The sequence below is a fragment of the Pongo abelii genome, chromosome 4 (assembly GCF_028885655.2).
Source record: "Pongo abelii isolate AG06213 chromosome 4, NHGRI_mPonAbe1-v2.0_pri, whole genome shotgun sequence".
In the NCBI taxonomy this organism is placed as follows: Eukaryota; Metazoa; Chordata; class Mammalia; order Primates; family Hominidae; genus Pongo; species Pongo abelii.
The window spans coordinates 38,106,359-38,214,543 of record NC_071989.2 but is presented as its reverse complement, the minus strand read 5'-3'; the positions used below and the strand labels follow the sequence as shown (position 1 = coordinate 38,214,543).

Below are 108,185 nucleotides of genomic sequence, written 5' to 3'. Positions count from 1 at the left end.
TATTTTACAAACTTTTAAGTTTTTTTAACTTCTTTTGTGTTAACATGTAGCTTAAAACACAAACATTGTGCCAGGCACGGTGGCTCATGCCTGTAATCCCAGCATTCTGGGAGGTCAAGGTGGGCAGATCACCTGAGTGCGGGAGTTTGAGACCAGCCTGACCAACATGGAGAAATCCCGTCTCCACTAAAAATACAAAATTAGCTAAGCATGGTGGCGCATGCCTGTAATCCCAGCTACTCGGGAGGCTGAGGCAGGAGAATCACTTGAACCTGGGAGGCAGAGGTTGCAGTGAGCTGAGATCATGCCATTGCACTCCAGCCTGGGTGATAAGAGTGAAATTGCATCTCAAAACAATAAAAAAGACCACAAACATTGTATAGCTATACCAAAATATTTTCTTTCTTTATATTCTTATTTTATACGTTTTATTTATTTTAAAATTTTTGTATTGCTTTTACTTTTTAAGTTTTTTGTTAAAAACTAAGACACAAGCACACATTAGCCTAGGCCTACACAGGGTCAGGATTATCAATACAAGAGTCTTCAATCTCCACATCTTGTCCCACTGGAAAGTCTTCAAAGACAATTAACATGCATGGAACTGTCATCTCCTATGATAACAATGCCTTCTTCTGGAACACCTTCTGAAGGACCAGGTGTTTTACAGTTAACTTTTTTTTTATAAGTAGAAGGAGTACACTCTAAAACAATGATAATGAGTATAATACAATAAACCAGTAACATAGTTTATTATCAAGTATTATGTATTCTACATAATTTCATGTGCTAGACTTTTATGCAACTGGTAGTGAAGTAAGTTTGTTTATACCAGCATCAATACAAACCTGTGAGTAATGCATTGCACTATGACATTATGAATGATGTCACCAGGCCATCAGAATTTTTCAGCTCCATTATATTCTATGAGACCACCGTCGTATATGTGGTTCATCATTGACTGAAATGTCATTACGCGGCTCACGACTGTATTTTCTATATTATGTGTTTGTTTTAGGTAGAAGGATAAATCTAGTCTCTTTTTATACCATCTTGACAGGAGTTAAGCTAAACTTTTTTAATGTGAGAAGCTTTTTTTCCAAATAACTCCACTATTTATCACAGATAAAAAGCAAAGCTTCTGTGATTGAGAGTAAGGGAAGGGACTACTAGCTTGAGGAGACCTGCCTATGTAGCTGTTTCTTGGATGCACTCAGTAGTTCCTAAGGGTTCTCCCCTTATCCTTAGAGATTCACAGGGCCCAATTTGAAAACCACTATACCTAGTCAAATCCCTCCTTTTTGATATTTGATGAAACTGAGAACCAGAGTGGTTATGTAACTTGCCCAAGGTCACAGAGCTAAAACCTAGATTGTAAGATGAAAGGGAGTAATGACTGCATACAAGTAAAGACCTCAAGAATGGCAGCAATTATTACTAGGTCTGTCCTTGTATTTCAAATTTCCAAAAGTCTGTGTTGGTAACAGGAAAAGAGGGAAAGACTGTGTTTTATAGAAAGGATCTGGCAATAAAGGCCTCAGTTACACCTTCCCTTATAAGCCAAGGTCATTTCCTGAGGCCCCATCTCCCGAGGAAGGTCCTCATGTTCCCAGCTCAGCTCCCGGGCCAAACTTATATAAGTGCCTCAGGGCTGAAGACTAGAACCCAGGTCCCTGAATCACAGGCAAGTGTCTAATCCACCGCACCCCATCACCTCCCTTCACTGGCAAAATTCAAAAATCCAGTGAAACATTATTCTTTGCTAACCATCAAATATTTTTAAAAGATTCACCCGGAACCGTGTGTTTGCAATTTTGGCAAAATTTCCTGGAAGCACAGAAAGAGGTCTCAATCTCTCACTAAAACAGCACAGATTCCACATTGCCTGGAACTTCATGTAGTGGAGTGTGGTGTGGTAGTGTTTAGGAAGCAAGCTAGAAGGAAGAGATTGATCATATAGGAGTCTAGGCTCCCACTGAAAACCACAAAACAGGAAGGACATGGGTGCCAAGAGCGTCTAACTCAGATGCTGACATACTGGATGAGTCTGGATTTGCCACTCAAAGAATCTCAAACTCCTTGATTTAAGCAGTATTCATAGAACTTGTTCCTGCTTGCTTTCTAGAGAATCTGAGAGCTATAACCATATTTAAAAACAATTTGTAAATTACTAAGAGCTCCTTGGAGATAGGATGATATATAAATATATGGTATTACTGTTATGTTAACCACACTTAAGTATGGTTAACCATACTTAAATATTTACAATATTACTTTAAAAGAGATTATCTGCAAAATTCTTAGTGTCTTCTCCAATCAATTTTCCAAACTATAGAGAAGTTAATTACTCTGTGGTCTTGGTATATTTCAATCTGCTACAGTCCAAAACTTGGAATACATTTAGAACTCTTTTCATATCAGTGAGAACTGAAAGAATTTCAACATAACATCGCTATTCTTACACCATCACATCACAGCATGTCCTCAGAGGCAACACCAATAAGCAGAATTAAGTATCTTTCCTGAGGATTCAGTCTTGTCATTTTGCCTAATTCTGGAAGAAAAAATTACCAATTAGTTTGATTCATGTTTTTGATCCAATTGTTTTATATCTATACACACACACACACACACACACACACACACACACGCACCTATTTGCAAGTTCAGCCCTCAAAAGATGGTTCATTTTGTCTAAAGCTACCCTTTCAGATTAGGACAGCAAGATGTCATCACATGGGTGGTAGCTTCGTGATTTGAACTGCAAGGCTGCTGTGCATGGCTGTAGAGGTAGAAATGAGTCCTTGAAAATTGTGCTGTGTACCCCCTGCTCTACAATACATGGTTGCCTTTATTCTACTACAATACTAGAAGAAAAAATGAATCAGGAAAGGGAATATAGAAATTGAGCACATATGGGAATACAAAGAAGCCAGACAACAGAATGGCTTCAAAATATATGTCTATACAGAAACATATCTGTTATGTATTCTAAATTTGTGTATCTACATACCAAATAGATTACATTTACCCATATTAATAATACATATTTAACACATATACATTATATGGGTAAATTTATAGAAACCCTAGTACTAATCATATAACAGATAATCCATAAATATTTCAAATACTGAATGAAAATATACATACTCTCATAGCTGCACGTTGTGGCAATTAAACTAAGATGAACTGCTGCTAATTTTCATCAGGATGAACATGGACTTTTGTTAATTTTCATCCAGTCAGAAATGCCCAGCAGGTTCAGAAGACTCCAGAAGAACCCATAACCTAGTAGTCATAAGTATAGGTGTGAACAAAGTGCTTTCTAACCAGGACAAATCAACTGAATTCCCTATAACATGTACCTGAAACTATTTAATTCTGAAAAGTCTGTTCCTGAAACTCAAAGACAATTGTTTTGCTTTGTCCTTATTGTTACAGGTAAGGTCACATTCTAAGAATCGTCATTATGGAACGGAGGAATGAATTATTGGTCTAAGAATCAGAAGGAAGAACTGCTTTTCCCACCCAGCTTTGGAACTAACAAGCTGATGACATTTAGTCCTGTCCCTTCTCTGCAGACCTTAACTGCTTAATCTGTAAACTACATAGTTGGATTTAACAATCCACAAGGTCCCTTCAAGCTATGCAGAAATCTATTTATTGTATAATAAATAAAATATTATTATTTATTTAGATTTGACCCTGTCAAATCAGTAAGGTTAATAAAATTAAAAATTATGACCAAAAGAAAATATGTTAAAAATAAGTGCTAACACACTTGCCAATTAAATTTTATATTTAGTTCTGAGCAATCAGGGAAAAGTGAGAAATGTAAGTTTCACTACTTTCATTTTTGGAAAGGGAGAAGCTTTCCTTTTTCTTGACGAACGACCTACTGTGGTACTAATCCCTGCCCTAATTGAGAAGATAAACTGTGACCTCAGCTTCACAGGATCATTCCCAGGCAAGAAACCTCTTCTCATACTTCTAGGTAAAGACTAAACATTCAGATGGCGCCATTTTTCGTAGGTAGGGAAATGTCATCATAAGGTCACTGGGTACTACACAATTAAGGAAATCAGAACCCAGAGACATTAAGTAATATTTCAGAGGCCACCCAGGTAGCCATGAACGGCGGAGAGATTAAATACTCAAGAGTTCCTGACCTGGAGGTCAGCGCCTGGTTTTAGGTAACACGCCCCCGGGACAGAAGCGGCCCTCTGTGCATGTGCGCAGAGCTGAGTGTCCTTGGAATGTGACACGAACTGCAGGAAGCGCAAAAGAAGCTGAAAGGCAGCGATGCCCCGGGGTCTTCTGGGGCATGTGGGTGTTCCTTTCACTCTGCACTGTTCCTTTCACCACAGCTCGGTTTGAATTTGATGAATTAAGTGTGAAGTTTCCTTCCTCTTCAGCTTGGAGCGCTCTTCCCTGTGGGGCGCCCGCGGTCCGGAAGCATCAGCGCATCTACAAGATGGCGCTGGGTGTTGTGGGAGAGTCGCTCTGGAGACGGTGAGCTAAGAAACCACAGCAGGTTAAGGGCTGGGAAAACATCTGGCTCCAATGGAGACAGCGATGGCCTCCCACGAGCCCAGACACAACACAGGGCTGTCAGCTCCCCTCTGAAGGCATCCTATCGCCCCCAGGAGGAGCCTCCAGGGACTGAGGTCACCAAAACCGTGACTCCAGAGAACACATATTAAGAATACGTTTTGACAGCAATTTGTAGGAACAGGTCCCTCATTTCCTGGTCTGAGCAGAGTCTTGAGGCTCTTTGCTGCAGGAATGAATTCGGGGGCCCTTCCTCTGATGTCCTGAGGGGGAGTGTGAGGGAGTCTGAGAAAGGTGATGGAACACAGCTTCCAGAGAAAATCTGGGAATAGTGCACCACCCCGAAGAGCGATTTTTGTTTTAAAAACACAAAATAACTTGCCAATCAGTGCTCCCTACCCCCACCCAAGTCTTTTCCCTATTTACCAGCATGAACAAGACTTCCAATAAGCATCCAAAAATCATCACTTTACTTCTGCAATATCTGCACAGGGTTTTAGAAATGAAAGAATCCTGAGCTGGGCATGGTGGCTCACGTCTATAGTCCCAACTACTCCAAGGCAGAGGCAGGAGTATCACCTGAACCCAACAGTGCAAGACTAGCCTGGGCAACATAGCAAGACCCTCCCCCGTCTCAGAAAAAAAAAAAAAAAGAAATCTTAAGAACCATTTATGCACTTTGGGAGCCCAAGGCTGGCAGATCACTTGAGGTCAGGAGTTCAAGACCAGCCTGGCCAATATGGTGAAACACCGTCTCTACTAAAAATATAAAAATTAGCCAGGCGTGGCGGTGTGCACCTGTAATCCCAGCTACTTGGGAGGCTGAGGCAGGAGAATTGCTTGAACCTGGGAGGTGGAGGTTGCAGTGAGCAGAGACTGTGCCACTGCATTCCAGCCTGGGTGACAGAGTAAGACTCCATTTCAAAATAACAAAGAACCATTTATGGCCAGTAGAGTAGAAAAATGATTATGCCACAGCTAGTTAGTGGAAACTCTGGGAATAGGCCTTAGCTAACCCAGCTCCTAATTGGGGCTCTTTCCTTTTATTCATCTTTTTTCAACAAACATTTATTGCGTGCCTACAAAGGCAAGAGAAAACATGGCCAACCATGCACTGGCTCTGAAAACTTTTGGCTCAGAAGTGACACATATCCTTTCTGCTCACATTTTATTAGACAACCAAGCAAGTCATTGTCCATACCCAATTTCAACAGGCAGGGATAGATTATCTTCCCATGGAAAAAGCGAAGTATTTGTGAACAGTAAGACAGTCCTCCACAAAAGCCCAGGGTCCAGGACAAGGGTTGGTTTTATCTAGATTAGCTAAGAAGTTAGGAGCTCAGCAGATGAATCAGCCAATAAAAGGAGGCAACCACAGTTCCTCATTCCTCAACCAAAACTAGAGACATCCAAGAGACAGGGACACTGATGAGGAGCATAGGCTAAAAGCACTATTTGGAAGTTCTTTGGGGGAGAGAAGTGTTTTTTCCATCCATCCCTGGGAAGTCAAGGACATGTATTCATGAGCTCCTTTTAACAAATGACCTAAAATTTTCCATATACACACAAATATTTGACCAGATGGGTCTCAGGTCCTGAAGATGAAACACATCACCAAGATGGCGTCTGCTCTTGGCTCCTTCCAGTATTCCAGACCCTGAAACCCGATGATCTTTTTTAAATAAAAATCTGGTTGTGTTTTCCACCCTTCTTCCACCTTCTCATGTACAACTTTCCATTGCTTAAAACGTATCAATGGCTTTCTGTTGTTTTTACTCTGAAGCTTAAAATCCTAACTAATGGCTCCAGCTTCTCTCTGTTCCATGTGCACAGTCCTTCTTTTAGCTCTTTAGGATCTCCATGCTTCTTCCTACCCACAGAGCCATTCAGCATGCTATTCCTCCTGTGTAGAATGCTTTTCCCTATCCCCTTCATCCAGGTAATTCCTTATCTCTTTAGATCTTGGCTTATTGCTATTGCCTTAAGAAAGTTTTCCCTGACCTCACCAAGTCAATCCCTCTTGATTATTCATACAACAAGTATTTATTGAATACCTACTAAGTTCCAGGCATTGACCTACTTGCTAGGGATGTAAAGGCAATGAGACAATTGACATGCCAGGGAGGGACAAAAAATTAACAATAAAAATACCTCTGTCAGGTATGACAGGTGCTATGAACAAGAAATGAACAGAGTAAAGGGTGAAAGGGCCAAGCACTATTTTAGATAAAGTGGTCAAAGTTAAGTGGTCTCTGAAGCTCCTCTGAAGAGAGGACCACTTAACTACACCCTAAATGCAGAGAAAAACCAAGCTCTGCTACCTGGAAGAAAAATGTTCCCAGTAGAGGGAATGACAATTGCCAATGCCCTGAAGACAGGGTGTTGGAAGAATAGCCAATGTAGTATGACTTATTTCAGTACTTTGTAGCTTATCATAGCACTATCACTATATGATTTAAAAATTCATTTGTGTTACTTGATTAATGTTCATTGCTCCTCTAGACTGTTACTTCAAAAGGCATAAAGGCAGGAGCTGTATCCATTTTTTGCTCATCATTGGACATTGAATCTCCTATGTTGTGCCTGGCATCTAGCACACAGTAGGTCCTTGATAAACATTTGTAGAATGGTGAAGAAATGATGGCTAAATGAATGAATGATAAAGCATATGCCCAAATGACTAGAATCTTAGGTGTTTTCTCTGCCTCACTCATATACATTCAGAACTCTCCTGTAAACGCCAAGAGCCGTTTTCCTGAAAATCTTGGCCTGAATACTTTTTTTCTGATAAAGATAACGTGCCTGGCCAATGAATTCTAGAAGGTCAATGCCCCCAAGAAACAGCCTGCTACCAGTGACAGACAGGGAGTCAGAGGATAAATATACCCCAACTTCCTTGTCCCTTAAACGGGATAACTCTAAGGTAGTGGTTTCTCAATCCTTCACAAATGATTCCCCCAGGGGACATTTGACAATGTTTAGAGAACTTTTAGATTGTCACAACAGGTGGGAGGAGGGGTAGGGAGGAGTTGCGACTTGCATCTAATGGGTACAGTTCAGGATGCTACTGACCATCTGACAGCACAAAGGACAATCCCCTAAACCAAGAATTATCCAGCCCCAGATATCAACAGTACAGAGTTTGTGAAACCCTGCTCTAAGGTATCTGTTCTACATGGTCTCCCCGAGTACCCTAGCAGAACCAAGGTCCAGTTGCCCATGGTGGTGACTGGTTTGATAACACATCATTTATTGGCTTCCTCCCTCCTCTTCCCTGTCTCACTTCCAAGGTGGTGTTTCCTGGGATCACCTACCAAAAAAATGACTTGCCCTCAATTCCTCATTTCAGATTCTGCTTCGAGGGAAATCCAAACCACAAAATATCCCTCAAATCTTATATTTCTCAGCAACTAGTCTCTCCAACTCTTGGCCTGGCTAAGTAATAAAGCCATGGGACTGGCCTAGGAGACCCCAAGGAGTAAGCAGCTAACACTGACATCTGAAACTGGCACCACGTGAGCTGCAGCTCTTAAGGAAAGGCTGTGCCGTCTGACAAAGTGTCTGGTTTGGGGAAAAGAAGCTTACTTCCCACTGGCACACTCGGAGAGTCATTCAGTTTGGAATAGAGACAAGAGAAAGAATGGTGAGGTTGGAAATTGAAAACCTGTTCAAATCCCACCTCTGTTGCTAACTGGATGCTTTTTCCTCGCCAAGTCTCTAATTTGTTGTATACTTCATTTTCCCATATTTCAAATGAGTTTGTTCAGTTGGAAGATTGCTGAGGACTCTTGGAGCCCTACCATTCTAGAATTATAAGAAGAAAACACTCACCTTCCATGTCCCCTCCACCGTAACCCAAGCATTGTCTTCTTTGTTCGGAAGCCTCTTCTTCTGGGGCCACCTGGGACCCCTCCACCCCAAGCTGACGCACCTCCCACCATAGCACTTCATGGCAGATCTTCCTTCTCCGTCTGCCTCTGTTAGCACTTACACGATCCACATGCTTGCAGCTCAGTTCAACTCTTAAAAATCATCGCATCTCTGGGCTTTCATTTCCTAGAGACAAAGGCACGAAGAAGTTGGCTCTCTTTCTCAAGATTGCAAAGTTGCAAAACCCAGCTCCAAGTCCATGACCTTCCTAACACCAAACCCCACACTTGAACAAGTGGACAAATACACCTCAGCAGGCACTGGCTATATACTGGGTATGGATTTCAAGTGCAAAGGAAAAAGAAAAAATTTAACTCTTTATCCTATTTAACAAAAATAATTAAGAAATGGAATGTTCTGATTGAAAACTACCAAGCATATGATGTATGGATGATCAATTTTTGAAGAATTGGAAATAATTAGAAATTAGAAAACAGAAGCCCACATCCTTTGAAACCCATACTGCAGGTAAGTGAATACTTTCTTCATGGTGCCTAAGGCATTTTGGAATGGCAAAGATAACAGGAATGCCTGGCATTGCTTTATCTCCATGTCATTTGCAGTTTCAGTTTATTTCCAAAGGTTTGTGTAGCAATCAAAAGAACTAGGCAATAATTTAAGTGAGGCTGAAAGCATCAGTCAAGGGTGTGGAATTTGGGAAAATAAATTACTGCTGTGCCTCTTCCTGATAAGAAAATAAGGATGATTGTTTGCCTTTTATTTACTTTTGACAAAACAGAGTTATTTAATAAGTGAAAATACATCAAAGGTAAAAATAGTTTTATAAAGAAGTTCTGAATATTTTATTATTAAAGTAACATAAACTCATTTAGAAATTAAACAGTAAGTAAAACAAATAGCATGAAAATAAAATTATAATTGCCTTTAATTTCACACTTAGAGACCACCATTATTTGTTTCATGTATTTCTATCTAATATTTTCAAACTTTTTTTTTTTTTTTTGAGACAGAGTCTGGCTCTGTTTCCAGGCTGGAGTTCAGTGGCATGATCTCGGCTCACTACAACCTCCACCTCCCAGGTTCAAGCAATTCTCCTGCCTCAGCCTCCTAAGTAGTTGGGACTATAGGCACATGCCGTCACGCCCAGCTAATTTCTGTGTTTTCAGTAGAGATGGGGTTTCACCATGTTGGCCAGGATGGTCTCCATCTCTTGACTTTGTGATCCGCCCATCTCGACCTCCCAAAGTGCTGGGATTACAAGCATGAGCCACCATGCCCGGCCCAGACATTTTTAACAAAAATAAAATTCATATTGTCTAATATGTGTACAATTATTATATCTTTCCATTTCACTTCTCACTGTGTCATGAACATTTAAGCATGGGTTCTGATTTTTTAACAATTGTATAATATTCCATTTATCTATCACTCAATGAAAAACAGATTTAACCAAGCCCTCATTGCTGGGTACTTAGGTTGAATCCAATTTCTATCTCCCACAGAAATCTCTGAATCTCCACCAGACTTCAAGAAACAAAATCACTGGGTCGAAGGATATAAATATTATTTAAGGTTTAGAGAAGGTTTTAAAGCAATAAAGGCAAGGAAATATTTAGTACTTTTTTCATTTATTCCTAACTTGCCTAACAAAGATTAATGACCCCGGCCTTATCCACAGATTTGACTATAATTTTTCATTTTCACCTTGAGACCTTATTTTGGAATTGTTATCTCTTTGGACCCTGGCTCTTTGGGCGGAGTCTAGCATCAAAATTTTTAGAGAAGGATGTTTTCTGGGGTACTGGAAATATTCTACTTCTTTATCTGGATGGGGGTTACATAGATATATTCAGTTTGTGAAGATTCATTGAACTGTACATTTATGATTATGCACTTTTCTGTATGTTTGTTTCACTTAATAAAAATTATGCTTACAAAAATAGTGCTTCATTAAATCATGAAATGTAAATTTCCTCAAGTGAGCCCTAAACAGCCATGAAATCTTTGTGGTCTTGGAGATCAAACAATATGAGTATTTGAAACCACTAGATGTTTTTTAGATACAAATAATTATTATCATCATCACCTGAATGAAGTCATTCTTGCTAAACATATGAATAAGGTAACACTCTCAGAAGGCATTTTTATTTTACAATCCAATTAATTCTGAAATTGGTGAGTTGACAGGTGTGGAGAGGGAGACTTTGGATAGGCAATTTTTTCCCATGCATACTCCCTCTGATTCCCTCACCTAGGGAGTAAGGTACATGTAGCATGGGTAGTCAGGCCACTCAGACTCTACTTTTAGAATCTAGAATTCCCAATTACAGATTACCCAGGACACACAGTTCAGCAAGTTCATCAATATCCAGGCTCAGTTTCTCATCTAAAAAATGTTGCTTGGTTCTCTCTGGGCAAGGCCAGCACATACAGCTGGGAGGGCTGTTCGCTGGACAAGGACACCTGGCTAAGATATCTTAGGGGGATGATGTCCAGGGCTCGCCAAGTCATATGTCCTGGCTGGGGATTAATCCACTCAGAAGAAGGGGGGCCTTTTAAAAATAGAGACAAAGATGCCAAATGAGCTCCCATGCTCCATCTCTCCCACTTTTAGGCCAAGCCCTGTGGATTAACTAGGCTGATCCACCATGACAGTGGGCAATTATTCAGGCAAGAAGTCATCATCAGGCAGGGTATGCTCCCACAGCTGCACAACATGGGTTTGACTTTAGTTCTGAAACAGGTCCTGTCAGCCCTGTGCTCTGGATGAAATCCCCAGAAACTCCTGGGCTCCTGACACCTGTGATGGCTCATTCATGTGTGAACTTGGCTGAGCTATGTTGCCCAATTATTTGGTTAACCGCTAATCTAAATGTTGCTGTGAAGGTATTTGGTAGACGTAATTAACATTTACAATCAATAGACTTTAAGTAAAATAGATTACCCTCCATTATTATTGGACCTCATCTAATAAGTTGAAGGACTTAAGAGCAAAGACTCAAGTTTCTCAAAGAAGAAATTCTGACTCAAAACTGCAACATGGAAACCCTGCCTGAGATTCCAGCCTGCTGGCCTGTCCTACAGGTTTCAAACTTGCCGGCCACCGCGATATCATGAGCCAATTCCTTAATAAATATCTTCTGTCTCTCTCTCTGTCTTTTTTTTTTTTTTTTTGAGACGGAGGAGTCTCGCTCTTGTTGCCCAGGCTGGAGTGCAGTGGCGTGATCTCGGTTCACTGCAACCTCTACCTCCCAGATTCAAGTGATTCTCCTGCCTCAGCCTCCTGAGTAGCTGGAATTACAGGCACCTGCCACCATGCCCAGCTAATTTTTGTACTTTTAGTAGAGACAGGTTTTCGCCATGTTGGCCAGCCTGGTCTCGAACTCTTGACCTCAGGTGATCCGCTTGCCTCGGCCTCCCAAAGTGATGGGATTATAGGCATAAGCCACCATGTCCAGCCTCTCTCCTCTCTCTGTGTGTGCGTGTAGGTGTACATGGAGAGATACATGCATATCCCATTATGTATACATATTATACCCTATAGATGTATATATACATAGATATCTTCTGGATTCTATTCTCTGGAGAACTCTGACAAATGCAGCATCTAAGAACTGCAGCCCCTACAGTGGAACAGAACTTGATGAGAAGCTTCTTGATTCTCATGAGGTGTTGCACTGGAAGAAGCTTCCAGGAACACAGTGGTTCAAGCCAATGCCAAAAAGCAGAAACCTACAAATGCAGAAATCCCATTTAGCCCTCATTTTAGAAGTCTTTGTAAAGCTTCTACTTACAAATACATGCTCATAGCAGACAATTTTAAGAAAATAACTAAACAGGATAAGATTTCAGGTGTCAGGATCTGAAAGTGACTTCAAGACAACTTTTCATCATTTAGGATGGGCTTTTCCATGCATGATTTCACTTGATCTGGCAGTATCTCTCATGGAATCCAATTCTCATTAAATTCTGGACACGTGAAATAAATGGAATAAAACATGGGGAGAAACAGGTTGTGTTCTGCCACTGAAGCCCATATGACTGCAGAGGAGTTTCTCTAGGTCCCTTGGGCATTGTGCTTTTTAAATAAACTATGTTATTCAGCTGATATTAAAAGCAAAGTGAATGTCTACAAGTAGTTCAAACAAGGACATCTCCCCTGGATTTTCATGAGCAGGCCCCAAGTCTGAAATGGCATATAATGTCTACTAAAAAAAAAAAATCTACTTAGAAATTGCAATCAATCATTTTCTTTCCTCCCCTCCCTATTTTCCTTTATCTCTCTTGTAGATTAATCTGAAGAACTTGGCCCAATAGCCTCTTTTCCTGTGTGCACACACCCATTAGACACCTACAAGCAGATCACCATCACCCTGGGAATGATCATGGACTGAGTGCCATTTTCCCCTTCACCAGCTTTGCACTTTCTCATTTGGAAGCCTCTGGCTGTCAGTCTGTCTACATCTTGCTCATATTTTTTTTGTTTGTTTGTTTTGTTTTGTTTTTTGGCACTATTTCCTTTCAGGTCTACCTTTCTTCTATCAGAATTCCTCTGACAAGGACATAGTTACCTTCTAGCTTTTTCCACCTTCAGCAGGTAGTGTTCACTGGAAGGGAAAATTCTTTTTTTTTATTATTATACTTTAAGTTCTAGGGTACATGTGCACAATGTGCAGGTTAGTTACATATGTATACATGTGCCATGTTGGTGTGCTGCACCCAGTAACTCGTCATTTAACATTAGGTATATCTCCTAATGCTATTCCTCCCCACTCCCCCCACACCACAACAGGCCCCGGTGTGTGAGGTTCCCCTTCCTGTGTCCATGTGTTCTCATTGTTCAATTCCCACCTATGAGCGAGAACATGCGGTGTTTGGTTTTTTGTCCTTGTGATAGTTTGCTGAGAATGATGGTTTCCAGCTTCATCCATGTCCCTACAAAGGACATGAACTCATCATTTTTTATGGCTGCATAGTATTCCATGGTGTATATGTGCCACATTTTCTTAATCCAGTCTATCATTGTTGGACATTTGGGTTGGTTCCAAGTCTTTGCTATTGTGAATAGTGCTGCAATAAACATACGTGTGCATGTGTCTTTATAGCAGCATGATTTATAATCTTTTGGGTACATACCCAGTAATGGGATGGCTGGGTCAAATGGTATTTCTAGTTCTAGATCCCTGAGGAATCGCCACACTGACTTCCACAATGGTTGAGCTAGTTTACAGTCCCACCAACAGTGTAAAAGTATTCCTATTTCTCCACATCCTCTCCAGCATCTGTTGTTTCCTGACTTTTTAATGATTGCCATTCTAACTGGTGTGAGATGGTATCTCATTGTGGTTTTGATTTGCATTTCTCTGATGGCCAGTGATGATGAGCATTTTTTCATGTGTCTTTTGGCTGCATAAATGTCTTCTTTTGAGAAGTGTCTGTTCATAACTGGAAGGGAAAATTCTTAAGAAGTCTTGGTAGAGTAGCCCCCAGTCATCCACTATATGTGCCAAGGATGATGAAAATAAGGGGGGGGCGGGGAAGAGAAAGAAGAGGTGGAGAAAGTTGAGATGAAGCAAAGATACTTGCAAATTTCTTGCAGATAGGATTTGAGTCTTGCTCATCTTCAAATCCTTACCTCTTAACACCTATGTGCCTAGCACGTAGCAAGTGCTTACTCAATGCCTGGAGAATTAAATAATAGAAAAAAGAATGAACAGACATGGAAAAGATCAAAGTCTGTAGGGAGGAAGGCAGAGAGGGAAAGAAAAGAAAGGAAAGGAAGGAAGGGAGGGAGGGAGGGAAAGAAGGAAGAAGATAGGTGACGATTTCTGGCAATATAAGAAAACTAAATAAGGCTGGGCACGGTGGCTCACGCCTGTAATCCCAACACTTTGGGAGGCCAACGTGGGTGGATCACTTGAGCCCAGGGGTTCAAGACCAGCCTGGGCATTATGGTGAAACCCTGTCTCTACAAATATTAGGTGGGTGTGGTGGCACACGTGTGTAGTCCCAGCTACTCAGGAGGCTGAGGTGGGAAGATAGCTTGAGCCGGGAAGGCAAAGGTTGCAGTGAGCCAAGATTGTGCCACTGTACTCCAGCCTGGGCAACAGAGCCAGAACCTGTCTCAAAAATAATAATAAAATAAAAATAAAATAAAGAAAACTAAATAAAGCACTGTTTCTTGAATGATTGGTGGTTTGAATCTCAATTTTGGAACTCACTGGCTGGGTCACCTTGGGCAAGTTTGTTAAGCTTTCTAAGCCCCAGTTTCCTGATTAGCATAATGAGGATTATTATAGCACCTACCTCATTGGGTTGTCATGAGGATTAAATGTGGTAATACATGTAAATAATACCCCATAAATGTGAATTATTTTACTTTCTTTATCATCATCATATCATCATGGCAGAGTGAGGACACCATCTCGTAATGTTACTACCACCTATTGATCTTTAAACTGGGTCTCTTGTTTTAGAAATATCTCGATTTAGTAACCAGTGAAATATTAAGAAGACTATTTTGAGGATGTTTGTTGGCCGTTACTCAGGAGGTGATTTAACATGTTAATTTTGTGTCCTGACAGTGCTTAAGGACATGGTGGAGTACATTCAGAACTGTTAAATTTTTATATTTTCATCAATGAATTTAACATTTCTTCTGAACATTCAAAGCATCAGCTAAGAATGTGAAGGAAGTGCATCTTTCATCACTGTATTAATCACACTATAGTGAATTTTCACTCCCTGGGTTAACAGTGGAATGTTCCCTTACATCCCGCAATATTTCCAACAGCCCAAACCCACACAAGTTTGGCAGGAACCCAGGGCCCACGGGTGCTCACTCACCTGACAAGCAATCACACTTCATTTGCAACAAGGAGGAATTCCCTTTCTGATGACAGATGCACTTTAGGGACACACCTGCTGGGCTGGGTACTGTCTCATGACCACTCAGGGGAACTGACCCAACAAGCTTTCCAAACAGGCAGGTAAACATCAATCCCAGCCTATCCATCCACAGCCTCAAGAAAATGAATGCAGAGAACTCAGGGAGTTTTCCAGGGATGACAAGTGATAGGAAAGATTAGAAGGTGTAAGGGTCTATATCTTAATCCCATGTTCATTCACTGTTTTCCCTCCCACTCACCCAACAGTAAATTAAATACTTGCTTAAAAAAAATACGGGCTGAATCACCATCTAGTCATACATTTGTTTTACAAAATTACTACCCTCAGGCTATAATTTTTCATGGGTCTCTGCCTCTCCTCTTGCTTCTCCTATCCCATGGAGCTAATCTAAACATATAACCTTTCACCCAGACCAGATTCGTCCATATGATTATTATTTTCTTTAAAGTAAAAGAAATGACCACCTGTGTCATGGTACACAAGGTTTACAGATTACAGAAAACACACTGCTATTAGTGTCTGATTTTAAAAAAACCTTCTTCCTAAATCTGTGGTTCTCATTATCCAAGAGTCTCTTTCTTTAAAACTCCAGGAATGAAGCTGTGAACGACAGCAGCTCATCTCAGTTGCACTTAATAATTAAAATGACAGCATTTATATTTGACAAGTTAAATTCCTAAGCAAGGAATTCTAGTTTCATTTACAAGAGGCTTCTTTTTTTTTAAGCTACCCAATAAAGAGCACCATAGCAAGAGAGAATTGCCCCTGGACGTAGACGGACAAGAAAAGAGCTTAAAGAGAAAGTCAGGTCCTCCAGAGGATATGCTGCTCACCTGAGGCCAAAACTTGGTCATTTAACCAGGAACTCGCCAGCTGGGAGTTCCCCTGAAATGCCCCTTTCACCCAAGCTGGACAAGCTTGGATTCAGAGTCATGGCACTACAGGCCGAGTCCCCAGACCTGTGAGTGCTGGGTGAACCTGAGCAGCTCATTCAAACTTGCTGTGGCCTTGTTCTCTCTATGAAACAGACAGGCTGCCCACCTCATGGCACTGTTATGGGAACCAAATGATTTCATGTGTGAGAATATCTAGTAAACTGACAAATAAGATAATTTTCAAGTAGAGCAATCAGAGAAGGCATCAGGGCCAGGAGAGGCTTCAAACCAAAGGGGCAGGGTCTCACTAGGTAAAGAGCAAGAGAACAATATGGCAGGTAGAGACCATCACAAGAGCAAAGCCAATCAGGTGCAAGGAGTGAATGAGACTGATGGGGGAAAACTGAAGGGCAGTGTGCTACAGTCGTGAGAAATCAGCCTTTGGTCCTTCAGTTTGGATATCCACAAGAATCTTGGGATTAATATTTTACAAAGCAGTATTTTCCATAATAGTTTGATAAAATCTTAAACTATACAAAATGCCAGTTTTCCATAAGACATGCACATTCTTGCCCACTTTTACTGACAAACAATTCTCCTAATAACTATGCACCCTCTAGATGGTCCCTCATATCACTAAGCCAGAGGTCCTTAACGTGTGGTCCCTAGACCTGTAGCATCAGTATCACCTGGTGTGACAGGCACAGTAATGACCCTTGCCAAAAGATATCCTCATCCTAATCCCTGGAATTTGTGAATATATGGTTACATGACAAGGAAGAATTAAGTTTGCAGATGAAATTCAGGCTATTAGTCATTTTGCTTTAAAATAAAGATATTTTTCTGTATTACCCAGGTGAGCCCAGTGTAAAGACAAGGATTCTTAAATGAGGAAGAGGGAGGCAGACAATCTGAACCAGAGAGACGGCATCTGAAAAAGACTCTGTCAGCCTTTGCTGGCTTTGAAGATGAAAAGGAGCCATGAGCCAAGGAATTCAGGCAGCCTCTAGAAGCCAGCAAATGCGAGGAAGTGGATTCTCCCCTACAGCCTCCCGAAAGGAATTCTGTTCAGCCAACACCTTGATTTTAGCCCAGTGAGACCCATTTTGGACTTCTGCCCTCCTCCGGAACTGTAAAATTATAAATTTGTGTTGTTTTAAACCACAGAGTTTGTGGTAATTTGTTTCAGCAGTAATTGAAAACTAATACACCTGGAAATCTGCTAAAAAGGTAAATTCTCTGGCTGCACCCCAGACCCACTGAATCAGAAAATCTGAGGGTGGAGCCCAGCACTCTGTCTTGAAACAAGCCCGCGAGGTGATTCTTATTCCTGCAAAAGTTTGAGAACCACTCACTAGACTAAGCAATCACAGTTATTCCCCTGAAGCAAACACATTCAGACACAGATGGCCAAGAAAACTCAACACTGACAGTTAATGATTTGATTAACCATGATAAAATCTACCAGGCCCATGTCCTGCCTTGACAAGCACACAGTAGGAAACCAACCAAGTCACTGGTGATTCAGACTTCTCTGGGCTTAGGGTCCTCACTGAGAACATCAGTGGTGAGTATGCCCTAGTCCCAAAACCTATTCTGGGAGCTCCTTTTTGAACTCCTATCTGATTCCAGTTAGACTTTTGGCAATGGGAGTCATTTGCCTCTTTCTCACTAAACTTGAGTAGCAGGAGAAATGAGAGTAGGTGAGGGTCCAAGTAAATCAGAGATTTCTGATGGCCCATTCCAGAAAGAAGAGGCAGAGTTGACTTTATAGACTCAGACATGGAGGGGTAAGAGTTCTCATAGACCGTAAACTGGTTCCCCTATCTTGCATGTGGGTCCTGCTCGCCCCCACCACTGCTTCATTGCCACCAAGTGGTGAGTCAGCCTCAGCTTGAGTCTCTCCAAGAATGAGGACCTCACTACCTCCAGTGGTAAACTGTTCCATTTTGAGAGGGTCCAATTATTAGACCTGAGGTCCCTTCGTTGGGCAGCTGGTTTTCTTTGGTGCTCGTGCTTGATTTTCTTCTGGCCTCTGCTGACTTCTCTGAAGTCTCAGGTGCACACTCACATGCAAGACTGAAAGACGACGAGGTTGCAGTCTCTACTACCACTACATGCACTCACTTGTTTTCTCAGCACTATTAGCCTCCACTGACCTCAAAGGGAAGCATGTGTATAAGCTGGGCAGGAGGTAGGCATGGGCCCTGTTAAAGGCAAAGTGCTTTAAAAGCCTTTGATGAAAGGCATTAAGGCTTGAAAGGGTTTTTTCTGAAATACTACACCTCCCTTTTAAGAACTCTTAAGATCTGGAGGGTGATCCTCTCTCACCCCAGAAGAATTCAAGCATGAATGTTCTTAGAGTGTCCAATTAGGAATCCAATTCCATCTCCCCAGATGCTCATTTCCACCAAAATTACCTAGTTGAATCTGCATTTTTGTTTTTTTCAAGGAACAGACCAAGCTATGCTAAACAATTTCTCAGAGTTAAATAACCATTGGTGGTATTGACAAGTAAGATATAAAGCCCAATAGCTCCACTTAATACACATAGCTATAAGTAGAAAGAAAGCTCCAAGGCACTCTTTTAGTACTTAATAATTTAGTAATCCAATTGTTTTGTGCATCTACTATGTGCCAGGCACTAGGCTAAATACCAGAGAGCATGATGAAGAACTAGAAAGACATAGTAGCTACCCTCCTGGGGCCTACAGATTTCTTTTAAACATCAACTTGCCTGTATTTGTAGGGTCTTGTGGCTTCAAACATTTATAAAATAATTTAGGGAAATTTGTTTGTTGGATTGGAATGCACCTGGATCCCTGATTCAGATGGCTAAGTGATGTTATGTGTTTTTAGAGAATGAAGCTGGAAATCCAAGAAAAAATATTCCCTGGATTTTCAGACATTGCATGTTAAACATATAAAATAATCTTATTCTTATTCATTGATATATTGGTTTTTTTAATGGAAAAAACTGAACTGGTGTGCAAGAAGGGATTCTTTAATAGAATGCATGGGGAGGGGGGGTTATTCTTTCTTACTCTATGTCTTGATGTTTATTTCATCCAGAGTTCAAACTTGGTGGCCAGTGTCACTTGGCTAGCAGCAGTGATTTGTGAGCCCACAGTATTCCCTGTAACCTCCACCAACCATGAGAAACTGGCTCCCTCATTCCACTTATTAGCAAAAAAGCATGAACCACCCACTGCTGTCATAACATGAGCCCTCATCAACACCTGAATAGTTTAGATTTTACCAAAAATTCAAGACCTTTGTATATCTTCAACAAGAAAATGAAGAAAAGTTATGACTTGCATCATGTTATACCCTAAAGTGGAAGCTAGGCTAAGAGAAATAATGGCTGAATCCCTCAATAAAACTGTCATGTAATGAAGACACTCAATAGCCCTGTGGGGAAGCCCACATGGAGAGAGGCCCACTTGGAGAGGAATGAACTTACCAGCCCTTGCCAGCCCCACCTTGCCAGCCATGTGAGTAAGCCACTTTGGCAGCGGATCCTACAGCTTCAGTCAAGCCTTCAGATGAGACCTCAGATATTCTGGAGCAAAGACAAGCAACCCAAATGTCCCTTCTCTGAATTCCTGACCCACAGACACTATAAGATAATAAGTGATCATTGTTGTTTTAAGCAACTAAGGTTTAAAGTAATTTGTTAACATCATAATTACCACATACATATTACCACATACATCTATGTGAAAATAACTCTTTTTTAAGAAAAGAATGATGAGATTCCAGATAGTGGTTACCTCCATCGAGGAGGCAAAAGGATAAGATGACACAAGTAATTATTAAGTAATTGGTAAAGATCTATTCTTGGTATGTTCACTAAGATAGATAGACAGACAGACAGACTGACCAACCTTGCATGTTCCACTGATGATAGTGTGTCTAGAGGCAAGGGTTGTATTTAATGTAATTGGGTTGTGTTAATCCAATTCTAAGCACATGACATCAAATAAATAGGGAGTTAGTTATTACCTGGTAAAATTTGAACATGTCCCCACTCTTTACCCAGCATGTCTACTCCTGAGTGTAAACCTTAGAGAAGTTCTTGCACCAGAAGACAGGTACACTATTAACAGAAGTATTTTGTCGGAGTAAAAAACTGGAAATATATCAAATATCCAGCAATTATAAAATGAATAAATGCATTATGGTTATTCAAACAGTAGAACATTATACAGCAATGCATGCTAATGATTAACATTATGGATAAATCTCCACTGAACGTCACAGGTAAATATCTAGAGGTATGCAGCCCAACAGAACTTTCTACAATGATAGAAATGTTCTAGAGTATGAAGTTGACTAAAAGAAGCAAGATAAGAAATAATTCCATTTCTGTGAAGTTAAATACAGACAAAACTGAACAACAGATTGATTAGAGATGCAGACATGGTGTTAAAACTATTGTGAAAAGCAAATACATATATGAAAAATTCATACTAGTGGCTAGAGGAGGCAAGAGGATTTAATAGGACCAGGGCACACACAGGGATGTTCAATATTATTAGAAATATTGTCATTCTTCAGCAGGGTGGGGGTAGATACATGGATGTTCATACTTTTATTCTTAAACTGTACACCGATGTTGTCCACACTCTTTAATATGCACAAAAAAGTATAAAACATTATGAGTACAAACCAACAAAAATAAAACATCACCATTAAATGAAAGAATTTCTTGTCCTCTCAATGTCCCCAGAATCAGGTCTACAGGAAAACTCCCTATCCTAGGTTTCATCTTTCCCTCCTCTGCATACAAAAACACATATTGACTAAATATTCTGTAGCTTTACAATAGCAACACCATCCTAAACCTTCACACCAGCAGTTCTCCAACTCAGACTAGTGGACTGTTTGTCAATTCACTAATACCACATGGTGCTGTGAACACGGTGTTGAATTGAGCAGCAGCATCCATGATTCTGGGGGCTGCTGAATCACTCCCTAGGCAAATCATTTCATCCTCTTTTCTCAGCTACTTCAGAAGAACCACTGGGGTTAACCACAGCTGCTCCATTTTTTAATGACTTTATGTTGGACTTTTTCATTTGGTTTCTTTTGAAGCAAAGCTTCCACTGCTTTAAAAAGAAAAAAAAAAACACTTCAAAAACCTCTGGGCCAGATGGTGACTAAGAATTTTCTTTCTGTAACATTTTAGAATTCTGTGTTTTGTGAAAGCTATGTTGCTGGGCCTGGAATATTATTAGATGGGTCCATTAAAAAGGACTTAAAACTAGATCACAAACTTGGCATCTTATAGGAAAAGTCTAAAAGTTGATTACCAAGAATAACAGATTATTCTAGAAGTCCTCTAGCAAAATGACTCAGACTTTCCTTCTTTGCTCCTACTTCAGAACCTACCTGGTCCATGACCTTCATACTACCCTTACTCTTAGGAATCTGATAATAAATCTCGCTAACACATTTACTCACTATTAAAGAGAAATTGTGGGAGAGGGGCTGTGGTCAGGGGCATTTTCTGCAAGGGGCAGAATCAGAAGGTAACTTTCACAAGAGCTCCTGGCGGCCCACAGCTCCCTCCTCTGACCCTGCTAGTCCTCCTGTGTGTCTAACACTCAGGGGAGGGTTGCCCAGGCCTCTTGGCCATGCTGTCCCCAGGATCTTTCTCCTCTGTCCTCCACTCTTCCTGCTTGGCTTTCTCTTGCACTCTGCTTGATCAATTATATGTCAAGTGTTCTAGATCAAACATCATCATGAAATCCCTCTCTCCTGAGCATGAAGAATTCTAGGCACCAGGTAGAGTTGCCTGCATGGCACAACATTCTGTCTTTCTGTATATAAAGTCACCCTTGCTTTGGCCACTGAGCCCGTTACGCTCAGGACTGCCTGACAGGACAGATTGAGAGATCCATCCTCTGGCCAAGACCTCAATGTTACTGTCTTAAAGAATTAGTCATTCAATCTTCATCACACTTTAGGGCAAAAGAAGCCCCACTTTGGGCTTTGCTCCCTGCCTCAACTCATTCTAATTTTCAAATAAAACATGTCAATTGCTGCTCTGAAGAATAATAGAAGAAAATAGTAATTTTAAAAATATATGTAGGCTTGATCAAACTGATCATACTAATGAGAAACTTAAGATTCAAAATCACGAAGAGTTCTGCAAGGTGCCATTCTGATGTGCACTCATGATGAGTGCACTACTGAAATTAAAGCTGTCATTCTTTTGTATCTTTTCCTTCCCGTACTTCATCTAGGGGATCTGAACTCCCAAGAGAATCACACAGCCACATGTCAATTTCTAGCTATTCATACTGAGTTTGAAATGAGAATATTTTTAAAGTATTGCCAGTAAATGTAAGTAATATTCTCCTTGGGGGATAAAATCACCAAAGGAGGATGCAAACTGTTTTTGCATCAGCCAGCCCAGAAATAAGCAGTTTCTTCAAATCACACAAATAATTTCACTCCATTTGTTCCTATTGCAAAAAGCTTCATTTTTTTTTTTTATGGGATGGCTACTAAACATACTGGCTTGTCCCACCCACTGTCTGGAAAATAATTCTTCTGAATTTTTAAAAACAAATTGAGTGGAAGAGGCTCAAAGCAATCCTCTCTCTCTAACGGAAGTTATACTCAGGCCCTAAACTCCAGGATGCATGAACTCAGTGGCCAAAGAATTCAAGCTAATCCATCCCATTCTTGGCAGCTGGGTCTGGTGATCCAGATGCACATGCTCAGATTTGAAGGAAATGGGTACCATCCCATTAGAGAGCTGGGTCTATACAGAGTGGAAGCCTTCCGTTTATCATGTTATCTTTTTAAAAAAGAAAAAAAAAGCAACAAGCAGCATTCAAAGGTTCTAATTATATGGAGAACTTCAGCCCGTTCTCCTTCACTCAGCATTTCATGCTCTTAAAGCAGACCTTAGCCATCCAGCCTGATCTCCCGCTGCTCTCAAGGCATTTTGCCAGGACTAAGCTGTTTTTAACCTCTAACTCCAAGTGCACCTTGTGCATAACGCTGACCCTGAGAACCCTCAGAAATCCTCAAATTTAAGATTACCCAACATGACTTTATCCATATAAACCCAAAGGGCAGAGAAGAAGCAGAACCATCCCTCCCATCTCCCAATATCTTCAGAACCCAAGGCTAGACCAGTCTTGATTTGCAGATGTTCAATGAGTAGCCCAGTCTCATACATCTCCTTGATCGCTTTCAAATTTGCTGCTTCATATGCCAAACAATGAATAATCTATATCCACTTAATGAGTAGACAATGATTGTTGCCTAATTTTTTTCTTTGCTATTTTAATCAGAAGCAGGGATTATTAAAAATGATTTTGGACTTGGGTGAGATCCTCAAGATTCAAGTTCTCCAATACCCAGCAAGGATGTATGCCAAAGACATATCCAAATATATAAAATATAGATGGATATCAATATATTTATCAATAGATATCAATAGAAAGTTGCTATCTCTGTTCTTAGAAAATTACTAATTTTTATATTAAAATAATTTTTCTCTTAATAAAGCATTAGTCCTAGGGGATAGTAACCGTTGACTTATTTGACAAAATAAGAAGTTTGGAAGTCCTATATCTGTCTTCAAAATTATTTGAAAATGTACTTACCTATGAAATTCAAAGTCTAGGAACCACTGACTGGAGATGGGAGACCTCACCAACTTCAGCACCGCATGACGTCCTCTCTTACCCTTTCTATTCATTCATTCATACCTTTCTTTTTATAAACCATCATTTATGCAAGCACTGATTCAGTGCCTGGCACTATGCCAGGGATTGGAATTACAGGCATGGAATACAGTCTTGGTCCTTAGGGAGTATACAGTCTGGGAAGAGGCAGACAGGCCAATAGTTATTCTACAAAAAGTCATTGTTTTTATGTTCTAATCATGATAGATTCTAGAAAAGGAACATCTGCTCTTCCAGAACTCAACCTCTCATCCTTTTAAAGGGCTCTTTCTATATACAAGGCATTTCTCACATTTTTTATATTCTAGAAGCCTAAAAAAAGTAGATTTGGCCTTGGCCTCTCTCCACCTCTGAGAGGTTCTCTTTGGAGGCTCAATAAACAAGTGTTCCAGGCTCATTCTGACCTTTCAGTTATTTCCTTCAGACTCAGTTAACATTCAAGAAACCAAAACATGTCTTCCTTGGTGTCCCACGATTCACCCTGGCATATGTTAATTTTAATTGTGGTACGTGGCTCCTAAAATATTTCTCTTATTATAAAACACATCATCTTTCCCAAAGGAGATTCCAATCAAGATACAGAGGAAAACAATTACAGGGTTATTTAAACAAGAAATACATGGCAGGTCGTAATCACAAATTAAGGTCATAAAAAGAATTATAAAATTTAATGAAGATAAAAGGGAAAAATGATAAAAGCTCTTCTTGTCCACAGACGAAGTACAAAGTTCTTCCACTTCAATTTCCAACTCACAGCCCACACCCTGTGGCTGGTGAAATTTGTTTGTGACACTTCACTTTGACACTTTATAGCCCATGAGGATTAGTGCAGTGACATATTGGTAAGCTCACTTTCTGAATTAAAAAGAAAGCTCTGATTTATGGTGTTTACTGATTTCCAAGGAGACAAACATTCTCACAATGAACAATTTCAAATGACCAACAGTTTAACAACCAACTCACAAAATTTCTGAATATTTAACTACCAGTTCTCATGAGCCCATGGGAGGTAGCTCCTGCACACCAGTGGATGACTGGAATTTGAGAGGCGACCACTCCCATCCTAGATCTCCATTAGGAAGTAAGTAAGGAGCAAGGCTTTTTAATGGGGCTAGGTAACTCCTTGAATTAGATGAAGGAAGCTAGCACATTAGTGGTGGTGTATCTATTCATTATTGTGATGAATCTAGTCAAAGGCTTTGGGGCTAGGGTCAAGGAAAGATTGATGGTTCAAGGAGGAAATCGGGGAGGAGAGGATTGTCCAGACATTTGTGGGTATAGAGGGGCTAATTACAGCAAGCTAAGGGTGCAAAAGGGCATGTGGGGGGGGCCTTAGGGAAGAGAGAAGGGGAGGGCCTGAGGGGAGAGCTGAGAGAAAGATGGCACCCAGAGAGGAGGCAAGTACAAAATTGGCCCATTTCCCAACCGTACGTTCAACTGCTACATGTTTGCAGAACTGAGTCCCCTGAAAAGTTCCACTTGATTTCCAAGGAAAATTGCCATAAATATTTTGTTTTCTGTCCTGTGGTTTGTCCCCCCAGGAACGTGATCACGGGAATGTGAACTCAAGTTGATAGCTCCTTGATACACATATGGAACAGCTTTGGGATGGGAAAAGACTTTTTAAAACTGAAAAACAAATCCCTGAAGAGCAACTTGGCTTTTGGTTAATGGATCTGATGATTTAAGGGGAATGAGAAGTGTGGCAAAAGGAGGTTTTTGAAAAACTAAGTGGCTCTTTCTTTAGAGCAGGGCTTTATCACTCTGTAGCCAGAGCACACACCCCGCATCCCCCTTCTTTCCCTAGGCTCCAGGAGCTGGGCTCTGCTTCCCCAAAGGCCCTCTTCAGAAAAAGCTAGACTCCTGATTTCTTCCCAAGTGACTGTGTCCAAAATATGCATACATATCTCTTGTTTTTTTAAAGAGATTTGCTGAATAAGAACAGAAGCATTGTTAAAAACAGGCACTGAGAAGGTTACAGTTACAGAAAATATTTTTAATTACTGAAATATGATATGAATTTGTTATATATTTATAATTATAGGAATATGATATATATTATATATTAATTTCCGTAATTAAAAATATATAAACAGAAAGAGAGATTTATTTTTTAAAAATTAGCCCTAGGAACCCTCGTGTTTGCTCTTATGACCTTGAACTGATTAGATGAGGTCCACCCACATTATCAAGAGTAATCTCCTTTATTTAAAGTGAAGTGATTGTATACATTAAGCACATCTACAAAAATACCTTCACAGCAACATCTGGACTGGTGTTTGACCTAACAACTGGAACTGGGCACCATAGCCAGGATGAGACATAAAATTAGCCATTCCAGGTAGAATCCTAGCTCACCCTCTCTGACCCAAGGCTGAAATTTCTTCTCCAACACTTCTCTAGTCTTCCCTTGGGTCCTACCCCAGAGTCTGCAGTTAGTCATGTGATCATTACCACTTTGGCCCACATCAAGTCTGTTCCCTGTGGCTTCTGGGAGCCCACTACTACCCTTGGGTTACCTTCTTTCTGGTGAGTTCTACTGTGAACAATGGCTTTAGCCTCTTTTGAGGCTCAGTCTCTTCCATCTTTTGTCCTGAATTAACATTTGGGTCCACAGGGCCAAATACCATTACCAAAGTGCCCATCTATATCAAGTCAGCTCCCTGTAAGAACCCACAAGTATATGCTGCCTCCTTCAAAGGAAAGGTGTCTGTTACAGGTCAGTTGTGGACCCTGGTCTGTGTCGTCCTTGCTCTGGGACCCAAAGATGTCTGCCACCTCTGGGACCTTACCAATCACAGTGGCAGAGGGAACACGGGAAGCCCTATACCAGCTCTTAAAGTGTCCACCCAATGGTGATGCACTTCCACTCACATTTTACTGGCCAGAACATGCCACAGGGCCATACAGACCACAAGGGAGCTGGGAGCCACCACCTGACTGTGTGCCTGGAAGTAGATCTGGAATATTTGGTGACCAGTACTGACTGTCACCACACATTCTCTCAGCTCACCTGCACAGCTGAGGGGCATGCCTCAAGCCCAGTGAGCTGTCAGTCCCTCTCGAATCAGACCCCCAGCCCCCTTTTCCCACCTCCCAGGTCCTTGTGTGTCTCCGTCAGGCACACTCACCACCTTCCTTCTCTGTTTCTTTCTGTTTCTTTGCCTTTCTCACCCTGACCACACTCAGAAATGACCTTCCAAAATTGATGCTGGAATTTTATCATGGAAACATGCATTGCACAGTGTTAATTTTTTTTCTAGATTTTATTTTCTCTAAGCAATAACATTAATCTTTTAATTTAAAATTCGCTTTTTTAAATAGACTAAATTTGCTTCAGTCCACCAAAGAGAAAAAGGATGATTTCCACACAGGTTTCCTGATCCATTACCCTGACTCCATGCTGCAAACCCATGCAAGACCAGGGCCTACCTGCCCTCATACTTACCATGCTCCTGTGTTTCCAAAAATATATAATAACAAGAGACAATTCTTATGAGATAACATGTAAACAAAACAATTTCTGTAATACAGAATAATCCCAATTTTTTGAAAAATACATATTCATATGTGCAACTTTTAATGGGTCTAAAAAGTACTTCAAAATATTAGAAGATTGTTTCTGGAACGTGGAACGAGAATTGACTGATATTTTCTTATGTTTTCAAAATAGAACTGTATGAATACCTTCTAATTAGGAAAACTTTTTTTTTTTTTTTGAGACTTTTTGAGACAGTCTCACTCTGTCGCCCAGGCCGGAGTGCAGTGGTGCAATCTCAACTCATTGCAACCTCTGCCTTCCGTGTTCAAGCAGTTCTTCTGCCTCAACCTCCTGAGTAGCTGGGATCACAGGCACACGCCACCATGCCCAGCTAAGGAAAGCTATTTTTTTAAAGGTTCTAAAGTCCCCATGGATGGAGACTTTTCACCCTCTCATTACCTTTTAATCACTTTTATAGACAAGAATCTTTCCTTACACTCTTTTTTTGTGGTCACATAAATCTGTTTCACCCTTTTAGGGTAACTGAGGGGAGAAAAATGTCGGGGGTTAGGGATGGGCTAAGAGATGCAGAGTGTTCACTTAGATTACGAGAACAAGCCTGGAAAATTAGCCAGGCTCATTGCCTCCATTCCCATTTCCTCCTTTGGTTGCACAGAATCCACCCAGAGGAAGTTTTCTGCCCTTCTCCTCCCTGGGGGACCATCATCGTGCCTCTCCAAGCTTCGGTGGCACTGGCAGGTGGGGGCAGGCTGGAATGGAATAGACACAGCACAAACAATAAGCCCACCTGAGAGAAGACACCTCCTCAGCGCCCGGGCGCTGTCACAGGTTAGCCACCCAAGGTCCCACCAGGGCTCCTGCATGTTCACAGCTCTTGATTTATCCTGTCGGATGCAAGGCCTCAGGCTCAGTGGGGAGTGTGGCTAGTGAGACTGTACAGGGAGAGAACCCATCAGAGGTTTACCAAGGTCAGAAGGTACACTGGACATTAGTACAGCTACTATATGCTCCAGGATATTATTTTTCTAAACTTAGCTAAGAACATAAGCCCTCGGTTTCCTCTCACTTTCTATAGCCCCAGATAAGGAGCACAAGGAAAAACAACCAATACAAAAAAGTGGAGGACACACCAGCTTATAATGAATAATAAAAGCTAACATTTATTGAGTACTTAGTGTGTGTCAAACCCGTTCTACACATTATCCCAATACAACCCTCAGCAACCGTATGCAGCAAGGGTTATTATGACAAGCATTTCTCAGATGAGGAAATGAACATGCTGCAAGCTCAAGTGCAATAGGAAAGTGTAGTGGTTGTGGTTAAGCCATGGACGCAGAAGCCAGACTGTAGGAAGGAATCTGAATACTGGTTCTGCCATTTATTAGGGTCTGGCTTTTGCATGTTATGTAATCTCCTCTGCCTCAGTTTCTTTTTCAGTAAATGGAGGCAATACTCTACCTTCCTTAGAGTTGATTTTGAGGACTAGACAAGTTGTTCTATGTAAAGGGGTTTGCAAAGCTGTCAAGTGTTAGTTCTTATTAAGTCATTTACCCGAGGTCACAGTCAGGAAGTGGCGGTGCTAAGATTAGAAGGTCCATGGTCTAGCTCCAGAGTCCCCACACACTTCAAATCTACTTTCCTCCGGACAGTGTGGCTGGTCTTGCTCCTAAAGAGCAGTCTCCCTTGGCTGGCCCTTGTTACATGACTCAAAGGCACCCTACTTGGAATGGAAGGGTGCCATTGGGCAGTCATTGAAGCAACAATATATTTTCAGCAATTCTGCTTTCAAAGTGCAATCTAAAATAGATAGGTAGCAAAGTTTTAAGTCTCTGGTGTATCACCCATGCACAGGAAGATGAGGGAACTGTCCATGCGGGGAAGGAAAGAAACACAGAATCAAACTGTGCTCACCCCCTCTCAAGCCAACCACACTCCTTGCCAGGAGCTGACTCCCCACTCCTGGCACCACTCTCCGCTGGGTTTGGCTTGAGTGTCCAGCTACAGGCACACGTCAATGGGTACAGCCTGGCCACCCCCATAACCTTGACATTGGCCTGTCAAGCAGCCTCAAGCAGCTACAAACATGTTAAATTCACAGACACCCAAGGTTTCAGGCCTCGCCTTGGATTTTGATGCATGTCCAAATTGGAAGTTTAGCTTAAGAAAAAAAAGTCAACCCTTCCTGCTGACACCCAGCTGAATAAAAGAAGTGTAGGGCCTGTGAGCACTAGCCCAGACATGAACTTCCTTTCCTTTGCTCAGCCTGGTCCTAAACTCAGAGACCTAATTACTGCCATTCACATTTCAAGGGCCTTAACTTCAATGCTGCCTCAAGCAGCAGATGGAGCCAAACTATCTTCTCTGTGTAGTTTAATAAACCCCAAGGTGCAGTGGCGGAATTGGAGATTAAATCCCTAATCCCTCAGCTGCCAGCTGGCTGACTTGGGCAAGGAGGTTCAGTTTCTTCGTCTGTAAAATGGGGATAACACCCACCTCATAGTATTGCTGGGAAGAGTAAACCAGGACTTGGTATAGGTGAAAAGCCTCTTAGAATTTTCTAGTCCAGTCTCTATAGAAATAAGTTTTTGTATTAATCATGTTTCTTATTATCTATATTTTGTGATGCTTTGGTATCTTGGGGACCTTGCTGGTGGGGGAGAGACTGCCCCTCCCAGGATTAGCTAATTCCTACAGATACCAAACAACTTGCCTTTGAGCACATGTTTCTTGTGCAAACCAAGAAATCCAAAGCCCATATTCCCATTCATCTACTTTATCCAACTCTCACACACCAAGCCAATCTTTCACTGCCCTAAATCACCCCAGGGCCAGGTACCAGATAACTAGAGACCACCAAAATTATAGCTCAGAACCAGCCAATCCTAAATACTCTGCCTTGCCTGCCTTTCCTGCAGAAACCATGATAAAGGCTGTGCTCATGCTTTCTGCCTCCTGACTGACCCTGGTGCTTCCCCAGGTGGCTCTGCATGGCAGAGTGTGTCCCCTCCTCCTGGAAACTGAAAATAATAAACTCTTCTTTCAATGGCATTGACCCCTCCATGTTGTCACTGAGTCACCTCTATAAATTAAATCCCTGTACAATTGAAACACTCTTGCTATCTGAACTCTACCAAAACACAGGAAACAACTTTAGAAAATTTGCTGTTCAAACCAGGATCTAAATGATCTAAAAACAAGCAAAGGATTGTTGTATTCATATTCTGATTCCGTAATACCCTCAGGATCAAAGATGCTGTTGGTCATCAACAGCTGTTTCACCAAAGAAGTGGCACAAACTGGGTCAGACAACAGAGCTAGAAATGTGTGAAGCTCCACACTAGATGCCTGCCCAAGGTATATAAGCCCCACTCTGTCTTCAAAAAACATATAAACTGCTTGTGCAAATGACACTCGAATTCCCCAAATATGTATATGTATTATATTAAATATAATAATATATGAAAAATACCGAAGGAGGAGCCAAGATGGCCGAATAGGAACAGCTCCGGTCTACAGCTCCCAGCGCGAGCGACGCAGGAGACGGGTGATTTCTGCATTTCCATCTGAGGTACCGTGTTCATCTCACTAGGGAGTGCCAGACAGTGGGCACAGGTCAGTGGGTGAGTGCACCGTGCGCCAGCCGAAGCAGGGGCGAGGCATTGCCTCACTCGGGAAGCGCAAGGGGTCACGGAGTTCCCTTTCCAGGGGTGACAGACGGCACCTGGAAAATCGGGCCACTCCCACCCGAATACTGTGCTTTTCCGACGGGCTTAGGAAACGGTGCCTCAGGAGAGTATAGCCCGCACCTGGCTCAGAGGGTCCTACGCCCACGGAGTCTCGCTGATTGCTAGCACAGCAGTCTGAGATCAAACAGCAAGTCGGCAGCGAGGCTGGGGGAGGGGCGCCCGCCATTGCCCAGGCTCCCTTAGGTAAACAAAGCAGCCGGGAAGCTTGAACTGGGTGGAGCCCACCACAGCCCAAGGAGGCCTGCCTGCCTCTGTAGGCTCCACCTCTGGGGGCAGGGCACAGACAAACAAAAAGACAGCAGTAACCTCTGCAGACTTAAATGTCCCTGTCTGACAGCTTTGAGGAGAGCAGTGGTTCTCCCAGCACGCAACTGGAGATCTGAGAACGGGCTGACTACCTCCTCAAGTGGGTCCCTGACCCCTGACCCCCGTGCAGCCTAACTGGGAGGCACCCCCCAGCAGGGGCAGACTGATACCTCACACGGCCGGCCAGGTACTCCAACAGACCTGCAGCTGAGGGTCCTGTCTGTTAGAAGGAAAACTAACAGAAAGGACATCCACACCAAAAACCCATCTGTACATCACCATCATCAAAGACCAAAAGTAGATAAAACCACAAAGATGGGGAAAAAACAGAGCAGAAAAACTGGAAACTCTAAAAAGCAGAGTACCTCTCCTCCTCCAAAGGAACGCAGTTCCTCACCAGCAACGGAACAAAGCTGGACGGAGAATGACTTTGACGAGCTGAGAGAAGAAGGCTTCAGACGATCAAATTACTCCGAGCTACGGGAGGATATTCAAACCAAAGGCAAAGAAGTTGAAAACTTTGAAAAAAATTTAGAAGAATGTATAACTAGAATAACCAATACAGAGAAGTGCTTAAAGGAGCTGATGGAGCTGAAAACCAAGGCTCGAGAACTACGTGAAGAATGCAGAAGCCTCAGGAGCCGATGCGATCAAATGGAAGAAAGGGTATCAGCCCTGGAAGATGAAATGAATGAAATGAAGCGAGAAGGGAAGTTTAGAGAAAAAAGAATAAAAAGAAACGAGCAAAGCCTCCAAGAAATGTGGGACTATGTGAAAAGACCAAATCTACGTCTGATTGGTGTACCTGAAAGTGACGGGGAGAATGGAAACAAGTTGGAAAACACTCTGCAGGATATTATCCAGGAGAACTTCCCCAATCTAGCAAGGCAGGCCAACATTCAGATTCAGGAAATACAGAGAACGCCACAAAGATACTCCTCGAGAAGAGCAACTCCAAGACACATAATTGTCAGATTCACCAAAGTTGAAATGAAGGAAAAAATGTTAAGGGCAGCAAGAGAGAAAGGTCGGGTTACCATCAAAGGGAAGCCCATCAGACTAACAGCGGATCTCTCGGCAGAAACCCTACAAGCCAGAAGAGAGTGGGGGCCAATATTCAACATTCTTAAAGAAAAGAATTTTCAACCCAGAATTTCATATCCTGCCAAACTAAGCTTCATAAGTGAAGGAGAAATAAAATACTTTACAGACAAGCAAATGCTGAGAGATTTTGTCACCACCAGGCCTGCCCTAAAAGAGCTCCTGAAGGAAGCGCTAAACATGGAAAGGCACAACCGGTACCAGCCACTGCAAAATCATACCGAAATGTAAAGACCATCGAGACTAGGAAGAGACTGCATCAACTAACGAGCAAAATAACCAGCTAACATCATAATGACAGGATCAGATTCACACATAACAATATTAACTTTAAATGTAAATGGACTAAATGCTCCAATTAAAAGACACAGACTGGCAAATTGGATAAAGACTCAAGACCCATCAGTGTGCTGTATTCAGGAAACCCATCTCACGTGCAGAGACACACATAGGCTCAAAATAAAAGGATGGAGGAAGATCTACCAAGCAAATGGAAAACAAAAAAAGGCAGGGGTTGCAATCCTAGTCTCTGATAAAACAGACTTTAAACCAACAAAGATCAAAAGAGACAAAGAAGCCCATTACATAATGGTAAAGGGTTTAATTCAACAAGAAGAGCTAACTATCCTAAATATATATGCACCCAATACAGGAGCACCCAGATTCATAAAGCAAGTCCTGAGTGACCTACAAAGAGACTTAGACTCCCACACATTAATAATGGGAGACTTTAACACCCCACTGTCAACATTAGACAGATCAACGAAACAGAAAATCAACAAGGATACCCAGGAATTGAACTCAGCTCTGCACCAAGCAGACCTAATAGACATCTACAGAACTCTCCACCCCAAATCAACAGAATATACATTTTTTTCAGCACCACACCACACCTATTCCAAAATTGACCATATACTTGGAAGTAAAGCTCTCCTTAATAAATGTAAAAGAACAGAAATTATAACAAACTATCTCTCAGATCACAGTGCAATCAAGCTAGAACTCAGGATTAAGAATCTCACTCAAAACCGCTCAACTACATGGAAACTGAACAACCTGCTCCTGAATGACTACTGGGTACATAATGAAATGAAGGCAGAAATAAAGATGTTCTTTGAAACCAACGAGAACCAAGACACAACATACCAGAATCTCTGGGATGCATTCAAAGCAGTGTGTAGAGGGAAATTTATAGCACTAAATGCCCACAAGAGAAAGCAGGAAAGATCCAAAATTGACACCCTAACATCACAATTAAAAGAACTAGAAAAGCAAGAGCAAACACATTCAAAAGCTAGCAGAAGGCAAGAAATAACTAAAATCAGAGCAGAACTGAAGGAAATAGAGACACGAAAAACCCTTCAAAAAATAAATGAATCCAGGAGCTGGTTTTTTGAAAGGATCAACAAAATTGATAGACTGCTAGCAAGATTAATAAAGAAAAAAAGAGAGAAGAATCAAATAGATGCAATAAAAAATGATAAAGGGGATATCACCACCGATCCCACAGAAATACAAACTACCATCAGAGAATATTACAAACACCTCTACGCAAATAAACTAGAAAATCTAGAAGAAATGGATAAATTCCTCAACACATACACCCTCCCAAGACTAAACCAGGAAGAAGTTGAATCTCTGAATAGACCAATAACAGGAGCTGAAATTGTGGCAATAATCAATAGCTTACCAACCAAAAAAACTCCAGGACCAGATGGGTTCACAGCCGAATTCTACCAGAGGTACAAGGAGGAGCTGGTACCATTCCTTCTGAAACTATTCCAATCAATAGAAAAAGAGGGAATCCTCCCTAACTCATTTTATGAGGCCAGCATCATCCTGATACCAAAGTCTGGCAGAGACACAACAAAAAAAGAGAATTTTAGACCAATATCCTTGATGAACATTGATACAAAAATCCTCAATAAAATACTGGCAAACAGAATCCAGCAGCACATCAAAAAGCTTATCCACCATGATCAAGTGGGCTTCATCCCTGGGATGCAAGGCTGGTTCAATATACGCAAATCAATAAATGTAATCCAGCATATAAACAGAACCAAAGTCAAAAACCACATGATTATCTCAATAGATGCAGAAAAGGCCTTTGACAAAATTCAACAACCCTTCATGCTAAAAACTCTCAATAAATTAGGTATTGATGGGACGTATCTCAAAATAATAAGAGCTATTTATGACAAACCCACAGCCAATATCATACTGAATGGGCAAAAACTGGAAGCATTCCCTTTGAAAACTGGCACAAGACAGGGATGCCCTCTCTCACCACTCCTATTCAACATAGTGTTGGAAGTTCTGGCCAGGGCAATTAGGCAAGAGAAGGAAATCAAGGGTATTCAATCAGGAAAAGAGGAAGTCAAATTGTCCCTGTTTGCAGATGACATGATAGTATATCTAGAAAACCCCATTGTCTCAGCCCAAAATCTCCTTAAGCTGATAAGCAACTTCAGCAAAGTCTCAGGATACAAAATCAATGTACAAAAATCACAAGCATTCTTATACATCAATAACAGACAAACAGAGAGCCAAATCATGAGTGAACTCCCATTCACAATTGCTTCAAAGAGAATAAAATACCTAGGAATCCAACTTACAAGGGATGTGAAGGACCTCTTCAAGGAGAACTACAAACCACTGCTCAAGGAAATAAAAGAGGATACAAACAAATGGAAGAACATTCCATGCTCATGGGTAGGAAGAATCAATATCATGAAAATGGCCATCCTTCCCAAGGTAATTTACAGATTCAATGCCATCCCCATCAAGTTACCAATGACTTTCTTCACAGAATTGGAAAAAACTACTTTAAAGTTCATATGGAACCAAAAAAGAGCCCGCATCGCCAAGTCAATCTTAAGCCAAAAGAACAAAGCTGGAGGCATCACGCTACCTGACTTCAAACTATACTACAAGGCTACAGTAACCAAAACAGCATGGTACTGGTACCAAAACAGAGATATAGATCAATGGAACAGAACAGAGCCGTCAGAAATAATGCCACATATCTACAACTATCTGATCTTTGACAAACCTGACAAAAACAAGAAATGGGGAAAGGATTCCCTATTTAATAAATGGTGCTGGGAAAACTGGCTAGCCATATGTAGAAAGCTGAAACTGGATCCCTTCCTTACACCTTATACAAAAATCAATTCAAGATGGATTAAAGACTTAAATGTTAGACCTAAAACCATAAAAACCCTAGAAGAAAACCTAGGCAATACCATTCAGAACATAGGCATGGGCAAGGACTTCATGTCTAAAACACCAAAAGCAATGGCAACAAAAGCCAAAATTGACAAATGGGATCTAATTAAACTAAAGAGCTTCTGCACAGCAAAGGAAACTACCATCAGAGTGAACAGGCAGCCTACAAAATGGGAGAAAATTTTCGCAACCTACTCATCTGACAAAGGGCTAATATCCAGAATCTACAATGAACTCCAACAAATTTACAAGAAAAAAACAAACAACCCCATCAAAAAGTGGGCGAAGGACATGAACAGACACTTCTCAAAAGAAGACATTTATGCAGCCAAAAAACACATGAAAAAATGCTCACCATCACTGGCCATCAGAGAAATGCAAATCAAAACCACAATGAGATACCATCTCACACCAGTTAGAATGGCAATCATTAAAAAGTCAGGAAACAACAGGTGCTGGAGAGGATGTGGAGAAATAGGAACACTTTTACACTGTTGGTGGGACTGTAAACTAGTTCAACCCTTGTGGAAGTCAGTGTGGCGATTCCTCAGGGATCTAGAACTAGAAATTCCATTTGACCCAGCCATCCCATTACGGGGTATATACCCAAAGGACTATAAATCATGCTGCTATAAAGACACATGCACATGTATGTTTATTGCCGCATTATTCACAATAGCAAAGACTTGGAACCAACCCAAATGTCCAACAATGATAGACTGGATTAAGAAAATGTGGCACATATACACCATGGAATACTATGCAGCCATAAAAAATGATGAGTTCACGTCCTTTGTAGGGACATGGATGAAATTGGAAATCATCATTCTCAGTAAACTATCGCAAGAACAAAAAACCAAACACCACATATTCTCACTCATAGGTGGGAATTGAACAATGAGAACACATGGACACAGGAAGGGGAACATCACACTTCGGGGACTGTTGTGGGGTGGGGGGAGGGGGGAGGGATAGCACTGGGAGATATACCTAATGCTAGATGACGAGTTGGTGGGTGCAGCGCACCAGCATGACACATGTATACATATGTAACTTACCTGCACGTTGCGCACATGTACCATAGAGCCTAAAGTATAATAATAATAATAATAATAATAATAATAATAATAAAAAGAAAAAATAAATAAAAATAAAAAAAATAAATAAATAAAAAAAGAAAAATACCAAATGCATGTTATACACTATTAAAGTTCAGAGTAGAAAGAATGTACAAATAATGCAAATAAAAGTCAATGGAGGGGCAAGAATAACAGTTAAAAGGAAATGAGAATTTTCTAGGGCCAAGCCCAACTCTGATGGTCACATCAACCAGGAAGCAATCCCTTGAGACACTCTCTCAAAATTTACTCCCTCCACACATGGGAAAACCCTCCATGGGGCAGTTAGTGGCATTCAGCCCCTTTGTCTCTCAGGCTGCTATTCCCTCCTTCTTGGAAGCACTCTCTGGCCTGAGTACCAGCCCCTTAATGGAGGTTTTTCCTTCAATGGGTCACGGTGCTCAAAGCTACAGTTCCATGAGGCTTGGAGTATGTCTTCATTCCACTGTCAGTCTACTTCAATCCATCATCTAACAGCTGCCTGAGGACCTAGCTGACACACTCTTGAGGAAATACGTTCTGAGAATGCCATACCAGGGCTAGAGGCTGGACTGTGTGACCATACCTTGTCATTGATCATTAGTACATGTTCAGAAATGCCGCCAAGGAAATGGCTCCAGAAGTCAGCCACACCAACCAGAACAAGGCCAAACAGGCAATGCTCTGAAACTGGCTTCTGTACTGGGCTGCAGATGGGATTCTCATTGAACACACAGGATGTGATTGGCTTTTCCTTAAGAACTGAAAAGTTATCCAAAGGATTCTCCATTTCCCATTAGATCCTAAAAATGTTTCCAATTGGTTTTATTCACTTACTTGACACTTGGATTTGTTTGATGCTTGTTTAGTTGTCCAGTACAAGGTTCAGGACAGGAATGTCTGCATGGATGGGAACCTCCTCACAGACAGCACATACTTCATCTGTTACTCCCAGGGCAGCATCTAGTGGAATGAGTGTGAGCTGAAGAATCAGAACTACTTGGTTGGTGGCTGATTCTGTTTCTCACCAGCGGTGTGACATTGAGAAAGTCACCTCAACACCTCTGAGCTTCTTTCTCTGTCAGTAAAATGGGAATCATGCCTATTTGTTGTTGAGGATTAAATAACATGAATAAAATCCTTAGTACAGTGCCAGGCACATCACAGGTATTCGAAAATATTTTTCTAGCATTGTACTAACAAACCTTTTAAGTGACCTCAAAGAAATGGTAAACTGCTATTATTAATCGATAGGGTAATGACTATGTGGAAGTATGTTTGTCAGGATAGATTGCGTTATACCGCAGTAATAAACAATCTCAACATCTCAAAAGCTTAAAACAATAAAGATTTGTTTCTTGCTCATATTATATGTGCATCATTCACAGGTTGGTGATTCTGCTCAACTTCATCCATATTTGGAGACACAGGCTAACAGAGACTCCATTACATAGAATGTAGCCGATTATCTTGGAAGATGGCAGAAGAGATGGAGAATTGCACTCCCACTTATAAGTATGCTTCAGCACAACAACTCCACTCATATTTTGCTGGCCAGATAGAGCCACATGGCTATACATAATTTCAAAGAGGCAAAAAAGTATAATCTTCTTGCATACTGAAAAGTAGAGTGAAACCAGAGATTGATGAAAGTACTTATGATAAAAGTACTTAAGGAGGTACAAAATGTGTAATAAGATCATAAAGAAAGGAAAGCCTAAGGTTGCCTCGAGTGTCCAGAAGAACCTCTTTCAGGAAAGTAACTCTTGTGATAAAATTTTAAAAATGAATAGTAACTTGTCAGGCAAAAGAACAGGAAGGTATCCCAGGCAGAGGGGCTCTCACATGTGCAAAGGCTTGCAGTCCTGAGAAATTATAGTGCTGTCTGTGAACAAGTTATTCAGTGCTAATCAGTATTAATAAGAAAAGAAAATAGATCAGGTGAGCTGGGAAGAGGTAGAAAATGAGGGTTGACCAGTGCTAGATCATGTCATGATAAAGAGTTCAGCTTTTATCATGCATGTGATGAGGGAGGGGGAGTAAAAGCATTGAAAGTTCCCAAGTAAGAAAGTGACAGGGTCAGATTTATTTGGTCATCTATTTAGTCAACAAATATTTATTGAGGGCCTACTGATATGGTTTGGCTGTGTCACCACCCAAATCTCATCTTGAATTGTAATAATCCTCATGTGTCAAGGGTGGGGCCAGGTAGAGATAATTGAATCATGGGGGCAGTTTCCCCCCATACTTTTCTCGTAGTAGTGAATAAATCTCACAAGATTTGATGGCTTTATAAATGGGAGTTCCCCTGCACAAGCTCTCTTGCCTGCCTCCATGTAAGTCATGACTTTGCTCCTCATTCACCTTCCACCATGACTGTGAGGCCTCCCCAGCCATGTGGAATTGTGAGTCAATTAAACCTCTTTCCTTTATATATTACCCAGTCTTGGGTTATGTCTTTATTAGCACTGTGAGAACAGATTAATATACCTACTAAGAGCAAAGCACTGTTTTAGGACTTGGAGATATATTGGTGAACAAAGACAAAGTTCCTGCCCTCATGGAGTTCAAATACTAGTGTCAGGAAAGGCACTGTGGCAAAGTATGGAGAACGGGTTAGAAGAGATTGGTTGAGAGGAGAAGCAAAGAAATTAGGAAAGAAATTAGTGCAATTGTATAGATGAGTAATAATACAGAACTAAACTACACAGTGAGAATGAAGAGGAAGGGACAGATAAAAGAGGCATTTGAAAGAATCAACAGAACTTGGAGAGAACTCAATAGGAGAGTAAAGAAGTAAGAGAAGTTAAGAATGACTCCTTGTTTTTCTGCCACTCACTGAGACTGAGAACTCAGAAGGAAGAAGGGGGTAAGTAGAAATGATGCATTTTGTCATTGATGTACTGAGTTGGAGGTGGTGTTTTTCCCACAGGAATTTTGATGTATCCGGAATTCAAGAGCTGGTTATACAAGGAAAAAAAAAAATTGGGAATAAACAGAGGGAGAAGAAACCATGGGAGAGAGTCTAGGTTGATGGCAAGTATATGTCTCCTCTCCCTCCCAAGACCACACCAGCATACTATTAGGGTATTTAATAAGATGTGAACACACAACAACAAAAAGCAGATAGCAGTGAACAACACATTCAGAAGAAAGTGGCTGAGGGAAAACTGATTTTTAAATGAAAAGGCTCAATATAAAGTGCTTGCAGAGGAGCTGACTTGGCCCCCCAAAGAAACACTCAAGAAAGTAAAATGCTTTACTTGATAACTAATCAGGCACTGAGCTGCAAGCTTCCTGGCCAAAGGCCCAAAGCAGTAAGCAGAAGGTGCTTCCTGGCCCTGACTCAACTGGTGCAGAAGGACACCCTATTGATGGTGATGCAGGAGCATCTCTGAGCCTTCTCTGAGTGCTCCAGAAAGCATTATCCTGCCCAAAGGGGAGGAAAGTCTCTTTGAAAGCATTTCCGCCCAGAGATGAAGACAAAAACCATAACAGGAAGGACCAATATCCCAAACATCACTGATATTACCTGGGTGTTCTGCTTGCAAAAACATTTTGCTTATAAAAAGAAAACATGATCCCATCACTAACTGTCCCTAAAGCAAGTCATCTGCCTTTTCATGGTCTCAAGGGGCTCATCTGTAAAATGAAGAGTTGAACTAAATGATGGTTGAGGTTCCATCCTGTCTGGTAATAAAAACTGTCAAAAGTGGTCACATACTGTCAATTTCATATGGCTTGATGCACACACATGCACACTCACTGTGCATACACCCTCATAAACATTTATTCATTCGATAAGTATTGCCTACTATATGCCAAGCATTCTTCTAGGCATTGAAGATATAGCAGCAAACAAAGCAAAGCCCTGCTCACTTGGAGCTTACGTTCTAGGAGTGGTAAAAGCAAAAATATAAGCAAATTAACTAGTATGTCCAAGGGGGTGGAAGGAGAAAGGGAGAGAGTAAGAGAGAGAGACAACAAGTGGGGAGAGTAGAAGGAGGTAGAAAGATCACCAGGGCCTGGCAAAGCCTTGCTTCTACTCTGAGTGAGATGGGAAGGCATTGGAGGGTTCTGAGCAACGTAATAGGACACACATGCTTAGAAGATGATTCTCACTGCTTTCTGTGGCAGACAGACTTGTAGGGACAAGAATAGAAACAGGGAGACCAGTCGGGAGGCCGTTGCAATCATCCAGATGAGGGATGACAGTGGCTTGGACCTGGTGGCAATGGTGGAGCTGAAAGTCCTGGTTGTTCTGTATTCTGAAGGCAAAGTCAATAGGATTTGCTACTGGACAGCATGTGGAGTGTGAGTGAAAGATGACGCCAAGATTTTTCACTGGAATAAGTGGAATAATGAAGTTCCCATTTACTGATCTGGTAAAGACTATGGAAGGAACATATTTGGAGCTGGGGGGAGATAGGAATCTCGATGTTTAAGTATGAAACGTTTGAACTGGCTTTTAGATACCTTATGAAAGTGTGGTGTTAATACCACAGGCATCCAGAATCTTCTTTGGAGAAAAATTTTAAATATAATCCCCGGTGAAAACACTCGTATCTTTTATTTGGGAACTCCCCAGAGAGTACCTGTGACATGTGGTATGGTGGTAAACATTTAATAACATGTTCTCCGAGGAGGAAAAAAAAATCCTGAATTAGTAGCATTTGCTGATTTCCGTGCTGTCAATACTCCCACCACAGCCAACTTCAGGCTACTAGTGTGAAGTCACTGAGGGAAGAGGTGCTGTCCCAAACCAGCCTGAGCAGCAGTTCCAGCACACCCCACAGCAACCTCTCCCCAAGCCCCCCACCTTCCCCTCCAAAGACAGAGAAAGAGGGGGAATCAGGAACAACCCTAGAAGAGTGGGGGGTGGGTGTGACAACCTTAGCTGTTATCCTTTAAACACCTTTGCAGGATTTTGAAAAAACAGGTTGTATGAGAAAGCCTGAGCCGTTTCTATTATAAACAGCTGCCTTATTGTAACAACTAGATCCAGGATCTGACATTAATTATTGCTAATATAAAACAAATTTACTCTCAAATTTCAGTGAGGGTAGAGCAGGACACGAGAGGATGGGATCTCTAGCCCTCCTGATGGTCCTCCAAGTCACTTTTGAAAAAAAGGAAAACCTCCCTATTTCTGTCGGGTTTCTGAGCCCCATATTCCTTTCTAAATTAGTCGGGGAATATTTGAATCACTTGCAAATTTGGAGTAAGAAAAACAATGTTTGCTTTAGACTTTAACATGCCCCTGGAGAGAACTATATTCTCAGGTCAAGGAAAGACATTAGGTTTGCATTAGCAAACTCTGTTGTCCAGTCAGCAAATTAAGAATTCTTAGGAAAGGCTCTATTTCCTCCTCCACACTGGAACAAGGGTTCTTAATCCTTTCTGCATTTTAAAATTAGATCACAAAGTTCTTTACACAAAGTTCATACTGGGGCCCCACACCCAGAGACTCAGGTTCTGGAGTGAGACCTGGGCGTGGGTATGTTTGAAACGCTTGCCTGCTGATTCTAATGCGTAGCCAGGGTTGAGAACCACTGCACCAGAAATTCAAATAATGTGGTTAGAATCAACCCAATCACTTTGTGGTTGTTAAAGGAACACTCAAATACACAGAAAGTGGCTCAGTGAAGAAGAAATAGCACAGGGCTAAAAATGAACAAGTCCAGGGTTCTAGTCCTACTTCTGCCATGTGGCATACATCGTCAGAAAAGCTATTGAACAATCTGGATGTCAGAGGGTTAGAACAGATGGCATCTGGGCTCATTCATCCCCTGACATTCTGTATTAAAATAGGGGAGCTGTGTCATAGGATTTTCACTTTTGCACCCAGTAAGGAAGCTACCTGTAGGGCCTGAGGGTGTGTTTTCATAAGAATGGCAGCATGGCTGTTGTTGCTTGCAACTAACAAAACAGCTGGTAAATATCTTGACAAGGAATGCCTAAGCAAAACAAGGCTGGGCCAAATGATTTGCCCAAAATAAAGCCTCTGTCTGGGATGGTCAGGTTGATATGCAATGCTAGCCTTTCCCAGCTCTCACACCTGACTTCAGCTTCCTGATTTTCTCACCTCACAATAATGCAGCAGAACTAATGTTCTTTAAACCCTGAAATTTCTCATGGTTCCTGACCAAACAATAAAGCAATCAAAGGTCAATTCATAAATGTATTCTAAAATCAGCTGGGCGTGGTGGCTCACGTCTGTAATCCCAGCACTTTGGGAGGCCGAGGCAGGTGGATCACTTGAGGTCAGGGTTCCAGGCCAGGTTGGCCAACATGATGAAACCCCATCTCTACTAAAAATCAAAAATTAGCTGAGCATGATGGTGCATGCCTGTAATCCCATCTACTCAGGAGGCTGAGGCACAAGAATCACTTGAACCTGGGAGGCAGAGGTTGCAGTGAGCTGAGATTACGCCACTGTACTCCAGCTTGGGCAACAGAGTAAGACTCTGTCTCAAAAAAAAAAAAAAAAAGTATTTTAAAATCAAATAATGCTTAACTGCCTGATCTTTTGAGTTATTAACAGTAAGGGTACCTACCAAGAAGACTGACAATTAGTGGTCAGTGGCATCAAAACTCTCATTATAAGTCTATATTTTCTTCCTGTCCTGGCCCTCAATCCCGAACAACCCCCTCCTCTCCCTCTGCCCCCCACCCCACTCCCTACTCACACATTAACACCAGATCAGGGATCCAAAGGAACAGAGAGAACACAATGGAAAAGAATGCATCGTGGATGGAGAATGGATGGCGTGGGCTGGTGGTCCAAGGAAAAAAAAAAAAAAAAAGCCCAGAAAATGTCTGTCCTTCCAAAGAGAACACGTTTACAGAAAAATCTTCCCAAAGAGCAAAGCCCAGACAAGGGTTCATCCTGATGCACCTCAAGGGGCAAGGCCACTAAAGGAGTCAGAACTGGCTCCGGAGGCAATCGCAGTCTCCGTGGATTGCACAAGAGACACTTCCAGCCCATCTCCCATCTCCAAGTGTGCCTCTGGGGGAAGCTGGAGAGGAAGAAATGTGGAACTGCCAGTGACAGCAGAGGCTTTTGATTAAGGAAAACAAAAGAAGTGGAAGCGTTGTCTTTCAAATTCCCCAAAACAGTTTTCCAAAAGAATAATGTACATTAAAAAAAAAAAAAAGGAGTAGAAATATTCAGTGCTTCAGCCTGGAAGGCCAGATAGGGAAGGCAAATAAATCAATGCTTTCAACAAGAAGGGCAGTGCTGCCAAGCTAGACAGGGAACAGGATTCTCTGTTGTCCTTATCTCTTCTCATCCAATGACACAAGTTACGAACTACATGGAAATAGATGGTAGAATGAATCAATTACATCCACTTGTTAACCCTTTTCCAAATACGTACCATAGATGCTTTAGCAAATCTGGTCTCTTGCCTATGCTGGTCCCATCTGATAAGCACCTTCTTATTCCTCAGGGTCCAGCTCAAACACCCCCTCCTCTTGAGGCCTCCTTGGACTCCCCCAGGTAGTGCCTACAGCCCCTTCCCCTTTGTTCCCATGGCCTTCACGCATACTCTCCAAAGACTTAGTGTCATATCGTCATCTAGTTATGCATCTGTCTCAAGTAAACTGGGACTCCTGGAAGGTAAAAGCCAGATCTTGCTCATTTTCTCATCTATAGTACCTAAAAAAATGCCTACAAGGAAACAGGTGGATGGACAGATGCACAGATGCCGGGGGAGCCAGAGGGGCCACTGTTCTGAAAAGGAATCTTTGTCAACAGGAGAGCTGCCCACCCATGAGACAGACTCCTATAGGCAGAGTCATCCTTTCTGGAAGTTTGGAAGGGCTGTCAGCAAGATCTCTGCCAGTCTCCTCTGTGTCTCTATTTATACCTTGGGGCCAGGAGACAGGAGGAGGCTATCTGAACTCAAGGATAATTGTCAGCAAATAATACCCCCTCCATTCATTCTTGGCAAAGATCCCCAGAGGTTAGGTTTCCTCTAGAAAGTAGCCACTGACAGAGGGAAATTCCACTTTTTAAATTCTGTTATTTTCAAAGGAATTGACAGAAGCTTTAAATATCTTCTTGGTAGTCTTTAAGTCACCAAAACTCACCCGTAAGCAAAAAGACTACAGGCACTGCAAAAGCTGCTGACTCAAAAAATTTCCGGAGGTTAATAGAAAGGAAACACCAAAACAAAAAGAAAAACTAAAGGGGTACAAGAGCATGGATTTTTTTTTTTTAAATCAGGAGAGAGGATGTAAAATCATTAGCCTATTCAAGTATTTTATTTTTTGCAGGGATTTTGCTCACTCCTTTTTGTGTTTTTTAAATTTTTAATTTTTGTGGGTATATAATAGGTGTATATTTATGGTTTATGTGAGATCGTTTGATACAGAACTGCAATGTCTAATAATCACATCATGAAAGATGAGGTATCCATTCCCTTAAGTCTTTCTCCTTTGTGTTACAAACAATCCAATTATACTCTTTTATTTTTAAATGTACAATTAAATTTTTAACCAGTCACCCTGTGGTGCTATCTAATACTAGGCCTTATTCATTCAAATTTTTTGTACCCATTAACCATCCTCCCCACCCTCACAACTATCCTGCCCAGCCTCTGGTAACCATCCTTCTACTCTCTATCTCCATGGGTTCAGTTTTGATTTTTAGATGCCACAAATAAGTGAGAACATGCAACATTTGTCTTTCTGTGCCTGGCTTGTTCACTGAATATAATGATCTCCACTTCCATCCATGTTGTTGCAAATGACTGAACATCCTTCTTTTATTATAGCTGAATGTATTCCATTGTGCATAAGTATATTTTCTTTATCTATTCACCTGTGGATGGACACTAGGTTGCTTCCAAATCTTGGCTATTATTAACAGTGTTGCAACAAACATGGGAGTGCAAATCTCTCTTCAATATATTGATTTCTTTTGGGTATATAGACAGCAGTAGGTTTGCTGGATCATATGGTAGCTGTGTTTTTAGTTTTTTGAGGAATCTCCAAACTGTTCTCCATAGAGGTTGTACTAATTTACATTCCCGCCAACAGTGTATGAGAGTTCCCTTCTCTCCACATCCTCACCAGCATTTGTTATTTCCTGCCTTTTGGTAAAAGCCATTTTAAATGGGGTGAGATGATATTTCATTGTAGTTTTTATTGGCATATCTCTGATGATCAGTGATGTTCAGCACCTTTTCATATGCCTGTTTGCTATTTGCGTGTCTTTTGAGAAATGTCTATTCAAATCTTTTGCCAATTTTTTAATCAGATTATTAAGATTTTTTCCTATAGAGTTGTTTGAGCTCCTTATATATCCTGGTTACTAATCCTTGTCCGATGGGTAGTTTGCAAACATTTTCTCCCATTCTGTGGGTTGTCTCTTCACTTTGTTGATTGTTTTCTTTGCAGTGCAGGGTTTTTTTTTTAACATGACATGATCCCTTTTATCCATTTTTGCTTTGGTTCCCTATGCTTTTGGGATATTGCTCAAGAAATCTTTGCCCAGACCAATGTCCTGGTGAGTTTCCCCAATATTTTCTTGTAGTAGTTTCATAGTTTGAGGTCTTAGATTTAATTATTTAATCCATTTTGATTTTTTGTATATGGTGAGAGACAGGGGTCTAGTTTCATTCTTCTGCATATGGATATTCCATTTTCCCAGCACTATTTATTGAAGAAACTGTCTTTTCCCCAGTGTATGTTCTTGGCACCTTTGTGAAAAATGAGTTCACTGCAGCCATGTGGGTTTGTTTCAATGTTCTCTATTCTGTTTCTTTGGTCTATGTGTCTCTTTTTATGCCTGTACCATGCTGTTTTGGTTACTATAGCTCTGTTCAAGTATTTTAATTCTGTAATGGGGCAAGTAAAAAAACATTTAGCAAAATACTTGGACTTATATTTAATGGATCTAAATACACACAAACAAACACACACACACACACACACACACACACACACACACACAGTATAAAGCAGCTATTAACCTAAATTGCTAAAACCTCAATACGCTCCCTTTTGGGAAAAGAAGCAAAAGCTTCAATAATTAAGAGCACATGTCAGACAGACCTAAATTGATTTGCACTCCACAGCCTACTAACTGTGAGACCTTGAGCAAGTTACTTAGCCTCTCTGAGCTTCAGTTTCTTTAGCGATAAAAGGGGTTGTTGTGAGGCTTACTGAGGTGCTGCATGTAAAAGATCTCAGCACAGTGCCAGGCACAGAGAAAACATTTAGTGGTGTCAGTGGTAGAAGTCTTCAAATTCATTATCATCATCATCACCATAACAAGAAAGCAAATGGATATCAGGAATTTAGGAAGAAAGGAAAAAGTCCCAGTTGAATGAAGAATCTTCTTTCTTCTATAGCTTCATCTTCTGTTTATCAAATGTATTGGTCTTTCTTTCTATAGGATCATCAATAATAAAGATCCAAGTATGGTCATGGAATTTACCAGAAAGGGTAACACATTTGATCAAGCTTTTCAACCAAACGGTTGAGACAGGAAAGGTTTCTCTTCAAGTATCAATTACCAGTAAAAACCCCACACTCTAGTAGGAGCTCAGTTCTGCAAGGTTAAATTGTTCATTGGCTTCAGGAGGCCTGAGGGACTGCCTAATCACAAGTTTCTCTCTGGAAGTCACATCGGAAAGTTCCCACTTGTTATGTCTCCTACAGTCTGGAGGGATAGAATACACACCCCAAAAGGAGACCTTTTATGGCATTAAAAATGAAGTGCCAGCCTCAATCATGAGCCCCAGTTCATGGACTTAACAGAATCCCTTACAGTACTCTGCCACCAGAGGAAACATCCTCTTCAATTTTGTTATAGGTTTTCAAGGGCTAAAAATCACACATTTAAACGGTGTATTGTATGTGTGTGTGTGTGTGTGTGTGTGTGTATGCAGACACACACAACAAAAGTGGGTATGAGGATTATAAGCCATGACCTACACCTGGCTCTGCCTGTCAGGTCAAGGATACTCCCAACTTGCCCAAGTCAGTTCATCTATGCCAGGGAAAAAACTAACAACAAGAATGAAACCCAGCCAACTTACAAGTATCAGTACCAATCATCAAGAAGATGCAAATAAACCAAATGGCACATTTCTACAACTTTTGTTTTTATCTGACTTTAAAATGAATAATATAGGTTGACATGGGGTCAGATTTTTTTTGTGCTTTCCTCTCACGTTTAATCAATTTTTAGCATTTTCAGGGGCAGGGGGGTAAATTACAATTACAATATAATTGCATTTCATAAGCACAGATCAACTGATGATAGCTGAATTATACTTGGTAAGGAAAAGAAGCCATTCTCAGGTGAAAAACATGTTGGATAAAAAGAGTGGATAATGATAGATAATTGGGAGTTGGCTTCTGTCTCCATGTTGCATTTGTGAATGTATATATACATATAAACATGTTTATGTAGTAAAGGAACTCCAATATTATGTGTGTGTGTCTAGGTATAACATTCATGTGTTAATATGAGAGTGGTCTATAATGTCTATGTACAAGGAGGTTATGTTAGTCTGTTTGTGTTGCTACGTAAATATCTGAAGCTGGGTAATTCGTAAAGGAAAGTAGTTTATTTGGCTCACAGTTCTGCAGGCTGTACAAGCATGGCACTCCTATCTGCTTGGCTTCTGGCAAGGCCTCAGGAAGCTCACAATCAGAGAAGCAGCAGAAGGGGAAGCCAGCATATCACATGGCGGGAGAGGGAGGAAGAGAGAGAGGGAGGAGGTGCCAGGCTCTTCTAAACAACCAGATCTCATGTGAGCTCAGAGAGCTCACTCATTACCTTGAGGACAGCACTAAGCCATTCATGGGGGATCCTCCTACAACACTTAGACACCTCCCACCAGGCCCCATCTCCAATACTGGAAGTCACATTTCAACATAAGATTTGAAAGGAACAAAACATCTAAACTATATCAGATGTATCCTTGTGGACCTGTGCATGTATGTGGGCATGGAACAGTTCATGTGTGTGAATAGTACACACATGTACTCCTGGGAAGCTTCATCCTCACAAATGAATTTGTCTTATGAGCCCTGTGTGCTGACATACAGCTTTGTTTTAAGAAACATGTTTTCCATTTATATGGTTTATTATCCCCTTGTTTCCTTTCTCAAGTAAAGAAATGCTAAACTTTCAGCTCCTTCCCCACTCCCCGCCAGATCACCTGCCATTGCTGGGAAAGGCCAGTCCTTCTAACTCTTGCAGGACCATGACTCAAACCATCCTACTCTGGAGACATCCAAAGGCACCCCTGTCCCAGGCCTGCGTGACTGTCTCTATGGATCCAAGTCCTTTCTCCTGAGGGCCTTTCTCTGCCCTAGTAGAGGGGAGATTTTGGTGGGAAGTCTCATGCAGGCAGCCTCCATTGGACGTGTGACATCTGGATCCAATAATGCCTTGTAATGAAGTATCTCCTGCAGCCAGGGATCAAGTCACAGCCCCTGTTTTCATGGTGGAGGTCATCTGTCTCCCTACATTACAGAGTCTCTTAAGAGGGTATGGATTTAAGGTCTGACTTTTCTATAAACATGGCCCTGCTGCCCTTGAGAAAATGTGGGGAATTCTGCATCTGGTGAGGGATTTGTGTCCTCTATATGCCCACTCTCCTGAAGCCAGGTGTGCAGTCGGCGTTGCCCTGATTCTTCATCTCTCCTTAGCCTGCTGAAGCTCTCCTGAGCATGAGGCAGAATGTTCTCTCCACCCTCCGCTTCCTTGGTTTATTGAGAGACAAAGGGAAGAATGACTTTCCCATTGACAGCACCACCACCTCTTTCCCAGCCACGCTCTGAGTAAATGTCAGCAGGGTACACTCCAGTCGTGCCCTAGGTGGTTGTTCTTAAATGTCTCCACTGTTCCAGCTACACTCCTGAATTTCTTCTAGGGCACTCCCTCACACGCTCAATCTCCCAACTTCAGCCCAGAGACACTCCCCATGCTCAGTGGAGCCCCATCATCCCGAATTCTCCTGAAACCTTCTCTACTCTCACCACACACATGCCAGTCTTTTGAGTCCTGTGTCCCTAGAGGTGATGGGCAATGATGTGTGCTCAGTTAATGTAATTATCACCTGATGTATTTGCTAGCTAAAAGGTTATCCTTTATCAAGAATAAAACCCATACAAGGTAAAATTAGAGGTAAGGTTCTAAGAATTCAGTGTAGGCCAAAAAGGAGTCATTATAGGGTACAGTAATATTTCGGTCCTCTTATGCTATCCTGTGCAAATGGTCACCAACTCCCTCCCCAGCAAAGCAGGGGGAATAGATGACCACAGGGACATGCTTCTCCGAAAAGGTTAAGTGTTCCTGATCCTTACCCCAACCTCTGACCCTGCTCAAAACCACACGCGGAGCCTCTCTAACTCTCACATGGAGGGTGGCCTTCCTCACCCTGTGGTCAGGGAGTCCAGCAGACAAACAGCACTCCAGGGGCCAGCAAGCCTCATGTGCTTCCCCCAGGACACCACCAAGGAGCCGGAGGACAGGAACTTGGAGGCCAAGCAATCAAAAACACTTTTGGCAGCAATACAAGGGCCATCAGGAAGCTAATTCAGATCCCGCCTGGCTGAGTTGGGTCTGGAAGGAACAGAGAACAAGAAAATTTCGTAGTGAATTGTCAGAAGGCAGCAAAGACCTGAAGCCTTGGTCTTAATCATGTTCCATGTAAAGAAGTTCTGGCATGGTGCATGCATGAGACCTGCCAAATCTTGAATAATGGGAACAACAAGGGAGGAAAGAGAGGGAGGGCTGAAATCAACTGATGGGGAGAGGGAAGTCAGACAGTGTCTAGGTGGTGCCAAACATCTGGGTAAACTGCAAAATATTTAAGCCAATAGCCAGCCATTTTGTCTGTAGAATAGAAAATGTCTAGGTCACATCACTGTGATTTTATTTTGTTCTTCAGTGTTTGTGCAGATGTTTGAACTTTCCTTGAGGGCATAACCAGGTTTGTTTATTTTCAGGTGTCTCCATCTTCCAGCACTTAGTACATCTCGGGTCCCTAGTAGGTACTCTACATATGTTTAAGGAAGGAAGAGAGGGAGGGGGAAAGCCACATACAGATTATGGCAAACTTTTATATGATGACCAAATAATTTATTATCTAAACTGAGACAACCTTGAGAGTCAAAGTTTCCTGGGCTAATATTGGCCCAGGAAAACCAGGCTAAATGGTCACCCTTCTTAATGGCCAGTTAGGTATGAAGGAAGGAGGCATTAGAAAGGAAGTTCCCTTGTTATTTTCTAAACACTATAAGTTAGATAAGCTTAGAGTGCACATGGAACAGCAGGAAGGTCAATGCAGCTGGAGCAGAGAGAAGAAGTTAGAGAGTGGGAAAATGAAGTAGGAAGAGTCAACAGGAACTTGGACTTCATTCTAGGTGTGATGTGGAGCCATTGGGGTGTGGAGGGTTACCTGGGTGAGTGACAAATCTGATTTATATTTTAAAAGATCTGTCTGGGCCGCGCGTGGTGGCTCACACCTGTAATCCCAGCACTTTGGAAAGCCGAGGCGCATGGATCACCTGAGGTCAGGAGTTCGAGATCAGCCTGACCAACATGAAACCCTGTCTCTACTAAAAATACAGAAAAAATTAGCTGGGCATGGTGGTGCACACCTGTAATCCCAGCTACTTGGGAGGCTGAGGCAGGAGAATCGCTTGAACCCGGGAGGCAGAGGTTGCAGTGAGCTGAGATCATCCCATTGCACTCCAGCCTGGGCAACAAGAGTGAAACGCTGTCTCAAAAAAAAAAGAAAAATGTCTGGCTGCAGTGTGGAGAATGAGTTGTAGGGACAAGCGTAGCATCAAACCATGTGGTTGTCCAAGTGAGAGAGGATGGTGACTTGGGCTGGTGGGTAGCAGGGAGAGTGTTGCAGAGGAGGTGGAAAGAAGAGAATGGTTTCACAATAATTGGTCTAGGTTGAGTTGCAGGTCTTTGCTGATGCAATGGACATAGGTGGTAAGATAAAGAGAGGCATTGAGGATGAGTCCTAGGTTTAGAGCCTGAGCCACCAGTTGGGTAGAAGGTGGTATCTCTTACCTACCTGGGAAAACCACGGGAGGTTGATCATCTGGGGAGGCCTTTACTGACCTTCCTCTAAAAAAGAATTGTAGAGTTGTAACACTACCTACAAGAGCTCTGCAGAACCACACCTTGTGCCACAGGTTAATCCATGTCCAAAGGAAAGTCCCTGAAAGCCAGGGCAGAGACCAGAGTCACAGCTTGACTCTCATAGCCCAGATATACTGCTTGCTGATGGCTCCGCTCTGTTGTTTCTCCAAACCTTGGATCCCAAACCCTGTCTCATGTCTAAAGACTAGGAATCCTCTTTTGCTCCACCTTCCTATGTTCTGGACTTTTGGCTGCCAGTCTCTGGCCATACTCTGCCTCTGTCCCTTGCCTGACATAGGCCTTCATCAACTGCAGGCCTATGGAATCAAAGAAACCCAACTTTCACAAGTCTACCAGCTCCTTCCTGTTTACATTTTTCTCCACCTTCCCAATGTGCAGCTTGTAACCTTCCTTAGATCCTCTCTTAACCTTTCTTAGGCTAGTTTGAGTCTAGAATTTTTTCTCATGGAACTCCTGTCCCAAGGTTCTGTTGGAAGTTTGGTGAGCAGCCACACTGGTGACTATTTTCTCTGCCAAACACATTCTCTTGGTTCCTCTGCTCCTCCTAAAGCTATTATACAGAGACCTAGCCAGGCCCTTTAAATTGTCTTTGGTCAGTTGGGAAAAGAATTAACACACCTGGTAGCAACTTCTAATAAAACTGCTGAATGCACAGACATCCCTTCTGGGTCTGGTCTGAACCATTATCATCTCTTACCTGTACCTGTAACAAGGTCTGGTTATATCTGTCTATAAGAAGAGATAACTGTCCTTACCACCCTACAGTTATTCTCCATGGCTAATCCTGTGCAAATAGAAGTCTGATCACATCACACCTCTGCTCAAAATCCTGCAATTTCCCTTCTGTTTATCTCAAGGTAAAAGCCAAAGTCCTTACAATGGACTAGAAGTTCCTTTACAATTAGAGGTTGTTACTTGGTCTGTTCATGCTGATATAACAAAATTTATGAACAACAGAAATGTATTTCTCACAGCTCTGGAGGCTGGGAAGTCCAAGATCAAGACACCAGCAAGTTTGATGTCTGGTGTGGGTCTGGTCTCTCCTTCAGAATGGTGCCTTGAGTGCCGCATCCTCTGGAGGGGACAGATGTTGCATTCACACATGGCAGAAGGGACAGAAAAGTACAGAAAGAGGGCAATCCCACTTCCTCAAGCCATTTTATCAGGCATGAATCCCATTCATGAGAACAGAGCCTTCATAGCCTAATTACCTCCTAAAGGCCTCACCTCTTAATACTGTTACACTGGGGATTAAGTTTCAATATGAATTTTAGAGGAGACACAAGCATTCAAATCATATCAAAGATGTACCCAATTGTTTCTTTTTTATTTATTTATTTTTTTGAGACAGGGTCTCACTCTGTTGCTCAGGCTTCAGTGCAGTGGCATGAGCATGGCTCACTGCAGCCTCCAACTCCCAGGCTCAAGTAGCTCCTCAGCCTCCCGAGTAGCTGAGACTACAGCTAATTTTTTATTTTTTGTAGATACAGGAGTCTATGTTACCCTGGCTGGTCTCAAACTCCTGGACTCAAGCAATCTTCCCACCTTGGCCTCCCACAGTGCTGGGATTACAGGTGTGAGCCACGGTGCCCAGCCCGTTTCTCAAACATGCCAGCCAGGCTCCCGCCTCAGGGCCTTTCCACTGGCTGTTCTTCTGCCTGAAATAGTCTTCAGGTAACATATGGCTCACTTGCTTTACTCCTTCAAATCTGCCCATAAGGCCTATGCAGGCCACTCCATTTACAATTTCAACCTCCATCTAGCCACCCAATCCCCTGCACCTTGCCCTTTCATTTTCTAAATGACATTCTAACTACTATATCATTTACTCATCTAGTATGCTATTTCTTTATTTCTGCCTCCTGCAATAGAATTTAAGTTTCAAGAAAGCAAGAATTTTTGTCTTGTTTTTTGATGATTCCTCAATGCCCGGAACAGTGTCTGACACATACTATTATTGAATGGATCAATTAATAAGAAATTCATTAGTAGTTAAGAGTCTAGTCTGTGGTCTTAGTGCTACGTTTGAATTTCAGCTTCACCTTTTACTAGCTATGTGACTTACAGCAAGTTTATTAACTTTTTATACCTCATTTTATACCTCATTTCTATCTATAAAAACAGAAAAAAAAATTGCAACTACTTCACAGGATTGTAGATGAGAAAATGCATGGAATGTGCTTAGCACAGTAGTTGGAATACAGAAAGTATTGTGTGGATGGTATATATTACCTTCAACCTTGGTGGATGAATTAGACTTTGGAATAATCAAAAAGCCACCTGGACCAAAAACTGGTAAAAAAAAGTGGTTGCAATATGAATGGTTCTCTTTTGTGGTTCATAGACCAGCTTTACAAAAACAATTCTAGAAAGAAAAAAAAATAGCTACATTTATGTTTTAATCAATTCCAACATGGCCACCTGGAAGGGCAACACCTACTTGGCTGCCTAAATTGACACATTTGTTAGGCCAATGGAGTCCCAATAGTAGAGATAAAAAGCCCTTGGAAGTCCTCTGCTGGACCTCCTGTTTTACCAACTCACTTTATGTTGCTTTTCTGCCAAGAAGAACCAAGTATTCTCTGAGTATCTGGGTCAAGAGCCTCTGGAGAGAGTGCTGAAGAGGCTTTATGGAGAGGATGTCTCAGAAAGTGATACCCTGAACCAGACCATGCAGTAACCTGAGTGTCATGAAGGTCTGGAAACCCATCCTGGGGAGTAGCAATCAGACACGGGACAGCTCATTTGCAGAACAGACTTTCTGGGGCCCAGAGGAGGAGGAAGGGCAGATTCACCCTGGATGGGCTGACCACCAGCCACTGCATTAGACCTCTGCGGCCTTAATTCCTCTCCCCTCTCCTTTGGCACCTCAGGGAAGAGAGCGTGAGGATAAAGCAAGGCCCAGAGTGGCACATTCTACCCTACCACCCTGAAAAGATACAAAGCGCAGGATTCTTCCATTCTAGTTGTGCCCACTGTCCTTCTCCAGGGCCAAGCATATTCATCAAACTGTATTAGAGGATCAAAGAGGGACTTGGAGACTGTCCTTCCTCATTTTAGAGAGGAGGGAGCTGAAGCCCAGAAAGAAGGGCGTAGGGTGGCCCACCCATATCCCCTCAACTCATCCAGAGGCCTCCTGCAGACAATTATACCCACCAACGACCTCCTGCACCTCTCTGCCTGAGGGTGTCCTCTGGCCCCGCAAGCATGTTCAGCCTGCAGGCAGAACAGGCCAGATGTGTCTGGGAGTTAATACCCCAGAAGTGACCCTCAATCTACCAGGGAGATAATTTAAGATCCATTCCACAGTTTCTTAGAGGGTCCCCAGCAGGACTGAGTCCCAGTTGTCTGCACAAGCAAATCTGCACAGTTACATCCCCTTCATCAGCCTTCCTCCCTTCCCTTTCCCTCCTCCCCACTCCTTTGCCAGTCTATCATTTGGTTATTGCCACAACATGCTATATAACCAGGGGTATGCTGGAGCCAGCAGAGACTACACCCAAGAGTCAATTGTTTAAAAAGCCAATTTTGTGAGTCTGTTAAGCACAGCTCCTATTAAAAATTAAATTCTATAACTTACAAATTATAGTTAAAACAGAGATACTCAAACTTATCACATCCTAATTCTATTTTTCTGTTGTTTATGCTTTTGATGTTATTTACATGTCTTGTGTTATGTAGGTCGAGCATCCCTAATCTGAAAATCCGAAATCCAAAATGTGCCAAGGTTCAAAACTTTTTGGAACTGGGAAGAGATGCTCCTCAGTATACAGTGCTTCCATCATATACAACTCCACATTCTGTGACATCACATCGGTAGCCAGAAGTCAGCTATAGTGGGAGAATTATCACCATTTACACCATAGAAATCAGCGTCAGGACTTGAGTTACTGCCGTGTTAGACTTAAAGTGATGGACACAGTATTAGTAACATAGATTAAACTTCGTGTCATGTTTATAGCCCTTACATTATAAATACCACAACGCAATAGGGAAATATTTTTTTCAGTTTGTAAAAACTGTTATCTGATTCTGCAAAGAAGTCACTCATATGATTGACAAATGAGCGAAGTTTACAACATACATCTTAGTTGTTTCATTTTCATCATACTTGTTAACAAAAATAGCAATGAACATTTATGTCAGCCAGGAGGTTCTGCTGATTTGGGCCAGGCTTGGCTGATCTCTGCTGGACTGGTCATGCATCTGTGCTCAGCTGGTGGGTCTGTGCCAGCAGGGTCAGCTGGGAGTAAGAGCGTCTAGAACGGGCTCGCCCAAGTTGACTGATTCCCCTCTAGGTGGCCTCTCACATCCACTTGTCTCCCATCTCCCTCCATCAGGCCAGCCTGGGCATATTGTCAGGGAACTCTCTAAGTACCAAGAGAGGAATCAAAAACATACAAGTGCCAGCAGCTACTCCCTCCATTTGATGCAACAAGGAAGTTGTAAAAACAATAAGATAATATCTGCCACTTGTTGAGGACTTACTACATACCAAGCACAGTGCTAAGCAGTTTAAACATTTAACAGGAGATTAATTCGGAAATTTTCTGACCTAGTTCAGGCACCAAATTTTAAAATAATAGGGAGAAATACCTTTATATTCCAAAGAGAACCGCTAAACTGGAGGCTGTAATCATTTTTGTTTCCTTGAACCCTTTTGGCAATTTAGTGAAGACTGAGGACCTCTTCTCAGGATAATTATTTTTAATGCACACAACAAAACATATAGGATTATAAAGGACACTAAATATGCTGAAGATAATTATTAAAATAATTTAGAGTAATGTTGCAATATCATAATATGCAGACTTATTGGCACAATAAATAATAAATAAATGAGATCTAAGGAAGAATCTCACAACTACCATAATGTTAAAGTTATGATTAGCATAAATAGTTTCTGCAACAAGTATAAGTGATATGAAAACATGTGTGACTTCTGTTGTTGACAAAGTCACAGGCACTGCTAATACCATGGTTTGTTCCCTGCATTCATAATTAAAGGAAATGGTAAGATTCAGTTAGAAGTTAGAAAAAGTAAACATGTAATTTATTTCCCATCCAAGCTCGCAGATCCCCTGAATTTTATTCAAGGGGGTCTGTAAACACCAGACAGATTAAGGACCCTTATGCTAGAATATCGAGGTGAGGCTTGCTAACATGTGACTCAAAACTGGTTCAAGAGATCCTTAGTATTTTCCTTCTCTTCCTAAACAATTCAGTCCTAACATCATTAGCTGGGGTAGAGCAAGTTTAGATCCGCAGTGGGGATGGAGGAATCCACAGGGGCTCAGGGTGCGGCATCGGAGTTCATGCAGAGTGAGGAAGGCGGCCCTGTAGAAGAGGTGGTGGCACCAGATATGTACAAGGGCATTGATGACATCAGTATATTAGGAATAATGGAAGCCAGGTTTCTCACTGTTGGAAAGGAGAATTACAAATACAGAAAGGGGTGATATATCATAATTTGTGACCCTAATGTCTTTTTTTTTTTTTTTTTTTGAGACGGAGTTTCACTCTTGTTGCCCAGGCTGGAGTGCAATGGCACGATCTCAACTCACCACAACCTCTGCCTCTCGGGTTCAAGCAATTCTCCTGCCTCAACCTCCTGAGTAGCTGGGATTACAGGCATGAGCCACCATGCCTGACTAATTTTGTATTTTTAGTAGAGGTAGGGTTTCTCCACGTTGGTCAGGCTGGTCTCAAAATTCTGACCTCAGGTAATCCACCTGCCTCGGCCTCCCAGAGTGCTGGGATTACAGACGTAAGCCATACTGCACCTGGTCCCTAATGTCTTAAAATGGAGTCACTCCTGTCAAGTAACATTGAGCTAACAGTAAAGCTGCGCCTCTCAAAGTGATAAACATATATGTAATAGACTGAAGTGACAACACCGGCTGCTGCACAATACCACCCAAGACCTGCAGCAAACAAATAGGAAGTGAAAAGTGGCTGAGATATGAAAACAGACCCATCTGGAAGGATCATAAAAGCAGCCACGACCCAGCTTTCTTCAAGACACCGTTGGAGGCTCTTCCTGTGAGAACACTGAGGCCTTCTCCCAACTGGAAGCTGCCAACAGAGGCTCTGCAATAGGCGTGATAGGGTAGAGAGAGAGAAAAGTAACAAAACCACACCCATGTCCCTCTCCAACCTCCACCCATCCCACCTTGCTCTCCCCCTACACCATGACTAGCATCCAAAAGGACCTCCAGACCCATTTGACTTGTCAGTGTGCTGGTCTCCCAAGCCATCGCTTTTCTTCGCTACCCCCCTTTTACTACCGCCTGTGTGAATATTAACTACATGATTGATGGGCCTCAAAATGTACCATAAATTTGAGCTGTATAATTGGTTACTGTGTCACTGTGAAACTTCACTGGCTTCTATGAGAGTTAACACACCTAAGCAGCATCAACCTAATTAACGTAACAGGGAAAAGGCTCAATGAGCCCTGGTGTTGGATTAGAACTGGAGACTTGTGTGAACTCAAGGTTTTCGACAGAGAAGTTAACACATGTGTATGTACACATGCACACATGTGCATACACACACACACACGTGCATACACACACACACACACACACACACATCCCCTACCTCTGACCACTGAATGAGCCCAAGAGCAGCAACAGCTCACTAGCAACAAGCACACCTAGCACTCAGATATTGGCTCCTAAATACTATTTTCTACTAAAACAGACCAGGGCTCCTTGAAGAAATGGCTGATTCAAGGGCTGGAGTACAGAAAGTACAGATGAGCTTAGAGCCTCTTATTGTGCCAGAAAGCCAGGAAATGCTCTTAAAATGATGGGGTTCATATTCACACAAAAGCAATACAGAAGCCAGCTTGAACGGGATCCTACTGGCCAAACCAGTGACAAATTTGAGCATCAAAATAATAACAATTTAAATTCATTCAGTATAATAGGAAAACATGAGTCTGAACAGATAAATAGATAAGTTGAATGCTTGATAAGGAATGAGATGTTTATAGAGTTTCAAAATACCTCCCCATGAAATACGTATCAATTACACAGGGAAAGAGTAGCTTTACAGTGAGAAAACCTAGAAGATACCAGCTTAATCAAGTAATCAAAGCTAACATCACCAGCAGTGGCATAAAGAGACATTTGTACCACTTGATAGGATGCAATGAAAAGAACATTACCTAACCTCTGTGATAATCACTGCCAAAAGTGCATAATCTGAACATAACCATGAGGAAACATCAGACAAATCTAAACTGAGGGATGTGCTACAAAATAATCGGCCTGTAAGCTTCAAAGAGTCAAGGTGATAAAAATCAAAGAATGTTTCATACTGAAGGATACCTAACAGACATGACATCTACATACAGTAGGTGATTCTGGAATATATCCTTTGTGCTCCAAGGATGTTATTAGGACAATTTTGCAAAACTTGAATGGGGTAGTAAGGATAAGATGATAGCAAGGTGTCAATGTTAGTTTCCTGATTTTGATGGTTATATTGTGGTTACATAGGAAATATCCTATACTCCCTACAGTGTTCTAGGGTGATAGAATACAGGTTAGAAATTTACTCTCAGAAGGTACAGGGGGAAACAGTTCTTTTTACTGTTCTTCAATTTTTTTTTAAGTTTGGGATTGTTTCAAAGGCTGGTTCTGTGACCTATGGTCTATCACTTAACTTTTAGACAATAAATAAGGGGGAAAAAATTGAGGGAAGATTGGGGAATAAAGATTTCTCCAAAGAGAATTGTGAGCTGGTATTTAGAGAATCCCGCTCATTTCAGTTGAGAGTAGGGACCTACGTCCCCACCTGCACACAAGCCTAGAGAATGGATGTATCTGCCTGAAAGACAGAGTGACATTTTGCCCCCAAGCTCGATGCCTGTGAAGGAGCAGAAACTCATAGAACCACTTAGCACTGCACCAGAGCAGGGCATGTAAAGCTTTGAGCACAGTCTGCCTTCCAGAGTGGGATGAACAGAGATACAAAATACCTCCGAGAACAGTGGGCACCATGAAAGGCAGCTATACTTGAGTCACCTTGAAAGGATTCAATCCCAAAGAATTTTCTGGTGGGCAAAGTAACCCCAGCAGCAAGAAGTTTGGGGTGCAGGGTGGGGGGATCAGAAGCAGGGAGAAGAGAATTATAAGTGGTCAGCAGGAGACTATACCCCGCCCGCCCAAGTCAGGGAACAGGGCAGTGGGCAGTGCCTGATATTCCTTCCAGGAAAGGTGATCTTCTAAGAACCTATGAAAGCGCCCCAAGAGAAAGAAAGCCAGCGTTTGGCTGATACCCAGGGGGTACCAGCACCAGAGAACAAATGCTCTAACATCAGACTAAAACCACGGAGAACCAGCGGCAGCAGCACAGTCATGGGCAGAAGAGGAATAAAGGAACAAGGAAGAGAAAGCTTAGAACAACAAAGCACGCTCTACCCTCACCCATAGCAAGTCCCAAGCCTGGATCAGACCTGGAAGTTTTGAGTTGGAAGAAAACTCCAAATTTTAATTCATATCAGAGTTTTTTAAAACCTTAAAGCATAACTAAAATGGCTGAAAGTCACCAGACACCTGTGGACTATGCCAGGGACAGGAAAAGAGCCTGTTTAAAAAGTCACGCTGAAGAAGAAGAATGTGACTTTCTGCTTCTCCCTACCCGCTCCAGCTCATTCGATGCCCTGGTTGCACATGCATTATCCTGTTTATTCCTCACAACACCCTAGAAATTTGGCCCCCACCATGAGTCTGAATGAAAGAGATCTCAGTGCAAGGCTATCAGTCCCCAGTCACAGCACCCAGGGTGCTGGCCTTCCAGAACAAGGCATTGCTCCTCCCCCAGCTTCACTTGGGTGGTAAGCAAGTGGAGGCCCACAGGAAAGCCACTAGGTGGGCAGCAGAAACCAATAGAGGGTAATGCAAAGCACAGTTGTAGGGAATTTGTTTTGCTTGTCGTGGCTTCACGGGAAAACCACAGCTACAGGGAGGATTAGCAATCAGGGGTGGGTGGTTCTTTCGTGCAGAGGCATTGACAGAGAACACATTGGGAAATCGAAACGCCCAACAAAGAAAATGCTCACACCAGGATGGTCGAAAACTAAGATTCTGTTTGTGCACCCATTGCAGTGGTCCTTAACCTTGGCTGCACACACCTAGGACTTTTTAAAAATCCCGATGTGTGGGCCCCAACCTCAGTGACTGCAGGCATGGGGATTTTTTTTTTCCAAGTTCCCTAGATGACTCTAAAGTATAGCCCAGGTAGAGAACCACAGCTTCATTCAAGGAACTTTGTTCCCTATCAGTTTGGTGACCAAAAAAAAAAAAAAAAAAAAAAGATAAAAATGTTCTGTCTCAGTTACAAATATCAACTCCAGAATAGGTTTGGCTGAGCATGAGCCTCAACCCTGAAAAGTAACCAGTATGAAATTAAAACACACTAATGAATATTCAAGCATAGCCTCATTTGCTAGATATAAGTATAGCTTTACAGATAGAGATAGATACAGAGGTAATAATATATCCATATACTTTGTGCTAGTGGTAAGATATGTATTTAAAAGTGTTTTTCCTGCAGTGGAGATGATCACCAGTCCATCTCATCCACACTTACTTAGCTGGTCCTCCTTGCAAAGAACACACATTAGGTATTTAAGAAGTCACAGAAAAGAGCAAAGCCATTCGACTCACCAGAAGATTGAAACAGCAAGGGCGGGGCAGGGGGGCATGGATGGGGTTGTTTCATGTAAACTGTTCTTAAGCCAAATGAATCCCTACACTAACAGCATTTCCATCCACTCATTGACAATACTGTTTCAATAAATGCAGAGAGCAAGCAAGCCGACAAGGATTCTTCCATTTACAAGACTTTTACATTCTGTAACTATGATGTCACTTTCAACTTTCATCCCTGTTTTCAGATTATTTTTAATATTTTCCCATTACTCACATGAAAAGAAAAAGATCTGATCCCTCTGCTTGGAAGTCAGGGTCCTTCACAATCTGTTTCCATCCTAACTTTCTACCCTTATTTCCCTCTCTCCATCCCTCTCCAGAACAAATTATCTTTCACTAAGCTAGGAAGGCAACTCACTATCCCAAAACTTTCTAAAGCCACCTTTTTTTCTTCCATATCTTTTTTCTACATCAAAAAGTATTCATTTAGGCTGGGTGCTGTGGCTCACGCCTGTAATCCCAGCACTTTGGGAGGCCGAGGTGGGTGGATCATGGGGTCAAGAGATTGAGACAATCCTGGCCAACATGGTGAAACCCCCTCTCTACTAAAAATAAAAAAATTAGCTGGGTGTGGTGGCATGTGCCTGTAGTTCCAGCTAATTGGGGGGCTGAGGCAGGAGAATCGATTGAACCCAGGAGGTTAGAGGTTGCAGTGAGCCAAGATTATGCCACTGCACTCCAACCTGGTGACAGAGCAACACTCTATCTTAAAAAAAAAAAAAAAAGTATTCATTCAAGAAGTATTTATTCGCTATTTTTCCTAGTTAGGACAATAATTAGTATGTAGTCCTCAATTAAAACAATAATATATTTAAATAAACACAGATACATATAATTGTCTTTTCTACAAATAAAAAGAAAATGCCACCCATATCATCAAATACTGTGATAGACCGATGACACCAATGGCTCCAATCTTTTATCCCTCTCTGGATCCTCAGGCAGCTTTACCTATCAAAAGGTAGAATATCTATCCCCACTCTTTGACTCTCAGTTTCCAACTTGCTTTGACCAGTGGGCAGGTTCAACAGAAGCCAAAGCTTAAAAGGAAGCATTCTAGTGTTTCTACTTTTGCTCATCTGTGATTGCTTCGTGAACATGTCCAAGCTATCCCACTGGAGGATGAGAAACACATGGCGCAGTGACTCTGCCCCACTCAATAGCCAATCAACTGCCAGACTCATTTGAAGCCAGAAGAACCTCCCAGCTGAGTCCATCCTAATTCAGTCAACCCTGGCGACTATCAGGCATACTAATGGGCCCAACCAAGACCAGAAGAACTTCCTAGACAGGCCAACCTAAACTACCCTCCTGAGACCATGGCCTTAGCAAATACTCATTGCTTTCAGCCACTGTGTTTCTGGGTGGTTTGTTACACAGTATTATTGTGGTAATAGATAAATGATAAAAGTGCTAAAATAACTGTATAGCAATAATTTAGATGAGGTAAAAACAACTGGACAAAGACTAGACTACAAGGTCTAGTAGTAGGACAGAATTATGTCGGGTGATTGACAACTGCGTCCCCTTTGCACAACACAGGGACAGTCACAGGTGCTCAATAACATATGCTGCCGGATGAAGGGAACATTTGGTCATGACAGACCTTGGGCTGTAAGAGTCCTCAGAATGGATCATGAAATCATTAACTTCCAAACTTTTACAAATATAACTGACCGACTGCTATCATTTACTTACCTTTTTTCTTTTCCAAGTCAAAATCCTTAGCCAGTATACATAAACCACACAAGGAAAAAAATATTTCTGTAAATGGCTTCTCCAAACACTCAGATGGCTCTTTGCCCCCTCACAGAAAGCCATTTCTCTGCAGCTGCCAGGCTACTTCTGCAAGAGCTCAAGCCTAGCCAGTTACAGTAGCTGGTGTAAAAGCTAATCTTAGAAAACACACATCATTTCTCCAACCCAGTAATTAAGACCAGAAATCTGTAACTGAGACATTCATAAAACTGGGGTTTCCAAGTGCCAGCTTTCCCTTAGAGTTCTCCAGAATGGGTCAGACTGGGAGAAGCCTGCCCAAAACAATCTGATGGGCAGGAGAATGGGTTCTGGATGGGCAAGGGCCAGTGGAAACAGGCCCAATCCAGTACCTTTCAAAGCCTCCTCTTCTTCTAGATTCATGCCTCAGTACTTCTCTGTCCACTTTTGATCACTATTCAAGTGCCAGAGCTAACCAACCATTAACAAATCTACAATAAAAGAACAAATTTCTATGGGCAAGATTAGTAATGTGTTGGTATTTTGGAGCTCTGCCTTTATTAATGTCTCCATTGGCCAGTTGTAAACAAGAAGCCTTTTAACTTCTCAGAAGGACATTTCTATTTCACCTATTTTATCTTTTACAGAAGGGACCAGTTTCAACCAACTTTTTCCAGTCCTGACACTTGGATTCAAGTCAGAGACAGTTATCAAACTCATTTAGACAGTGCTTATTACTGAGTCCTGATTTATTCAAGTGCTTATTTACCGGGAAGGTACAGCCTCTCCTTTTCAAAATGCAAACTTTACTTCCGACTCCAGGCCTTGCAATTTATCTGGACGAAGTGCTGATATTGGCAGGGTACCTTTGAATACACTTTAGGAGTCTGTTTCTTTGATATAGCCAGGAGGGTAAAACTGCCATATCCACAGATGTCTTCAATTGCTGGGATATTCTCTTCCCACCATGGAGACTTTTTCAATCTGTTTAATACTAGGGAGGAGCCAGGTTGCTATTTTGGGTTTAACTATGAAATATTTTTGGAGCTCTAATTTACCAAGAGTTATCTGAAACTCTGGAGCCTTAGGAATTCAATTTTTTTTTTAAATAAAAATGAGCCTAGAAACTGCTCAAGTAATGGTAGGAGAAAGAGGAAAGGCCAGTCTGATTTGAAAAGGATTGGCAGACCAAGAGACAGGAAGGACAGCCTTTGAGTGTTGCAAATGCTCCTGTGGGTACAGAACGAGAATGCTACACAATACCTTACAGATCTTGTATTGCAAACTTTGCATTTTATATGAGGAAACTGAGGTCCAGAGAGTGTAAGTGACGTACCTGAGATCACACAGCTAGTCAACAGCAGAATCAGAATCGATTTCTCTTTTCACTTTTTTTAGTTACAGGAAATGACCATGAACGCCATCTGTAATGACAGGGCAGTATAAAGAGCTTGGTGCTATAGCTACACAGACATCAGAGGGAAGGGTCTCAGATCTTCCTGCCTCCACTCTGGGCCCAAGCTCAGCACATTCACATCAGTAACATTTCCCATTGTACATTAGCTTTCAAAAGTGGAGAATCTATTCTTTAGAGAAAGTTTTCTAAACCTCAGAACTATTGACATTTTGGTGCAGGAAGTTCTTTGTTGGGGGATTCTTTTTTCACAGAATTCTTGGTTCCTACCCATTAGGTGCCAGTGGCATCTAGTTGGTTCTCCGGACATTGCCAAATGTCCCCTGGGTTGCAAAATCACCCTAGTTTAGAACCATTGATTTAAGGCAAAGTTCATCTGATATCCACTCAACACTCTACATAAGCATCATTGAGTTGTATGATTATTTGTCATAATGGTGAGAAAGGTGGAAGACCCGGAGATTTAAAGAGAAATAATTGATATCTGTTTAATTCATCATTGTATTCTCTTGCACCTAGCACGTTCATTAGTACAAAAAAAGTTGCCCTCCATCTTCTTAGAAATTAACATAATTAAAACATCATTTATTACTAATAAGTGTTAATTTATTAATCCACAAAACTTTGAATGCTTTGGGTTTGCAATCAAATAACTTTCTTTCATGTTTATTCTAGTGTACAGTGGGTATTCTTCTCCTAAGGATCATTATAGTCCTTCTTTGAAAAATTCACAGCCTGAAGAGTGCACAAAGGACACAAATGTAGAATAAAAACAACTCCCCCAAATAAAAAAGTTAATTTAAAAAAGCAAAACCTCATTCACATTTGATGCTTTACCAAATTTAAATTCATCCTGATGAATGTACAAACATCCCAAGGTGGATTCGCCTGGATTAGCACAATCAGATTGCTTTCCTAGCACCCACCAGTGGTTAGTGGAGAAAAAACTGTTTCAGTGGGATAGACAGGAGCAATAGGCCCTCTGCACTCAGCAGTCCCAGTTTCATTTCATGGCAAACTCTCATTCTGAAGCAATTCCAAAGGTCTAGGGAATGTAGCAATTTGTAATTTTGTTAAGGTACCAGGTTCCATTGTTCTCTACTTGCTGAAGTTGTATACAAAGTAGCTCTGACAAATGATTTGTTGTTGTTGTTGTTGTCCTTGAGACAGAGTATTGCCCAGGCTACAGTGCAATGGTGCGATTTCAGCTCACTGCAACCTCTGCCTCCCAGGTTCAAGTGATTCTCGTGCCTCAAGCCTCCCGAGTAGCTGGGATTACAGGCACGCACCATAATGCCCAGCTAATTTTTGTATTTTTAGTAGAGACAGGGTTTCACTATGTTTGCCAGGCTGGTCTCAAACTCCTGGCCTCAAGTGATCTGCCCACCTTGGCCTCCCAAAGTGCTAGGATTACAGGTGTGAACCACCATGCCTGGCCTGACAAATGATTTTTAAAAATTTGTTTCTGTGTAAAAAATAGCCATCAAATGAGGGATAAAACTTCAGGGGAAGTTGGAAAGGTAGTTAACGGCAGTTAACGAGCAAAGTGAGGGTAAGCACAGAAGCATTCAACTCAGTGGAAATGTGAATTAGGAGGAAACCAAGAACTCATGCATACATTCTCTTATTCTTTATTCTCAAGTCTTGGAGGGGTCAGAAAGATCTGAAGTATAGTCTTCTGGGATGTCAAAGTTCTATTGTAAACTCTTGCTTATCCAGAAACATATCAGGAAGGGGTCTGCTGAGTGAGGGTCTAGAGCAAGGGAATTTTGAGCAGCCTGAGGCTACAGGCTTGGGGAGGAAAGCGGGAAGAGGTGGAAGTCAGGGAGGTTTCAGGGCTGCCTTCCCAGGTGGCTCGTATTTAACTTCAGAGTGGGCTCCTGCCACACTGAGCTCACTCTGGGGTGGTAGGTATAAAAGAGCAGCCTAGGGTCAGGGTTGGACCTCAGGTCCTCTGCCTCCTCTCAGACCTGTTGGAGTACCTTGGCTATAGAAGGATGCTAAAATGTCAGGAAAACAGATCAGGCCTGGAGAGGCCCAGGCAGTGCCCTTCCAGGGGAATGCAGGAGGCTGAAAGATGCCTGTTCTCCTGCAGAGTCACTGGCTGGGGGAATGGGTGTGTTTTCCAAGACTCACCAAGCTGCTCTCATTGTCTTCCCTGCTAGAGCCACCATCAACGCCCAAAGAACCCAGACCCAGTAATGCCTTCGGCTATGCAGTTTCCTGTCACATGGCCCTTCCCTAAAACCTAGCTGAAAAGACCAGCTGTATATCTTATTTCAAAGGGTGCCTGGGGGGTGGATCGCCTGCTTGGCTGCACTCCCAGCAGCCCCAAATCTCTGACTAACCATGACTCTGACTAGCCAGCAGGAAGGTACTCACACTTGGTTCTACAACCATCCACAAAGCTGGAGAGAATCCTACAACTATCCTTCTTCAGAAAGAGTCATTGTCCCATTATGTGCCAGGTGCTTTACACAGCTTTATTTATACTTTGTAACAACCTTCCTCATAATAACACAGAAAAGTGCGTATTTACAAATGAGGAAACTAGGGTTTGGAGAAGTTAAGTAATTTGCCCAATGTTGCACAATCTGTAAGTGATCTGGCTGGAAGAGAATCCTGTGTTCTCTCTATGACAGCAAGGGATATCCAAAACCCAAGAAAGATACAATATTTAGGCCAAGTCCAAACAACAGGCTCCTCTCCTGCCTGAGTTGTTACTTCGTCGGACCTGGCAAGCTTTGCCAAGGCTGTATCTCTTCATCCGCCTGCCATATTGACACTAGGGATTCTGTGGCATCCTGAGAGCATCCCTGCAAGTGCCTATGGGCACTCCTGGCCCTGAATCTGAACTTCCTGCTACACCCAGCCTAGGACCTTCAGAGACTCAGTGCAGCCAATCTCTCGAAGAAGTCAGTCCCCACATCCCAACCAAAGACCTCAGGTACAGAGACAGCAGGACACTTCTTGGAGTTGGAGACAAATGGCTAGTCTTGGTCTGACTACAGGTCCAGAGCTTCATTTACTAGTTTCCTGGGGCAATTACAACAAATTCATGAATTTAGTGACTTACATCAACACAAATGTATCATCTCACAATTCTGTAGATTAGAAGTCTGACAAGGTTTCTGTTGGGCTAGAATCAAGGGGTCAGCAGGGGGGTGTTCCTTGCTGGAGGCTCTAGTAGAGAATCCATTTCCTTGCCTTTCCAGCTCCTAGAGGCCACCTGCATTCCTTCCTTCTTGGCCCCCTCCCTCCATCTCCAGAGGCAGCCACAGCAGGTTGAACCTTACAGGCATCGCTCTTTGTCCGTAGTCCCATCTTCCTCCCACTCTCTTCTGCCTCCTTTTCCACTTTTCAGAACCCTTGTGATTCACTGGGTTCCTCGCAGATAATCCAGCATGAACAACCCATCTCAAGGTCCTTAACTTAATCCATCTGCAAAGCTCCTTTTGCCATGACAAGTAACATAATCAGAGGTTCTAGGAATTAAGATGTGAACATCTTTGGAAGGGGTTGGGGTGCACACCCAATAAGGCCAAAAACTTTCCTCAGCTCATTCTCGCACACAGAAGCACCAGCATTTTCCAACTCTAGCCTGGAGCTGTCTTGGACTGTGAACAAGCCGAGGACAGGACCGCCCCTGTCTTCTTAACAAGTGTCTGACACATGGCAGGCAGTCAGTGGGAAGTGACAAATGAATATGTGGCCAAGAAATGGGCCTCTCCCAACTGCCTTGAACTCAGTGACCTGAGATTACTCACATCTCCCTTCTGCCTGATGGTTTACTATCAAACATAACCCTCCTGGTCGCGAGTTCCCACTCTTCATACCCACCCTCAGCATAGAGCATGAGCTGCCTTTACCCACCACATTGTTCCTCAGCCTTCAGCAGGTGGTGACGAGTTTGCAAATATGGAGCTATTGCCATGGAAGACTCTGGAAAAGCCCTCGGGATGTGACTGTGCTGACCAACCCCCTCATGCCAGGAGTTGAAATCTACAGAAGTATTATGTTGGTGCAAAAGTAATTGAGGTTTTTGCAATTGAAAGTAGATTTCCTTTGCAAAAACTGCAATTACTCTTGCACCAACCTAATATCTCCCTACTCTGTGAAGCATTTGGGTGACTCTACATGTGGACGCTCTTAGAGTAAAATTCAAACTGTTCAAAATACAAAATAACTCTGGCCAATGGTTTTGTAAAGGGAGGTATATGATGCCCCTCAACATCTGACTCCTGCCCACCTCTCTAGCGTCCGCTGCAGCACAAGCCCCTGCCTTCTGGTTTTAAGGAACAATGACATCACACCCTCACCTTCAACATTTGGTACAACCCTCTGCGGAGTTTACCCCAATTTTGAGATGAGCAAACTTAGAGTAGATAAAGAATTTGCCCAACATCACAGAGCTCATACACAGGAGAGCCAAGTTTTAACCCAGCCTCTTAAAAATGAAGTGCTTTCTGCCTCAGTACACAGCCTCCCAAAGAGTGCAATGACACAGTCCCAGGACCTTACCAGGTGACCAGAAGTGTCTACTAAACACAGGGCTGCCTGTGCCCAGCCAATGGGACATTAATTCTGGGCAGCCCTTTCCTTCTATTTCCCATTCTTTCTATGAACTTTCGGATCAAAAACTCTGATGAAAGTTATCATTTCTAAGACAGATTTCCCTCTAGGTTTGAATATATAGTAGAAGGGATTTAGGTTAGACAATTGGAGAACTTGCCCACACATTAAGGATTGGCTTAAATAATTGGATTAAATTTCCCAAACATAAAAACAAGGAGACACTGGAGCAGGGTTATTGAATTGTCTTTCCTTAGAATGTTTCACAATGCAGGCTGCAGACCCAGTAATTAACTAATGATATTCACAGGCTTCTCCAGAAATTTAAAAAAAAAAAAAAAAAGACAGGGTCTTAATCTGTTGCCCAGGCTGTAGTGCTGTGGTGCCATCACAGCTCACTGCAGCCTCTACCTCCTGGACTCAAGCAAACCTCTCCCCTCAGCCTCTCAAGTAGCCAGGAGTACAGGTGTGCACCACCACACCAGGCAATTTTTAATTTATTTTTATTTTTATTTTTTGTAGAGACAGGGTCTTGCCATGTTGCCCATGATGGTCTCAAGCTCCTGGGATCAGACAATCCTCCCGCCTTAACCTCCCAAGGTGCTGGAATTACAGGCATGACACACCATGCCCAGCCAGCCTGTGTCTTTTGCAATGGTAGCACCATCATAGCACTTTGCAGACCCGCAAGCCCCAGATACTTGGAATGGAGGAGAGCAGAGGCAGTTCACAGCTGCCACCTTTCAGAGGGAACCAAATCCCAGAGTTCACTCTGGATTTGGCTCTCAAACTTTTATAGGCATCACAGTCATCAGGAAGGCTGATGAAAACACAGATTGCTGGCTCCAGCCCGAGTTTCTGATCCAGTAGGTCTGGGGTAGGATCTGAGAACTTGCATTTCTAACAAGTTCCCATGTGATGCTGATGCTGCTGGTCTAAACTTTAGTGGCCTCAGTCCCATCTAAACACTAAGATTTAGAAGGGATCTGGGTTTCCTCCCTTCCCATAGCCTGTGAAGTGCCCCCAGGGTTGCAGGACAGCCACGTGTTTTTAGAACATTGTCTCAAGATCTTGCTGGAGCTGTGATCTTTCACAAAAGAGGAGTTAGCCCTCTCTCCCCACCACAGCTGAGATTAGGTCTTTTCTTTTCTCTGAAAAGACACTAATCCTGAGCATTCGCCAAGGATGGGAGCCGTCTGCTTACCGAGCTGCCACTGGCTTGGCACCGATGTTTGCTTAACCTCTGCTCAGCCGTCTTCTGAGGATTTTCTTGTCCCGCCCTTGGTGGGGCTCATGTTTTTCAAGTTCAGTCCTGAGAAGCCTCTTATTTACCAGTGTGAGGAATCTGGGTTTTCTTCCTGCATGTGCTCCTTCCGGATCCCCTACTTTGGCTGTTTGCCATCCCACAGCCTGGCCAGACTAGGGGATGGGGACGGCCCAAACCATCTGCCCCAGCAGGGAGGGGTAATTTATCACTGACTGTTGGCACATGGTGATAATAAAAAGCAGTTTGTTTTACTTTATTTTATTAGCATTTTTAAATGTAGCCTGCACCTGGGGCAGACAGCTCCTCCCCACCCCCACCTTGGTTTTCCAAGGCCATACAAGGTTGCTATTCTACAGGCCTTTAAGTTAAGTACCATTCCCAAAAGGGGCATAGCCACAGGGTCTCCTGGGAGCAGGATTCAGAGTCTAGAGACCACCCCCCAGTTGTCCTAAGAGACTTTGGGCTGCAGAAGGCTTCCTCCCACCACCAGCCCACCGCCTCCCAGTCTCCAAGCCCCAGCACCACTCTCCTGTGTGCTTACTGTTCCCTTCTCCACCCATTAATCAAAACCTGCCCAGTCTCCTGCCTCAGCAGATCAATGGTCTGTCAAAATCATTCTCCTTAAGGTCTTCATGGAAGAGCAAGACTTCTCCCAGACCTTGCTGCACCTAAAAAATCAGGGCTCCTAGATTGTCTATTTGCAAAAGATCATATTGCTAGTGGTGGCAATGAAGCCATTTCAGGCCCCAAAAGCAGTCAATTTGAAACAGGTAGCTTCTGACCCCTCAGATCCCCCTGGGTAGGTGAACCCTGAATATTCTATGACATCAGCCTTATTTTAATAACCAAACAAAATGGCCCAAGCCCCTGTATTAGGTCATTCTTGCATTGCTATAAATACCTGAGAGTCAGTAATTTATAAAGAAAAGTTTCAGGCTCACAGTGCTGCAAGCTGTACAGGAAGCATGGTGCCAGCATCTGCTTAGCTTCTAGGGAGCCTCAGGGAGCCTTTACTCATGGCAGAAGGCAAAGTGGGAGCTTGCACATCACATGGTGAAACCAGGAGCAAGACAGAGAGGGGTGGGAGCAGGTGCCACACACTATTAAATGGCCAGATCTTCTGTGAACTCAGAGCCAGAGCTCACTTATCACCAAGGGGATGGCCCAAGCCATTCATGAGGGATCCACCCGCATGATCCCAACACCTTCCACCAGGCCCCACCTCCAACATTAGGGATTACATTCAACATGAGATTAGGGTGGGGACATCCATCCCATGGGAGTACAGTGCCCTCCTGGAGACTCCTGAGGGAAGGCAAGAATGGGGAGACATATGGTCTCCTGGGACAGGGAATCTCTGAAAATTGAGTATTAGTTATCAGTGTTCTTCAAGTTGCTATTGTGGCCTCATCTCTTCCAACCTCTTTAGCTGGCTCTTTCCTTTACTCATCTTCTCCCAGTTCTCCAGCCTCTGAATCTCTGTTTCTCCCTTGCATCCCCAAACTGCTGAGGGAAAATGGAAATCTTCTGTTACTTTATTATACAAAGACGTTTAAGTCTGAACTCTCCTCTTTCCAGAGGCTTCAGGGCCTCTTTTACTCATCTGCTTAATAGGTTTTCCTTAACAAAGAACTAACATCCTTGGCATGAATTCCATGCTTCCAGTGCACAGCGGAACTGCAACAGTCATTTTTGGTTTGAAATAGCAATTTTTCCTTCCTTGCTACCTAGGCAATTTCCTCTTCTGCCTATAAGCCTTACTTTGATTCCTAAACCATAAGAAACTTCTCTTAGGGCCAGTTCATTTCTCTCAATTATTTATGCATATATATGTATTTTTTCCATAATGTTGTAAAACCACTTCAAACATACTGAAAAACAAAAAACATGATTCCATCACTCTAACAACCACTTGCATTTTCAAATGCTCCATTCTAGTCTCTGTCCACCCACAGATATATTTTAAGGCATCTATGTTTTCCTCTTCTGCTTTTTGATTTTACATGACACGGCAAGCAACTTCCCATGTCTTCATTGCTATTGCTTTAATAGCTGTATAACATTCCATTGAATTATTGTCCCATAGTTTAGCTACCCATTCTCCATCACAAAAGCAGGGATCTTTGTCTCTCTTATTCAGTGATGTACCCCAAACAGTGGGATACAGTGCCTGGCATATAATAGGACTTCAAAAAATATTTGTTAAATTGACTGAATAAATGAGACACTTAGATTGTTTCTAATTTCTCATTGCTATAGACAAGATGCAATACACATTTTTAAGCATATAACTTTTTTGGCTTTTTTCCCTGATATAAATTCCCAGGACTAGATTAATAAAAACAGCAGCAGCAGCAATGATGGTGATAGCTAACATATATGAGCAGATACGACATGCCAGGCTCTGTGATGAGCACTCTACAACCATTATATCTTTGACTCTTCACAGCATCCGTATGGGAAAAGTACTAATTATCCCTATTTTACAGGTGAAGAAACAAAGAACTGGTTATTTGCCCAAGGTCACACAGTTCATACAGGGCAGAGATGGCATTTGAATTAAGGCTTATACCAGTCCAGATTCTAAGTTCTTTTTTTTTTTTTTTTTTTTTTTGAGATGGACTCTCGCTCTGTTGCCCAGGCTGGAATGCAATGGCATGATATCGGCTCACTGCAACCTCTGCCTCCCAGGTTCAAGTGATTCTCCCGCCTCAGCCACCCGAGTAGCTGGGATTACAGGTGCATGCCACCACACCCCTCCAATTTTTTGTATTTTTTGTAGAAATGGGGTTTCACCGTGTTAGCCAGGATGGTCTCAATCTCCTGACCTTGTGATCCGCCCGCCTCAGCTTCCCAAAGTGCTGGGATTACAGGCATGAGCCACCACACCTGGCCTCTGGCTCTAAAATATTAATGGCTCCTGTTGTCCTCAAAGGAGCTCAATCTAGTACAAGCAAGAGAATCACTTGATACCCAAATTCTGATGGCCATCAGTGTAGGGACACAACCTGAGCACAGGCTGATGGCAGAGATAGCCTCAAACTCAGCTCCTGCCATAGACAAAGCTCAGCCTGCCTCGTGTTGGCCTCCCAAGCCCCAGAAAGACACTCTTTGTGAGAAATAAAACCAGGCTTCCATGATCTGACCTAAAGTGCTCATCCTTGAAGAGATTACCTTTACACATGATATAGCAACCATTTAATTATTCACTGGAATAGAGGGCATCTAAACATCTCTTATTCTTGGCCTTTGATCAATGGTTTTGTATTTATATTTGAGATGATCTCAAAACTTATAAGAATAAAATAAAACCATGTTGCAAAGTGCTGGAGCAAAAAAGGGCTTGAAAATAGCCTAAGACTTTCCTCAGTCCTCCTTCCTTCCTCCCTCTCTTCATCCTACAACGAATATATCCAGACTTTGGGGTGGGGTACCAATTGCATAAGACCCCAGGGTATCTGTGCATGCACATCAGAAGTAAAGTACTCCGGGAATTCCTAAAAATTACCTCCCTAGCATCTCATTTGTGACCACGGACACAAATAATGAGAATGGAAAAAACATCCTTGGACAGGGAAGTCAGCTGTTTCTGTTCCCTGACTTTGAATCTGTGAGCAAAGCCTTGCTGTCTTGTCTGGAATCAGAAAGGTCAGTTTAAGGTTAAGCCCAAGTGAACGGTCCATCATGAAGTAAACACAGCACAACCCAGGGCTATGTGCAATGTTATTCTTTCACCTTCTTCCTGGAATTTCAGAGGTTGTACAAATGGAACACAAAAGTGAACAAAATAATGTAACAGTGCAAAACAATGTCAGTGAAGAAATGTTTACTTGAGGATTCAAAAAAGAAACAAAACATACTTTAACTATGAATGTGCCTATCTCTCCTCCCAGCTCCCTAAGTCCCTCTTTCCTCAAAAGAAAAAATTATCCTTTCTTTCTTTCTACAAGACTGTATTGTTTCCAAAACCCTTTCTTTCTCCCTCTCTCTCCTAAATACACAAACAGAAAGAAACAGGACAGTAGAAGTGGATGGGAAAGCTGAAAACTCAGCAAACCCAGTGCTTTTCAAACTTTTTTAAACCAAAAAATATGATTATGGACAAAACTTATTTGTAAGCTGAATTAGACAGCTATAGCTATGTAACAAAACACAACAGCTTATGGTAGCATGTGTTCTCGTACTAACAGATCAACAGGTTGACTATAAGCAGATCTAGGCTGAACTCGGCTCTGTTTCAGGCTACAGGTTGGGTTTAGGTCTGCTCTACACCCCTCTCCTTCTCCTTGGACCAGTGGCTCCCTGCAGCATATTCTCACAGCAAACAGAAGAGTACAAGAGGTAAGCCAAACCATGCAAGTACATTTAAAGCCTCTATTCACATCACATCCTCCCACATTTCATTGGCCAAAGTTAGTCACATAGCCAAGCCCAAAGTCAGTAGAACAGGGGAGTTATAGTCTGCTCCAAGAGGAAGAAGGAAGGGAGTGATTTTTGTTGCTGACCAATAATCCAATCTATCATAGAAACCAAATATATAACACAGAATAAGTGGCTTTTTGCTAGTTGAATGAGGGATGAAGGCCCTCTAGACACATGCTTTTCCCCATCCCCAAATTCCCAATGAGTCCTCTGGCAATCTGGCAATCCCCCAGGGCGTCAAAGAACACAGCATGAAATGAAAGGCAACCCTCCCATTTTACAGATAAGAAAACCGAGGTGCAAATCATCCTAATAGCTCATCTACTATCTGAAAAGTACCAGGTGTGAGGCCACAAGTAAGGAGATCCTTTCTATGCTTTTCCGAATGTAATGACAACTGGTCATTTTCCAGTCTCTAGTCATAGTTACAGGGATTATAATGGATAAAGAGTTTACAGTTTGTGTAAATTGCTTGCAGCTGGAGAAAATGTTCACAAACCAGGTAGCATAGTAAATAAAGAAAAGGAGGAAGTGAAGAATACCATTCTGACTACTGACTGAATCTCAAACTATTCATTTCACAATAAATAAGTGAGAACTAACTACTTCAGTCCCTGCCACCCAACCATGATTCCATGTAAGTTAAAGCAGTGACTGGCAAAATAGGACAGAACACAGTTGAGTTAAATTCTAAATGCATATCTGATAAGGAAAATTGTCAAATGAAAGAGTAAGGATGGGATTGATTGCATTTCTATCTGTGGATAAATGAAGGCTTTAGAAGCCAGAGAACTGGGAAAAGGGCAGAAACTGTTGCAAAATGGCACTTTGTCAGCACTAGAGGCACTAGGGGAGCTCCCTGGTCTAAGGAGGTCAGCCACCAGGGAGACCTGAGAAGTCCAGCTGGATTATGTAGCAGGCAGATGTCAGAAACAGAGAGTAGGGTCAACACCATGAAAGACAGCCACTTCAAGAGACACCAGAGTGAGACTAGGGACATACTGGGGTTCCAAAGATGGCCAAATGTTTCAGCCTTACTCAGCCCATGATCCCAAAGTCAAGGATTGGTAGTAGAGAGGGTCCCTTTCAGTGGTTAGGGGTTAGAAGGGGAGACCAATGCACTCCAGCATCTGGGGATGAGATGAAATGGCGAGGCTATTCCCTGACTTGAGAGTGCCAAGGCCTTCCTTGTCCAGTTCCCTGGCACGGCCCTCAGCTCAGCTCTTGTCCCCCTTGCCTCTCCAGGCTTTAAATGTCCGAGTAAGTAGACTGCACAGGCCATTACAGGTGCTGAAGCTTTTAACCCATCCAATCCACAAGGGGACCCCTCGGCAGTGACTTGTGCTGTGCCACCAGAATTAAGCAGGAACCACATTTCCCAGAGTTCCTTCCTCTATGGTTCCAGATTAAAGCTGGCAACAAGAGAAATCTGTGAGAGGATTGGAAGGCAGAAGGGAAGCAGTAGCCATTCCACTCAGAAGGTTTAATTAGGGACCTGGTGCAGCAGCAGCTCACACCTATCTCAGACCTGCTACCTCACCTTGATGGAGCAGGGCTCCAGTATCTCCAGCTCCCAGGGTCTCCTCCAACCCAGAGTCCTGACCCAGGTGCATGTCCAGGCCTACGATGAGAGGCATTAGCTTTTCCTGCAGGTCACCATGTTACCACTGCAGGTGGTGAGAGTCAGAGACATGGTCCAGTTTGTTCTGGTCTTGCTCTCCCCCTTCCATCCGCTTTCTGTCCCATCTGTAAGCCCTGCTGACCTGAAGAAACGTCAAGCCCAACACCAGATACAGAGGCAACAGCCTTGCCTAGACTTTTTTACTAGTTTTCATAATGAGTAAGTCTAATCCCTATGATTAATCCCTTATTCCATGTCATACAGAGTAGCTCTGATTTCCTGATCAAACGCTAACTGATACAACCAGCTACTCCCACGGCCTTAGCAAATGCAAAGACCCTCTGTCTATGCTTCCCATGTGGTTCCTCTGTTCAGAACACTGATGCTTCCTCCAGCCTTCTAATTTCTTGACTGAACTTTTACCACTAAACCACTCCACCATCACCATCACCACCACAACTACCACCACCACCACCAAATCATTATCATCATTACAACCACCCCCACTGTCATGTTCACCACCATCAAACCACCATCATTACCACCATCATTACCATCATCACTACCATTACTGCTATCACCAGTATCATCAACACCACCATCACAGTCACCATTACAACTACCACCACCATCATCACCACCACCCCATTACTATAGCCATCACCTGCCGTGAAAATCAGCACTGCCACCACATCAACATCCTCACCGCAACACCGCTATTACCATTATCATCATTCTCATTGTCACCATCACTCCACCACCGTCATTCTCACCAGGCCACCACTACCACACCATCACCCCTCCTTTACCTCCCTTCATCTTCACAGCAGTCTCATCCAGGTCAGACTATTCCTAGTTTACAAATGAGGAGAGGTGAAGTAACTTGTCAGCAATCAAGGAGAGAGTTAAACCCAGGTCCAACCTCAAATTCCCTATTCTTTCACTACACTACACAGCCTCCAAAACTATGTTTGATAGAGCAAAGGGCAGTCAATGGTTAGTGGAAAAAAGGACTTAAAGCAGCAGAATTGTGCTGATCAAGAAAGGAAGGGCAGAGGAATAGTAGCTAGAAGGCATAAGGCAGGCAAAGAAGGGATGGATTCAGACAAGATCCCCCAGAGCAGAGGGGCAGAAGGGGGTTCCACGTGGGTGGCAGCTCCAACCCAAAGCCTGTGTCTAGGATTCAGAGAGGAAGTGGACTTGCTCCTGCAGACCTCAAGGCAAGCCCCAGAGGAAAGCTCACCCACTGCATGAAGGGCAGAAATCAGAGTCGGAGGGGCCAGTGAGTTAAAAGGGGCGAGTCAGAAACGACCAAGGGAAGCACCTACAATGCCACTGAATGCCTTAGCCAGGGTGGTTCTCAGTCCTAGCTCCACAATAGAAGCAGCTGGGGAGTTAAAAAATGTACTAATACCCAAGCCCCACACTCAACATTTCTATTATTTTTGAAATACTTCTCAATTCATTCTAATGTGCAGGAAGGGTTGAGAAGCAATGCATTAACCCAACAAAACTCTGGAATCATGCTTTCCTTCCACCTGAGCCCTCAGAATTCCCTCACACTCTAGTACAAACTAGCTGGGCTCTTAAACCAAGTGTCTCCAGGTGCTAGACAGCGGTAAAATAGAAGAGAGAAACGGATCCTTCCTAGGATAGGGAAAAGATGAGTCTAATTTTAGACCAAGGAATCTACCTTTTATTTCGGGGTCACAAAACTAGATAATTAATCCATAAGTTGAAACAATAAGAAAAAGAAGGTAAGCTGAAGGAGACCCTCACTGTTTGGGTAAGGGGCTATTCCTCTCCCCAGCCTGGAGGTGAATTTGTCTTATTATCTACCATATTCATATACTTAATAGAACAAGATAAATTATAAACAACAAGAGCCACTGTTAGCATTTGCTGAACACTTATTGTGTGCCAGGCACTGGGTTAAATCTTTTAATTCTCAAGGTGACCCTATGTGGTGGATGCTAAGATATTCCTCATTACACAGTTGAAGAAACAAAAGCCCGGGGAGGCTGAAGAACTTGCCCAAGCTCACACCAGCAGCAGAGCTGGGATATGCACAGGTATATGCCTCCAGGGTCCACACTTCCAACTCCACACCACACAGCATCCCAATCGCCATGGGTTCTGGGATAAGTATCACTGTCCCCATTTTACAGGTGGGGAGACTGAGGCTGCTGCATCTTACTAGCACAGCCTGGATTTGGAAACTCCATAAGTAGAATATACCAGAAGAGCTGAGCAGCAGTTTGACCTACAGGCAGAGAGGTTTCTAAATGCCCAGTTCTTCCCCTACACCACCCCACCCTTTATGCTCAGAGGCTACACAGAAATCATATGGCATGACCTTTCAAAATAACTGCATTTTTAAAAATCAACTCAAGACCCAAACCAGTATTGGTATGTGAGCCGAGTCTGAAAATGACACGTAAATAGATGGAAAGGGCAAATCCAACCGCGCTGTACGTTGAGCAAAACATCTCCAATTATTTGTTTCAAATATTTTGCAATTGGCAAGACCCAAACCACACTTTTCCAAGCATTCCCTTCTCCACCCCACCCCCACACTACCCAGTTTTACATTGTAAGCCCATGTGTATTTCCCAAAAAATGTAATCCATATGTCTCTGAGCCGTTTACACTTAACTCATCAAATTGTTGTTTGCTAAGAGTTGTTTGCTGCCCATGAAGCCTTCTGAGACTGTCTGTGAGGCCTTCAAAAGCCCCTTTCTGCTTCTTTTCTTAGAAACAGGAAGCTACGTTTAGCCAAAGGCAAATGAAATTGAACATGTTGGCACCAGGAGGGAAGACGTTCCAGGGCCAAAAATTTGTTCTTGTTCTCAACATGGCAGAATATCAAGGAAGGTCCCTCTGAGGTGGTATTTCAAAGCCCAGAAAACCTGCTCTCGGTGGAATACCAAGCTCAAGATTGAGTCCAATTTTGTTTTCAGCCCTGTTCACCGTCCCTCTATCTGCCATGGTACCTACAATGGTTCAAGAATGTCGCAGAGAGCAAGCAACAAATCCGTGACCTGCTGGTGAGACCAATGATATCAACTGCTGTGGTGGAAGTAATACTGGCTTTCCACCTCAGCAGCTAAAGGTCTTGCAAGTTCTGCTTTTCTATCTGCCTTTTAAAAAAGCATGCACGTATATAGACAATAAACCAAACACTTTTCAAAACAAACCATTCCATCTGATACAGTTTAACTCATCCATGTTTTTTGGCTTTAGCAAAAGGTTTTAGTTTTGTTTTATTTTTTTTAATTGCTTAAGTTCAGCTAACTTATATCCCTTGAGAAAACTGATCTATGTAAATGTGATTTAACTAAAGGGGTTTGAACCACTCACATGTGTTTTACATTTTCTAATCATCTTGAGCTCTGTACATGGTGAGCAGACTGAAAAATGATGGTGGTCTCATTTCAACATCAATTTTTATCCATTCTATCTCCTAAGAATGCCAAATGATGGCTGGAGAGAATCTCACTTCCTGTTTCCAGACAATCAGAAGCTGGTATTTATGAAAACTTGGAAGTGTGTGAAGTCGATTGCAAGGCTAGAAGATCCAAAGGAAGATGGCAATTCTTTAAGATATCTACGTTCATTAAATTGGCTAAAACTTTAGAAAAGATTCCTTTTAAATATTATATTTCCCAGATTAAATTAAGTTCAACAAACATTTAAGATGCTTACTGTATTAGGCATTGTTGCATAACAAATTACCACAACCTTACCGGCTTAAAATAATATACATTTGTTATCTCAGTTTCCACAAGTCAGGAGTCCAGGCATGGCTGAAGTGGGTCCTCTGCTCAGCTATTCATATGTTACAGTTAAGGTGTTCATCTGGAGGCTTGACCATGTAAAAAATTCACTTCCAAGCTCACTTGGATTGTTGGTAGAATTCATTTCCTTGTGGCTATGTGGCTGAACCACCTGTTTTCTTGCTAGCCAGTGGCTGGGAACTGCTGCCAACTCCTAGAGGCCAGCCTCAGGTCCTTGCCACATGGGCCCCTCCATAGGCCCCCTTAAAACACAGCTGCTTACTGCTTCAAAGCCAGCAGTGGACTGTCCTCCTTCAGGAAGGGCCCAGTCCTCTTTTAAGGGCTTTTCCCTGATTAAGGCAGGGCCACCCAGTATAATCTCCTTTGTGAGTAACTCAATATCAACTCATCCTCGACCTTAATTATATCTGCAGAATTCCTTCACCTTAGCCATATAATGTAATCTAATTAGAGAGTGACAGGCATCATATTCACAGGTCCCATTCATATTTGAGAAGAAGAGATTTTCTAGGATATGGATGCCAGAGGGGCTGGGGATCTTGGGAGTGATCTCAGAATTCTGCATATCATACCTTCTATGTGCCAGGACATAGCAATACATTAGTTATGAATCCTACCTACAAGAAACTCCCAGGCTTTAAGTCAGGAGTGGTAATTTGTGCCTGTAGTCCCAGCTACTCCAGAGACTGAGGCAGGAGGATCGCTTGAACCTGAGAAATCGAAGCTGCAGTGAGCTATGATCGTACCATTGCACTGCAGCCTGGGTGACAGAGTGACACCCTGTCTCAAATTTAAAAAAAAGAAAAGAAAAGAAAAAGAGAGAAAGAGAGAAGGAAGGAAGGAACGAAGGAAGGGAGGGAGGGAGGAAGGAAGGAGGGAAGAAAAGAAAAAGAAAGAAAGAAAGCTCACAGCCTAACAAGGGCAGTGGATATACAATAATAACTATTCCATGAGATATGTTCTATAATAAAGGGACATTTAACGTTCAGAAATAGCACAAAAATAGTAACACAAACACTGAGCTTTGTAACATAAACAGGAGTTCACCAGGGAGGCAAGCATGAGGAAGATGGAGGGTGGGTTAAGTAGGATTGGCTCAAAACAGGTATAGTGTGATTAACAAATTACTAGTAATTTGATTTTGCTAAGATTTCAGCAAATGTGCTGAGCATTTTTATTTGCTGTATCTTGACTTGTCTTCTTTTTTAAAACAAAGAAAGAAAAGATTTCTAGTTGTCCTAAAGACTGGTCGATGGACCTCATGTACGTGTGTGAAAATGTTGTCCATGACTCATCCACTTACAACATGAAGACAACGCTGAGGGGAAAGACGCATAGTCAGTTAATGCTCCAGGCCTATGAGAAAATGTACTCCCAGTTTCCTTCTGAATGTGTGGACCTTTTACAATGAGAAGCTTCCCTTGAAATAATGTTTCATTCCAGAATGGTGGAAATGAGTCCATACCTACAGACATAACAACAGCAAAAGCTACGGCAATTGCAGAATTCCTGAGCATGAAGAACAGCAACCAAAGTTGGATGAAGACAGGGAAATCACAGCGCCTGGGGTGACACACGCTGAGAGCTGCACCCCACCGGGTGGTGCTTTTGTAACCCGCAACAAGATTCACTTTTGAAGCTTGAAGTCTTCTGACTCTTCTACCACAATATGTAAATACAGGCCAGAAAGAAAATGCCTCTAAAAATTACAGTAGGCTTCATGTCAACTCCAAAATACCTCTTGAGCCATGAGGAAGATGACAACATTGCAAATGAAAATGCAACCATCTTGCATGCTGTTCAGCTCTGAGTGTTCCACTCCCACTGCCAACAGTCTGATGTGGGATTGTTTCTGGTTACTCAGAGTAAGTTAACGTCCCTGTGGCCTTCCTGACAAGCCATATGGATAGGAACTACAAAGTACTGGGAGACCCGGATTCCAGTCTCAGTTCAATTCATTCTTTCATTTATCCAGAATTGTTGGAAGACAAGTGAGTTTCCCACTTATTGGATAAATAAGTTTTCCAAACAACTGAAAATTTTGGCTAGCCACAAGATTTTTGCACTTTTATTGTTTAAATAGGGGAAATTATCCTAAGATATGGAATATGTTAAGAGCATGGGCCCTGGACCCTGGATGCCTGGGTTTGAATCTCAGCTCCAACGCATGCTTGCAGTGTGATGTTGGGCAAGGGACTGAACTTCTCTCTGCTTCCGGGAATAACGACAGTCCCTGCTTCAGAAAGTAGAAAGAGTAAATAAAATAACCGTACAAAACAGAACAGTACCTAGCACATAAAAATTGTTTCAGTAAGTATTATTGTTATTACTATAAACAGAATGACTAATAGAAAACATGAGGCTTTTCTTCTCAGTCATCATTATAACCACTAAGCAAAATATTGTATGTGTATATATGCATATTGTTTACGTATATAATATATATTTATAAGTATACAAGATTTTTATGTATTTATGTATACACATACTTTATACAACCACACACTCACTAAATATATACACATACATATATATGTATGCATCTATACATGCATATATACATATACATACACACACACTCTCTAGATGTAAATATGTAAAATCATGCCCTCATAACCCACTGGAATATATTAGGGAACTATATTTACCTTAAATGACCTCAGAAGTTTTCACTTCTGGTTTTTCGCACCTTGTGTTTGCCTGTTTTAAACATCCCGGTCTCCTCTTTCATTGGTGGAACTGCTAGCAGCCGCGTCTGGCTATGTCTGACTTCCTCCTCCTCTGAGTTGTTCTTCTATTCTTCTGTGACTGAGAAACCAGATTGCAAAGCTTGTTAGAATTGTGGCTAATGTAAGAGCCCAGAGTTCTGAATGAAAATCTCAGAGGCTCCTCTATGAAGAAAACAGATGGGCTTTACTATTTGGACACTGGATCACCTGCTATGGCTAATCTGATCACTGTGTTTAGCTTGCTTTCTGGTTCTTAATCTGTGCTTTTCAGATGTGCTCACAAGACCTTCAGGCTGTGTGAGCAGATTCAAGGGGCTACCATGGTGTAGAAAGGGGTGGCCAAGATGGGGTTTAATCTAGGAAGGCTCCAAGCCCTCCCTTTTTGCTTCAACCAGAGAAGCGCTGAGATGTTTTATATAATGGGCTTCTGCATAGGACGCCATTTGCAAAAAGGGTTCTGCTACTACATTAATAAATAAAGTTGGCAACTACTGTTCTACAGAGTCATGTTTGCTAGATAAATGACATCTGGACATACACTCTTTTACGTATGTTTGAAATATTTCAAATAAAAAATGAGAGTCACAAGCCAAACCAACCCTAGGGATTAAACATAACAAAAATTTATATACAATAAATGAGACAGGGCATCTACAGAAAACATTTCCAAATAAACCACCATAACTATGATTTGTAAATTTTGTAATGATGTTAGGTTAACCCCACATCCCACCACAGAGCCACCACGTTAAAAGTCAATAAATATAAAATAAGTATAATTTTAAGAAGTCTAAAATGTTAATGATGGCTACAAATAGATGGGGCTTGAGTTACATGATTGGAAAAAGGGGTATTTTAAGAATGGTTTGCCAGGGTTTTTCCAGAACTCTTGAAAAGAGATTCTAATAGTTGATACTAGGTTTCTAGTCAGAAACATCCATACACTGGAGATGGACATAATAGCATGATGGAAACGATCTTCCGGCAACATTAAGCTCCCTCTTGTTCTAACTAACTCCATCTTACTAACTGTATCAGTTAGAATTGTTTTGTCTGCAAGAAACAAACAAAAACCCCCACAAAAACAGCAGTGGTTTAAACAAGATCAAAATTTATTTATTTAGTTAGTTATTTGTTTGTTTGTTTGTTTTTTGAGACAGAGTCTCGCTCTGTATCCCAGGCTGGAGTGCAGTGGCACGATCTCAGCTCACTGCAACCTCTGCCTCCGGGGTTCAAGCAATTCTCCTACCTCAGCCTCCCGAGTAGCTGGGATTACAGGCGTGTGCCACCACACCCAGCTAATTTTTGTATTTTTAGTAAAGACGGGGTTTCACCATACTGGCTAGGCTGGTCTTGAACTCCTGACCTTAAATGAGCCACCTGCCTCGGCCTCCCAAAGTGCTGGGATTACAGGCGTGAGCCACCACTCCCAGCCAAGATCAAAAGTTATATATTTCTCAGTTGAGAAGCCTGGCGGGAGGTAGTCCAGGTTGGCCATGGCACTCTATGGTATCAGGGGCCCAGGCCTGCTCTACTTTATTGCTCTGTCATGAGCGGCCACCATTCTCAAGGTCTCTTCTGGTCTAAAATGGCTGCCAGAGCTCCAGACATTACAGCCACTTTCCAGACAACAGAGAGCAGGAAGAAGAAGAGAAAATCCCTCTTCCTTCAAGGAGACTTACAAGAAGTTTCACAGACCCCTTCTGCTTACCTCATATTGATCACAACTTAGTCACATGGCCACACAGAACTGCACAGAAGGCTGGGAATTGTAGTCTGTATTCCAGACAGTTCTGTGCCCAGCCAAAACTCAGGTATTCTAGTACTAAGAAAGAAGGAAAAATAGATATTGGATGACAACAAAAGTCTCTACCATGCCAAATTATCTCCTGATTCCTATTTCCACTTCCTGAGTGAACCCACTCACCAAGAATAGAGTGGTATCCCATTGTCCACTTTTCGCCCAATTATATTCTTAAAAATTAATTTTCAAATCAATGTAAAGCCACAAACACTTGTTAGGTGCCTATTATGATTTATACAATGGAATACTATTCAGCAATGTAATGTAGCAAACTATTAATGTATAGAACTTCAATGAATCTTGAGAAAATTATGCTGAGTGAAAACAGCCAGAAAGAAAAACAGAGTACATGTTGTATGATTCCATTTATATAAAATTCCAGAAAACACAAACTCATCTGCAGTGACAGAAAGCAGAATAGTGGTTGTCTGGGAACAATGGGAGGAAGGGGAGCAGCTTGCAAAGGGACACGAGAAATTTTAGGGCGGATGAATGCGTTTATTATCTTGATTGCAGTGATGGTTTCATGGGTATAGACATATATCAAAATTCATCAAGTGTAAAACTTTAAACACATGCAGTTGATCCGACATCATGTATGCCTTGATAAAGCTGTAAAACACTTTTTTAAAAAGAACCTCTTACATGCCTGGTGCTATGCTAGGCATGAGAGGCACAAGATAAAGGTACAAGGTCCTGTCCTCAAAGGGCTCACAGCCCGGTAAGTCATCCTGATTAATGAATTAGGCTTGTGAGTACAGATGGGGTGAATACATGCTGAGTCCCAACACACTAAGAAGGCACTCAGCCTACAGACCGAGAGTCAGACTTTGTCCCATAAGTACCCCCAGCCCCCAAACCCAGCCTGAAACAGGCTTCAGCATTTGACAATGAGGAGCACCATGTATACATGAACGGCTCTTTCAATCTACTTCTACTAAAGCTCTGGATACACATGGTGAACAATATATTAATATCTTAAACATCCCATGTAAATTGTATATTTTCCACTCTTAGAAATGGAATCCCATGACATGTTCTCTTCACTTTCCACATCTGTGTTGCAGAACCAGGAAGGATCCATGACAAAGAAGTAGTTGGCACAAATTAATCTTCTGAAAGAACAATCTGGTGAGACAGCTATTTGGAATCTGCTGTTTCCAGTGACCAATACCACTCATGTTTGACATCTCCTGGTATTGTTCCTGTGGTGTGTGCAACAGTGCAAGAGTGCAGTGCTAAGCTCTGAAAGCCCCAGATGGCAGCTCAGGGGGAAAATACTATAGAGCAAATTATTTTCTCTATTTCCTCCTCAATCTTACCCCTCTAGTTCCTAGGGCTTATGAAGGTCAACAGAATGTATCCTTAGAACTGAAAGCTGTTGCTCCTACCTTTTCCACCTTGAGAAAAAAAATCATTAGTTGCAGTGCAGATAGTTTCATCACAAAAAAGTTACAAAATTGATCAATTGAAAATCCTTGTGGAAGAAGAGATTTTTTTTGTCATCTCCCTTAAGCCCTTTCCATGTTGGCCTGTGCAGCCTGAACATCACTGAGTAGGGAATGTCATACAGGGTTGCATTAAGTGCTCCCCACAACCCAAAATACCTCCCGTTAGCCTAATAAAACATCTGACACCCTTGCATGAATCCTTTTAGACTAAGATGCTGAGGCTGAATTGTCCTCTGGGAAAAGAAAGCAAAAATCCAACTGGCCTACATTACTGAGGAGACCTTGAAAGATTGATGTAAGATAGCCCCTGGTGGAAGAAAACGGGCAGGGCCCATGGGGGTGGCCTGCAGGATCACTGTGGACCTGCTGGGGGTGTGACAAAGGACAATGTGAGAAGGAGGAGGTAGTGAAAACAAACTTTGGTTATGCCAAATTTTCTGAAGAGCCAGCACTTCTTACTGTGAAAAACTGACCTGGAGTGAAGTGATGAATTATCCCATCCAAAATTACGCATTCTTTTCAAGCACTCCTTTCACTTTTATTCAATCCCCTAATAAAAGCAGACTTGCTGTCCTCATTAAGCCCAACGTATTGGCATCTGAAGTGTATTGATGTACTCACATGTGATTTCCCTAATTACACTGGAACTTGCAATGCCCAAGAACTCTGCTGATGAAAATAATCCTTCTGTAATATTTCCTTTTTGACTGGGCACCTCTGGGCATTAAAAACACATTTTCAATGAAAACTAGGAAGGGCTTTCTTAGTTCTTATCACATTAATCTTGTTATCTAAACTTTTCTACTGGAAAGCTAGCTTCTTCTATAAATCCGTTTCTCAAATTATTTTGGAAGTAACCTGAGATACTACATCAATGAGAAGGCCCAGAGCAGACATGGGAGGAAAGAAAGAGGAATCAATGACAATCTTCAGCATTTATTCTTTAAAGACTAGCAGCTTAAACCCCCTAAATAGAACATGTGAATAATCAATTCACTCCTGAAACTGAAGGGAATAATTCTATCTGAAACAGAAATCCCTCATTATAATATGGTTTTCATGAGCAGATATTTCCAAAGGGGCAGAGAGGTACGGGACAGGGAGATGTCAGAATATATCCATCCAAACCCAACATTGAAAAGCCCACAAAATACATTTAGCTACAAGTTGGAGTCAGTTCTAATTCCCAGTATGTCACACAGGCATCTCACAGCATTCACCACAACACCCCTGTGACTGTCCAAGCACATCCACACCTTGCCCTTGGACAAGTCACACCTTGTCCCTGAGTCTCATTTCTCACCCACACAAAGGAAAGGTTTGCCTAAGGGACCTCTGCAGTCTGTCAAAATCTATCCTATAATGGATATAGGATATATCCTACAGCGGAATTACCCTGATGCTCTCCTACTGGCCCTGCTGTGTCTTAACTTTTTGGTGCCTTAAGTCCTTACAGCATGACTCTTCTCAAGACTACCCAAAGAAGCACACTTTCAGTGTTTTGCAATACCACGTGTTATGGTTTGGCTGTATCCCCACCCAAATCTCATCTTGAATTGTAGCTCCCATAATTCCTACGTGTCGTGGGAGGGACCCAGTGAGAGGTGACTGAATCATGGGGGCAGGACTTTCCCATGTTGTTCTCATGACAGTGAATAAGTCTCATGAGATCTGATGATTTTATAAAGGGGAGTTCTCCTGCACAAGCTCTCTTGCCTGCTGCCATGTAAGACGTCCCTTTGCTCTTCTTTCGTCTTCTGCCACAATTGTGAGGCCTCCCCAGCCATGTCAAACTGTGGGTCCATTAAACCTCTTTCCTTTATAAATTACCCAGTCTCAGGTACGTCTTTATTAACAGCATGAGAACAGACTAATGCACCACATCCAAAATGCCAAGAGAGAATCTCTTTGGGTGCATATTTAGAGTGGTTCATGGAAAAGCTACCAGTGGAGGCCTACTGCCTGCTGAATGGACCTTCTAAGCAGTATCAATGCAGAATAGCCCAGAACTAAGGGAGATTTTGCCCCTCAGGAGACATCTGGCAAAATCTGGAGACATTTTTGGTTGTTACAACTTAGTAGGGAGGGGTTGCTCCTGGCATCTAGTGAGTAGAAAAAACAGGTGCTGCTAAACATCCTACAATACACAGGACAGCCACCAATAACCAACAGCCATTCTGCCCAAAATGTCAATAGTGCTGAGGTTGAGAAACCCGGGCCTAGGTCCACAGAACCAGCAGTGTGGGGCAGCCAGCTCTTACCAGTACATGAGAGTTAAATGTGTGCATCTCTTTCCAGTTCCACGTTCATGAGGTCACTCTGGTAAGATGAAATCTGCCATGGTGGGAGGATTTACACCACAGAAATCAGCAAGTCAGCTCTACAAATCAAGGCAATTTTATGTCTGCGAGCGAGTTGTTAAACATCTATCAACACACCGCTAATCCAAACCAGCACCTGAAGTAACTTGGAAGCCCAAAGTTCTTTCAGCAAGAAGGCTATACTGTAGTGAGATGACTTCACCTATGTGCAAGAAGTGGGACTTCCTAACATTACCATAACAATCATGACAAAAAGGAAGGACACAGAATGAGGGACATCATGGGCAGATATTGGAAGAACCTCCTGTTCTTTGGTTTCATTTGCTTACTTATATATACGCACTGCCTTCTTCCAAAGAGCACTTGAGGGGACAACTAGGAAATACATAATAGGCTTGTTTACTAACTGCCCAGAGGAAAAGCATAATGGAAAAATAATAATTCAATACATTCAATTTTGAAAAATTGATATACAAAAATAAAGATCAACACAAAACAGGTGCCAAGCCCGAGGAACAGGCAAGCTGATCCTTCCACTCCAGCCCAGCTGCCTGAGAGACACATTTCCTAGTGGGTCCTGGATGCTGGCAAAGCTGGACTCTACCAGACCCCCCACGAGGAACCGCAGGGCCCCCTCTTGCCTTCCAGGGCTCCACACGGAGGATGGAATGCCCTACAGAAACTCAAGCCACATTGTAGGGAAACCCTTTTCCAGCTTGCTCTTTATTGCTGTCTTGATATTTGCCTCTGGTTGCTATGGCAAAATCTGGCATTGGAATTTTTCTGGGAACAAATAGGAAATAGTTGTGGGGGAGGTTCAAGATCCTACATACATTTAGGTTTGGTTATAAACACTCATAGTAAAATAAAGCATTGACTCATTAAACCCAAAACAAACCAAAAAAGAATTTTTTTAAATCCTCTTTCAAAAATTCTTACTTTGTTCCAAAGGTGACCAGCTAGAAAGTTGTTTGCCCTATGGACAAGATTGCCAGCAAAATGAACTAGCAGGGTAGAGGACCGATCAGTTGGGATACTGGTCACCCCATGCCAAGTCACACTCTGCCTTTAGCATGTTTCATTTCTGGAGCTGGAAGTGCTCACCCTACACAGAAGAAATTTTCCATTTGCAGGAGTGGATTATTTTTTCCAGCCTCACTGAGGAATATGCCAGGACTGCAGCCATTCAAACTCTGGCACCACCTAAGAAAAGCTTAGGAGGACATGCAGGCCTGTGGCACACCTTGAACCCAGAAGGGCCGGGTGTCTCTTTGTTACTGCCTAGTGATATAGTTTGGATATTTGTCCCCACCCAGATCTCATGTTGAATTGTAATCCCTAACGCTGGAGGAGGGGCCTGGTGGGAGGTGTTTGGATCATGGGGGCAGATCCCTCATGGCTTGGTGCCATCTTCACAATAGTGAGTGAGTTGTTATAAGACCTGCTCATTTAAAAGTCTGTAACACCCACCCCCCCCATCCCCAATCTCTCTCGTTTGCTCCTGCTTTCAACTTGTGGCATGCCTGTTCCCCCTTCCCCTTCTGCCATGATTAAAAGCTCCCTGAGGTTTCACCAGAAGCTGAGCAGATGCCAGCACTATGCTTCCTGTATAGCTTGCAGAACTATGAGCCAATATAACCTCTTTTCTTTATAAATTACCCAGTCTCAGTTATTTCTTTATAGCAATGTAAGAATGGCCTAATACATCTATCTTTCCCTAAGACCACTATATCTGAAGAGTTCCTGAATCTCCACTTTTCACCTAAGCCCCAACTGTTCTCTCAGTTCACATCCACAGCTCACATACCCTGACTTGTCTCCTAGGGCCAGCCATATATGTGGGAAGAAACATTGCCACCCATACACAGTGAATTGAAGAGGGTGAAAGTCCTCTCCACCCTGTGTGGGTTAGCCAGTGTGGCTGGGTGTCCCTAGCATTCAAGGCTGTCATCAAAATACGAAGCCTCCTAAGAGATGTATGGAGAGGTATCATATTGTAGACTTCACCAAAGATTTCAAAGGGGAGATTCTTCAAGTGCCATCTGTCTCCAACCTATCTTTTTTCCATCCTATCTCCTAATGTTCCCCAACAACCTAGCTCAGCTCCAGTCAAGCTCATACCTTACTATCTCTTGCATCTACCATAGATGCATCAGAAATAATGATAAAAATATGTTACTACATACAGCAACCTTTACTTATCAGAGTATCTCTAAAAGACAACATATTTGTTTAGAGTAAATACTTAGGTAAGCCATTTGGGAAGGAGAGGAGAGATCTCAAGTTTGTGTTCAAATAGCAAACAGCAGTCACTGAAGTATTATTTATAAAATAAGGGAGGAAAGAAAAAGCAATAGGTAACAGGAGGCAGGGCCTGTGTGGGAGGGGACTAAAGAGGTAATACATGTAAGAACAACTACTTTTCTAGAAGTCACCACCACCTGACACTGTTCCAATTTCTTTATATATATCAACTCATTTAATTCTTACTACAACCCAATGAAGCAGTTAATAATATTATCCCCACTGCACAGGTGGGGAAACAAAGCCCCTGAACCCTTCAGTAACTTGCCCAAGGTTACCTGGCTTGTGAATGGTGGAGATAGTGAGTGATGGTCTGACTCCAGACTGTACTTTGAACCACTTTACTCAATGGCCTCAGTGGGGAAGCCTCTGCTTGCAGTTGAGGAAGGACTGCAAAGCAGTAGACTTAAAAGATTTTATCAAATATAAGAAGTAATCAACATAAGACACACCATTGTCTTATGTATTGCCACCAAAGGAAACATGCTGCCAATTATACTATGACACACCAACACAGCAAGACAGAGTCTGGTTTCCAAGATTTCAAATACTCAACTAGGAAAAAGGTATATGTTGGAAATGATGAACACAGTATCAAAGGGGAATATGAATCTGTTTGTTGTGGGGGTTACAGTGAAACCTCCATCATCTTCCCTTTGAATCTCCACAGTAAACTCCACATTTCTCACAAATGCTTTTGTGAGCATTGATTATTGAGAGGAGGTGGTAGCAAGGAAGAACTCCCAGAAGTGCCATTTGTGTGTGTGCACGTGTGCACACATGTGTACAGAGGCAGAGCAAAGACAATTTTAGCAAATTCAAAATGTACTTACCCTACATTTAGTTACGCAAAGAAAATGTACCTTCATTATTTTCTATAATTGATCCAATCTTTCTCCTGAGCCCTTCACTTTACTGAGTAAAGAAGGAAAATTAAATGTCATCTAGTCCAATAATTTTAAATGCCTTCTGGATATTTTGGTATTGCAGCACCCCCTACCCCTTACCACCGCTCCACTTTCCCATTTTTCTTCAAGATGACTCCTGGGGGAAGGGTCTGCTTCATGGTGGTAGGAAAGGGGAGGAAGGTCCTTGGCCCACATGATTCATATGTGCAGGTTCCTGGCCTGTCCTCCAGTTCATCTAGTTCCCACCCTGGAAGGCCTCGATGCTGAAGTCTGTGGCTGATCAATGCCTGCTGTGTGCTTACCAGGGCCAGGCTGACCCAGCTCCACTTAGGTCTTTGCAGGAGCTGCATATCCTTCTGAGGTATGGCTATGTCTCCCATTCCATCTCCACCCTGGGCAGTCCCCCCGCTGGCAACCCCCTGATAAGCTCATCAGCTGGGACTACTTACTCATGGCACTCACGGCATGCTTGCTCAATGAGCTTGGGTGTGACTTCCAGTTCCTCCCAATCGCAGCTCCTTGCCAGCCACTACACTGAGGCTGTCATATTAAAGAAGCTATTTGCCATCCTAGATCTACCAGTGATCCCCTGAGAGGCTCACCTGTTGGCAGCTACCTGTGCCCAAGAGACAACAGTCACCTGAAGGGGAAATGCAAACATTATACAATGTTGCAATTAGTATTAATGGAATTAATAAAGATCAAGATCACCTACTGAGCACGTTAGCATGCAGATAGCATGTTCTAGTCCTAGTGGATACTCAGTATATTTCCAGCTTAGTCCATGATTTTAGACTGGAGTTCTATGAAGACAGGAACAATGCTTATCTTGCTCATCATTGTATTTACATGCATAATGGGCACTGAATATTTGTCAGATGCATGTTAAAGTTTAAAAAGGGAAGAATAGCAAGTCACTTGCATTAAAGGATAATGTTGTCTAGGCCAGTGGTTCTTAAGTGGAGATAACTTTATCCCCCAGAAAACATTTGGCAACATCTGGAGACATTTTTGGTTGTCACAACTGGGGAGGGGAACCTACTGGCATCCAGAAATGCTGCTCAACATTCTACAATGCAAGTGACACCCCCAAAAAAACAAAGAATTATTTGGCCTAAAATGTCAATAGTGCTAGAACTGAGAAACTCTGATCTAAGGATTTGAGAGCTACAGATTATGGTGTGCTGGTAAATGTTAACAACAGGCTCTCCGGATAAGGGACGGACTCCTGATTCATAATGTTTACCAATTTACATGAAATAAATACTACAACCATGGCTGATTTCAAGCTCCAACAAGACATCATGAAACACACAGTTGGGAAAAGGGCATAGCAGAGCACACTGTTATACAATATTTCCACCCTGCAGTTACAATAGACTGAAATAATCCCAACAGCATAGATAATAGTAACATATAGTAAAATAATTTGAAAGTAATGAATTTTGAGTATTATTATTACTACCTTTGATTTTAATGAAACATATTTAAATGTAAGTTTAGGCCATTTCACTTTTATAATGGCTGTATTTAATAAGTGGCTCACAACATTCTTGAAACTTTAACACTGGCCTTTGTGAGTCCGTATGAGTGACCCCCAGCACATACCTGGCCAGGGATAATGCAAATGGAAAGAGATAAGTTGAAGGGTTGAAGGGAGGCAAGAGGACAAGCTGCAAACATCAAACAGTGCCCTTGGCCCGTGTAGCGAGAGGAGGCTGAAGAGCAACTGAGGAGACATCCTGAAGCACAGAGCACCTTGTGAGATATGAACATGGGAGCCACCCAGAGGAGAAAACGTGTTGGGATGTGTTCCCTAATGGGCGACCCCACTTGCTCTACTTTGAAACATTAAAAATCCAGCTTCCAGCTGGTTGCGGTGGCTCACGCCTGTAATCCCAACACTTTTGAGAGGCTGATGCAGAAAGATCGGTTGAGGCCAGCAGTTTGATATCAGCCTGGGCAGTATAGCAAGACTCCACTCATCTCTACAAAATAAAAATTAAACAAATTAGCCAGTCACAGTGGTGTGTATCTATAGTTCCAACTACTCAGGAGGCTGAGGCTGGAGGATCGTTTGAGCCCAGGAGTTTGAGGCTTGCAGTGAGCTACGATTGTGCCACTGTACTCCAGCCTGGGTGACAGAGGGAGATCCTGTATAAAAAAAAAAACCTTAAAAAAAATCCCCTCTCATATATCTATCTATAGACAGATAAGAGAGACAGACAGACAGACAAGACAGACAGACAGACAGACAGACAGATAGATAGATAGATAGATAATATAGACGGGTAGATAATAGATAGATAGATAGATAGATAGATAGATAGATAGATAGATGATACAGATATAGATACAGATATATTAATAGATATACCCTACTGGTTCTGAGTAACACCATGTTAAAAGTAAAAGCAAATGAAAACAGCATTCCTCAGTACCTCCCCTAACACAAAGAGAGAAGTGAATAGAATTTAAATGGAGGGAAATGTATACATAGTTTCCTACTTTCTTAAGAATTAAACATCGAGGACTGTCTGCTATAGTGTTCTACCACATTGTGCAGGCTTAATAAATAAAGAATTTAAACGATCTACCTTCCCCAGGGGAGACAGGCAAATGCACACTGGCATGAGCACATACTGCTCAGGTTGGAGGGCTTCTGTCTTCTCCCCCGGGAGAATCTGGCCCAGTAAAGGAAGCACTGCTTTCGTGTGTGCTTTAGGAGTCTATCCAGAGCTGCAGTCTTCATGGCTGGAGGAGTGAACAGGGCGCAGAGCTGATCCTGCTAAACTGCATCCACTTCCCGAGGTTTGGGATGAACCCATCAAGGTCTCAAGACAGAAGGCCGGGATAGCATAGCTTCTCCCTTTGTAGACTAGGGCTGCTGAATGCAGGGAAGTCCATGTAGCTCCAGAGAGGCCAACGGGTCTCTCCACAATCCCACTCCTCCACTTCCAGTAACATCTACCATCTGCCCACCTCAATGGACCTGCTCTCTGTTCAACAAGTAGAGTGTTTGAATTCCACATTTTCCTTTATAAAAATCCTCAGATGGCCAAATCTCAAAAAATATCCACATGTGAAAGTGGAATTTGGAAGACAAAATAGAACAGGGAGGAGCGCTGTTACTCTTAGGCCCAGGAAAGGGGGATCCCTAGTACTCCTCTGGTTGTTCCCTTTCCTACGGAGTGAAGAGTTGAGGGGCACAGAGATGTACCCACCTGGAGCCTGCAGCCTGCATCTCCTCTTTCAGACTATGTCTTGGGTACCAGAGACCCTGAATCCCCTGTCCAAGTGGTCTTAAGTCCACTTCCAGAGCTCTCCCCAGGCCTTTTCTCTCCAAGGCAAGTCACACCGCCAGTGCACACACCCCTAAGCCACGGGGTGCTGTTTGTGGGGATACAGCTTGGATGTGTAGGCTAGGATGTTCACACACATATGTGTACCACTCCCTTATGTGGGACTGCCAGGGTGGGAAGAGATGAGGGACAGGCCACAGGCCATGGGCTAAGTGTCCACACCCTCTGAGCCACCACATTCCTGCATGGTGCTCCAAACCCCACAGATGCTCAGTGCACAGCAGCCCTTGTGCACAAGTGTCTTTATCAAGGCAGGAGGATGGAGCATCTTTAACACTTTGCCAGCTTGATTTATCATTTTTAAATATTTAGGTATGGTATATGAGCCTCTGTTTTTACACTTGCAGGGCCCCACAAAAGTTAGGGAAGGACCTGGGGAAGGAAAAACCATTTAAGGGAGGGATGGGGGATCATCAGGATCAAAAAGGACCAAAATTGTTTCTTTGCTATGTGGTGCTTAAAATAGTGCCCAGCACATAGTAAGTATTCAAATATTTGTTGAAAGAGAAAAGTTGGCGTGGGGAGGGAGAGAGAGAAAGAGCAGGGAAGGAATTTGTGTTAAAACTTTCACACTTTCAGGAGTTTGTGACACGGAGTCAGAGAGGTCAGAATTCAAATCCTGTCTTTACCATTCCACTTGTGCATCCTTGGGCAAGTTTTTCAACATCTCTGATCCTCAATGTCCTCATCTGGAAAAAGGAGAAGCCACGCTTATCACATAGAAGAACAAATTAGTATTAACTGCTTACACTGTTCTCAAGACCATCATCATTTTCATTAAATGCTCTACTCCCTCAATCCCATTTAATTTATAAGATGTAATCTGAGTATCAATTTGTTTCAAATAACCTCAAGGAGGCTATTTCTACTGACATGGCTAATGCAGAGAGAGAAATATTTCATGATCAGCCCCCACCAACATCCTCAAATGCCCCCCTACCACCATAGTAGGTGCTGCTGGTGCCCACCCATACCCCTAGGCATTCATCACTTCAGTACTCAGTAGTCTGACTTGCAGTTGCCAAACCAGCATTTCTTTGCATAAAGGCATCCTCAGACCTCCAGAGCCCACTAAGCCACTTGCATGGCAGGACTGCCTTCAACCAATGATGGGCAGGAGTTGGTAGAAATACCCTGGCTCTCTTACTCCTAGAGTAAGATAACTCTGAGGTGCATGTTTTACACTGAATCCCAGCAGCATCATGTTCTAGTTACCCTTAGTGATAACTTGCTTGATAATAGACACTTTGGTTGCTATACAACAAGTATGCCTGAGTATGGCCATGCCAGTTACTACGGCCAGTATTCCTTCTAATTGCTCAGTGCTCGTGCCTTACCACTTGTTAAATATTTTCCAAATCACCTCTTCACATTTAACCAATAAGTTGTTCCCCCAAGTGATTCTTAGGAAACATGAATATTGTATCAAACTAGATCCAATAGCAATTTCACCTAATAAACTACTATTTATTAGTGTCCCCCTTGTTCCTGCAATGTATGGCATTAAAAGGCAATAGGTAAATGAATAAGAAATGGACAATAAAAGATCATTCAGTGCTTCCAGCAAACACCACGGATTTGTTGTTGTTGTTGGAAATCTTCCCATGTGTGTGAGTGAAGTGCCATGACTACGCACAGTGTATCAAATAGGCATCTGCTCCCAAGTGCTTTTGTACTTGGCTGTGACCTCAGGGCTTGACAAACATGTTGTCTCCGTGTTTTTATTTATTATCTCATAATCCTTTGGATGGTGACAAATTCTAAGATTATAACAAATATATTACGATACCAATATGAATATAATGTAACAAAAAGTTGACCTAGATCTATCGTACTTAAATGCCAACCCAAACAGTGGCTAAACTGAGCAACTGTTCGCAATTAGGTCCAATTAACAAGTTTTAAACACGGCATGACTGGGAACCTCTTTGAAGTGTGTTGCCCCATGAAGGTTTTGCTTGAAAGGGGTTTCCCAGTGAGAGCCAGTCAAAACTCACAGCTGAACAGCTTCACTTCCTCTTTAGACTTCAGTGCCATGTAGAGTTCACACTTTTAATTCATCTTCCCCAGTTTTGTGTATAAATATTTCAGACATGTAAATAAATGTCTGGAAAGGCATCTTTGCGGAAAAGGACATTGTGAAATCAGGAGGGAGGAAAGCACGGGGCAGGGCTTTCTGTTGGCAATCTGTTGAAACGATGATCCCTACAGAAAAGGAAATCTAGGTATTCAATAAGGCACACAAGAGCATCGTTTACTCTGACATAAAAGCTCCATGAGGGCAAGAACTTGGTCTGGCTCATCATTGTATCCCTAGTACCTACTAATTAGACTGGCACACAGCAGACCTATTATAGATATTAGATGAATGAATGAATGAATGGCTATTTACTGAATGAATAAACAAATGTTCAAATGAAGTAATAAAATGAATAAAGTATATACATATGCTTGGAAAAGACGAGCTATTTAATAAAATCTAACCCACATGAGTATGTGTGACACAAAAGCACACAGAGGCACACATACAACACACACACACAGAAAAAGGCAGAAATTTGTCTCCTAATTATTTTGCTGGTCCTGCCTATTTGGTGATAATTTGGGACTTAAATTTCAGCTTCATTTTTCATATCTGACAAAAAGATGGGAAACGCAAGTTTGGACAGAATGCACCTAGAGTGGTGCCTGGCACATGGTAAGCACATAATAAATATTTGAGGACTAATGCGTGAAAAAACTACATGGTGCTTGTAGAAAAAACTACACGGTGCTCCACCATCCCTGGCCAGAAGAGGCTCTGACATCTCTGTGTTTCATTCCTTGTGCATTTACTAAGTCTTGTTCACTGGCTTTCCTGCAAGTCTCTCTCATTCGAGGACACCAGGCCCAGCTCCAAAGGAAAGTTTTGCAAGAAGAGACAGGGAGCCATCTTCCTTCCCTCCAGGCCTTGTGGAGACAGTGGAGTCAGTGGCTTTGTTGTAGGTGAAGTGAGATGCTTATTTAGGAGATGATCTGCAGACAGTGAGAGATCTGCCAGGAGGCAGGGCTTCAAAACCTGGGTTGCCTGTTACAATGCTGATTCCTGGGTCCCAGGCCTAAAAGGCTAACACTCAGTGGGTCTAGGGTATAACCCAAGAATCTGCACAATAACAACCACCCTGGTGATTCTGATGCAGATGATAAACTACTAGAGCCACTGGGCTAGAAGGAAAGCCTTCTGGAAGGAGAAAGATGTTCATCCTAGAGTGCCTACATCTGGTGGGTTAGTGCCATCCTGAGGCATCCTTCAGGGAAGTCCTCAAGCATTCTCTAGACAAGACTTTAACTGACTTTAAAAGAGAAAGAATACACATTCTTTCTTTTCTGTGATGGTAGGGGACACACACAATTCAGCAACCAAAAGGTTTTAGTTCCCCCAAAAGTCTAAAAGCGCACTAATAAAGGGCCCTGGAGTGCAACTGGGGAAGACAAGCATGCTTCCCAAGCAAAAGACCCACTTTTCCCTTAAGGGAAAATCCCAGGTTTGAAAATATCACAGAAACAAAAAGAAAGATAACTAGAAAACAGGAGCTGGAAATGTTGATCCTAATGAAAAGCAAGGAAGCGGGGCAAAGACACTGACATCTGAATTACCCATGTGACAAAGTCTCAGGACAGAGGGAGGGCTGACACAGAGCTAGACTCCATTAAAGTGTTAGAATGACAAGTTCCTGCAACATGATAATTTAGAGACGTGTAATATATCTGTCCACACAATAGCTAATTTCAGAGTCAATGATGTACTCCTTGAAGACAATCTGGAAACCTAGAAAATCCAAGACAAATGGTCTGTTAGCATAAAGGATCTCGATGGTTTAAATCCTCCATACATCATGGCTGCATGAAAGGATTCCTCTGTAAACATGGGAGCAAGACCACACTGCCTTATATCAAGATATTTTCAGCTTGTTTAAAAGGGGGCATTATTTTCCACTGGCAAATAGTTTCTTCACAATCTCTCTCTCTCTCTTTCTTTCTCTCTCTCTCTCTCACACACACACACAGAGACACACACACACCCTGCCTATCTGTGCACATGGAGGAAAACTCTTTTGACGGTTTTCAAGTGATAAAGGCTTAAGCCTTTTTGTACTACTTTGGGAAGCTTAAAGCTACTGACTAGACCAGCTACAGCCCAGCCTGGTGAAACATCAGTCTTTCTGTGAGCTGGCCAGCATCACCTACTCCCTGCACCCTGCCTTCCTGTCCTGCAACCAACAGTCTAATTGCTTTTGTACCTTTCTGAATAAACAAAAGTACTTCTTTTTTGTTTAATGTCATATATAGTTTATAAAATTAAGTGGTAACTGTAGATAACAAGCATTTTATGTCGGCTATGTAACATATGAGCTTCAAGTCTATTTCTGTTGACTCTCAACCATCAGGCTCATGGCAAAGGCTTTATGACTATAGGATAGATAGGGGTGTGTTAGCCATACATGTTGGAAGGAAGGGAAACAGGAGAAGGAATAACAGTCAGAACAGGTTGGCTTGTACTGGGGTAATAACCATTCCCCAAAATCTCAATGGCAAAAAAAATAAAAATAAAAAGGCATCTTTCTCACTCTACTACATATCCATCTCAGGTCAGTGCGGGGGGGGTGGGTGGCAGGGGGGAGATGGAGGGTGGGACCACTCCTTACTCCTTACTCCAAAACCCAGGCTGAGGAAGTGGCCACCAATTCCTACATTGCCAGGCATATGGGGGAGGGGAAGAAAGCTCTGCACAGCCTTGAACTGGCAATTAAATGTTTGATCTAATGGTGACACACAGTATCTCCACTCATATCTTATTGCCCAGAACTGGTCACATGGCCCAGCCACCAGTCACCCAATGACAAGGGGGCCAGGAAGTGAAATCCTACTCTGTGCCTGAAAGTCAAAGATCCAGAAAGATTTGAAGAACAGCGCTAACGACCACCAAGAAGGGAGGACGGGAGAAGACCTACAAATTGATTGCTGCTGACAAAGACACACTGAAAAATCCTACTACTGTCACTGACTGTCCTCAGATCCTGACTCAACAGCATCTACCACTGCCTGTAAAACCTGCAAAGTAGAGGGCAAGGCCCAAAACATAATCCAGCTTTCATCCCAACATCTAAAGAAATAATCATGCATTTCCATTAAGATTGAATTTTGACAGCAGAGAGGTAATAGGTGTTGCTTTGTAATTTTAAAAAATAAAGATTTTGTTAATTATACAATATTTTCAAAATGTTTTCATTTCCCATGAAATAGGCATTCTCATATATTAATTTTAAGAACAAAGTTGGTTGGGCTTTCCTGAAATATTATTGGTTAGGTGGCAAAGAACATTTAAAAGGTTTATCACCCTTTGACTCAGAAATTCTACATCTAGAAATTAATCCTAAGAAAATAAGCAGAAATGCAAATAAACGTTTATGTAAAAGCATATTGTCTTCCTTTTTTTTTTAAGACAGGGTCTCGCTCTGTAGGCCAAGCTGCAGTGCCATTGCCTGATCACATCTCGACGGCCTCAACCTCCTAGGGTCAAGCGTAGCCCACTTCAGCCTCTCAAGTAGCTGGGGCTACGGGTGCCCACCACCATACCTGGCCAATTTTTGTATTTTTTTTGTAGAGATAGGGTTTTGCTATGTTGACCCAGGATAGTCCCAAACTCCTGGGCTCCAATAATCCTCCTGCCTCAGCCTCCCAAAGTACAGGGATTACAGGTGTGAGCCACCATCTCCAGCCTAAAGTGTTTTTATGTTTTATAGATGTTTTCTGTAGCATTATTATTAATACTCCAAACTGGAAGTAACATAAATGTCTAATAAAAGGGAATGGGTCAAATAAATATGGCTACATTCATACAACAGAATATTGCATATTGGTGTGGTGAAATGGCTCAGCAGGCTGGTGTGATAATACAATGATTCTTATTGCCATTAAGAATCACAATTATTAGGGTTATCTAGAAATGTGGAAAGAACTACAGGAAGTAATAATAACAAGACAAAGTAGAAATCAATAATATACATATTAAAATTCTATATGATATAAATCAGTTCTACATTAAATTCAGAAAAGATTAGGGCATATATCGATGTTCCAGAAATTTGTGTTTTTCTGATGATTTTGTATGCATTCAGATGTTTTGTTAAACTCTTTCTCAGCTGATGAAAGAAGAAGAACAAGGAAGAAGAAATAAAAAGGGAGGGGAGGAGAAAAAGAAGAGAGAAAAAAGGAAGAAGGGGAAAGTAGAAAGGGGACCAGAAAGACAGAAAGGTTTAGAAAGTTTATTGTAGCAACTACCATAACATCTCCATGCTGTCCATCCCAGGCAAAGTCCTGAGTAGGCTTTTCGTCTGTGAGCTACAAAAGAACAATGTGATTTTAGTCTACCAAAATGTAAGAATTTTTGCTGTTCACTAAATACATGGAAAGTATAGGAAAGATCTTCAATACCTCCACATCACATTCACAGATACATTTGCCACTTATGAGAACTGAGCTTTGGCCTCTAAGCAGTGGCCTCTAAGCCACCTGGGAGGTTGAATAAATACCCAGTGAACTGGCTGGGTGTTTCTGGGCTACGTGGTACTTGGTCTGGCTAATTCCAATTGGTAGCATAAGACCAGGAAGGCTGAGTGACAAGATTGGGTCTGGGCTTAGTCAAACTTCGTGCAGCCCTCCTTGAGGGTGAAACGGAGGACCTAGAAGCTAGTATTAGAAATCTTCAAATAAACAAGAAACTTTTTTCAACTCAGTAGGCTACCAACAATGAGATACCATCAAACACCCACCACAGTGGATAAAATTTAAAAGACTGACAATATTAAGTACCGGTGAGGATGTAGAGCAACTGGGCCCCTTATACATTGCTGGTGAGAGTACAGAATGGTACAACCACTTTGGAAAACCATTTGACCCCTTTTAATGTAATTCCACTCCTAGGTTTAATACTTGAAGAAAATGAATGCATATGTCCACAAAAAAAAGACTTGTTCAAGAATGTTCACAGTGACATCAGTCATAATAGTTCAGATTTGTTCCATGTCTCTTTTCTCTAAGATGAGTGACTTCCCAGTACATGGTTGAGTCCAGGAGCACAAAAGGGCAGAAGAAACTTGCCATGCCTATTGAAGTCTCACTCAGAACTGACACACAGTCACTTCCGTCCTTCCTATTGACCAAAGCAAGACACATGGCAAACCACTTACTGAGCATTTACTGCAAGCGTGGCTCTTCTCATGCATTTTAGTCTTCACAACAATACAGTGAGAGGGGTACAATTATTATCCTCTTTTATAGATGATAAGACTGTAAATAATTTTTCCAAAGTCACAAGACTAGTAAATGGCAGGAATTTGAGTGCAGAGAATTACACCCCAAAGCCCCTTATACTGAACCTAGAGTTAGAAGATCCTAGATCCAGTGTTTACTTATACAGCCATCACAAAAGTCTATGGAGTGAATTGGGACATAAATTTTTAAGTGGCTTGAACAAGTCACTTAACCTATTTGGCTTTCAATTTCTTCTTGTGTAAAATGAGAGTTATACTAGATTGATTGACCTCTAAGCTCAATTGCACTTATAAATTTAATGCCAAGATTCTGTGAACTCAGTGGAACATTTACCATTAACCTGATAACAAATGCAAATGGATAATTTGCTAATCACTACAAGTGAGCCCCAAACTACCCCGATTTCAATATAAGCAACCATATTCAGGGAAGTCACTATGAGATGATTAAGTCTATGCAGAATAGATACTAATTTAAATCCCATTTAAAAAAAAAACAGAATTTTGCTTTTCGGTTAATCCTAAAAGCACTAGAAAAAAAGTAATTCATCGTCAAATTAAACAAATTCCTTTGTTAATGCAAGATTTTTCTTCATTTTTTTAATGGCAAATTGCAGTTCCCATGGAAGCATGGTTATGCTGCTAGCACCTGAGTCTTATCCTCTACACTCTGCACCTTTCTCATGGGGAAAAAGTAGAGTGAGGTCGATGCCCAGGAGAGCTGCAAATCCCATTCCCATAAGAACAAGAGCAACTGCTGAAATTGCCTCACACCTACTGTTACTTAAAATAACCTCTGAACATTTTCTAAGAATTTTTTTTTTCCAGTGTACTTCTCTAGTCTTTCCAAATGGACTTACAGACTTAGAAAACACAGATGATTTCTACTTGTTTGCATCTCTATGATCACTTGGTACTGTACTGTTTTGTAAAACTGGATGGATGGAAGGATGGATGGATGGATGGATGGATGGATGGATGGATGGATGGATGGATGCACAGATGCTTAGATGCATGGATGGACAGACGGACAGACGAGTAGGCTAACACACACACTGTACCTCTCTTAGGAATGCTGCTTTCTATTCACTTATACTCTTTCATCTAATTAACTCCTATTCACATGTTGGCTCTCGGCTCAAGCATTGCTTCCTCAGAGAAGCTTTCTCTGATCCCCAGTCAAGATCAGGTTCCTTCATTATGTCCTTACATAGTGTAGTGTTCCTTTCTTCAGATCACTAAGCTACATGAGGTTATGTATTCATCAGTATGATTACACTCATGTTTAACGTTCATCTCTTCTAGGCCATAAATTCCATGAGAGTGGGACCACATACGAGCTTAAAAAATGAATGAACAAATAAATGAATAGGTGAATGAATGAACTATGAGCTATGAGCTTGGAACTTGGATATAAAGATAATTCTACTATAATCATAAAGTTGCAGTATTTAAGGAAAGCAGAAAACTTCAAGGTCAAATGGCACTTATATAATAAAAGAATCTTAGAGTTTTGAGGGACCTTTGGTTCAATATCCTACACAATGTGGGAATATGTGCACTGAATATTTGACCTGTATGAACAGAGTGTATAATTTGTGTATAACTTGATTTTTGGAATAGGTATTTAATTCCTTGGGAAATGTCATTTGCTATGGTACCCTAAAACTCTGAGATGTTTAATAAGTTCATATTAGTGCACATCTTATTCTAAAGGATTATTTTATTCATGATTTTTCAATTAATCAATTTATAGGTCTACCTAACTCAATACAATGCAATAGGTGTGTGCGTGTGTGTGTATACACACACTATATAAACTAAATTATGTGGAAATCATATATTCATCAACAAAATCATTTAAAGTGCACCAATTATGTCACTAAACAAATCTTAAGATAAATTATTCCATAAAATGAAGAATAGTTTAAACTTCAGACTATTTGACCTCTAATCTCTGTTTTGCAAGTCTAGATTTTTAATCCGACCTTTCTGAAAATGAGACCCACCTATACAGGTGCTGCAATTACAGCACTAAAGCAGTCAGTAGTTGTAAACTACTGTATGGCCCACAAAGCCTAAAATATCTACTATTAGGCCATTTGCAGAAAAAGTTTGCCAACCTCTGCCTTAGTCCTATCACACCCACTCGTAAAAACTTATGCTCCAATAAAAAACAATGCAGAGTGGTTAGAACACTGTATTTTACACCTTAGCATGGTGATCTGAGGTTTAGTTGCTGTTTGTCATTTTTTTCCATTGTCTGACTATAACCTACTGACAGCTTCACAATCCCTAGACTACCCAGATAGGAGCAGGGAAATGGTTTGACTAACTGCTAATTAATCAGTCTGGCTTGAATTCTCCCTTCAGTAAACACTAGAACACATCTGTTTGAAACAATGTTTTGATGAAACAGTCCCTCAATCAAAAAGAAAAAAACTCACATCCCATGCATGCTCTGCTGCAGTTTTTCTTCTCTGAGATTTGCCATCATCTGAATGTAAATGAATCATGCTAAATCTGGTATCAAACCCACAAAAGACGTCTAGGGAGATTATGAGCAACCATGTTACACAAACTAAGATTATGCAAACCATGTAGCAGATATAAAACAAGTCATTTTATTTCTTAATCATTTTCTTGCTTTGAGCTTTGTAACATAATATTTAATGAACACTACATTTCCCTAGATAAGAAAATATATACGTGAATATTTAATAGAGTACCTAGTACATATTTTGTGCTTGTTAAAAATTAGTTGAACCTGAAATTCAATGAACCATGAGGAAGAATATTTTTAAACCACTTAATTGTCGAAAAGAATAAAGTATGCATCTTTAGCACATAAATTCTATGAGTCGGCAGTCTAGGAAGATTTATCTCAAAATAAATTTTTTCTTGTTCTTGTGGCTTTGGTTTAAACCACTTCATAGAACCCCCAAAACATGCCTTAAAAGATACAATGCCAGCTTTATTCCGGAGCAGGCCAACATGGTTTCACCAGTTTATAAATCTTTGCATTGTTGTAAAACAGAAACAACATGCCAGTCTGCAAAGATTCTTTCACGAGTCTTAAATTCCAGTTATACTCACCCCACTATAGTCATCAAATAGAGAGCCTGGGTTCTCCATGATAGAGGTTCTTTCTAGGGGTTCAGAACTCCTGATCCTTGTCACCTGGAGAGCCCAGTGTTTCAAGTTTATCTGCTCCCTCTGCTGCCTGGCTCTGTGGTAATTACCAGGCTCCCAGGGCTGGCCTAACAGCTCATGTGATAGAAGTACACAGGCAAAGAAACAAACAGCTGCGTGAATTCCAGCGGCATTCAAACCTTAAACAACCTGAGGAAAGTTGCTGAATCAAAAATGGAATCTAAAAAGTCAAACTCATAGAAGTTGAATTTCTGGAGTGGTGGTTACCAGACGCCAGGGTGGGAGGACCGGCAGGGGGAGGGAGGAAAAAGGAGGGAAAGGGGAGATGCTGGTCAAAGCATTCAAAGTTTTGGTTGGAGCTAAGGAGTAGGTTCTGGTGATCTATTACACAGCATGGTGACTACCATTAACAATAATGATGTGTTGTAGATTTCAAAATAGCTAAAAGAACTATTTTAAATGCTGTCATCACAAAGAAATGTTAAGTATCTGAGGTGATGGGCATGTTATTTAGCCTAATTTGATCATTCTACAATGTATACATGTATCAAAACATCATGTTGTACCCCACAGATACATACAATTATCATTTGTCAATTAAAAGTAAAAAAAAAAAATGTTAAAGGAACAAACTTGGGGAAACAGCTTTCAAAACATTCTAGCAAAGAACATAAGGGCTACATCCAATTGGTCCAGCCTCCAAAAGAAAACGAATAGTAAAATGTGCAAACTTATAAAAAAGTAATGGCTGAAAATGTTATTTCTTTCCTAGACAAAAGCTTTATTTTAATGATTACACATTCTCCGGGAGAATTGATAAGAAAGTGGTAATTGTGTTACCAGAGAAGTGGATGGCTTGAAGATGGCATGAGAGAAACAATCACTTATCACTGAAAATACCTTTGCACCTTTTGAAAGGTGTAATGTGCATATATAATCTTGTCAAGTAATTGCATTAATTAAGTTTTTAAGATTACATATTACACACCCAACATATATCATGCATAGACCAAAGTTACTAAAAGCACACAATGCAAGGTGTGACTTCTAATGACAGTCTTCATTTTTTCATTCATTTAACAAGTAGTTATGTGCCAGATACTAAGGAGGTGAACATTTAAAATGTTGTTCCTTCCCTTACAGAACATTTGGTCTAATGCAGCCATGGCTATGCATACAAGCAATTTCATACAATAAGTATGAAGTGCAGTAGAACAGAGAAAGGATGCCCAATAAACATTGGGACATTTATTCTCCAAACATATGTTACAGCCTCCTGGTAGTCACCTGGAGACACCAATCACTTAGTCCAGAAATGTTGTGATTGTTTAGCATTGAGAGTTCCTCTTTTGGAATCAGTTTACAAGCTGTGTGAGTGATCTACTGCCATAACGTTGCTGCATAACAACCACAAAATCCCACGGGTATACAATAAGCCTTCCTTGCTTATTCCAGACTGGTTGAAGAGGCAGTGCTGTTGATCTTTACAGGCTCATTTACATGTCTGGGGATGAAGAGTGGAGGGGAAATCAGTTGGCTCTCAGATCATCCAAACTGACCTTGCCTGTGACAAATGGAGCAATACTGCTCTGTTCCACACGCCTCTCATCCTCCAGCAGGCTAGCCCAGGCATGTTCTCCTGGCAATGGCATAGCTTTGAAAGAGGAAGTAGAAACATGTTTACCTTGTGAGTCTTGGCTCAAAACTGGCACACTCTCACTACCATTGCATTCTACTGCCCAAGACAAGTCACAATGTCCCTTCAGATTCAGAGGATGGGGAAATAGACACCATCACTTTAGCAAGAGGAACTGCAGAATCACATAGCAAAGAGCGTAGATACAGAGAAGGGTGAAGAACTGAGGCCATCATTGCAATTTACCACTGAGCCATGAGCAGTCTCTAAATTATCTTCTCTTGGTTTTAACCCTCCTCTTTCACTAGAATTGATTTCAGATGGTTTGATCTTTGCTCAAAATTCAACCCACCCTCAAAACCCAGAGAACTGCCATCCCTGAATACAGAAATGCTGTCTCATGACTTTTTCTTTGTCCCTCAGCAACTGCCAACACAGGGCCTTATGAAGGGAGATGCCTAAATGATATTTGTTGGATGGATGACAATTGTGTTTGCAGGTTATAAAAGTGTTTCAAGTGACAGGTGCATATTAGGATATACAGATAGTCTTCTCAGATGACCACTTTGAAACAGATGCCACATTCTAATATGTTGGTGTCCCT

At 42.0% G+C, this 108,185-nt stretch overlaps 2 long non-coding RNA genes across 6 annotated transcripts; both read right to left on the bottom strand.

Annotated features, from left to right (window-relative positions):
• Nucleotides 1-3,753: 3,753 nt before the first annotated feature.
• LOC134761386 (uncharacterized) lies at nucleotides 3,754-70,845 on the bottom strand. Of its 4 annotated transcripts, XR_010139942.1 has the most exons (5): nucleotides 67,058-67,119; nucleotides 64,844-64,931; nucleotides 37,756-37,881; nucleotides 8,386-8,610; nucleotides 3,754-4,520 (listed from the first exon to the last, which is right to left on the bottom strand). It is a non-coding gene; the product is annotated as an uncharacterized LOC134761386 (long non-coding RNA). The 4 variants fall into 4 exon arrangements; XR_010139943.1 differs by lacking the exons at nucleotides 37,756-37,881; nucleotides 67,058-67,119 and adding an exon at nucleotides 70,698-70,845; XR_010139940.1 differs by lacking the exon at nucleotides 37,756-37,881.
• A 10,889-nt stretch (nucleotides 70,846-81,734) lies between these two features.
• Nucleotides 81,735-103,276, bottom strand: LOC100938509 (uncharacterized). Of its 2 annotated transcripts, none has more exons than XR_010139939.1 (4): nucleotides 101,801-103,276; nucleotides 96,109-96,168; nucleotides 83,249-83,408; nucleotides 81,735-82,836 (listed from the first exon to the last, which is right to left on the bottom strand). It is a non-coding gene; the product is annotated as an uncharacterized LOC100938509 (long non-coding RNA). The 2 variants fall into 2 exon arrangements; XR_002915054.2 differs by lacking the exon at nucleotides 101,801-103,276 and adding an exon at nucleotides 97,477-100,101.
• Nucleotides 103,277-108,185: the final 4,909 nt, after the last annotated feature.